The 143,601-nt window shown below is 38.3% G+C and overlaps 11 protein-coding genes and 1 non-coding gene across 13 annotated transcripts; 5 read left to right on the top strand and 7 right to left on the bottom strand.

Moving 5' to 3' along the window:
- Positions 1-6,552: 6,552 nt before the first annotated feature.
- On the bottom strand, positions 6,553-20,976 carry mttp (microsomal triglyceride transfer protein). The gene is made up of 18 exons (XM_062430641.1): positions 20,804-20,976; positions 18,858-19,045; positions 18,466-18,609; positions 15,798-15,905; positions 15,586-15,702; positions 15,356-15,495; positions 15,123-15,273; positions 14,228-14,385; positions 13,916-14,084; positions 13,050-13,157; positions 12,630-12,842; positions 12,319-12,530; positions 12,080-12,177; positions 11,633-11,754; positions 11,266-11,493; positions 10,550-10,674; positions 7,605-7,775; positions 6,553-7,461 (listed from the first exon to the last, which is right to left on the bottom strand). The coding sequence occupies exons 1-18, from the start codon at positions 20,862-20,864 to the stop codon at positions 7,314-7,316; spliced, it is 2,661 nt and encodes an 886-aa protein (XP_062286625.1). The 5' UTR covers positions 20,865-20,976; the 3' UTR covers positions 6,553-7,313.
- An 8,794-nt stretch (positions 20,977-29,770) lies between these two features.
- LOC133995848 (tetraspanin-5) lies at positions 29,771-43,216 on the bottom strand. Of its 2 annotated transcripts, none has more exons than XM_062435350.1 (10): positions 42,793-43,216; positions 39,208-39,258; positions 37,840-37,986; positions 37,555-37,725; positions 37,287-37,412; positions 34,092-34,139; positions 33,285-33,401; positions 33,129-33,190; positions 31,624-31,676; positions 29,771-31,511 (listed from the first exon to the last, which is right to left on the bottom strand). In XM_062435350.1, the coding sequence occupies exons 1-9, from the start codon at positions 42,874-42,876 to the stop codon at positions 31,664-31,666; spliced, it is 819 nt and encodes a 272-aa protein (XP_062291334.1). In that variant the 5' UTR covers positions 42,877-43,216; the 3' UTR covers positions 29,771-31,511; positions 31,624-31,663. The 2 variants fall into 2 exon arrangements, with proteins under 2 accessions (XP_062291334.1, XP_062291342.1); XM_062435358.1 differs by having other exon boundaries at positions 29,771-31,501.
- Positions 43,217-44,829: 1,613 nt separating this feature from the next.
- Positions 44,830-65,936, bottom strand: acer2 (alkaline ceramidase 2). Its single transcript, XM_062431997.1, has 6 exons — positions 65,587-65,936; positions 65,097-65,211; positions 62,148-62,289; positions 61,472-61,609; positions 48,157-48,294; positions 44,830-47,475 (listed from the first exon to the last, which is right to left on the bottom strand). Exons 1-6 carry the CDS (start codon positions 65,698-65,700, stop codon positions 47,289-47,291), a joined length of 834 nt encoding a protein of 277 aa, XP_062287981.1. The 5' UTR covers positions 65,701-65,936; the 3' UTR covers positions 44,830-47,288.
- Positions 65,937-68,220: 2,284 nt separating this feature from the next.
- On the top strand, positions 68,221-73,033 carry rps6 (ribosomal protein S6). Its single transcript, XM_062434466.1, has 6 exons — positions 68,221-68,275; positions 68,900-69,031; positions 69,832-70,042; positions 70,501-70,647; positions 72,407-72,564; positions 72,901-73,033. Exons 1-6 carry the CDS (start codon positions 68,270-68,272, stop codon positions 72,994-72,996), a joined length of 750 nt encoding a protein of 249 aa, XP_062290450.1. The 5' UTR covers positions 68,221-68,269; the 3' UTR covers positions 72,997-73,033.
- A 1,146-nt stretch (positions 73,034-74,179) lies between these two features.
- LOC133986182 (perilipin-2-like) lies at positions 74,180-77,458 on the bottom strand. The gene is made up of 6 exons (XM_062425988.1): positions 77,438-77,458; positions 76,909-77,116; positions 75,908-75,990; positions 75,554-75,803; positions 75,326-75,462; positions 74,180-74,503 (listed from the first exon to the last, which is right to left on the bottom strand). The coding sequence occupies exons 1-6, from the start codon at positions 77,456-77,458 to the stop codon at positions 74,180-74,182; spliced, it is 1,023 nt and encodes a 340-aa protein (XP_062281972.1).
- A 2,108-nt stretch (positions 77,459-79,566) lies between these two features.
- On the top strand, positions 79,567-88,708 carry smu1b (SMU1 DNA replication regulator and spliceosomal factor b). The gene is made up of 12 exons (XM_062436259.1): positions 79,567-79,592; positions 80,795-81,005; positions 81,085-81,237; positions 81,320-81,430; positions 82,276-82,398; positions 82,955-83,074; positions 83,228-83,344; positions 84,280-84,407; positions 86,680-86,806; positions 87,667-87,828; positions 88,206-88,358; positions 88,610-88,708. Exons 1-12 carry the CDS (start codon positions 79,567-79,569, stop codon positions 88,706-88,708), a joined length of 1,530 nt encoding a protein of 509 aa, XP_062292243.1.
- Positions 88,709-90,306: 1,598 nt separating this feature from the next.
- Positions 90,307-97,662, bottom strand: dnaja1 (DnaJ heat shock protein family (Hsp40) member A1). Its single transcript, XM_062431130.1, has 9 exons — positions 97,538-97,662; positions 95,126-95,277; positions 94,766-94,949; positions 94,100-94,204; positions 93,640-93,867; positions 93,425-93,539; positions 92,962-93,077; positions 92,281-92,381; positions 90,307-92,168 (listed from the first exon to the last, which is right to left on the bottom strand). The coding sequence occupies exons 2-9, from the start codon at positions 95,255-95,257 to the stop codon at positions 91,932-91,934; spliced, it is 1,218 nt and encodes a 405-aa protein (XP_062287114.1). The 5' UTR covers positions 95,258-95,277; positions 97,538-97,662; the 3' UTR covers positions 90,307-91,931.
- Positions 97,645-102,196, top strand: aptx (aprataxin). The gene is made up of 7 exons (XM_062431131.1): positions 97,645-97,866; positions 99,677-99,723; positions 99,867-100,145; positions 100,299-100,358; positions 100,460-100,686; positions 101,185-101,288; positions 101,738-102,196. The coding sequence occupies exons 1-7, from the start codon at positions 97,737-97,739 to the stop codon at positions 101,890-101,892; spliced, it is 1,002 nt and encodes a 333-aa protein (XP_062287115.1). The 5' UTR covers positions 97,645-97,736; the 3' UTR covers positions 101,893-102,196.
- Positions 102,197-103,375: 1,179 nt separating this feature from the next.
- Positions 103,376-103,449, bottom strand: trnai-aau (transfer RNA isoleucine (anticodon AAU)). The gene has a single exon. It is a non-coding gene; the product is annotated as a tRNA-Ile (tRNA).
- Positions 103,450-104,416: 967 nt separating this feature from the next.
- On the bottom strand, positions 104,417-106,781 carry scpp1 (secretory calcium-binding phosphoprotein 1). The gene is made up of 8 exons (XM_062425977.1): positions 106,728-106,781; positions 106,235-106,282; positions 105,847-105,900; positions 105,700-105,726; positions 105,511-105,570; positions 105,128-105,160; positions 104,961-105,020; positions 104,417-104,857 (listed from the first exon to the last, which is right to left on the bottom strand). The coding sequence occupies exons 1-8, from the start codon at positions 106,779-106,781 to the stop codon at positions 104,417-104,419; spliced, it is 777 nt and encodes a 258-aa protein (XP_062281961.1).
- Positions 106,782-110,085: 3,304 nt separating this feature from the next.
- Positions 110,086-115,932, top strand: sparcl1 (SPARC-like 1). The gene is made up of 10 exons (XM_062433027.1): positions 110,086-110,139; positions 110,336-110,401; positions 110,499-111,626; positions 112,151-112,259; positions 112,601-112,722; positions 112,826-112,946; positions 113,057-113,193; positions 113,998-114,146; positions 115,429-115,577; positions 115,904-115,932. Exons 1-10 carry the CDS (start codon positions 110,086-110,088, stop codon positions 115,930-115,932), a joined length of 2,064 nt encoding a protein of 687 aa, XP_062289011.1.
- A 10,285-nt stretch (positions 115,933-126,217) lies between these two features.
- On the top strand, positions 126,218-128,869 carry odam (odontogenic, ameloblast associated). Its single transcript, XM_062425964.1, has 9 exons — positions 126,218-126,277; positions 126,364-126,399; positions 126,503-126,568; positions 126,783-127,001; positions 127,114-127,170; positions 127,261-127,383; positions 128,480-128,516; positions 128,640-128,698; positions 128,834-128,869. The coding sequence occupies exons 1-9, from the start codon at positions 126,218-126,220 to the stop codon at positions 128,867-128,869; spliced, it is 693 nt and encodes a 230-aa protein (XP_062281948.1).
- The last annotated feature ends 14,732 nt before the right edge of the window (positions 128,870-143,601 follow it).

Here is a 143,601-nt window from a genome sequence, read left to right as displayed (position 1 = left end):
CTGATAAAGTTTCACCACCATAAACATATAAAAACGAAATGACAAGGGTCAAAGGGGATCAAACATATTTATGCCAACAGAAGTACACATTTGGCATCTGCCAGCGTGCAAGGTTAGCTTTCTGGTGACACTGAAACATCACCCGGGCTGAGGCTTAAGTTTAACCTGACAGTTTGCTGCTGTGTTTACTTGGTTGCCATGAATGCAGCAAGACTGGCAGACACTGGTTTGCCCCCAGCTGCTCTCAGTGGTTTCTAAAGAATCTACATTAAGGCCCAGTTGTTGTGTTTGGATGCCAGTAAGGGCTCTGATGTCACAGCTGTGACACAAGAAAAGTCAAGATTTATTGCCTCACCTGGATCAACAAGTGCACATTGAATTTAGGACACTACAGTACATTACCACGAACTAATGTTAATGTGGACACAAGCTACATAGTATGGAGTAGAAAGAAAAAATAATCTTACAAAAACCACTCTGGTAGATAAAGATTCAAATTTAGCCACACTAATGGCTCTATGAGGCAGTTATTCTGACAAAAAAATTAAATATTGACCTGATAGATTAAAGGTAAAGTGATTACCAAAGTTATTAAGATAAATCTTTAAAGAACATGACAGTCTGTACACAGTTTCATGGAAATCCACGAAACAGCGGTCGGTGGACTGACCAACAGACTTACATTGCCATTCCCAGATTCATGCTGCCAACATGGCTAAAAAGGAACCAGTATTGAAGTTGCATTTTTTTTATATAATATGCCTACAGCCATACTGCAGTGTGGATATCCAGCTATTGTTTCCAAAAGAGCTGTCAAAATGAAATATGTCTGAGATGATTTTCCCATTACCTTTATATTGTACATTAGGTTACTAATGGGGAACTGCCCAGACCTGCAGGATCCCTGAAAACAACGGGCTGTGTGCTAATTAGTTTGTGGTCATTTGATCAATTTCTAGTTAGGAACATGCTCTAAAAAACACAAACTCAAATGGAAAGTGTAACGACCTCAGACAGGAAGGAGGACTCAAACGCTTAACTCGAAGGGAATTTATTAAACAAAAAACGCTCTCAAGGAGGATGATAAAGGGGATCCAAAAACGCTCACTTGGAGGACAGAATGAAACAAGGCTTCTCGGGCTGCATGACGGTGACGCTGACAAGACAAAACGAACTGACACAAGACAAGGGAGACAAGGACTATTTGAACATGAGGTAAGGGGACACAGGTGGAACCAATCAGGGGCGGGGTTGACAATCACAGCGGAGGGAAGGCACACAAAGGGAGGAAGTCAGGATCTGAAACAAGAGGGAAAAAGGTGAGTACAAAATAAAACAGGAAGTGCATGACAGGACGGGACATGGGTGACTTGACTAAATTAAAACATAAAGGACTAACACATGACACAAGACAAGACATTAACAAATTTGACGAGACATAACAGTACCCCCCCCTTCTAGGGCCGACCCCTGACGGCCCAGGGCTCCCAGAGTGGGCATAAAAGTCCCTGACCATTTGTCCACAACAAAACGTGAAGGGATCCATGAACGCTCCTCTGGATCATAACCTTCCCAGTCCACCAAAAACTGTTCCCCACGGCCACGGTTACGAACCGCCAGGAGCTTCTTAACAGTATACACAGGCCCGCCACCGACAATCCGGGGGGGCGGAGGGGGTCGGCGGCAGGCACCAGAGCACTTTCCCTGACCGGCTTGATCTTGCTGACGTGGAACGTGGGGTGGACCCTCAAGGACCTGGGAAGGCGTAGACGCACAGACAGGGTTAATGACTTTTGATATGGGAAATGGACCCACAAACCTGGGAGCCAACTTCCTGGAGTCGACATGAAGGGGCAAGTCCTTGGTGGCTAACCACACCCTCTGGCCAGCCCTGAGCTGGCAGTCTGTGTCTATCTGCAGCTGCCTTCATCCGAGCTGAGCTCCGGAGGAGGGCCCGCCGAGCACCGGCCCAAATCCGCTGACAGCGTCTGACCATGGCATGAGCGGAGGGGACCGTGACCTCCTTCTCATTGGCAGGGAACAGGGGAGGCTGGTAGCTGTTGACACACTGGAAAGGTGAGAGACCTGTGGCAGATGAGGGAAGGGTGTTGTGGGCATATTCCACCCAGACGAGGTGGTCGCTCCAGGTGGTTTGGTTCTGGGAGACAAAGCATCGTAGGCACGTCTCGAGCTCCTGGTTGAGGCGCTCAGTCTGCCCGTTCGACTGTGGGTGATACCCGGAGGACATGCTCACTGTGGCACCAAGGAGCCGGCAAAACTCCTTCCAGAAGCTGGAGATGAACTGCGGCCCTCTATCTGAAACGATATCACTGGGAAAACCATGGATCCTGAACACATTAATCATCATGACCTCTGCAGTCTCTTTGGCAGAGGGTAACTTGACAAGAGGGATGAAGTGCACCATCTTGGAGAAGCGATCGACCACTGTCAGGATGGTCGTATTACCCTTAGACAGCGGCAGTCCTGTTACAAAATCCATGGAGATGTGGGACCATGGTCTTTGAGGGACTGGCAGCGGGTGCAGCAGGCCTATTTGGGCCCGAGGTGAGGCCTTATTTCGTGCGCACACGGGGCAGGCCGCCACATATTCTGAGACCTCCCTTTCCATGGTCGGCCACCAGAACCGCTGCTTGATTACAAAGATGGTTCGCTTGACGCCTGGATGACATGTGAGCATGGACGTGTGAGCCCAGTGGATTACCTTGGAGCGTAATGACAGAGGGACAAACAAACGGTTTTGTGGACACTCACTTGGTGCTGGGCTCACATCATTAGCCGGCTTCACCTCTGATTCTATCTGCCATGACACCGCTCCAACCACACGGTTCAGTGGAAGGATTGTTTCGGGTTCTTTGGCAACAGGTTCAGGGTCATGAAGACGGGATAGAGCATCTGGTTTAGTATTTTGTGAGCCTGGGCGAAAAGATAGTGTGAAGTTGAACCTGTTAAAGAACAAGGTCCATCTAGCCTGACGTGAATTGAGCCTTTTAGCTTTCCTGATGTATTCAAGGTTCTTATGGTCGGTCCAGACTATAAAAGGTTGTTCTGCCCCCTCCAACCAGTGCCTCCACTCATCTAGAGCTGCTTTGACAGCCAACGGTTCCTTGTTTCCCACATCATAATTTCTTTCTGCAGGTGTCAACTTACGTGACAAATAGGCGCATGGATGCACCCTGTTGTCTTCGGCGGACCTCTGGGATAACACTGCCCCAATTCGACGCATCAACCTCCACCATGAACTGCCGCTGGGGGTCCGGAACCGTGAGCACAGGAGCTGTGGTGAACCTTTCCTTGAGGCACCGAAAGGCTTTCTCGGCTTGGGGGGTCCACTGAAAAAGTATCTTGGAGGTGAGTGCATGCAGTGGTGCAGCAACAGAGCTGAAGTTACGAATAAACTTTCTGTAAAAATTGGCAAATCCTAGGAACTGTTGTACCTTTTTCCTGCTGTCCGGAGTTGGCCAATTAGCCACCGCACTGACCTTTGCTGGGTCCATCTGTACCTTGTTGGCTGTGACAACATAGCCCAGGAAGCTGACAGTAGCTGCATGGAAGTCACTTTTCACCTTTGACATAGAGCTGGTTCTCCAACAGCTTCTGAAGGACTTGACGAACATGAAGCACATGTGACTCCTTATCTGGTGAAAAAAAAAAATCAGAATATCGTCGATGTACACAAACACAAAAATGTTCAAAAACTCTCAGAACATCATTCACAAATGCTTGGAAAACAGCTGGAGCATTGCATAGCCCAAAAGGCATGACCAGGTACTCGTAATGACCATTAGGAGTGTTAAAGCCCGTCTTCCATTCGTCTCCTTCTCTTATCCTGATGAGGTGATAAGCATTCCTGAGGTCTAACTTGGTGAAGACGGTGGCCTTTTGGAGCAATTCAAAAGCAGATGCAATTAACGGACGCGGGTAACGGTTCTTTACGGTGATGTCATTAAGGATAGTCAATGCATGGCCTGAGTGAACCGTCTTTCTTACCCACAAAAAAGAAACCTGCACCAGCTGGAGAGGAGGAGGGTCGGATTATTCCGGCCTTCAGTGAAGAGGTTAGGTATTCATCCATGGCCGCTCTTTCCGGCCCAGAGACGGAGAAGAGACGCCCCTTGGGGATGGGGGCACCAGGTAACAGGTCAATGGCACAGTCAAAAGGTCGATGAGGAGGGAGAGACATGGCCTTCCTCTTGTTAAACACATCCTTTAAGTCATGATAGCATGAGGGTACATTACATAAATCTGGACAGTCAGTGTCAATGCTGCGTTCACTTCCTGGGCTCTCAGGGATGTTGGTCTGCCTCGCCTGATTATTTTTACATGAGTGTGCACAGTCTCCTCCCCACCCCTTGATTTCCCCTGAGCGCCAATCTATGTGAGGGTTATGTTTTTTAAGCCACGGAAACCCCAAAATCAGTGGATGCTGTGCCGAGTTAAACAAATGAAACTGCATAACCTCGGTGTGGTCGTCTTTGAACGTCACCTGAATGGGTTCAGTACAATGAGTCACTCTAAACAGTCGACGACCATCCAAGGCACTGGCAGTTACCGGATGGGTCAGAGGAACAGTCTTAACCTGGTTCTGTCGAGCTAAGCTCCAGTCCATGAGACTTTCGTCTGCCCCAGAGTCAATTAAAACCCCATGAGTAACTGTCTGGTTGTTGATCGAGAATTTTGCCTGGGTCAGTTGACGAGGAGGAAAGGCGGAGGTAAGCCTGCTCACCAGCGCCCTCCTCATGGCTGTTGAGCTCGACCCTTTCCCCGGACAGGTGGCAAGTTGATGGCCTGGCTGGCCACAGTAGAAGCAGCATCCCTCTTGCAGACGACGCTGTCTCTCCTCTGCAGTGATTTTGGTTCCCCCCAGCTGTATAGGTTCCTGTGGCTCTTGGGGAGGCCGCATTCTCCCAACACCTCCAGACGAAGTGGCCCTTGAAGGTTGGAATCCCGCAGAGTAACCTTCGTGACCTGGAGGACGAACTGCAGTCCGACGCCGCTCTCTCGCCCATTCTCTGAGCCTGTTGTCCACCCGAATAGCCATGGCGATGGTGGCTTCCAGGTCCTGGGGGAGCTCTAAAGGTGCTAAATGATCTTTTATGGGCTCAGTAAGACCATTCATAAAAGCATCTATTAGTGCGGGTGTGTTCCACCCACTATCTGCGGCCACAGTGCGGAACTCAATGGCATAATCAACCACTTGGCGCTGGCGCTGTTTGAGCTGCATGAGGACCCGAGAAGCATCTCTGGCAGGTGAGGAGTGATCAAATATTTTACTTAAATTGTCTTGGAAATCTGCGAGTGACTGACAGATATTAGAGTCTCTGGACCATTCGGCCGTGGCCCAAGCGGCGGCTCGGCCCGTTAAATGGGACACAATGAAGGCAACTTTAGCCTGGTCTGACTCAAAAGCTGCTGGGTTGAGCTTAAAGTGCAGGTCGCACTGGACCAGAAAGGTTCTACAGTCACCTGAGTTTCCAGAGAACTTCTCAGGGGGGGCCAACCGCAGGGATATGGGGGCAACTGGTCCAGTAGGTGCCGCAGCTGGATTCTCTGCCGGTGGTGTCGCCGGGGGGGCTGTGCCTAGGCGCAAAAGGACTTGGTGTAGTTGACCCGCCAGGTGGTTAACCTGAGAAGTGACTGAGGCTTGAAAATCCTCCTGACGCTTGGAGAGTTCCTCCACACCCCGGCCGACGGTGCTTAGCTGCGTTGCATGCTGATGGATCTTTGTGACCTGTGCAGCCATGGAGGTTTGGAGATTCTTCAAGTCAGCTGAGTCCATTGTTGGTCAGTTCGTTCTGTAACGACCTCAGACAGGAAGGAGGACTCAAACGCTTAACTCGAAGGGAATTTATTAAACAAAAAACGCTCTCAAGGAGGATGATAAAGGGGAACCAAAAACGCTCACTTGGAGGACAGAATGAAACAAGGCTTCTCGGGCTGCATGACGGTGACGCTGACAAGACAAAACAAAACGAACTGACACAAGACAAGGGAGACAAGGACTATTTGAACATGAGGTAAGGGGACACAGGTGGAACCAATCAGGGGCGGGGTTGACAATCACAGCGGAGGGAAGGCACACAAAGGGAGGAAGTCAGGATCTGAAACAAGAGGGAAAAGGTGAGTACAAAATAAAACAGGAAGTGCATGACAGGACGGGACATGGGTGACTTGACTAAATTAAAACATAAAGGACCAACACATGACACAAGACAAGACATTAACAAATTTGACGAGACATAACAGAAAGGGCCTGAATGCAGCACACTTATTTTCACCTAATTATACAGCCTTCACTTGTTGTGTTCATTTAATAGTGGTGCAAATTACTGTTTAAATGTATATTTAATCACATTACCACATACTAGTAATACAGAAAACCTATTGCAGATTAGTGTTTCACATTAGGAAAACTAAGACTCTGGGCAAAATATTATTATGACAGCTTAATTTTGCCTCCAGAGGGTTGATAATATTTCACAATTATTTTAATTGATCTAAATGCTAAGTCAAGACACAAACAAGGTCAAAAGGCAAAGTGTTTCCAGTGTACGTTTATTCTCAGGCAATTAAAAATCCAAAAAAAATTGATCTCTAAATATGGAAACACAAGTTCAGGGTAGCTCCAGAGTCTTGAAACTTCCCAAACATTTTCAGACATACAGAGCAATTACAGCCAGTACAAAAAAAACTATGTTCAAGTGTTGATGGTTTCACTTTTGTAGATTTGATTTTCACTTCAAATCTTGCAAGTACAAAGTAAAAAGTAGTTTAGAAAATTACCAATATAATCATGAAAAATGGAACTGATCAATATCATTACTCTGGTACATACGTTGTTTCAACTGTGTGAACGATGATAAAGTGACATACAGTTAAAAATGCTCCTCTTAAGTAAACGCCTATTTAATTAAACAACAAAGGGATTTAGAGAGAAAAGAGCATTTATATTCATGGTAAAAGTTTAATTCATGCCCTCCAGTGTGTATTTACATCTCCACTGCAACTGTGTTGGGGGAAAATTACAGAGATACTATTCATGTTGAGTATAGCCCTTCAAACAAAACATCCAAACTGTATGGGCCCACCATAAATACATTTTCAAAGAAATCCATAAAAAGACAATGCAAGAATTCCTGATTGCAAACGAAATTAAAATGACTTAAATACTCACAGGAATGTAAACATTGCATGTGTTGCTAAAAAAAAATACATTCTCCACTTTCCTCTCTTGAGTGACAATATCCTGCCCAAATGAATGAAGACTCCCTCCTGGAAGTTCATGACGTCGAATTTTACCAGCTGGAGTCAAAAACCTTCTTACACATGTTTGAGTTCTCCTGGTGAAGAGGGAATTCAGAGCCGGGGATGAGCTGCTTCCTGCTCTTTTGCGACAAAACACTCTTCCCTGATGACAGGCTATCATACTTCTTCAGGTATTCACTGAAAGCAGAGCATAAGGAATAGGAAATTAGGTTTTTGATGAGCGTATTCGATAACACAATCCAAAAGTATCATATCTTTACTTTAAAATGTGCTTTCATTTTTTATGACCCAATAGAAATCTGTCAGAAATCCCATAGTACCTGACGGGGAAGGTAGTTTTGTCCATCTGTATGCACACCAAGAAGGGATATTCAGAGAACTGGACAGTGGTGATGAAGTCCAGTGAGGCCTCTGTTTCAAAGCTGACCTCCACACCCGTTTTCATAAAGTCCAGGTCCACAGTAACATTACCAGTGACCACTAACGCTCCCCTGTAAACCAAAACAAAGAGGAAACCAAGTGAAAATGTGCTCAACAGGCAAAAGTCAACACACCTGATTTAATCCAGGAAACTGAAAAGCATAGGAGTTTTCGTAGCCAAATATTTAAGGTGTAAACTACATAACCACAATGTCTTCAGTTTGCCTGATGTGCATGTGCAATTCCCTCTCTCACCATCAATCCTTACACTTTCAACTATCAAACAAGAGTGAGCAGCTTTCAATACTGAATACTTGTTTTAGTCAAAATATAGCTGGTTGTAGACATTTATGTTTTGACAAATGAAATATTACATCTCACACATATGTGAAAACATCACATGCAAAATGCAATTTCATATGTGAAAAACCACATACTTAGGACCTAGGAACTTATCAGTTATCATGATGTTGTGATATGTGACACAACAAGTGAATTTTGTGGTTGATATGTCAAAAAACATATGCCTATAATTCAATGTTGCATCATTTTAATCATGTTCCACATGTTATAAACATTTTTGTATGACCAATGTGGATATGAAGACTGTCCATTATTATTATTTTAAAAGTGCCTTTTTATCTATAAGGAGATGTATCAGAGCCATCAAAGGAAAAAACATGAATCTCATTCATAAAAAAAAGTGCGTAGTTACTTTGTCAAATACACAACAATTACAGGTGTGGCAGTCATTGCTGGCAATAAAATGCTTAGAAAAAACAAAAGTTAGATTCAACAGTAAACAATAAACTGTTTGCACAGTAAAAACATTTAGAACCATTGCTATGGTTACCTAATTTTAGTATACATAAGTCAGAGATTTCCTGGCTTTGTACTGGCCTTGATAGTGACTGCGTCCTTGTTTTTGACCATGTATTTATCGGTTTGGTTCTCAAGACCGGTTAAGTTCAGGAACTAACATGTGGAGCTCAACTACTGTGTAACCACTTCCCCTTATGATTCAAAGTGTGTGCCAACCAGCCGAAAATCTGATGTCTGTAACTTTGCCCGTGGAGACATGCCTTGGCAAAGATGCCAGTGTGGTTTGTTCTGCTGCTATAGATAGCCTGCCAGTCTATTATCAGAGTGGAAGAGGTACAGCTATGCTGATCCATTCACCTGCCTCTGCCATTCCCCTGCACACACAGGTCAAATTATCCATTTACGATGTTACTCTTCACAGTGGTCTAGACACAGCAAAGCAGTCAAAAAGAAAGAAAGAAAGCAGTTCTGTTTTAAAAAAATTTTCCTCGTGATATCCAACGGAAACATTAAAGGCACAGCATCCCGTGTCTTTTGCACCCCAAACTAAATCCCCATGAATTCCTGTTTTAGTCTTTTTGGAGTCACTCTTAGAGGAGCTTTACTGTGCATCAGTTTGTCACTAGTGTAAGTTTAACTATATCACATTTAGGCTGGTAATTGATATTCACAATCATATAGTGTATCACTGTAAGGGCCCCCCCTCACAATGAGCGCACTCTGTCTGAGGGGCAGTGTAAAGAGGTAGTACAAGGTAAATAAGGACACAGGGACAAATAAAGTACTACTACTACTACTACTACTACATAAGGAGCAAGGCCCCAATCACACAGAGCACTTATTAGCAACCTGTGGTGTCTTTTTGAAATAGTTTTCAATGAGATTGAAGCTTTTTGTTCACTGCATTCGCATTTATGCGCTTTGCGCTTTTGTAGGAGCACCCTGAATGCCTCAAATTGAAAAAAACTTCAAGTCTGAGAGGAAAAGCACCCAATGTCATTAGCATATTTTCCCATTGTCCATCGGACACATTGAGAGGCCTTCTATGGTGGTGATGACAACAAGAGGAGATAACATTCATGAGGACAGCTGTTGCTGGATACCTGGCTCTATATGACTTTACTGATCATAATAACCATGATCTGAACAGAAAACAAACAACAAAAAAACAGCAGGCCTGGAGTGAGTTTACTTCACAACAATGGTTAGGCTAGGGCCAGGTGATTTGGAGGTGGCCAAGCAGCAGTTTAAAAAAAGATGCAACAAGCTGCTCTTTTTTAAAGTAGTAGGCTTCAACAAAAAAGGCCACCTGCAACTTGTCTGACTGGGGCCTAAATCATGCAAAGATATTCTAGTAGAACCCCAGAATATAAATCCAGACCTGGATATGCACATGATACATCCCCTTTAAGGTTTGATATTGAGCCTGTCTTGCACAAGAAAGTTTAATTATATTTAATGTTAGAATTCTTGAAATCCTGTTTCATCATCACATGCAACAGGATATATGATCCCAGCATGATGATGTGCTCCATAATCAGCAGCTTCTGTTGTGTATGGACAGTAATGATTTAAAATAGAGAAGCCAGACAGAACTGACATCATATTCACATAAAGCTAAAAATGAGACAGGTTTAAAGCACAATACTGGAGCATGTCCAGCATGCCTGTGGAACAAATGAATCAGACGACACTTATAGACCATTTAAAGTTCACATGAATCCAACACAACATGGATCTATTTGCAGTGAGGTGACACGACTGGAACTTGTGAAACAACTTCCTTTTCTGTCACAAAGGTTGTTTTCTAAGAAGTGTCTGTCTATTTTGGAGGCCTTTGCCCTGTGAGTGGGTTACATCATGTTAATGTACAGTACAGAGAGAGATACTTTATCATTCCATGGTTGTACTTGAGGCTGTGACCCACATACAGTACGTAACACATATCATTATGTAAAATGTATCCTGCTGGCCTGCCTTGGCTAAAACACAGTTGTTTTACTGTACAGTCTCTGGACTGTACCTGTTGTTGATGCTGGTCTTGGACTCCCTGTACCACAGACTGATTTCCATGCCTCCAGAGATGTCGATGGCTAACCCTCCTTGGAACTCTGCAGTCGCCTTTAGACCAGACTGCAGCTGAATGACCTGGAAGACCGAAGGTGGGGAGGAAAGAAAATGAACAAACACACACAGTTTTTGGCATGAATAATTAAGATTCTTTTTTTTACTGAGTGTACGCTTAAAGTCAGCACGTAAAACGCATCAATAGCTGTAGTAAAAGCAACCAGATATCCTTTTATCAGCTATACAGAGCCTGTTTACGTTCACATGACTGCATTTAACAACTGTTGTTAACTATTATTAACTTGAGTCATTTAACCTTCTGTGCCTGCACACACATACTGTATGCATCTGAGAAAGTCAATAAGGCCTCGTGGTTTCACAATACCCTCTGATGTGAGTCAGTGTTTTACAAAATTACTCATATGAGCATTTTCTGGCCTATGGTTAAGATATGATTAAGTTTAGCCAACTAAATCCACATGTTTACAGTTCCATATCCTCCTTATTTTCTTTCATGGAGAATGACTAATTTGCTGCTGAACATAAATATTGTAATAACTTATCACCAATGTATTTCACTCTTGTTCATCACCGTTCTGAATGTGAACTTTAAGCCCTTAGATGAGGTTTGACCACCACATTTAGCTCAAATGTGAATGATGTATTGTTTACCTCAGAATGATCAGTCAGCAGGATCAGACCTTTCACTACATTCATGGGCTCCCCGGACATGGAGAATATTTTGGACATGAGGTCACTGTAGCCCTTGAAGAAGGTGACTGGCCTCAGTTGGACACCAAACAGCAGAGCCGACATCCCGGAAAACGACTCCAGGTCTTGCTCTCCCTCATCAGGTGTGGCTGCAATCAGTGATTCCAGACCCTGTGCCTCAATTGCCACCTGGATGACATGAAGGATAGCCAGATTAGCCTTTTAATATTTTCTGTTATTTCACTTACGCTATTTGAATATTTCAAATGATCTAAATTCCTTTTTTTCTCTCCATATTCTGTATAAATTACACTCATAAGTTTCTCACCTGAAGTCCATGTAGCATTGCTCCTTTACTAGCACCATAAATATTCATGTTGCTTCTCCTCAGGATCCCAGAGCCTGAATACAGGATGTCCAAACTGTATGTGGAGGTGACATCCATAGATTCTGTAGGAACATTGTTATTTTAGTTACTTGTTCATGAACTTAGGCTTGTTAAAAATAGTCAATTAGCATGCATGTAACTGTTGATGTTAGTGACCTTATATCTGAAAATGTGAAGGAAATAAGATTTAAAATGGGGAATTTGAAGAGCCACATGCATGCTAAAAAAAGCTGCTAAATGTCAAGGATGATTGTTGACTGGTTGTGGCAGCCACAGAAAAATGTTTTATATAGTTGTTCCACATTTTATCTCAGATTGTAAATGTTTTAACAAAATTGTGCAAAATTCTCCCTTTTTTAGACTTACAGATTGGGGTTGTTTACTTACTTGCCATTAATCCTGAGTATGCAGATGATGACCCAACTTTTGCAAAGCGGTTGTAATTGTAGGAAATCATGTCCTTCATAGCTTGTCTCAAAACTTTGCTAAAAAGAAAAGAAAAATACATTCTTAAAGAACAACTATACTCTTTCTTCTCGTTCTATGTTCTGTTGGCTCAATAGTTAATTTTAATCTGTCAATTTTATTTTTTTTAAATGTCTTGTTTCTCTTGGTCCATAACACACCTGGCAGGCATCTGGAAGCGCAAGATGTCCTGAATCTTAGACAGCATGTATTTGTTCATTTCATGGGGAAGGTTTCCGATGGACAGAAGTAGATTCTTGACCTCCATGTACGTGGGGTTGCTACTGAGGATGACGTCGGCAGCAGCAGCTCTCACATTTTTCTCATAGATCCGTCGATTCTGGTGGTAAACTCTGTTCACTGTCCGTTTTACCTGAAGAGACAGAAAAATATTTGGTTTCAATTTCCACTAATGCTCTCGAGACTGACATGCTGTTTACTTCAACATTAAGTTTTGTACATTACGGTGTACCTCAGCAGTCATGAGATTGACGTCATATCTCTGCAGGGCGGAGAGGGAGATGGTGATGTATGCTCCCACCTCTGACTCTGTGTATTTGGTAAAGATGGGAATGGCCTCAGGGAGCAGAGAGTTTTTCAGAGCCAGGAGGTACATCTGGACCTCAGATTCTACTTGTGTGCTGTAAGGACCTTCTAAAATCATCTTCTTCACCTGCAGCACTGTCTGAGAGGTAAACATACATCAGAAGATCGTCAGTCAGCTGCTGCATTCATTCAAACTTGATTTAGTTTCCCAAGTACTTCATATAAAACATACAGTTTCACATCTGTGAACTGCCAATTCTAAATGTTTCCCATCCTGAAATAATATTAGCACATGTTTTATAAAAGAAAAGGCACTATCTGTAACGTTATCTTCTTAGAGGCTTACCGGTAAGTTGCACTCTCCTCTCTGACAGAGTTTGTAGACCAGAGCTCCCATAATGATCACCACTGACTCTTTGATGTCAGTGCTGCCGATCTTTCCTTTAGAAATGCCCTGAAAAGGAAAACAGTTCTCATTACAATTTACTCAAAACATCCCCTGCGAGCATATTTAAATAAAATAGGTGTTGGTTTCACTGAGTAAAAGACTACATTTCAAGACATTTAATTTGAGATATAATTTTTGAGGAAAGAAGCAATATATAAAATACATATACTATGTATAATAGATCAATGTGTAAAGTTAGTATAACAAATAGTCTATTGATCGATCAACAGCAAATTAATCGGCAACTATTATGATAATTACCTAATCTTTCTTTTTTTTTTAAGCAACAATGTATTTATTTGTCACAGCTTTTCTGTGTCAAAATTTGGACTGTTGATCAGACAAAACAAGGTAATCTGAAGATGCCACCATAAAAACTAATAAATTATAACTAGCATTTATCAATACCATATATAGACAAACAAAATCAAGTAAATAATTGGCAGATTTATTGATAATGAATATAACCAGTTAAAGCTGCACTCCAGAATACAAAAGTGAAAAAAGTCACTTAACGTCATGATAATTTTAATAAATTATGGATTGTCAGTTCATTAGTTGAAAATAAAACAGTATTCAACAAAATGATCAAGACATTAGGTAATATTTGTGCTTGTTTAGCACAACAGGGCTGTCCTTTTTTGTGGACATAAACTGCATTTTAGTGCAAACAAAGCACACCTTTTCCTCTTGTAAACCACTAACATGTTTTAGATGACAACAGGTCTTTTGTTATTAACTTTTGACCACAACCAGGTACTGACCAGCAAAGCCTGGAGCATCCTCTCATTGGGATGTGAGGAAAATCCACATGCATAGAGAAACCTCTCCTGCAGAACAAAACTTTTGGCATCGGTGAAGTTAAGGAATTCAAGCATAGCATCCAAGGATGCAGTTGTCTGGGAGGACGTCACAGCATCCACCACCTGAGGTCTGGGAGAAGAAGTAAAGCCGAGCAATAGTGAGTAAAGCTCAATGGATCTGAACGTCCTTAATTTTCAAAGTTACGCTAATTAAATTAAATGAGTGATGGAGCCAGTAAATAAGATGTAGGAGGGAAGGAAGAATCTGCTTACAGAGATGGCTTGCTGGCACTCTTCAACACCTTGAGGATCTCGTCCTTGGACGCCTTCCTAATGCTCTGGATGAGAGCCAGGAAGCTCCGAGGAGCCGTGGCCTTGGACAGGCTAGCTGGCTCCAGCTGCTTCTGTTGATCCTGCCAATGTTCAAAAAGCTAAGAGTGGACAACACAGGGAGAGGGGATTAGAAGTCAGATGACCTTCTTCAGTCAATAATTACGGAACAAAAATAAATCTGTTTGCTAATACAGTGTTATTTAAGAGTCATTTAACGACTTGTACAATTCAACTCTGAGTTTTAAAAAGTCTGTAGGAATTGAAATGTTAGTTGAACTGACTCAATATATGTCTTAAAAGCAAGAGCAAGAGCAGTGTGCAGGAATCTTGGTGCAAGTGCATAAGAAATACTGGATGTGTAAGTCTTTTTCTTAATCTGTAATAATCAATCATAAAACTGAACCTGCATTTGGATATTGTTGTAGTTTTAGTCATCATTCCTCACAACAATATAACCAAATAAAGTGGTTTTGATCATTGGCATGACTGTGTCTCATCTGATCACTAATGCTTGTTCCCTGTCAACCTTCATTGAGGAATTGTCAGCATGTTCCCAACAGTTTCTTGGCGAGTACAATGTTATTATAACCAACAGAAACCATTGCTGGTTGTTATAAACTGAAATGATAATTTAATATGTAATTTCTTGCAGGAAGGCAGCTTTAATATCTATAAAAAATCTTATCTGTGGTGTAACTATATGTATTATTCTTGAGTTGTTTTCTACAGAAATACAGATGCCACCATGACAGCACAAACAGAAAGGTCTTTTGGTTGAACAAACATACAAATCTGATGTTGGAAAGTAGATATTTGATGTGTGAAAGTGACTCACTGATGGACAGCCTTTGCACTGGGCTTTAACCTTCTCAGCCATGATACCAACAGCAGCCATTTTGGCATCAATGGACTTGACCACCCCTGCAACATCTTTCCCAGCGGCCTCCAGCGGTCCAGCCTCTGTCCCTACCAATGTGAGAGTTTGCCTGTGAAGCAAGAAAATGTTAGTGTTTAGTGTGCACATAGATGACACAGCAACACAGATGAATTTGATCTTAAGGCATTTACCTGGATACAACTTTAGCTGCTGTGGACCTGTGGGCTTTAACAGCCAGTGAGTGAGTTTCTTCAGCCACGGCTGACCGTACGAAACCGTCTTCAAGTGTAAACACTGTAACAGAACTAGACTTCTTGCTCACACCCAAGACCTGAAATACAGATATATTGAGGTGAGATGTGTTAACGAGTCAATAACATTTGTATTTCAGCGCTGCGAATTGTTCTGGATTCTGACTAACCTGACTGTGTGTGGTGAATCCAGTCTCTGCAGTCGTACACGTCTCCAGCAGTTTGGTTCGTGTCACTTGACCCTTTACGGCTTTGTACTCGATTGTGCACCTTCCAGACACGTCATTCTGTTTCCAGACAGGAGTCAAGTGTGTTAACATTACTTACATGTGTTAAAATCTGACAAAAACAAATGCGATTGGAGATTTATCATGTCATTTACCTCTATAACCTTCCCAGTGTTGAGCTGTACTTGCAGTAAGCTGGCCAACCCTCTCTTTAGGTTCTTGATGGTTGCAGGCTCAGCCCAGTAGGAATAAAATGCTTTTACCTACAGTAAACATGTAGAAAGAGAGAAAAATGTTTACCAGAATTGCATGTTTTAAACAATGGATGGCAAGAAACTCTGACCAGCAGATAAAGCAGCCAATAGTACATGCAGCAGCTCACAATGGCTTTCATCAGGGTGTCAATTTTACTTTGCACACTTGTGTACACTAACATGTGTGCATGGTCATGACATCAGAAACTACTAACATCACATACAGAAATAAAATATATCCTTTGAAGTGCAAGTCAAAAACACAACAGAAATATTTTGGCATTAGCGCATTAGAATTAAAAATGTACTCAGGCCCCATAGCCCCCATTGCCTCTGAATAATTTACACCAACCAAGGGGAAGGGTGGATCAGTGATTTGTGATATTACACAAGTTCCTGTTAGCCTATTAAAGTAATGGAACCAAAGCTCAGGTGATTTCTAAGGAATATCATATCATATCATATCAAGAAGATTTCCAACAGGGCTCCAGTTTGGCTCAATAATGGACCCGATGTCCCGGTCATGAGTGCAGAAAGCAGCCAATTACGTCACCCTACAGTGTCTCCTATACAGTATGTAATTTATTTGTGGCGCCCAACCACAATATCAGATAGGACCACCATAAATAGACTATCCACTGCTACTCTGTGTATGTTTCCTGCCCCAGCCTGCCATTAGTATAAATAACCTCACAACACCAAGGGGGACACTGTTGATCCTGTTTCATACCCTCTAATGTCTCATTCTTCCAAACTGTACTCCAATAGATCCGCATGAATCCCAAGGAAATTTTTATTTAATACTTGTGAGGTTTTACTGTGACATGCTTTTTAAATCTGTTTCAGTTGCAGCAGGTGTACAACAGTCTGATGAATCGTGTCTGAAACCAATATGAACAACAAACCAAGCTCACTGTACTTATTCAGGACATTAAACCACTTTCTAATAAGGCACACTTTAAAAGTTGTTCATTTGTTTGTCTATTTATTTATTTGTTAGGATCCTCAGCTGCGCCCTAAAGCACAGCTAGTGTTCATGGGGTCCAACTAATATGTTTAATAAAGTCTTCACTATGTTTTATAGATCAATTTTAAGCCTTTAATAAGAACATATTTTGGGTTGCTCTGGAGTTGAGAAAGACTTTGGCTGATGATAATAAATGCTTAATATGCTGCTGGATTAGCCTTCTACTGGAAATTTGGAGTCAAATTTGACTCAGTCAAGTTCAGCAAGCTCTTCTAATATCTACTGAATACCTAATTAATTCTGCTAAATACCCTGTGATTGAATTACTGTATCTTATTCACATATTTTCTCGAGTAAATCTGTTTATTTAACATGTATTTTATGTGCTCCTTTATCTGATTGTATGTCTATAAAACACTTCATTAACTTGCTTTTGAGGATTTTATTTTATTTTATTTTATTTCATATCATTTCATTTTTATTTTATTATGTTGTAAGTTATAAGTTAAAGTCTTTACTGTGTGTCTGAGCACGTAATAAAAATCACCAAACATGCTACTGCTAGCAGTTTTCTTCAGCAGTGTTTAGCCATAAACTAGTGCCAATCTTGATATGAGATACCTTTTGGAGGCCATGATGTCAGTTAAACTGAATAGCACATAGCATAGTAACAATAAAGTGACTGTAGTAGTATGAGCCTTATCCACGGAGCACCCTACCCGCAGCTGTTTGTTGACCCTCTGAACCCACTGACCTTTGCACGCACACACATCTGTTTGGTATTTCCCCCGCCAGCATCATCACTCCAGCACAATGAAAATAAGCTCATTATTGCTCTCAAGACAACAGCAGTGCTGTCAACAGTGTGCTTGAGGTACACTACTGAGGTTTTGACATTACTTATGTAAGTCTCTCTCACATGAATGAGATTATAAATCGTCGGAAAACAAAGGAGCTGCTGCTTATGTATCTTCACTGGACTAAAAATAAAGCACTTCCATTTTTATTTTAGAGCTGAAACAACCAGTTGATTAATCCTGACAGAAAGGCAAATATTCTGGCAATCAAATAATCTTTTCTTTTTTTTCAAGAAAATGGGCCAAAAATGATCTGGTTCCAGCTTCTCAATGTTGGGATTATACTGTTTTCTTCTGTTTCTTATCATTGTAAACTGAATATATTTGGGTTATGGATTATTGGTCAGACAAAACAAGCCATTTGAAGATGTCAATTTGGGCTTATAGAAATTACGATGGGAATTTTTGACTGTTCTTTGACCATTTAAGAACCTACCAATTTAATCAAATAATCAAAAAATGAAAATAACCATTAATTGCAGCACTAGTTTACTCAGAGACCGTAATAAAAGGTGCTGATTATCCTTCAGTGACAAAATAAGGTTTAAATATACCTGATAGTATGATAACTGTCAGAACTAGTGTGGCCACTGATCAGGATTGTTTTCTTTATACACAAATTGTTATAATATAATACCAATGACCTAAACTTTTACAAAATAAACTGCTACAAATCTTGTGGTGGCTAAAAACCAGCAAGGAGTGCAGAAGAATCTGTGACAAGTGGCAGCACTGATGCTCATACCTTTCCATTTTTCAAATGCACCAAGAAAGGTTTTGTCAGAGCTGCCAGTCTAGTTTTCCCCAGGAGACTCTCAGTTGTGGAACCATGAAGGACGTTCTTCTTCTCTGATCGTTTGGAGGCATGGTCGACTCTCACATTTGAGATCTAGTAATGAGAGACAGGAGGTTGGTGAGATGTGTGCTGAAGCCAACCAATTGAAGACAAAAAGTATCATTTATTAAAGACAGAACGTTCACTAGTCATTGATCGGGGTCTGACTAGCTACATTTTACTGCCACGTACATCAAAACTGAAACATTGAACCATTCTGTCTATCTCATAGCCTATTTTTAAATTGGTTGGTTAAAGGTTTCGTAAATGCACTACATAATAACGTGATTGGACCAGCATACCGTCAGCTGTATCAGTTGGTCATCCTTGCTGCTCGGATCTCTCCAAACTAGGTGGACGTCAACGTCACTTGAGATCCTGTAGCCAGCACTGCCCTCTTTTGACCTCCTGGCCCTGTCCACCAGCACCTCAGTGGTGTAGCTGAATTTATACAGCTGGTTGTTATTCAGCCGGGGTCCCAAAGCAGCACCTGAAGAAACATAGGAAATACAGTCGGTGAACACACACAAGCAAGGAAAGTGGGAGTGAGCTATAAGAAGACTCTCAGCTAGGTTCATACTAGATACTGTATGTTGTAACAATGTCATAACACTGATGTGCTCATATGTAATGCTTTACATTAAAAAACAAAATGTTTTCCATAGCATGTAACTGCTTTTCAGGCTGACAAAAGCATTTTCCTGCCTAACTTCTGGTTTCAGTTCTTGGCAGTGCAATAGAAAATATCAGATGGCAGAGGCTTGAAACTGGAGATAGTAATCCATCACAGTGAACATTCAGTGAAAGTTATAGTATCATCACATGATAATACAGTTGTTAGAAGCAATAATTCTTTGTTTGAGCATTTAATATCCAAAATCTGTGATTTGGTTGCAGTGTATTTATAAGATGTGTTATCAGACACATCAGGGAGATCATGAAAGGGATATTGTGATTTTGGGAGCTTTTTCAGCTTCTGAGCAAAGACTCAAATCTCAGATATCACAGTTTTCCCCTAGTTAATGGGAACACTTCTTCAGAAACTTGTCAAGGTGAACTATGCTTCTGTTATCAATGACAAAATAACTTTGCCATGCAGAGATGACAAAGTGTTAACTGTGATTGATAAACTCATATCATAACACTTTAAATTCAGCTCATTTTTAATAAACCTACTATATTCTGGAAAAAGGTGGAAATGTTGAAATAAAATAATGTACAAACTCAAACATTAAACAGGTTTTTGCATTACGACAATACAAGATAGACTTAGATTAATAAAAACAAGTTATATGAACTGTAAGTAATTGATCTTTTCTAAAAAATCAGGATGTGTCTATTTAGCTTACAAAAAAAATCATCTTCGAAGAAGAACTGAACATACTGATCTTTCTTTTCTTTCATTTTTTCCACAGTGCTGAGGTGACTCAATCAGCGGCCATTTAACTGGGTGTGTTCAGCGTGAGAGAAGATAAAAAGCTCTCCTCTGCTCTATTAATGGCTTGCTTTCCGTTAGATATGACATTTGGCCCCGAGAGAAGACAGACTGACGTGTCAGTATTTGATTTCATCACCAGTAAAGTAAAAACTCTGGGTCACTGCTACGTGACTGACAACTGAATGAGATATTAAAGGAACATCAGAAGCAAAGCACCAACCTGACACCAAAATAATATTTATATATGATGATTTATATAATTATAATTTTTACTCTTTCACCTCTTATCAGTAAAATCATCAAGCAGTAATGTGTGAGGCTACTACGTTGACATTAATAGAAAATGGACACTGGGGTCTGTAATATCATTATTTCCTGCTAGGAATGATTAATTGTGTGATTTCAAAGTCACAATAAAAAAGAAGCTTGAAACCTTATGAAAGTTCAAATAAACAAATTAATCTGTAAAAGCACTTTGTCATCTATGAACAAGCATCAAGAGCCCCCTGTTAGTCATTTTGAAGACAAACATTTTGCTATGATTGGAGTTAGTAGTCTCTTCCAGTAGTTTGTTCTTCCCTAGGGGGCCCCTGTAGTTAGTAGTCCTTCTATGTTAAATATGTTGGTAAAGTGAGGGTTAAACCCTTAAGTCATTCCTGTGTCATTAAAAGAGAATATACTAGACTTCATGCTCCAAATGAACCAATTCAACCATCACTGAGTGATCTACTGAATGGCCTTGTGGCCCCCAAACATCCCAACTACATATACAGACAGTGAAAAGAAATCCACAACAACTTATCAACTTACCTTTGGCAGAAACTGAGACACAGGAGGCTGCACAAAGCAATAACACAGCAAGAGTGAACATGGTGTGTCCTCTCTCTGCAGCCAGATGGATCAAAACCGACACAAAAACTGGAGTCAGTGGCTGAAGTGGCGCTAAGGGGCCAAAAAGGAAAGGCAAAGCGAGTCCAAACGCCTCCTATTATGTTTTATCTGTGGGGAGGGCAGACTCCAAACTCCACGCTCAAGTACTAAGTACGAGATAACCTGCAAATCATTAACCTGAGGAGCACAGATTTGACAGGAAATCTGCCAGTAGGCCTATTGATAGGTGCACCAAGGTGTCCCCTTTTTTAATACAGCGGGGTTGTAACCGAGTCTGCGCGCGACCTTGTGATAGGTTAATCAATGAAATGGGATTATCGGATTGATTGAATTCATCAAGCGACAAATGTGAGGCTTGTCGGTTGAATTTTTAATTTGCACAACACGCCCTGACTAGTCAATAAACAGCTGGGGTGATGTTAATTTGGCATAAAATGCTGCAAATTAGCACATAGGCTATTTAAATGATCGCATAAGAAGATTAAGTTATATTTACCAAGCAGTGGCCCGGAGACGTCTTCATGTTAGACGGGTCATTCCGTGAAATCGGTACATTTTGCGTCCCAGAGAAATAATCTGTCATAAAATCACTATAATACCAAATACACACATAATTTAAAAACTTAACATTAGTATGTCTTCTATCATCAACACTACCTCAAATTTAAGTAAATTAAATATTACTTTCAATAGTTAAATTTGCATTTATGTTGATAAGGCAGGGATTTTCGCCTGTCCCTCACTATGAAAGTTATTTTTCAGGTCTTTTTAGTTGTTACTTGTTGTTGGAAAAATTATACAATTTTCACATTTGTATATTGTTCTAATAGTAATCTCATTGTTAAGCAAGGTTTTCAGCATGAATACATGTCATCTTTATAAAATTTTAATCATTTTATCAGTGTCCCCTGATTTCATGTCAGCCCTGTTACTGACACAAAAAAACCTCTGTAAAATAAAGGCACATTCCAACAGTGACATCATTCACAGGAAGTTACATCATTTACAGGAAGAGGATTTTCAACAGTTAAAACACAACTAAGTTTCTCTCTTCTATAATGTATAATTTTGTTGTTTTATGAGATTGTTGGGGTGGGGGACATCATACAGCGTCATTACTGTTACCAATTTGTAACATATTAATTAAAATAATAATTTGTATATCTTGATATTTACCATATCTACAAGTAAAATTCTTTCAAACTGTATGACATGTGCTCTTGTGACCTTGGACATTAGCTAGCTAGGGGCAAATTAGCTTGAAATCGTCAATCCTGTTACTGTCAAACCTGTTACTTTTCCAGAGTAACAGGAGTGACACTGATTAGGTTTCACTCTAGTCACACAGTTTAAAACGTTTATTTAGATAAATTGCTAACATTTTTAAAAGTTATCTTGTTTGTATCATTGAGCTGATGCCCATATTATGAAATGTGGGTGACATATGAGCATTTATTGCAGTCTTAGTAACATTTGTTAGTATATGCATCTAACATTTTATTGAGGTTGCTTTCTTATTATAAAGATAATGTAATATTGTTGTTTTGATTAAATTGTTTATATGTATACTTCAATACACTTTTACAGATGCTATTAGTATGCGTGACCAAACTCTGAGCCAATCTAGTGCAGTTGATTGGACTAGTACAGACATCATTGGAAAGTGGTGTATGGTCAGGTATGATGATGACATTTACCCAGGTATTGCAACAGATGACACTAACATCCAGGTCAAATGTATGCACAGTGGAGGTCCAAATGAATTCTATTGGCCTATTCATGATGATGTAATCTGGTACCTCTATGACGATGTGCTTCGCTTCATCCCAGCCCCACTACCAATCACTGGTCGCCATGTGGCGATCCAAAGCGATATATGGTTGGATCTTACAAAGTACAATGAGAGATTTCTCCATTGAATGTGCATATCACATTCATAGATTTATTTGTGAAGTAGTTCTCCTGTTCTGTTTTCAACACTTTATCTATGTTTCTTCTTAACATTAATTATAGTATGGCTACATTCTAAGTTTTAAATCTCATTTCCTATGGTGCTACCTCCCTCAGTGACAGGAAAGTATTACTTTAATGTGGTTTTGCATTCACCATGTTATTATTTACCTATTTAACTTTGATGGAGTTTTTACCTAACTCAATGTGAATTTTGTTACCTACTTCAAAGAGACTTGTGATGTGTGATAGGTCTTTATGGCCTGGTTTTAATGCCAGTTGATTTCTCTGACCAGTGTAGTGAGGATCAGTTTCAATTAAAGTAACATTCTTCTAAATCTCTTGTTAATCATGTATTTGTGTAAATGCTACACTACAGAACCTCACCCCTATCTTGTAATGTTAAAGAAAAGGAAACCAAATACCAGCTAAAAGAACTTTGTCTGGAATTCATGATCCCGACTACAAACCCCTCAAAACATTACATTTCTTAGAATTCAATATGCTTCACTAATATAACTGTGCAAATTCCATGCTACTGCAATTTAAAAGATAGTTATTTATAAGGTATAATAATAACAACAATAATAATAAATGCAGTAATGTTTTTAAAAGATACAAATATGTACAGTGTGCTGAACAATGTGTCCCATCATTCCTGTTACTCTTGTCAGTCCTGTTACTTCATATGTCAGTACTGTTACTGTCATTAATTTGATAAAAATGTAAAAATGATAATTAGAATGGCCACCCAGGTATTACCATTCCAAATAAGACTGTAAAATGTTTTGGAAACTACCTTTTATTCAATACTTCTCTCATAAAAATACATATATATCTTAATTAATATGTGGTCTCTTTTTAAATTTTTTATTTTCTTGGTCATCTGAATGATGAAATTGAAATTTTAAAAATATATTCATAATCTGAAATAATCCCAGTGTAATGAGGGACTGAAATACTGTCCATACATGTGTAAACTGTTAAACAATTCTAATTCCAAATATGTTATATAGTAACCATTTTGTCCGTAACAGGGTTGACAGATAAATTGTATCATGGAGTGGATAACATGTCATAAAATAAATAAAATAAATAGCCTGAGATGGCACCATATAATTTATTGTCACTTTAAGATGTCTTCTTTCCATAGATACTTTTAAAATTGTGATAAAAATGATTTTATATTTTAAATTCTGAAAGTTGAAAAGGTACCGATTTCGTGGAATGACCCAGACACCTTTCACCTCATTTCTGCTCGGGATGAACAGTTGGTACTTTGTGAGTTGGTTGGAGGAAATGGGCAGTCTGTCAGTGAAAGCGGCCCCCGGCTCATATTACAGCATCTCGGTGGGCCCAAAAGCTTTTACAAATTTCAGTCGCTAATCAGTCACAAATATGGAATATTTTCACACAATATAAAATCTAAAGTATCCGGTTTTATACACACAAAAACACTACTGATCTCCCCCAAATGCAGCCCTGACTCTGTGTGACTCTACACATCATGTTACAGTTATATTGAAGTACAGATGTTGATGTACAGATGTTTCAACCTCAGCCTGTTTAATTAAATCATTATACATTTCATAGGATTATTAGGAGGGGGTGTGTTTGTGTGTGTGTGTGTGTGTGTGTGTGTGTGTGTGTGTGTGTGTGTGTGTGTGTGTGTGTGTGTGTGTGTGTGTGTGTGTGTGTGTGTGTGTGTGTGTGTAGCAGACTTTCAGGGGCCTTTTCAATTGATGGCACCTTTAATCATCATCAGCCCACTCTTCACACCCACTCTCTACTGTATTTATCTGGATGACATTGATTTAATGATCTCTTACTTTGTTATAACATTGTTGTAAGATTTTGCATCATAACATATCTTATGAGGCATCTCCATTGTATTTTAGAGAAAAAGTGTAAATTAGCTTTATGCGTTTTGATGTCTTCTTGATGATTACTTTTTGTTGACTGAGCAATAGAAAGACTCCAAACCACTGACACAGTATGTCATACATCACCACTGTGTGAATACAATGAAGCTTGCCATACACATACACATACACTTTTATTACAGCTATATATACAGCTACTACTGCTTGGACTCATTGGCTGAAGAAGTATCCAGAGTCTAATCAAAAGTGATGAATCTGAGTCCTGAGTTTTACTAAACACACAAATAGAATAAACACAAATAAAGTGAGGTCACATCTGATGTGTCTCTTCAGGTTGAGATGGTGCAATCTCTCTCATTACATACAGTAGACATCACCTCAGCTCACCTTATCTGATGATTATTTTACTGTCCTGAAGCTACACTTCTCCATCAATTAGGAAGGAGGTTGTAGTCCTGGATGTCAATGTACAACTTTAGCCCCCAGTCAGGAGTCGCTGCTGGGCCTCTGCAGTATCTGTCACAGATCATCTTTCACAGATAAAGTAAAAGGAAGTATGTCATAACTTGTGACACACTGCTGTTTTTTAACAATTAAAGAGACGACTAGTTTATCCCTACTTTTTTCAAATTAAACTTTTAACTACAAATACTGAAAAAAGATGATATATCACAAATGTACCAAACAATACAACAGAGTGCAAAAACAAAAAGATTCAATACAAATGATAAATGCAAAAACACATTCAAATTCAATCTGACAGATAAAGTACATATGCAGTGAAATGCTTAGATGCCTTTTCCTTCATTGACAGTGTAAAGGGTGCAAACAGATGTATGTAATACAAAGGAATGATAGAAAAAAACATTGAAATACAGTAAGAAAAATCTATTAAAAAGACATACAGTATGTATAGATACAGTACACAATCCCTGCATCTTAACTACTTTAACACATTTCTTATCTTCATAAAAATGTAAATGTAAACCATAAATCAGACTGGGGGGCTTGACTGATTCAGGTTAAGGAGCTCAACAGGTATTTTTTGCTTGAAAGCTACTGTTCAACAGTTATCAGTGGAGCCAAACTTTCTAGCAACTTCTCTGCTTGTGTGCTTATCAGTGACCTTGTACCTCATATAGCCTAGTTCAATGAGTGGACCACAGATAAAACAGAAACAGAGTAAGTAATTTTTGGACAGTTTTTGTCAGAAACACCTCCTTAGTAATATTTGAATAACAAAAGGATCTGATGGGTTGAGAGAATTTAGATGCTGACAGACAGACAAACAAGTTATTAAGTGTACTAAACTGAATTATTTAGTGCTGATAATCAAAGCTGGTACATAGATTGAAAGTGGATGTTTTGGGGGAGGTAGCTGATCACATCAGTGGGAACGAACGACTCTGTCTTTGCTCTGTGACTCTGCATCTCAACAAACGGCCCTGGAAGTAACATTGAGACATCTGGCCAAAGGTCAGATCAGAGGTTTATAATCAGTCCCTGATAACAAAAATATACACTTATCAAAGCTGGGTATCTTAATAGAAAAATTATCTGTGATGTGTTGAAAGAAAGGTGCACGTGTGTGTCAGTGTAACCTTCTAATCTTTGTTGTTATCTCTGAAAGAATGAAGTTTACTTAAAAAGAAAAACAACGATGTGGGTTTTCCTCTTTTACTGTGGCCTGACAACCCCGAATCAGCCTAATCAAAAAACAACTATCAAGGAAGTATAACAGTCCAAGATGACTAATGAATTTCGCACATTATTTTCTACAACTTTTCAAAGAAATCTGTTTTTGTTAGTCAAATATTCTGTAGAGCTGGGATCACATAAATGTATATTTTCTTGAATTGATATCTGATGCTTTTCTTGATAACAACATTCACACACATTGTTTAAGTTTGACTATCTTCTTTCAATAGCTAAAACTGGAATAAAGAATTTGATATTATAACTTCAAATTATTGGGACATTTTCTTAATGTTTTTAAACGATGGAACAAGAAAGTAAGCAGAGGAGAGTGGTTCAATATGTATGTGTTTGTGTCAGAGAGAGAGATAGAGAGAGAGAGAGAGAGAGAGAGAGAGAGAGAGAGAGAGAGAGAGAGAGAGAGAGAGAGAGAGAGAGAGAGAGAGAGAGAGAGAGGGGGGGGGGGGGGGGAGAAAGATGGCGTCACCTTTGTTCAAAATAAACTCTGCTGGTGTATTATGTCACTGCTCTTCTGATCAGTTTTATGTCCTAAGTACTTCATTCTCTATCTGGCTTTTTATTGAATGCTGAACAATCAATGACCTTTGCTTTGACACATCGTAGTATCGTAGTAGGAAAAGCACCAGCGTGAATAATAAAATGAATGATGGCTGATGATCAATGATTAGACTTACTGGGACACTTGAATACAACTGAGACATTGTTAATGTTATCGATAACACTTGTTTTTTCCTGCTATGACAAGTCAGCATTTTGACAGTGAAAAAGAATACAAAGAGGAGATAACATCATTAATTGTTATATTAACTTTTATAAAGAAATGACTTTTATCATGCCATTATCCACCATGTCAATTAATTTATTATGTCATCAAGTGTAAAACATTAAAGTCTGTGTAAAGTAAGAATGAATGTGTTCTGAGTTTGACATACCACAGAAAAGTGTGTTAAACCACCCTGCCAAATTTGAATGATTAAAAAAAATCGCCAAATATATGAAATTAGGCTTCAAAGTTGTGTAAAAACCAGCCTCTTTCTCTGCTCCCAAACGCTGTGGGAGTGCCCGCCGAGTTCGCTGAAACCCCGCCCCCTACCAAGTGTCACCTGTCAATCAAAGTCACCACCTCTAACTGAAACATGGACGCTACATCTGAGAGCTTTCTGCTGCTAACTCGGCGGCTAACTCAGCTATTTGGCTAACTGTAGACTGTAGTAGTAATAGTATTGTGCGCTGAATGTATTTATACCTACAGCAGCCGCGTTACCCGCCCACTAAATCCTGAAAACAGAAATCTTGAAACACAGTTTGTGAAGCCTAGCTCCACAATTCAAATCTAAATGGTTGAAATGCTTTTTACATATTTTTTAGAAATACATTTATGACCTATTTCATATGTTTAGAAGAAAATGTCTGAATTCACTTTACACAGTCTTTAATGCCAGGCATGACAGAACAAGTTACCAGAAATTTAAATTCTGTTTGCAGGAATCATCAGTACAAATGGATGTCGAATGTCATCATACACAACATGAAAAAAGGTGAATTGATTTTCCTCTGTAGAAAAAAGTAAACAGCAGTCACTGGTGTTATTTGCTTAGACTTTCAGTGGGGCAACACTGAGAAAAATGTGAGATTTGTTAGAAACAAACACTAGATGGAGGTATTGAGCAATCTGTCATTCACTTGACAGTGTCACTGCATCTCGTCAGCTATGATGATTAAACTGGGGGGTATTCCAGGTAGGAGGTTCAACAAACTCTGAGTTTAACCCAGAACTCTGAGTTGACTTACTCTGAGATGGGAAACTCTGAGTATCCGGTTCCAGAACAGCTGATCTGAATTAGGTAAATCAACTCTTAGTATGTTAACTTTGAGTTTAGTGCGTGCGCGACCACTATACAAAGCCATCATCAATGGAGCCCCGATACCTTGATTCACCATGGCAACTACTGAGAAAAAAAGCTCGAGTTACGTCACCTCACTGTAACTGGAGCTCCCCCCGCAGGCCTGTGGCGAATATGATCATATATTTCACAAAAAGTAACACCGCTGCAGACGCTAAGGAGAAGCTATGATTGTACCTCGCTTTAGATTTTATTCATATTTGACGTAGGCTATTAAACAAAGTAAATATTAATTCAGTGGCTACTTCAACATGTAGTCATTTAAACCCCCAACAGAAAGCTGTTTAACACATATGTCCTCTCATCTAATATCCTGCTTAGTAGATTAACATTTTACACTATTTTAACACTTTTATTTAACACAATTTTGCATAATACATAATACATATTGGAATCATTGATTATAAGACTAACATGTGACGATGTGTACATGAATATTAAATAAAATACTTAACAAAAGGCAGATATGGCCGGACAATGTTAAGAAATGCTTGAGTGTAATGAACAGTGATAGCGTTCTAACAGATATTCATCTCGGAATGAAAGCACATCCAATTGAGCCCTGAATACTTCTCCCGACATAAGGCATTGCGAATTAATTCTGCCTCGATATGTATCGGATTGCGAAGAAACAGACAACCTATGTGTGGCAGCTTGCTTCAGGTGGGAGGAGACAGGTAGAAACTCAGGGTTTCTTAAAGAAAACCTGCCAGCGAGCAGGTTATGTTCACAGAGTCAGTTACCATGGTGACTGACTCAGAGTTTCAGTTACCTCTCTTTCTGGAACGGATAACACAGTTTCTCTAATCTCAGGGTTAATTTACTCTGAGTTTTCACATAACCCGCTTTCTGGAATACCCCCCTGTTCTTGATTATACAGTATATACCCTCAATTTACATGACTATGCAAAAATGTATAGTATGGTTTAATTGAATTTGACAGGAAATGTTGCTCTCAGCTCAGCTCTCAAATTGTATATTAATAAATTAAGCAAAAAGCCAAATTTCTCTGAATTTATTGTTTATATCAAATAATACATTTCATCTATAGCAGATTTTTTTTTTTTTAAAGCAGTAATAACATACAATACCTGTAAGCCTTACAAGTTTTTCGGTTATGGTAAATACTTCTATTTTCTTCTTTCACTATTGTAGTACCTCTGGCAAATTTGATGCACACATGATGCATTTTTTACTTGCTAGATATTTGCATTACCCGATTCAATAAATCTGTTTGAGAAAAAAAAAGATTAAACTGTGGGTTGTCTATAAATGCGACTGCAACATAAGCAAAGATGGGTTACTCACTCACGGATCTAACATCTGTGTACCATACTTCTGTTTCTACTTTTAACCATGGCTAAACTCAACAAAGCATTAAAACAGTCTATATGTACAGCATGCTTACACATTGACAAGACAGACACAAAGTGTATAAAGAACCACATTTATTCAGATGTATATTTACAACTTGTTACGGTCCAGTTATTTACAAGAATCAGGAGTACACATGAAAGTTATAGTCAGGAATATGTAGAAATCACATGTATGGCACTGAGTGGTAAGAAAAGTGTAATAGGTCAATATCAACAATCATGGGATGTTTTAATGGAAAAAGGGATACCTGACACCTTTATAACATGTGAAATGTAGAAATTAAGTGTTCAACATCCTGTGTGAGGATGCTGAGCTCAGTCACACTGTCTTTAAATGAAACGGCTGCTCTTAATCTCACTTAACAGTTGTTTTTTTTAAAATATAATGGTAAATTATATGCTTCCAGGTAATGTCTAAAAGAAAAAAACAACAAATTGTATTTCAGTTTGCATTTGAAATGATGCTGGTGATAGAGTCTGGACTCTATTTTCAATTACTATATGTATGTTAGCTATAAATTATTTCTAAGTTCAGTTAAGTGCCTCCAAGAAGTACCAGCATGCCATTCATTATAAACCTTGGAAATAGCTTTTATCCTTATTTTCCAGTGAAACACAGAAAAAAATCAAACACAACCAACAAAGATTTATCATCGATTAGGCAGATTTCATCAAAGAAAAAATGGAGAAAAATAAATGAATAAACAGTAAGATAAGATAATGTGCAAGGAATAGCACAAAACAAGAATGTGCGAAACACATTTTCTGTCAAGCTGCTTTTGGACAAAGTCGAGATGTATATGACAATTATGGAGCACCAAGAAATTACAGATGCTAGTTTTCAAGAAAGTGCCCCCTCCAGTTGCTGTATGCTTGACTTAAACTAACAGTCCATCAAGACAAAAGCTGTGTGGCTGCGACCAGCTTTCATCACTGTCCTATGAAGATTAAAGTGCTTAAGGCTGAGTTTTGATTTAGACGCCATATCTTCAGTTTCTCCCAATATATTTAGACATTATTTTAATGTCACTGCCAAAACTCATACAAACTGCAACTTCACAAAGCCTACCACATCTATTATATGCTTTCATTATACTACATGTTACTATATCCACCTCAGCCTCGCAAATCTCTGCGAACAAACTGTATCTGTATGATAAATGTGTGATCTCGCTGATAGAAAATAAATCTAAACTTAATTCTCCGAAGCTTTGAGTAGATTCCATTAAACATTTCACAAAGTGCTAACCAGCCGATTCAATCTAAACTAGTGACTATTTTACAAATATTTTAAAATGCATTACATTAATGAAATACAGTTAGGAGAGCCAATGTCCTACCAGTAGACAATAGGCATGCAGTGCATTTCCAGAATCACTTGATCTTTGTACACAACCCTTACATACAGCTTTAAAAACTGTAGTTGTGAGACATAAAAAACCAAGGCCCTTCTCTAAATGAAGCACTAATTCTGATAAAATATCAAATCTATTTTATGATCTTATGACGGCCTCCTCAGCTACTATCTCACAAGACTGCAGATAAATGTCATGAGCATCTTTACCATCGTAGCTGCTTATACTGCAAAGAAGTTGCAATGCATTTGTTGTTTTTTTATTGTACTATATGTGAGATGCAATACTTGTCAGAGGTGGTGCTTCATTAAAAAACAGGGCCACAGATAACTCTAAAAATAACTCTTAAGTTTATTATTTACACAGAAATGAGGCTCTTCATTCTGAACGCATCAGCTGATTAATGTATTTCCCTTCATTGCTGGCGTCTGATCTGAAGAGTCCTGTGGAAAAATGCATTCAGTATGAAAGCATACACCACAGGGCACAGGGGAGGAGAAAGAGAACAATAGTATACATTGTAATGTTAAATTAATGAAATCTATAAGTGCTTACCGGGTACATCCTTCTTGCCTTTGGAGATTCTGTGGAGGTCTTAGGTAAACAAACTGCACAAAACAAGAGACAGATTTAAGAACAGATGCTGAGCTCGAGGCATAAAATGGACAATTACAAAACAAGACTTGCTGTTGGTTCAGTGATGTTGTGCTTGGGTGGAGTGTGGGTTTCTAGCACAACATCTGCTTGCAAGATGAAGAAATCTAGAGGAAGGCCAGCAGCCAAAGTATGATGGTCATACAATAAAGGTGTTCTTAATACTTCAAATGTTGCTCAATTTTTACTCCTTAAACCTGCATAAGCTGATTTTTTTTTGGCCACTTGAGGGCAGTGGAAAGTTCTGAACCAAACAATGACATATCAGAACCTCTGAAGTTAACAGTTTGCGAACAGTTGCTTATTTACACATCCAGCAGTTACAGAGCAACATCATCATTCATTTGGAGTTGTGTTTCTGTTCACCTGATGAATGCAAGTCTATATTCACTCTGTGTTAGCTCTGTTTTTGGTCTCCATCAATTCCTGAGGTAAATGTATGAGTCTTTAGCTGCTAAATGATCCACCATGTTCACCAGCTAGTCACTAATGTCTGTTTGCCACAGGATAATGTACAAAAACATTAATCTCACAATGAGAATAGATGATTCATGCCAGATTAAGCTATTAGCTAATATCCATCTGTTGTCCCTGGGCAGGTACTCACAGAATAATTACCAGATAATGAAATGCTGATTTACATGCAGCACCATTACATAGTCTCTATCACACTACCACATTTACTTGGTGCTGAGCAGGTGGTGTACAGGGGGCTTTTAGAGCTTTTTCTCCGAAAACACCTGGCTGCTGTGACCAAAAAACACAATGAGAGCATTGAGAGTGAACCAAATTTGCAGCCTGGCAGCTACACAATGAGCTGAAATTCACTATGAATCTCTGTAAAGCCGAGGGGAGCTGCAGAGTCTAGTGATAATTCTGTCACTATGAGCAACACCTCTGACATTACAGATTATCGTTTGATACATTGCTAATACGTTGATGTTCAGCAGGTATTATGTTTACCATGGCCGCCATCTCAGTTTGAAATGTAAGCATGCTAACATTTGTTACTTAGGGGGTTACTCAGGGAGTTCAGCTGAGACTGATTTGAATGTCATTTGTTTTGCAGATATTTGTTAATAAACAAAATAACTTTTAATTGAAATGCTGACTTATTGATGGCACAGGATTAAAAAAAGTTTGGGGAACACGAAACTTATTTAAATCATAACAAACATTTATGTTTGGACTGAATTTAATGTAAATTAATCAGATTGTTCCAATCCAGTTATGGATTATGGTTGTGGAGACAACTCGGACCAAAAAAAGTAAAAAGAAAAAGCTCTGCATCATGTAGATAAAGTTATTTTACAAATCAGTTTCATAACATTATCACTGATTATTGAGAAACACGGTTCCTAACACAAGTGAAGTTGAGCTTGGAATAACAAATAATCGCCACCTACCAACTCTCTCTAACTGCTTCAATGTCACTCACGAGATTCTGCGCTAAACAGATGCCAAAAATCTAAAAGAGGAAAAAAGAATAATTGTACATGTTAGGTAAATGAAATGTTGACAGAGATCAGCTAATAAAATAAAATATTCACATTGTTCCTCACCTGTAGTAATGCAATCCCAATAAAGATGCCTGCAACCACTGTCAGGTTGTCTTGAAGCCACTTCTCAAACTGTGGGACACACCCTTTAATGTAGATGAAAGGCCTCTGCTCAGAGTCCTGAAAGTGCATCAAAAGACACATTTAACATTATAATAATCCAGCACAGATAAGATTTTTCTGGTTTAGATTTTGCCAACTCTTTAAATTTTTTATATTCATCTTTCAGTCACTTGACTGTGTGCATTCATACTGAGAATCACTTGGTTCTACAACACTTGTCTATTTTTAATGGTAGCACATGATTTCCTTTTCATGTTGTGGACTCTAAAAGCCCTTCGTGATAAAATCTCTCTTAACTTAAGTTACCCGATTGTTAACACACACTCAGCTCACTGTTTCCTGCTCTGACTCTAGTTAAAACGGATTCACTTTGGCTTTTTCTTCATTTTTTAAAGTCAAGAAGACAAACAGTCTTTTCCTTACATTATGCTACGATGGAGTAAGACCAAAGCTGATGATGGGGGGAGGAGTTTAAATACCCATTGCATTGCTACAGCATGAGTAATACAGCACGGCCCAAAAAGTACTAATGGGGAGCTGTATTTTGAAGAGTGAGGAGTTGGGAAACATACTGAAAGGAGAATATTATATCCAGGGTGGAGTACCTGATGACCTCATGCAGCCAAATATAACTGACTGAGGCAAACCTAGTAAAAGTTTCTATTCTCCAAACTGTATTTTTATGTTATATAACAACATTTAATTTCTAGATGAGGATCTTTGTCTAAGTTTCTATAAAGAGCTTACCGCTTTTGCTCGGATGTCGTATCCACACTGAGTGTTTATGACATCCTCCTGTGAAGAGAAGATGATTCATATTTATACATTTTTCAAAAGTTAAAGGCATTAAGACAAGAAAAAAATGTCAGACAATACCCCATTCAAGTCAATTTTATTTGTGTAGCATATTTCATACAATGCTCAATATTTTCTCTGAAGCACATGCTCACAGTGCTTTAGAGAAAATGAAGATAACATAGATATAATCTCTTGCCCTTTCACTTTTGGGCTCACTATCAGAATTTTATTTTTTTATTGGAGCTGTAGATAGTTTTGAAACATCCAGTGGTTGATATAATCATTTCTTTGTTATAGTAGTTAAGTGTACTTTTATAGACTTTCTAATCTACCAACAGTTGATTGTTTTACAATTTTCCCAGTTCCGTAACGAGCTTGGGGTTTTCCAGTTGTCTCTTTAGTTCTGATGTCAGCAATGCTGTCAATGATCTGACTTACAACAGAGTTTAAGTTGTCCATCATGTCATTACATGGTAACATTGTGGGCAGTGTATGCTTTGTGTATTCATAAATAAACATATCAGAAGTATTGTCATGGATAAAAGAATTTTTTATGAATCTGACTACAGTGTTACTTTTGAGTACAGAGGTCATATTCAAAAAGATACAAAAATGATCTGAATTTGCAACATCCAGAATGATTTTATCGAGGCCTTTAGAGATAACCAGGTTGAGGGTGTGTCCTTGTTTATGCGTGGGCCCCATAACATGCTGTGAAAATTTAAATGTAAAGAAAGTGTTTTGAGTCTGAGTTAGCAAGACTATCAAAGGAAATGTTGACAGCAGCTCAGCAAATTCACCTAGAAAGCCTTTTTTTGAGCTCAGGCAGGGTAATACACTATAAGTAGCACGGTAGAAAATACAAATGTCCATGCTACATCCATAGTTAGACATTAAAACATTTAGAAATTACCAGGAGAAACAATTTTACAGTTTAACCAGTCAGTATAAAGAGCAGCAATCCCCTCTGGCCTTTCTATGATTTCTTGTGCAATGTGAAAATGTAAAACTAGCAGGTTCCAGGTGCTCCATAAGAGGTCTCAAAGTACAGAATACAGTCAAGTTTATTGACGCATATGATGCCATTAACAGGGGAAGTTTTGTTAACAAAAGATCTCACACCCAGCAGTGACATTTTAGATGTAGTAAGTTTAATATAAATAAGACTTTTTACATGAGTGTCATGATGGTTTACAGATTGTATAGATTTGACAGTCTGCCTGCTGCTGGTCCTGACTGGGATTAACCCAAGCAGAGGACAATCTGAATGACTGGCAGGGTCAAGAGAGTATAATTTGTGAAGCCGGGCCAGGTCCCTTGAGTGATATAAGCAAGTAAGTGACTTGTATTTTTGCCATAACTGGAAAGGATGGCTATGTTAGGTTAATAACAATGATCAGTTAGGCAGGGTTTTGGTGGGTCTGAGGTGAATGATGCAGTTACCTTGGAGGAATGCAGTGGGCATTTTTCACAGTCATCTCCAAGTTTGTGTTGTGTTTGAACAAAATATGATGTTTATCAAATTTTGAGAATCTAACCTTGAGTGCAAGTTAGGGTGACCATATTTTGATTTCCAAAAAAGAGGACACTCAGCCCGGCCACGAGATAGCCTACTTAAATGATACTCGCAGTTTACTCAAAGATTCCTTATAATTTTAATATATTTAAAGTTTATATGTATGGATAGAATATTTTGTTATATAATATAATATCTCTCAAAGACAGAAATTCAGATAAGCTTCTCATAGGTTACTGAACTTTTTTTATTATGCCTCAATTGTAAAATATATATATATGTAAAAATGTAAAATAAATGTAAAATCGCTGGAATAAAATAATGATAGAAATAATGTTTCTTCTGTGTTAGAAAAATCTACTTGTAAAATAGCTCTTTTCAAGTCTTAGTGGACAAATAAATAAATAAATAATATGAAATAATGTTCTAAATAATACCTCTTCTCTATTAGAAAAACCTGTAGCTATGGTGGTGTTTCACAGTATGAAATGCCAACGCACCCTCCGCTGCATTTACAGCATCCTCTGTTTTTCCGGGTTTCACAAAGAACTCAGTCAACTTTGCTGAACTACTCTCACCTCCCACTGCCTTTTTATGTTTCTCTGTGTCCATATGAGCTGTGAGGTCCCCGGCACCTTTATTGGACACGGACACATATGTACCAGCTTCGCAAACGGTGCACTCATCCAGTCCCGACCGGGTCGTAAACTGGGAATTTTTTTCCCAGTTCATCTGTGAACGTGCATTTGCGCTTTGGCATCTTGAACGCTTCAGCTGCACCGCCGGTGTCTGCTGCTTTCTTGTTGTGAGTTTTGGAGATCCACCCACAGGGCAGCCTCTCGGGGATCACACACGCTAACCCAAACAATGACAACCGGGGGTGAGGGGGCACACACATATACACACACAGAAGGAAAACTGGACATTATCATCAATTAATAAAAAACCCCCGGACGCCCCGGACGGGACGTAAAAAGTGGACATGTCCGGGGAAAAGAGGACGTTTGGTCAGCCTAGTGCAAGTGATACAGTACCTCTGGTAACATCATGTAATATTTCACTAGTATTTCATATCTGCAGTATGCTACAAGTTATTAAGTGTTGCTCTCAGGGAGGATGACCTTAGTGGAACAGCATGTCCTTCGGTTAGCAAATAAAAAGATCTCTTGTGCAACTTGCATTGCAGTGAAGCAGCTGTTTTTCTGAAGCAGAGTGCTGTCACTGCTTTGCACCGAGTGCAGCAGTTAGAGCATTTTTCTGCCAAAAAACGCTTTGGTCAAGATAACTCCTCCCAGCTGCGTTCATACTGTGCTGTGCTGGCAGAGTCTGGGAGAAGTAAACACAGAGGCCTGGATGTCCTGTTGGAGGCCAGCCATGATAGTTGACAGCAGCAGCCAACCTTCTGGAGGACACAGATAACTAGGGTATCCGTCACAGGGAGGACCTTCACAACTTCCCCCTCCAGCTACTGACAGTCTAAAGGTTTCAACATCCTAGAAGGTGACCTACGCAATTTTAATTTCAACTCTGAGGCACAAGACCTCCATATTATATCTGCAAGCTTGCTTTGTTTTAACACAAAAAGTAATGAACTGGCTCTAAATCGAATGTGTTTTGGAAATACATACCGCTGGATCTTTGGTGCAGCAAGAAAAGGGCACTCCACATTTCTCACGACTTGGGTTTGAATCAGTGCAGTTGAAGTAGATGTTCAAATTCCAATCGTCAGCTCCAAAAGCTCCACAACACTCCCACTACAAGATTAAACAGACCATAAAACCTCACACACTGTATGTGTCAACAATATTCCACAGAAATGAGCAAAAATGATCCTACCAAAGTAAAAAAGACACTGGAGGGAAATGAGCAGTGTGGATAAAGAAACATATTTCTTACATATTCCTGAGTGAAATCTATCAGGTTCTGCAGATCAATGTCGTCTCTGTAGGCCCGAATGTTGTTGTTAATGAAAAAGTTGAGCTGGTCCTTGATCCAGTCTTTGAAGACAAAGGCCAAGACTCCAGCAGTCAGCTCCAGGAAGAAGATGATACCCAGGAACACGGAGAACTGAAAACACAAAACCATTCCCAGTTCTCTGTTATTATAGACACAAGAAAGACTGAAAAATCTCTGAGAAAAACTTTCTTATTCCCTCAGAAAATGTTTGGTTAGGAAACCTACAAATTTCAGCAGAAAAGAGTTTTCTCGCAGCGCTCCAATGCAACCGGCAAATCCGAGGATGAACATCACCCCACCCACCACAAGGAAGAGCCACACAGGGTCGAAGCCCCCCAGGTCTGTGATGGACGAGATGTTGGACAGAACACCCTGGTAAAGAAGCAAGGGCAGGCAAGAGTGAGAGGTTAGAGACTTTAAGTCACTACAAGAGTCTGTATGAACAAGCTCAAAGCAGTTAGAATTATCTGTTCTTATGTAAGGGAATAGATTTAAGCTTTAAAATGTGCAGAACAGAGAGAATAAATAATAGAACTTTTCAAAACACAGTAAAAAGGAAATAAAAAAACTAAAAAAGACATTCCATCTGTGTGCAACTCAATAGCTAAAAGCCATTTTACTCAGTTTGTTTAAGGCTCGAGGCACTACCAGCCGACTGCTACCAAAGGTTTTAGATCTTTAGAGTAGGGTTTATATCCTTCAAGCAGATCAGAAATGTATTTTAAGTCAAGGTTATTAAGTCATTTATAACCTGCAGAGAGTTTATTTCATTTTAAATGGACATAACATGCACATTTCCAGGGCTATATCTATATTCTGGGGCTTTGCTGGAATATCTTTACAAATCTGATCTGAAATATTCAAGTAGCAACAACATTAGCAGCAACCTTAGCAAGGGAAAGGCTACAGAACGGACAGCAGTTCATGGGCAATGTACCAACGGTCTGACGTCAGTTCGATGGCGAGGTAGCGGTAACTTTGCAAAGTGAGCAATTAGAGCAGGGTGAAGTTTTGGAACTATGACTATATTTAACATCGTCATCTGATATCATATCAATAAATAAACAGAAAATCCTAAGAAACATGTTAAATCTACTTTAAGTAGGTTATTTAAATAAGCAAACATATCAAATACTCTCTGGTTCCAGCTTCTAAAATGTGAAGATTTGCACTTTTTTCTGTTTCAGATTATTATTAACTGGATATCTTTGGGTTTTGGATTGTTGGTTGGACAAAAAATGACATTGGAAAATGTCACACTTGGTTTAAGGAAATTGAGATTACTGTTGTGAGTGAAACTAAAGATATTTTAGAACTCACTCGACTATCTGTGCCCCCATCAAAGAACACAGTGAATGAATCTGTGAAATGCATCAGATTCATTGAGTCCATTGTTCAGAAGGGCGTCCCACTGGAAAGCACGACATTCCTTTCTGATTCAGTAAAGTCCCTGTGCGGACAAATGGGTGTAAACATGAAGTGACTTATGTAACTGAACTGCTTGGTTTATGGAATTTTTGCAGACATAAATAAGTGAAAGGATTCCCTCAATTAAATTGACAACTTCTCATCCCACAGAGGCATATAACTCACCTTCTCACTCCATGCCCACAACCCAATTCCAAGGAACGCCACACCAAGAAACTAACAGGAAAAGGAAAAAGAGACAAAAGAGAAAGATTATTTTGCTGTGACTGAACATATAGTCATGACAGAGAAGCACCAGAGAAAAACCACAGAGAGATTTTCCTGGCAGTGGTCCATTACTCAATATTTCTCAGCCCAGTCTGCTGTATCAGCAGGAGACTCCCACATTGGAAAGCAAATTTAAACAGCCTGAACGCATACAAGTTCAACAGCTGAAAAGCTTATTTCAGGATTTGAAGTCAGGAATCAGCACATTTATGGCGCTGTTATCATTGCTTATATTTTGATATATATATAGAACAAAAACAGACTTATTTGTTATTATCAAAGTGATTAATCATTAGAATGAACTCGTATTAACTATAAATGTGCGTTTTGTTCTCATTTGCTTGTTACAAATGCTATGATTTGCTCACTTTTCAGTTTTTTGTTCAACTGTCAAAAACAGGCTGTTTAATGGGTAACTCTAATACACTAACAGTAAGATTCAAATTGAACATCAAAGTTAAGACAGCGGAAGTCTGTTCCTAAGACGAGAACTGACGTGTGGTGCCAAAGCACTGTATAATATATATCTGTATCTCAGTTTTCTATATGTTACCAAATGCAATGTTTTAGTATAGGTTTGTTAAATCCTGGCAGAAATATTAAAGGGGGCCCATTATGCTAATTTCCAGCACTATATTTTTTATTTTTGGACTCCACTAGAGTAGCTTTTTTCATGATTCACAGTTCAAAAAACTCTGTATTTAACTCTCTTGTCTATCAATGTGGTAAGTTACTGCTGATGCAAACCCAACATTTCCTGCTTTACTGCTTTATATTAAAAGCATTCCAATTACTAAATAATGGGAAACTTACAGGAAATTAAACGTGTTCCTCTCCGAATTAGCAGAGCTTTGTTAGCCGCTCAACAAGATATGCAGATATTTGGAGCTATTTGTTCAGTGGATCAGTCAGAAGTAATGCATGGAGGAATAGTACGAGCAGAAACAGCCGCAGTGATGATGACGTTTGATAAAGCGCTGTAGACAACCAGCACACCTCCAACAAAACTTGTTTTACTTTGCAACACTGTGTAATGGAAAAACACATCAGTGTGACTACCCCCAAAAATGAATGTTAATGGAGCGGAGCAGTGAACTTGTGTGTTGTGCTTGGAGCAGATAAACACATTAAAAAGTCAGTCACAAGCCGATGTTGTCTTGGGCTGAAAGTAGAAAAAACTGTTGGAAACAGAGTTCAGAATAGTCCGAAGCCAGTGCTTTTTGTAACAGGGATTAATTCTACATACATTTACCTCATTATTTGACATGTTGACCATGTTTAATGTGACCATCTGACATTGTAATCTGATGACTGAAAATAAAGAAAAAGCATAATAGGTCCCCTTTAAAGACGACTGAAGCATTTTGCAGGTAACTGTTCAACTTATTTATGAAGCAGATGCAGAGGAAGGGTTGTTTTTGACAGCCAGCTTCCTCTAATATGAACACAGAAGGGGTCAGAAAGGACACTGCACGGTTGGCAGCAAGCCTCTGTAGGGCCTGTAGGCCTTCCTTCTCACCACCCTGAGGTCTATTACAGGCCAAGGAACACACAATGGTACTTATTGTACAGATTTTAAAGTAGGCACATATAGGACCACTCCTAGGATTAAATAAGGCTGTAATAATATTTCTAAATCCATCTAAGATACTGTCTTGGTAAATAACAACAATGTGTCAAAGCTGAGAGAACAAATATATTTATCTGATATCATCTTCAAACATGCCCACAAACCCAAAGTTTTATTTAACGCAATAAATGTTTGTAAATTGGATTGAGGATCTAAAATGCTGGATGGCAAAAAGTTTCTTTCAGCTGAACCAGTCCTAATCTTCGGCCCGGCAGACTACTCTGCATCCACAATCAATGTCTTCAGGCCTCTAAGGTCTCACCCTAACCCTCACCCTAAACTACCACAGTTCTTTCTATGCAGGAGTCTGTCAGCCATATCTCACCTGCAGCTGGCTCAAAATGCAGCAGCAAGACTCCTCATTGGTACCAAATAGAGAGATCATACCTGCCCTGTACTAGCCTCTTTTCCTTGGTTACCAGTGAAATACATACTTGATTTAAAAGATGTTTTGTGTGTGTTTAAAGCACTGCATGGACTGGCACCAGGTTATCTGAACTGATCATCCCTCTGTTCCACCTCCAGACCCCTCAGACCTACTGACCAATCACTGCTCTCTGGTCCACGCACCCAGTTATAACATTTTCAGCTGTTGGCCCTAAATTGTGGAATAGTATCAATCACCTTCCCCCTCCACTGACATCCTTAAAACAGGTCTAAAGACCCATCTTTTCTCTTTAGCCTCATCTTGAAGACATGACTGACCACACTGACTTTTATTTGTTTCCATTTCATTTGTTGTTTGTGTTTTGATTTTATCGAGATTTTCTATGCTTTCATTAATTTACTTAAATCCTCTTATTTATGTTTGTGTTTTTATTTGATCCTTCCTGTGTTTACATTTGATCGTTTATGTGTTTTTGTTTGATTGTAACCATCCATCAAATAATTTCATGATTTACTTTGTCTGTGAAGCACTTTGGTCAATGTTTGTTGTTCTTAAATGTCCTTTATAAATAAATTGAGTTGACTTGACATTTGTAATCACTAACAACCCTTTCCTTTTTAGAGGATGCCATTCCCTATTTCTTACTATTGTTGAGAGTTTCAAACAGCCAACAGGGTGTAATTGTAATAATCTCAAGAAGGGATGTCTAGAGCAGTGGTGCTCAAAATTGGGAACCCCCTCCAGGACCCCTGGGGATCCTGGAGGGGGTTCCAAGATGTCACCAGCAAAAAGGGGTGACATTTATTTTCACTTTAACTCCATCCACAAGTAACACCATGACAGCATGTGTGACTATTTTGGTCATTGGTTTTATATACTTTCTGTGATAAAACATCTAGGCTAAAAGCAAAGATTTGATCAGATGGTGGACCCTCCGGCTAGATCTTACCAAATGACTCTGTGGTCTAATTTGTGTCAGTTTCAGTTCAAAAAGTTTGAGAAACATTGGTCTATAGATACTTAGGAGATGAGGTGTTTGTTTTGGCTGTGATTTCACTGCACAGGAGGGATGAAGATGTTTTGCTCATAGTCTTCACCCCCTCCCCCCATTTCCTCCAATAAACACACACACAACATCGTATTTAAAAACGTCCACAATTGTAGGTACTTTGATGTAAACAATGGATGTGTCTGTGATACCGAATCAGGAAAAACCCTTTATTGGAGCTCCTCACACACTGCTGCTGTGCACACACAAACAAAAGCGTGCTGATGGGTGACAGAGAGCAAGTGCGCTGGAGCGGTGAGTTTTTAATGCAGGGATGAAATCATCGAGGAATAAAGAAAAAAAACACGACTGTCACAGAATTAAAGCTATTGTGCATAGAGGAAACATACAACATGTCATGTCAACGTGTTCAATTGAGGATACAGTAGGCCTGAAATCACAAACAGAGGGACTTACCCAGAAAATGATGTTGAAACCGAAGATGAAATACTTGATGCAGCAGCTCACTTCATGAGCCTTGAAATGCTTTCCGGACATCATCTGGATGAATTTCTTTTTTTCACAAACGCTGCCGGTAGTGAGAAAGAATCACATCTATGGTCTTCTTATGTTTGACAGCCTGGTTTGTGGAAACACCCTTTTTTTATTTTTTACGGCTCGACAAAACGCGCCGTCGATTGTTTCAGCGTCTAATAATAAACATCATCCTGTTTTCCCGCAGACAAAAAGGCGCAGATGAGGCCGCAGAGCAGCGTTTAGTCTGTCAGTGAGTCTGTTAATTATCAATTAACCCCTGATATGAATCTCCAGAGGTAAAACGGTAAAATAAACCTACAGAAATCAACCAGATTGAAACCGATGGTCTCCTATCTGACCCATAATCTAGACATGGCTGTTTGTTCATTGACTGGTTTGGGAACCAATGAGCGTCTTCAGTGGTCAGAAGAGGCGGGACTTCCTCCAGCAGAGGCTCCCTCTGCACTCATGACGCTAATTAATACAGTGCAGCATGATATTCAATCAAATTTAGTATAATTTATTCATCACTGACCAATTAATTCAGCTTAATAGAACACAAGACTATAAAATTAAATCTTAATAGATCTATGGAGACCCAAAGTGTTCAATATTGAATAATTCAATTATTATGGAATAAATAATTAATTTATACATAATAATAAATAAATACAGATGATATTATATAATCATGGAAATGTGAAGGAATCAATATATTTTTTAATGTTCTTCTTTAGAGTTTATTACTAGTTACACAATTAGAGTTGATTATAACCACTTTCCCCAAAGATCAACATTTTCTCTGTCAGCCAAGACTACAAGACTTTGAAAAAGGGACTTATTCAAAATTATAAAAACTGCAAAATTAAAATAAAATAAAATAATATGTTGAGGTAATGAACTAAGTTCTAATTAATTATTTCATTGATCTGTAATGTCTGTGTTTATTCATGATTATTTATTTCATAATGTCATATTCATTCATTTTATATTGAACTGTATGAACATTTTTATCCATACTGTTGGATAAAAATCCTTACTGCTGTTATTATGTCATTAATTCAGTGCAACCAAGTAGAATGAGACTCTACTTATCCTCTAATTTATGATAGTAAAAATGAAAAAAAGATGCTTCACCTTCATGTAGTATGAACCACAGAGTAGAGAATTCATGTTTCAGTTGTTACACATCAGAAAAGATTTATTTCATGAAGGTGCAAAGAAAACACGGTTGTACAAATATAAACTCATACAGATGCAATACAGTGAGATGAAGTGTGCCCATCATCATTACACACAGTCAGTCTTCAGGCTCACCTATCCAGATCATCTTTTGGGAGGTGGTTTTTTTCTTATATTTTTCTTTGTTTTAGTTGTTTGTACTGTCGTGTATTGTATTAATTGTATTTTTTGTACAGTATTTGTTGTATACATTTTAATGTAAAGCACATTTTTGTTTCATTAAATGTGAGCTATACATGTAAAAATGCCTTGTCTTGCACCATTTTGACAAGACATACAATGATCCACAGTTCAATTACAGCAGGGGACCTTTGTTACATGTCATACTCCTTTCTCAGTCCTGCATATCCTCTCAGCATCTCTACTTTAAATATTTTAAGTATCAGATAAAAAGGGGAAAAAAGTAGAAGGAACTGTGCGTCTTATTAGTCCATGTGCAGACATGAAGAAACGTAGCATGTTTTAAATCTGCACATTTGTACATGTAAAACCTCAATGACACTTAAGTAGTGTGTTTGTAAATCTATTTTGATATGAATTTTTGACAGCAGTAATTATCTATTGCAGAATAGTGAAGATTATTTTGGGTTTCTCTGTGCTACAACTGCTAAAATTAAGTAGGTGTAGAAAAACTTTGCCCCCTAGTGGCACAAATTGTCACTTGCATTGTTATAATGACTTGAAAAGTTGAAAATCTATTCAGCACTAGAATAATGCTAGAAAACATGTTATGAATCACGTTTAATGCTTTTTATTATTGCATTACTCCACTGGGTTGTTATGACTGTAACTTTGGTGATTAATAAAGAAAACAGCAGAAGTCATTTAAGAGTATTGGCTTGGGTTTATTGCATAAAATAAAATACTAATGTTATAATCTATTACAAATTTGTTTACAAAAACAGGATAAATTATGAAAATAAATACCTCTGTGCAGTTTGTCTGTATTGTCAATGCAAGCAGAGAAAAAAAAAGATATTTATATACACAAAAGTCCTTTTAAAAAAGACATAATTCACTGTTATGTCATCATAATTACACCTCATGCCAAGACAAATATCACGATGAAGAGGATTAGCATTAAACAGGCTGCCCTGTTCGCACATATTCATATTTGATGGTGATTCAATGACTTAGTTTAGAAGTTGTGCATATTTTGCTCTGCATCATAGAAACAACCCACTATCATGGATCCCTTGTATGATTTGCAGCACAATGTTCTGTTCGACCACACTGTTCAAATTGTAAATACTGAAGCTACAATAAAAAAAAGAAACAGTTCATAACTAGGTTTGGCAATACAAAGGTAGTAATAACAATAACATCAAAATCACACACCCTTTAGGCAGTGGCTTAAAATTTGGCAGAACTTCACTTGCAAAAATATAAATTGTTTTTGGATTTAACAAAATACTTCAAGTAGTTAAAAAATATCACATCAGAATATCAGAAAATTAGCTGGTTTCCTTCCAAATACTGATCCTTCATTTGACCCTTCACATATGCAAGTTATTTTATTGGTTTGAGTTTCCATAAGCCTCTGCAGGAGAACAGGTTTTTTCCCAGCAGTAAAATAATATTTGTTGAACAGCTTGAGGCAGTTTTCAAGAACAACATGAGCAACAATAGTTCAAGGTGAAAAAGCTTTGGTGATCCTTGTCTATTTAGGTTTAGAGTTTAGCTTTGCAACACCCAATTTACTTCCCTTTTTTAACTTTACACACAGAATTAATTTTTCTCTTTTTTTCTAAATTAGACTATAGGTTAAAGAGGTAATAAAACCTAATCTGTCCCAAAATCTACACCTCACAACTTAATGCAATCGATATACAGCTTTTCCTCTTTTAAAGCAAACATGTTGCTTTGTTAGTCCGTTGTCCTGTTTGATTAAGGCTTCCTGCACAGTATTCATAGTTTAAGCATAAAGTCTATTGAATCTACTAGAATAAATAACCCTGAAGAACAGTTTGAAAGTTGAGATGCCTATGTGAAATTAAATCAGGAGAAGAAAATCTTATCAGCAGTTACGGCCTGCTGTACATAAGCAATACAATTTGAAAACATTTAAACAGTTTGACTTTTAAATTATTTCAATTATCAGTCATTTGGATGGTTTTAACAGTGCCATGCACTGTGTTCTTAGTCAAAGGCTTTGAGAACTATTCTTCATCTTGTGCAAAATAGGTAATTGAATTGTCATATTTCAATATGTTTTTAATTTTACATTCAATTTTTTTGTACTTTGGGTTTTGGCCTATCTCAAAGGGTACCTGTTCATTCAGTAATATATGAATGATTTGCTTTTCTTATGAAAATTACACTACAAGTTAACAAACTATACACAAGAATATATTAAACACATTTTTCAAATACTATCCTGAACAATCACAGTTGCATGCTATAAGTAAAACATAAGTAAAACACACCCATCACAAAAACAACCCTATTGTGTGTTTGTGACTTTTAAACTCAACTGTTCGTCGACACAGACGGCAGGCAGAACAGCATGAATCTATTACGTACTTAACACACATAAGGCTTTGTGTGAATTACCTTCCTGTAACACTTCTGTAACATCTTATGTACGAGCTGGTTGAGTCATTGAGCATAGTAAGATGAAAATTGAATGCATTATGCATTAATCACAGTTAATGTATCCAGTGCTTTATTCATCCTAAACCTGGGTTCGAAATGGCCAGACTGCACCTATGAGATGCTATATTTGTGTTTATAAAGGCAATCTAATGCTTTATAATGAGGTTTTCCAAGTTACTAGAAAATGTACAAAACTTGTCTTTAATAAAGCATGAAATGCATAATACTAATACTTAACTCTTTAGAGATAACATGATTCCCTTTGCAAAGCCTGAGGACACGTTTAGAACACTGAAAAAGGTTTCTTGGCTTTGATATGGTGTTATGTAAAGAGTCACCCTTTGTCACCAAGCTAGATAAATCTGTGACACTTTTTGTTCTTTGACAGAGTTGCATAAACACTGTTGAATAATGAAGACCAGACCAGGGAAGGAAAAAGGAAAAGGTAAATCCTAATGTTTGACCAAAATGTGCATTGCCCACATCGTTCAGCCACTAATGGAGGCAACCTGACTCACAGACATGGTGATGTTATCTTACTGGGACACATCCTGGGGAGAAATGTCAAACCACAACCAGCAGAGCAGACTCAGGTCACTCTAAGTCACCTTGATAGCAGACTTCTTGTGGACAAAGAGAAATGAAACGTAGGGTACACCGATGAAGGCCCATTTCTCGTTGGGCCAGAACATGATGACCGGACCTCGCTCTGGGGCCTCGGTTGCTACGTCAAAGTAGGCGAAGCAAACACAACCCAAGTAGGAAGCCAGACAAATAAGGATGTGCCTGTAAGAGCAAGAAGGGTTTGAATGAACCAGACTACCTGGGAAATGGCTAACTAAATATATGTATGTACAAGTTTCACCAGCAGCTGGTTAGGTTAGCTTAGCTTAGCTAAGCAAAAAGACTAGAAACAGGGTCTGTCTAAAGGTAAAATAATCCAACCAAGAGCATCTCTTAAGATCATTAACATGTTATATTAACACGTTATATTATACAATTTCAGGTTTTGTTTGTGTGTTGGAGGTGGAAGTTACAGGAATAACCCCTTTATACAAATCACAATTTATTGTTTTTACACATTAATATTTATATTGATTAATCAAACTAGATATAACTTGTAAATAAGTGAGCTTTAGAGGCGCTGGTAGCCAGATTTTGTTACCTGCAAACAGAACCAGGTCCATTTCCAGGCTTTATGCTAAGCTAAACTAAGCTAACTGGCTGCAGTTTCATAGTGAATGGACAGATAGACAGACAGACAGACAGATATAGGTTCAATGGCATCAATCTTCTCACCTAACACATGACTGGAACTACTGAACTATTCGTTTAAATAAGAAAATACAGTCCTTTTAATAATATTAATTTCCTTTTTATACTCTCAAAGTGCAAAAGAATGAAACCTAAGTATGACCTCAACAGTATCACATTAAATAGAGTTTTCTGAGTTGGCTTTGAGCTTACCAAGCACAGTGTAAATAGGGAAAGTTGACAGATGACCACATTTCACAGAATATCCTGTCACTGATCCAGCAAAGCAGAGCCAGCGCCCACCAGATTCCTGAGATCAGGCCCAGCTTGAACACACGTGGGTTTTCACACCTGTGATGATCAAACAGAGCAATGAGAAATGTAGACTTATAGTTAATGTGTTACCCAATGTTTTTCATTCACTTTTACATACTGTATAAATTGTTATCATCTCTGTTACCATATAATCATCCTCCAACCGCATTCTAAGTACATACTGTGCACTGTTTTTGTACTTTTCCATTTAATTTCCATAACTGTGTGTTCAGTCTTGCGAATGCAAAGTTTTAGTGCTTGTTATTTATGTATGCAAAAAGACAAAACCATAAAATCAAAAAAAGCAAATTTCTTGGCACCTCTAATAGGAAAGTTAAAAGAGCAACAAAACATATGTCAACAAATCTGTAGATAAAACAATAATCAAACTATGATGTCATGTTTAAAATAGCAGTTGCGCTGGGACATTATGAAAATATCCTTTCTTGCTTGAGGTATCTTAAAATGCCACCCAGAGACAATTCAAACTGATCAGGTGGTGTGTTTCATTGGCTTGTGTTCAGTTATGATGGTATGCAAATATCCCAGCTGGTTCTGAGGCTTCCCAATGAGTCTGTGTTAACTCTGGCATATTTCTCTTTAGATAACTGTCAGAACTGTGACCCATGTACAGAGTACTCTGGTCTACTTCTCTGCACAGATATCTCCTAGTGGACACACCACTGACCTACAGAAACACATGCTAATCCAAAGAGCTGCTGATAAACTATTCTTAGTCTTGTGCTCCTTGGACATACCAGTCAAAGCCCTGCTGCTGCCCAAAAGTGTGGTCACTGTGACACAGTTTGTTTCCCTCAAGACACAGCACTGGATGAAGTCATTCACTTAACAAGCCTTTCATTCGGGTTCCCATTGTTCCAAAGAGAGAGGAATGCTGGGATAACACAAACTCAACCTCCAGAAAGCACCGCAACAATTCAGATAAACAACAAGCATGACTCAGCTACACAAGTGATGGAAATGTGTAGCCTTAAGTTAAAGAGTAGCAGTAATGATGGCTCTGTAACAATGCAAAGAGAAGCACAAACATTATGCCAGGTTAAAGCTAGCCTATGCAACCTTTAGTAAACAGAAGCCACTGTGGCCACAAGCAACAACTAACCGATAATGGTTAAACCTGCATTTTGGCCACATGGGGCAGCGTAATAAGCTAACACAATACTGTAAAACTGTTCAGAGCCAAAGTTGCCTCTGCTCAACAAGTATTGAACCCTAATTAAAAGTCAAACTGACATTTGTAATAACGCACATATTAGAATAAACCTACTCAAGTGCATGTTTGTTTTGTCACTCCATTTGTATATATACTGTAAGGACGGTAAACTTTCAAACAATTTAATATTGCTTATTCAATATTTCTCCATATTTCCTTTTCCCATAAGCCCTACACCATGGCAATTAAATCACAGCTCAAAAAAGCTAGTTCAGATTATGGCTGCAATTTATTATTTTCATTATTGATTAATCTGCTGATTATTTTATTAGTCGTTTAATGTTCAATAAAATGTCAGACTATGGTGAAAAATGTTTCCCGAAGTCCTAGATGGAACCTAAAATGTTGTCGTTTGTCCTGCTCAACTGTTCACAATCCAAAGATTCTATTTACTATATAAGGGGACTAAAGAAACCAGGGGGGAAAAAAATCACATTTGAGCAGCTGGAACAATCGAATTTGGGCATTTTCTCTTAAAAAATGCCTCAAAATTATTAATCAACTATCTAAATAGTTTTAAAAACTTTTAGGCAGCACAGATTACAGCAAATACATTGGGAAAACAACTTTAGAAAAGAGCGTTGGTAAATTTTATAGATATAGACGAAGATGTAACAGCCATGCTGCCATACTGGTACATTTTCATGGGAGTTGGAGTCTTTTAGAATCCTCACAAGGTAATCGTTGTTGAACTTTGTGAAGATTACAGTGGTTTCAGTCTATATAGTGAGTGCTGCAGTGATCACAAGTTTGAACATGTTTAAAACATGAGAGTCCAATGAAAGAAATGCTCAATGAAGGACTACAGTGAGTTACAGAAGCTGATGGAGTCTTGACCAGACATGACATCTTGACTTTCGACTTCCTCTTATCGCTATATTAAGTTGTTAAGAGCTGAGGGGAACTGCAGTGTCAGGTGGTAATACACTGTGAGTGACCCCTTTAACATTACAGCAGTCATCTGATCTGATGTTGATATAATAAACATTTTGATGAGCGCAGCTTTAAATGGTAAAATACAGTGTGTAAGTAGATAAGACTCATAAAGACAGCAAATATCGATCTTAAATTTGCTAACATTAGCCACCATAATATATTGGTAATACAGACAAAGGGTGAGTAAAGGTGTGTTTGATTTGTCATGAGGGAGGAGAAAGATTTCTTTTTTCAAAAGTTACATGGTCTCAGTTTTAGTGAATTGTGTTGGCCCAGAGGAAAATAAACCCGGTGTCACTGCTACTCATCAGCCACATGAAGTGCAAAAATAGATGGCTAATGATACCTCCTGCCAGAGGGAAACGAGCTATTAATTAAAGAGTGATCAATATTATATTAAATTTTTAGTGTTCCAATTGATTATTTAGTTGTCACATGGGACCAAATCCGGACATCCTGTGCATCAAGTTCTACGTCAGCTAACCTAAGTATCTGCCTTTACATACACACACTTATAAGTCTTTAGTGAGCCACCACCCTTTCCTGCCACCAACAAACATACACTAACAAAACGACTGCCACACCGCCGGATATGTGGAAAACTGCAACTATCAGCTCAAACAGAAGCATGTGAGATAAGAAACAGCATGAAACCAGGACGTCTCCTCAAAGACGCTGAGGCGAGTTAGTGTGATTGAGAGTTTGACTGTTGGAGGAAAAGATAAGTAAAGGAAAGGGCCAGCCCGTCTGTCTCGGGTGGAGTCCTGCTAAGATGCTTCTCTCACTCAAGGGAAGATCACTGACACAAAACCTGATGCTTATCAGACAACACGGGAGACAGCTCTTTGTGAACAATGCTTTATATAACGGCACCAGGTTATATGTCACAACTTGAATAAGCAATATCTGTTGGAGCCAAATGCTTGATTTATGTTTCGATGAATATTTGATTTTTTCTGGTCTACTATTATTATTTATCTAATTAATTATGAGATACGAACATAAAATATTATGGTTTGAATTATTAGTTGAATTGGTAAGAATTATGAAATTGTGATTATTGTTAATTCTGGTTATTTTGAGGCCGGCATGACTATGCATAATTGATGCCGTTTCTCACCTCCGCCTCCTCTTTATAGACAGGTGACTGCAGCACCTGGATATATTAGTGTTGGCTAGTGGGGCCGGCGGAGCTCTCGGTTTTAGGCACGCAGCCATACAGTTTTAGACCGCTGCTATGTGTTGTTTTTGTTTTTTGTTTGAACAATTGGAAAAGAAGGAAGTGAATTAAGTTGACCTGTCTGTCACTCCATGCTGCGGTAAGCAACTTAAGTTTTTTTTGAAAATAAATATATGGAACCAGAGAAGAGTGTTTGGATTTCATGAAACTGGAAAACCCTTTAACAACGCACGGAGCGCGTCGGACATGGAGGCATGAAAACCGAGAGACAAGAGCATCTTTTATTGGAAAAGATAGCGCTTACATTCGTCTAAAACTCAACTGCATGAGGAACGTCAGCTGCTTGTAGTGCAGTCAAGCGGGACACAAAGGTTCATCTCCGATTTGCAATTGCGGAATACGTTTATGTGCACGGAGCATCAGCAAATGTTTATCTGCTTTTACTACGCTACCTGTCAACTGGAAATTGAATGAATGAAGTGTGTGGACACGCCTACGCAGCATGACGTCATTCAAAATGGGAACGATCCGGCAATACATCATTGAATGTTATAATGTTACAACTTAAATGGAGTGTGCACTCAAACAAACACTTGTGGTAATCAAACAAATCACTAATGATTAAACCTGGAATAAGAGGATTTCATGTGTTTTCTTGTGACGTTTGAACAAAGGGAAAATGGATGAAGATGTCATGGTTAAGAGTCTTTCTGATACTCAGCCACAAAAGGGTGATGTTGAGCCACAAACTGGAATGGAATATGAACATTTGATGGAACCTGAAAAGGAAAAAAGGGTTATTAAATTCACTGCAAAAGGTTTGGAGTTGTTTTTGGCAAACACTCAAAAAGCAAGAAACTCAAAATGCAAACAAACCAAAGTACTAATGGAAACAATGAAAGAGCTCATGCAATCAAATGAAAATGCAAATAAAATAAGAGGTCACTTGGATGAAATGGACAGGCTTTGTGAGGAAGCATGTGAATATCAGAAATCACTGAAGAGTTTTCTGCCTGAAAATGAACTTGAAAAGCAAACTCAGTGGCTTAATCAAAACATGGACAAATGTACTGCTTTTGGACAGGGTGTGCAAATATGGTTGAGTGAAATTAGACAAACAAGTGTTGAAAATGGACATCAAATAATTTCACCCTCCATTGTTGGAGATGACAAGCAACCCAGTGTTGTAAACTCTGATGACATCGGACCTAGTGACAGTGTTTCAAATTCCCAAAAATCAAAGATCAAGTCCAAGTCTCGTGCATCAAGCACATCATCAACATCATATGCTCGCATAAAGGCAGAAGCTGAAAAGGCTGCTATTATGGAGCGGGTTGCGGCCCTGACGAAAAAACATGACCTTGAGGCACAACAAGAACAATTAAAAAAAAGGCAAGAACAACTGGAACTGGAAACAGAACTTGCAGCAGCAATGGCAAAAATCAATGTACTGGAGACCATGGGATCAAAACAGGGCTCTGAAGCATCTGATGGATCTGATGGGATGAATTCTTATCTTAGAAAAGGAGCTGTTCAACCACCACTTGCTCATGAATACTTACCTGAACAAGTGCAGCAGCCACAGGTGGTGAGACCAAAAACAACACAAGGACCACATGTCAGAGCTCTTGGCATTGAATACTCCTTACAACCTGGCAGAGCTCCTGACATGCAGTACTTACCAAGACAAGACATGCAAACGCACAGGAGATCTGGTGTGCAGCAGCAGCAGCAGCAGCACACACCTGCCATAGTTGAAATGCCTGACACTGTGCCTAGACAAGAAAACAATAGCATAAACAATTTGTCAGAAATCATGGAAAACCAAAACAAGATAACAGAAGCTCTTGTAAAACAACAAAATATGTCATTGTTACCTTCGCTCACTATACCAGTTTTCAGAGGTGATCCACTGGAATACCAATTTTTCATGAGAGCTTTCGAGCATGGAATTGAGGAGCGAACGGACAACCACAAAGACAGACTTCACTTTTTGGAGCAGTTTACAACTGGCCAAGCACAAGAGCTGGTACGCAGCTGCCAGTACATGCCACCAGGCAGAGGATATGTGGAGGCAAAAAGACTGCTAAAAAAGCACTTTGGAGATGACTACACAGTGGCAACAGCCTACCTGGATAGGGCATTTCGCTGGCCAGCTATAAAAGTGGAAGATGCGGAAGCTTTAAGGTGCTTCTCACTATTTCTAAATAGCTGCCTCAACGCTATGAATACAGTAGACTATTTGGAGGAATTGGATCATCCAGCCAACATGAAAGCCATTACCTCAAAGCTTCCTTATAAGCTAAAAGAAAAATGGAGATTCAAAGCTTGTGAGCTACAAGATCAGGGTGGAAGAAGAGCTAGATTTGCAGACCTGGTGCGGTTTGTGGATAATCAGGCTCAAGTATTGTCTCACCCAGTATTTGGCAGTTTAAAGGACATTACCCCAACCACAAGAGGAAGCTCCTCTGTGCAACCAGTGCCAAGATCTAGCAGGGAGAATAGGAGCAAGAGTGGTTTTGTCACCAGCGTGACACCAGTTACAGAGCCCACAGCAGGGGGCACTGTTCTCCTTTGTCCATCTGCTACTAAAAGACCTGGCAAGCTTTGTTTATTTTGTAATGGATCTCACAAACTTGACTCCTGCTATCAACTTAATAAGAAAGCCCACAAAGAAAAGCTGGAGTTCCTGAAAAAGAAAGGGGTGTGCTTTGGATGTCTAGAGGCAGGGCACATGAGCAAAGGATGTTCTCAAAGGCTTACGTGCCAAGTGTGTTTACTCAAGCACCCCACCACCTTACATATCAACAATAGCGAAGCATTAACAGCCTTCAAAGACAACAAAGAAAAGTCTATCACAAGTGGTCTGGTGGAAATAAAGAATAAAGAACATGGATCGAGTGATACTGGGGCCGGTGAATCTGAATCCGTCCTGGCTATCGTCCCTGTGAAAGTGAAAAACAAAAGAAATAACAAAACAATCACGACGTATGCCTTCCTAGATCCAGGCAGTACTGATTGCTTTTGTACCAAGGCACTTCTCAGACAGCTACAACTGACTGGAAGGGCAACTGACATACTGCTACGCACAATGAATAAAGAGCAAGTTGTCAAGACAGCTACAGTGTCTGATCTGGAGATATGTAGCTTAGACAGCAATGAATACATTGGTCTCCCTGATACTTACATGCAGAAGGAAATCCCTGTAAAAAAGGAAAATATTCCTACAGAAAAGGATCTGGAACAATGGCCATATCTGAAAGAGGCTAACCTCCCTCAAATTGATGCAGATATTGGTCTGCTGATTGGCAGCAATGTTCCAAAGGCATTGGAGCCATGGAAAGTGATAAGCAGCAAGGAAAATGGACCATATGCTGTTAAAACTGCGTTGGGATGGACTGTAAATGGTCCTTTTCGAAAGACCAGTGTCTCAAAAGCTGGAAAACAGATTGTAATGGCCTACAGGATTTCTGTTGTCAAGCTAGATGAATTGCTGCAGCAGCAAATTGAACAAGACTTCCCGGAGCGTCGGCATGAAGAGCGCCTTGAAATGTCACAGGAGGACAGAATGTTCATGGAAAGCGTCTCCAAGTCCATCAAGTTGGTAAATGGACATTATAGTATTGGACTGCCATTGAGGAAAGGAGACACTGAATTTCCAAACAATCGCTGTGTCGCCGAACAAAGGACACTCAATTTGAAGAGGAAGTTTGTAAAGAACAATAAGTTCTGTGAAGAGTACAAGACGTTCATGGTTAACATTCTGGACAAAGGCTTTGCTGTTAAATTAACGCCGGAAGAGAAAGCTAAGACAAGCCAGAGCAGGAAGATTTGGTACATAGCACACCACGGAGTGTACCACCCAAAAAAACACAAGCTTAGGGTGGTATTCGATTGTGGTGCTAGCTATCAGGGTACCTGTCTGAATGACCATCTGCTACAAGGTCCTGACTTGACCAATAGTCTTGTTGGTGTGCTCACTAGACTTCGTCAGAAACCTGTTGCCTTCATGGCTGATATAGAGGGGATGTTTCATCAGGTCAGAGTCCCAGAGGAAGACTCTGACCTTCTAAGGTTTCTCTGGTGGCCTGACGGAGATTGGAGCAAAGAGCTTGAGGAGTACAAAATGGTTGTACACATATTCGGAGCTACATCTTCTCCAAGTTGTGCGAACTTCGCTCTGCGGCAGTGTGCAACAGACAACTTGGCAGAATTCAACTCAGAAACCATCTCTACAGTGCTCAGAAACTTCTATGTAGACGATTGTCTCAAGTCTGTAGAGAGTGAGGATGAAGCACTTACCCTTGCTCAAAACCTAATTGCTTTGTGCGCCAGAGGAGGCTTTAGATTGAACAAGTGGATCAGCAATAGCAGAGCGTTGATTCTCTCCATAGCTGAGGAGGACCGAGCCAAGGAGGTCAGAGACCTGGATTTTGACCAAGACATCTTGCCTGTCGAAAGAGCACTAGGTGTGCAATGGTGCATTGAGACAGACTCCTTTAAATTCAAAATCCAGCTCCAAGACAAGCCACTTACCCGGCGTGGGATCTTATCTATGGTTAGTTCCATTTATGACCCGCTTGGAATGCTGGCTCCGGTCATCCTTCCTGCTAAACAGATCTTGCAGGATCTCTGCTGCTTGAAGCTTGGATGGGATGAGATAATTCCCGAAAGTCTCCATCAAAAATGGTCTACCTGGTTGAGAAACTTGAGCCTGCTGGAAGACTACAAGGTTAGGAGATGCCTCAAACCTGATGGTTTAGGACAACTTGACTCAGCACAGCTTCATCATTTTGCTGATGCGAGTGAGAGTGGCTATGGCACCGTCTCCTACTTGAGGATGTCAAATAAGTATCAGCAAGTTCACTGTGCTTTTCTTATTGGCAAAGCTAGAGTGGCTCCTCTAAAGCTTATAACTATTCCAAGAATGGAGCTCACAGCAGCTACTGTAGCAGTAAGAATGGATCGGATGTTACAAGAAGAGCTTGAAGTCCCTCTTGTGCCATCAGTCTTCTGGACCGACAGCACATCAGTGCTAAAATACATAAGGAATGAGACTTCTAGATTTAACACCTTTGTCGCCAATCGAGTCGCAACTATTAGATCTGCTTCCAATGTTTCTCAGTGGAGGTATGTGAACAGCAGCCTGAATTCTGCTGACTGTGCTTCACGAGGTGTTTCTGTACCCAGCTTCTTAAAGTCTATGACCTGGATTTCCGGCCCAGAGTTTCTTCAGCAACCCGAATCTGAATGGCCTAAGACACCAGATTCAGAGTTAACCCTCACTCCTGAGGATCCAGAGGTTAAGGTGCTTGTATCAAACGTTGCTGTTGTGGAAGAGAGCGGAAACACCGTCAATAGGATGCTCTCATGGTATTCTGACTGGCACCGCCTTAAAAGAGCTGTGGCCTGGATTCTTCGTGTCAAAGCTACACTAAAATTGGCAATTACAAAGAAAAAGGATTTACCTGGGAATAAAAAGGACAAACAGGACAAACAGGACAAACAAGCTCTCTCTGTGCAAGATCTGCAAGAAGCTGAAGTTGCAATCATTCAGTTCTGCCAGGAAACAAGCTTTTCAGATGAGATGACCGCTTTAAAGAAAGGAAACGCAGTGAAAACAAGCAGCCATATCCATAAGCTGTCACCAATTCTGCAGGATGGACTGATAAGAGTCGGTGGTAGATTAAGCAAGTCTGCTATGCCATCAGAATCCAAACACCCTGTCATCTTGCCAAAAATCAACCATGTGACAAAACTCATTATCAGACACATCCATGAGAATATTGGACATAGTGGCAGAAGTCATACTCTATCACGTTTGAGACAAAAATTCTGGATACCAGGAGCTATCTCAGCCATACGAAAAATCATCTCCAAATGCGTCCTCTGCAAGAAGATGAGTGCTGTGAAAGGTGAGCAATTCATGGCTGACTTACCTAAGGAAAGGGTCACTCCAGATGAACCACCTTTTACCAACGTGGGTGTAGACTTCTTTGGTCCATTCAACATAAAGCGTGGAAGGTCTACTGTCAAGCGATATGGAGTTGTATTCACATGTCTCAATATCAGGGCAGTTCACATAGAGATTGCACATACTCTCAATACTGATTCCTGCATAAATGCAATCAGGAGATTTGTCTCCAGAAGAGGCCCTGTCAAAGTCATGAGGTCGGATAATGGGACCAACCTCGTCAGAGCAGAACGTGAACTGCGGGAAGCTGTTCAAACTGTGGACAACTCTCAGATTCAAACTGCTGCTCTTAATAAAGGCATCTCTTGGCTGTTTAACCCACCTGCAGGATCACACCATGGAGGAGTCTGGGAGAGACAAATCCGTACTATAAGACGAATTCTCAGCACTCTCCTACACCAGCAAACGTTGGATGACGAAGGACTTGCCACCTTACTCTGTGAGGTAGAAGCTATCATTAACGATAGACCAATCACTAAAGCATCCAACGACCCCATGGATTTGGAACCCTTGACACCAAACCATCTCCTACTTCTCAAAACAAAACCCTCCATACCGCCTGGAGTTTTCAGTCCAGATGATTCCTACGGTAGGAGGAGATGGCGTCAAGTTCAGTACATGGCAGATATGTTCTGGAAGAGATGGGTAAAAGAATATTTGCCTGAACTTCAACAAAGACACAAATGGACAAGGAAAACGCAAAACTTTAACAAAGGAGACATCGTCCTAATCATTGACGATACAGCCCCAAGAAGCTCTTGGCTTATGGGCCAAGTCACAGAAACCTTACCGGATTCCAAGGGATTTGTAAGACAAGTGCAAGTTCGGACCAAGACCAGCACCTTCTGCAGGCCTATCACCAAACTTGTTCTTATCCTGGAGGCTCCATAGAGAGTCTGAAATACACACACACATGCCCCCACAGCCCCCCCATGATTCATTTACACACACATGCACACATCCTTGGACTTTTTGCTCGTACATACTCAATGTACATCGTCTTCAAGGATCTACAGACTTCATAATGGACTTTTGAAAAAAAAAAAAAAAAAGGAAAAAAAAATGTATGAAACTGTACTGATTGTAAAAAAGAAAAGGACTTTGGCTCCTCCGTTTTGTTTTAGATAATTGACATTTGTTCCTACATGCCAATTAGGGGCCGGAATGTTGGAGCCAAATGCTTGATTTATGTTTCGATGAATATTTGATTTTTTCTGGTCTACTATTATTATTTATCTAATTAATTATGAGATACGAACATAAAATATTATGGTTTGAATTATTAGTTGAATTGGTAAGAATTATGAAATTGTGATTATTGTTAATTCTGGTTATTTTGAGGCCGGCATGACTATGCATAATTGATGCCGTTTCTCACCTCCGCCTCCTCTTTATAGACAGGTGACTGCAGCACCTGGATATATTAGTGTTGGCTAGTGGGGCCGGCGGAGCTCTCGGTTTTAGGCACGCAGCCATACAGTTTTAGACCGCTGCTATGTGTTGTTTTTGTTTTTTGTTTGAACAATTGGAAAAGAAGGAAGTGAATTAAGTTGACCTGTCTGTCACTCCATGCTGCGGTAAGCAACTTAAGTTTTTTTTGAAAATAAATATATGGAACCAGAGAAGAGTGTTTGGATTTCATGAAACTGGAAAACCCTTTAACAACGCACGGAGCGCGTCGGACATGGAGGCATGAAAACCGAGAGACAAGAGCATCTTTTATTGGAAAAGATAGCGCTTACAATATCAAACTGGATTAATGAATACCAACACATCACACAGTGCAGTGTTATCTCACATGAAATTATCATCAGCTACTGGACACTATGTTTACTGCACTGATGCACCATTCCAACTTTTTTTTTTTCAATTCAAATTCTGATACATCTTCATTTTGCTCTCTCAATTTCAATATACTCACTATACTGTATTATACCTACAGTTCATGACTGGTGTTATTGCAACTGCTCCATTTATGGAGTTGTTTGGCCAACTTTAATGTACATCCTACATACTGGACAAGTTGTTTTTGTATAACTGGAAGTGACTTGTACAGGCGCCGGCAGCTGTACTGTAGAAAAAGCAAACAACAACAAAATAGTCCGTCCTTTGTGAGGGCCAAAGTCCATCAGCCAGGGCTACAGGAATTTCTCCCACTTAGCAGAACAAAAACATGCAGCCTTTATAGATAACTGCCACCAACAATAATGTCAAGAATTACTAACAGGTTGAACAATAGATGACTTAAGGTTACAAGATTGACGGTGGTGAATAAGGGTTGTGGGAAACGGAAACATTATGTGACGACGGAGGAAAGCATTAGAGACAGAAACACACACATGCACACACACACGAGCGCGCATGCACACACACAAGTGGCTTGTTGTGTGTTTTCAGGAACATTCTTCCACATCATAAGTCTCTATAATTAGCTTGGGGACAACATGTCATTTAACAATGTAAGTACAAAAGGCCAAAGGACACATTAATGTACTGTAGACTGCAGACATTACATGTTTCCCTTTTGTCCTGTTATCTACTAAATACTACAGCAGCTGATTTAACTGAATAGGCAAATTTTGAACTGCAGACATAGAAACGAATCACTGGTATCTGCTGCAGATGCTTGAGCAGTAAATTCAAACCAATATTTGTGTAGGTTAACCAACTGGAAAAACTAGTTTTCTAATATCTGACCTGTTGACATTACCTGTGTATTGCCAGTGTAAATTAGGATATCTAAAATTCTTACACCTAACATAACAAAACAACAAATCACCACCATACCAACAATTTTAGAATAAAATTAGTTAAATTATAAAGTGCCAGTCAAAAGTGTAGACATACCTTCCCATTCACTTGCATGAAAAAGTGTGTCTGAACTTTCAACTGGTAATTAAAGTATAAAGTCATGCATAGACTCATAAAGCATAAACTCCACAAACAATGTTAACTCTGAAACACATACGTTTCTTAATTTCAGTATCAATACAACAAAGTAAAACCTACATCTAAAAAGGATTGGTAAGTTTAAAGTAATCACTTCCCCTCCTGAAGTTGTTTCACTTCAAAGATATTTTACAGCTCGTGGACCTACAGTAACTTCCTACAGTACATCATTACATAGTTAACAGGATACATCTTTTAGGAAACGTGAATGTCTGTAGCAAATTTCTGGTAGATTATTCAGAGGATAAATAAAGCATTTCCCCTGCTTGAGGACGCTAGGAGGATTACCGATCCTCTGACTTTTCATCCTCTGGATACCATGAATATCTGTATTAAGTTTCATGGTACATCTATCCACAAGAGCATATGATTTTTTTCAGTCTAGACCAAAGTGGTGGACCAATAAACAGAACAACATTCCCATCCCTAGAGCCTTGATTCAGGACTATCATACTATGTACTATGGTGTAAAAAAAGTAATGCTTGTGTTAAGTACCATTACCACATAAAAACATAATGCATAAAACATGAAAAAAACAAACTCAGATTGAGACAGGGCTCATCGATTAAAGTCAATAAAAAAAAGGAAAACTGAAGATGGCGAGCAGCACTTAAATCCAATCAGTTACTGAGGAAGAAATCCTGCATCTTTGATTTTACCATTCAGTTCAAGGTTTGTATTGACTTGCAAAAAGATGCTTACGGTATAAATAAATCATGCTTATTTTTTGTTAATTTTCACCTGGCTGACATTTTTTGTATTCTTTTACCCCTATAAGTTGATAACATGAGACTAGTTTCTGTTAGCTCAGGGACTGAAATGTCCAGGTTTCGGGGGATGGCTATCCAGGACTTAAAGTACATACTTTATGTACTATGACTCTAAAAGACAGGGCCACACATTCACCCCTGCTGTGTGTAAACAAATCTATTCACTCACCTTTTAAGCTCTGTAATGAGCAGTGCAGTACAGGGGATACCGAGAGTCATGAGTGACAGTGAGTTCAGGACAGGTTTGACAAATGCCAGGCCCGTGGTGATCCCTGACAAGATGCCGATGACCACTTTGAACCTTGACCTAGATTGAAAGCAAAACAAGTCACAAAAACACCACTTGCAGCACTATGAAGTACATTGTGAAATGCAGAAAGAATTTTTGGATTACTCAAGACAGAAATTGTTTTAACACACTTGTAAATAAAAACAAGCAATGGTCAGCTACAAGAAGAACTGTATGTGACAGCCTAAAGTGAAAGAGCAGCCATGATGGCTCTGTGACAATGGAAAGAGAAGTAAAGACATGTGATGCAGCTTTTACTGGTGTCAGCTATCTTGCACAGACCTATTATTAAACATTAGAGTCACAGGAGAGACTCTCAACACATCGTATGGCACAGTGGCTAACAGTGAGCTCAAGATACGAACCTGCTCAAAACTAATAGTGTGAATCTGCCGGGAAAAGAAATTATATGCCCGAAACTGTAGCATCGCTTTGTTGTATTAAGGACTTGACCTGATATTTCACCTGATTCAAGACCTCCACCTACACATCTACACACCATGTTCAAATTCTAAAAGCTAGTTATTCTGAAATAGTATCACACTGGTCAACATACCGATCCCTCCTGAACATCTTGGGTAGGTATCGTTTTGGGAACCACATGGCAATGGCACACATCAGCACCCATAATATAGCCAACTCATCCAGCATCTGGCCAAGGAAGCTGAGGGTGGCGTGAAAATATGTCGATCCAATACCTGAGAAGAGAAAAGAGGAAAGAGATCTAAACTGAGGTTGTTAAGTGTGTTAATGAGGCTGGATTAATGAGATGAATGCATCTTTTAAAAACAAAAAGATATCTGAAACAGATACAGAAAACAGTGTACAATTATTGTCAGGAGCTAAAAACTTTTCGGGCCACCATGAAGAGTCCAGATCTGTGTATTTGATCCAGTATACAGCTGATATGTTCTCATTTCCATTCATCAAATGGGAAGCGTAACCAAGTAGTAGCAGCCGAAGCCATGTAGGGCTTACTGAGAAATGCTGCTGTTTGAAACAAAGAGCCACGAAGTTCATGACAAAAACTGTTATACTTTGAACTTAGTTTTAATATAAATACAAGGTTGGATCTTTCAGGACTGCTTTGTTATCAAGGTCCAACAGACTTTCTATTATCGGTCTAATCTGTTTTCATAACAGGCGCAACAGAAGATTCCTACATTTCAACAAACTTCTTATCTAAAAGGGGCTGCCACTGTTACTAATCATGACAGCCCGTCAGTGAAGTTATGTATTATTGTCAGTCACAACAAAACATCTTCAGAGACCATCTTAACTTTCAACTGGTGGCAGTCAAAGCCATCTTCCTTAACTGTACGAACGCTGGGAGCTCACCACTGAGGCAAAGGCAAAAGAAAAGCAGCTGAATGTTTTCACTCTGGAGCCTATAAGTTTGTTTTCCTGCTCGAGTCAAAGGTCATCTCCACCGCAGAGACGGTGGAAGAAGGATGAAACCATGTGACCCAAACCATGTCAACAGTATCCATATGCTTCATAATGGACGCAGTTCAAAGCTCAGGCATAAACATTTATGGCCTGGAGCAAGAACTGCTGGATGTCAAATGTCCTGCAATGATTTAAAAGGAACAAAGATCTTCTTTCCCTTCAAGTTTCTTCACTGGATTGAACATTTAAAATTATATTAAAACATTAAAAGAATATTTCTAATCTGACTCATACTTCATGTTTATGTGGCTAAGTCAGTTATGCAGATGATTTCGAAATGCCAGTCTGTTTTTTGTCTCAGTGTGTGTGAGTGTGTGTGTGTGTGTGTGTGTGTGTATATGTGTTTGACAGTAAGGTCACCTCTCAGGAACAGAGGGAGGTCTGTCAGGTTATCTTTGCTGACAGTGCAACTGCTGTTTTGAAAAAAAAAAAAGCAATAAGAGAACAAGGCACTGTAATCTCTCTATTACTGTGCTGTCCATAACATACAGTAGCCCCATTTAAGACTTAAATACTGAGTCAAATCAAATGAAATCTTAGGCAACAGGCTTATTCATTCAACCAATGAATAAGCCCAGTCATGATCAAATGTTTTCAGAAGAGTAAAATGATTCAGAATATCCTTAAGCTGTGAGGACAGAGGAAGAGGCGACAGCTGAGGAAACCTTAGTCTGAATACTGTTGTTGTTGTTGCTGCTGTTGCTGCACCTACAACTCATATGCGTTGTAAAATGTATTACTCATGTATTTGAGGGATGTAGCTACTGGCTATTATCATTATCAATCAATCCACAGATTTTTTCTAAATTATTCCATTAAACATTTTGTCTATAAAATGTCACAAAAGCCACAAAACTTTCCCAAAACCCTAAACTGACATATTTATATAGCTCGTATTGTGTCACTAACCATTCAAACCTCCCAGAATATTCAAAATGCCATCATAGAGGACTAACACAACCAGCAAATATTAATTTAATTTAAGTTTAAACAAGACTACAGCTGTGCTAGTGCCTGTGGTGCTTTGAGCAAAATGTTAACGTAAGCAAGCTGACAAGCTCAAAATGCCAGAATTGATGTTAAACAGGTGTAACGTTTGCCATGTTCACCATCTTGCTAATTGGCTGTGAAGTGAATGTCATTACTTTTGCATGTATTTGGTCCCAAAGGCATAAAAGTATTGGACAAATTACATTTTTGAGCTGATGATTGCACTACAAAACAAGTGCAATTGTACCAATTTCAACATCCTCTTCACTGAGGAGGATGTTGAAATTCATCTACTGCAGACCATGAATGTCTGTACCAAATTTCTAAACAATTCATCCAATAGTTGTCAAGATATTTAAATAATCAAAAATGTTAATCTGCTTAGGGTGATAGAAGCAAAGTTAGAGGGTCACCAAATACAATAGGATTCATCTGCTAGAGATGAACATCAATACAAAATTTAGCTTCAGATGTTTCCACTGACTAAGTTCAAGCGTTGACCTGCTGAAGGCACTAAAGTCAGAGGGTCATTAAAGTCAGTACGATTCATCCTCTCTGGACCTTGAATGTTATGTAGAGGATTTCATGACAATCTATCATTTAAAATCCTGCACCTTGAACCACAAATGTGAACCACATGTTGGCGCTAGAAGAAAAGTTAGGAGGTCACCAAAGTCAGTAGGATTCATCCTCTGGGGACCATGAACGCCTGTAAAAAATGTCATGGCAATTTTTCAAATAGTTTTTAAGCTCCGACAGATTAATTTCACCTAAAGGCATGCCACAATTGCCTAAAATATTCAGCTCAAGATTTCAAACATTAAAATAAGCTTTGCATTTAATTTAGTGCCAAACACAGCAGATACATGTTTTGCATATGATATTAATTATCATGAATACAAAACACATGTACCAGCCTAACAATTGTGCAAAATCAATAAAGTATGTGCTTAAATGTGGCTTTTGTTAGCTAAAAGAAGTTGAACTGAGATGATGATGGTAAAGCTGAACGGAAAGCTGAGAGGGGTTAAGAGGTCATAAAGACAAAGTCAGCCAGCCAACTTACCAACCACAACCAGGAGAATCCATATGAGGTAAATCCCACTGTTGAAATGTGTTGCATATTGGCGGAACAAGCACATTAATATGGGCGGCAAAACAAAAAACAAAATGTTGCTGATCTGAAATGATAAACAAAGGAAAACCATGAGCCAAAAGAAGAAAAAAACACATCCCTGTTGAACTGATCGTGTAGCTCAATGACATCAACATGCTTGTAAAAGTTGATCAGTGCGCAGGCCTCACTGAACATTTAGCATCTGTAACTTGATGCTAAAAAAGCACAAACAGTAAACATCATGATGCTGAAGCTGAAAAACCAACCAAACTGAGAAAAGTCGAGTCTAACTTGCAGCTAGCTATCCTGACAGTAACCTACAAGACGGCAGTGCAATACAAAGGAAAACAAAGCCAGATGTTTATTGTACACCAAACTGTATTAATGCAAAACAAAAAAAACATCTTTGAGCTACAAGTCCAAGCGACTGCAAACCGACCGTGTTGTAAAATTCAGCGATGCTGGGGTAAATAAGGTAATTGCCTTCACACCAGTCCACCTCGGAGCTGCCAGCCTGCAACTGGTCCCAAAAAATCAGATTAACGTTACTCATGTCTGGACTGGTTCAGTCGGCAGGACCGTGCAGAGCAGACGACACTCCGCCGTCAGCTTTGGACACAACTAAACACTGGAGGAAACAGTCTGGATCTGTCGTCTCCTGGTTCACACAGTAAAATCCTAACGATGGAGACCCGACACACGCGTATTGTGCATTAGACGACGTGGTAGACTATTGCGACCGTGACTGAGCTGCATTTTAAGCCTCCGTGCCTCCACAAAGCCTCCTGCTTGCCGTGACGCTCTGCGTTGTGCACTGACAGCTGCTCGCTCTGTAGCCAAAGAGTGTACAGTAAAAGACTTCACTCACCCTCACTTCCTGCTTCGCTGAGACGCAGCTGGGCCTGGGCTGCAGAAGGCCAGGTCATATTTACATACAGTCACCTTCTACTTTATTAGGTACACCTACCTGTGTAATCTAATTCAATCCAATACAACTGCTCTGTAATGAATTCCACTTTTACATTTTCAGCTTTTGTTGACATTAAATTGAATGCCTTTATTGTCATTGCATGTTCACAACAGATTTTGCTGTCTCCCATAAAAGAAAACTGTTTCCATTCACTCTGCTTAAAACATGCACTCACATACACACACATAATAGGATAACTGTTAAATAAGGGTAAAAGGTAAAATATGATAATAAAGTGCTGTGGAAAGGATAGGCCACAGTGCATATACAGTTATTTCACATCAGTCCATGGTGATGCAATTTAAGATTATTGTAGTGGTAGTCGGGGGGGATTGGGGGGTGAGAGTTCAGTTTGTGTATGAACTCAGTCTGGAAGTGCAGCATTTCAGGGCAAGAAAGTGTTAATTAGCTTTATATTTATTATTGAAGTCGTACATATTGGGGTCAATTATATTGACTGGTGTTCCTAATATTTTTCCCCTCTCATGTATGTTAATGGAGTGGACAAAATATAAGGAACAATGGTGAATATAATGCACCCTAGTACACCACCATCAACCACTATGACCTCTGTAATACACATAAATTAGAATTATCGTATTAGTAGAATTTATAGCAGAACTGTTATATTGGATTGAATTAGATTGCACAGGTGTACCTAATGAGGTGGCTGGTGAGTGTATTTACTGTGGATGGATGGATGGATGGATGGATGGATGGATGGATGGATGGATGGACAAGTAAACTAACATGACAGACGATGGGTACAGAGGTTATGAGGAGAAATAGCATTATCTTGCCGTCTGAAGATGCATTTTGCTTCAAAAATATCTACACATTTTAATGATATATGCATAATTTCACTTTGAATATGCCTATTCCCAGCTCGTTCACATACCAAATTATATTTAAAAAATTTTTAAAAAATCTTAATTAAGTTACATCACATAGCTACCTTAATTTGCCTGTTTTTGCTTTGAACATTATGCGCTAAATTGGATGGATGGATGGCTAGACAGATGGACAGGTAGGTCAGTGGGCAGCTAGATACAGTAGCTTGCTAGATAAAAAGAGGTCTAAGTGGTCACATTCAAACCTGATACATTTATGGATTTTGTTCAGCTGCTTTCATTCTCCATACATGCTGAAACATACAAGGAAACCTCAGATGTAGCCTCTGTCTTAATTAAACTAATGGATATCACTGCATTTGTTAACTGATGAGTACAAATATGGATGTTTGAGGAAGATTTGTCCAGCAGGCCAACGTTTTTTGCTCAGGCAGGATGGGAAGATAACTCTCTTTACATCACCTAGCTCTCTGGACGACGCATGCTCAGTAACTCAATAATATCCTTAATGTGTTGATAATACACAGCTATGACCAGTAACGGAGCCTAATTTATCACTTAATGTGATTCATATGCTAGCTTTGAGTTTCAGGACAGCTATTTGGCTCTCCACCTGTTGTTGATTTTCCTTTTCTTTCTTTCTTTCTATATAAAAAAAGAAAGAAAAAAGATTGAGACTGACCTTTCTATTTAATCCCATGAAAATTGCACACATGTATATAATATCAGGAATTTATGCATATTGCATATTTATATAAATGCAGATTATTTTACACAGGGATTGTTTACTGTAGGCTACATAGTATTGTATTTTATTTATTTATTTTATTGTCACCATTACATGGCTACTGGTGTGTCAATTTTGAATTTCTCCCTGGGGGGGGGGGGGGGGGGGGGGGGGGGGGGTGTCAATAAAGATACCCTAACCTTAAATATTTCAAAAATATTTACACACAAAAACTGTATTTTTTGTCTATTTGCGCACTAATCTTTATGTGGTGTGTGCGTGAATACAATATATCGTTTAACAAATTAAGTCAATATATGAAAGCAGGAGCATAATAATAATTTTCAGATATTTATTTTAATTGTGTTGCGTTGGTTGACATCAGTATCCTGTATCTGTTTTTCTTTCCTGTCTTCTTTTTTTTTTAAAAGAAAAAAAAACACCTTTGGCTTGATTAGAAAGAAAAAACCTGGTGATGCAGTTATCGCGAGAACATTTCAGGGCTATGTGAGATCACGGGGAGGATATCCGGTCTCTTTTCCGTGGCGGACCGTCGTTGGGTCGGTTTGACAAAATGAAGGTACAAAGTTTCCGTCCAGATATTTCTTTAATTAAAACCATTTTCTCTAAAATACTCCGACATGTTTAATGTGTTAACTCTGAACTGCGAAGCGGTGCAGTTTGAAGTCGCGGTCCCTGCTCTGCGGCTCAGGATGAGCTTTGATTGAGACGTGAGCTAAATGCTGACTGAAGCTCAGTGAGCTATGGAAACATGGCAGACAAATGTGCATGGAGTCAAAAGTCTCCGTTCACTAAGAGAGAGAGAGAGAGGGGGGGGGGGGTTCTAACCTGTGTAGTTAACGATACATGAGTCTTACATGGTATTCATGTTTGCCGGTTCAGACGGTCACATTTAAACTGGTTGTAAGTTTGGTTACCGGCGGGCAAGCTAACAGGCCTCTGTCGCTCTCTGACCGAAACATTAGCCCACAAACGCAACGTGCGCTGTCTCTGCTCTTTTATGCGTGTATTTAGTACTGAAAATGTTTATAGAAGCTCACCTGCGACTTTAAATGAGTATAACTTGTTTAAAGTGACACACAACTAAGGTATTTGCTATATCTACCTGGTGATAACTTGTCAAAGTGTGTTGAACTGTGAGCTTTAGTGAATAACATGTCTCTATCTCTCTTTTGTGTTTCAGCTGAACATCTCATTCCCCGCTACTGGCTGCCAGAAGCTGATTGAAGTTGATGATGAGCGCAAGCTGCGTACTTTCTATGAGAAACGTATGGCCACAGAGGTGTCTGCTGACCCTCTGGGAGATGAGTGGAAGGTGAGCATCAGTCTTATCTGCTGTGATCTCTTCAGGTCTGATTTTTCAATGTCAGACTTGAAGGAAGCAGCACGTGGACTTGAGTTTGACATGTTGTAAATGTGGCACACCAGTAGACCCTTTCTGATTAGTCCGTAGTCATTAAGGGGGGACAGCGTGTTGCCAGAGTAACTGTGGAGCTGCTTACCAGATGCAACCTTACCTGTAACCATGGATGGTTGAACTGCAATGCTCTCTCATTGTGTCATTGTTCAGGAGTATTGGTGTCCCTTCAAATGTGCTTTGTATGTCAGGTGGAGGTAGCATTATGTTTATTTGGAACAGCAGAGCAGCTTACCAGATGCGACAGACCTGTAACCATGGCTGATTGAAACAGCATTGCTTGCTCAATATACTTTACAGCAAGTTGTCTCACAAAGTTTTTATGTTGAGGATTTAAGAGAAATATATTGTCATGTACAGACACAGAAGATGGCAACATTGAAGGTTTCTAAAGAGCTCTACTTTCAACTAGTGTATATGAGAAGAGGGAAATGAGAAATTAAAATACATACAAGTGTACATTGATTGATAAATAGTAAATTGCACATAAGTGATGGAAAGAAGTGTTAGAAGTAGAAAATCTCACAGGCCTGTGTGCTTTGCCTCTTTTAAACACATGATTGAAGGACTGCTCTCACTAAAAGCTTTTGTGGTCAAAATCTGTAAAATTGTCAAGTTTAATCATTAAAGTTTGATCTAAATGTTCTGTGTCACCTGTCACTTTGACAGTCGGGTAACTGTTTTCTCTACATTCAAAGGGCTATATGGTGCGCATCAGCGGAGGCAACGACAAACAGGGCTTCCCCATGAAGCAGGGTGTGCTGACCCACGGCCGTGTGCGCCTGCTGCTCAGCAAGGGCCACTCCTGCTACCGTCCCCGCAGGACTGGTGAGCGCAAGCGCAAGTCTGTCCGTGGTTGCATCGTTGACGCCAATCTCAGCGTGCTGAACTTGGTCATCGTCAGGAAAGGTAACATGTTAAATTTTTCTCAAGGTCAAAGATTGGGCCCAGAATTCAATTACTAACGGTAAACTGAAAGTGCACCCTTGTTCAGACTTACTTGCGACTCAAACCCAAATTTAAAAATGTCTCAATAAACGAGATGTTGATTGCACACCAGTAGACCCTTTCTGATTGGTCCGTAGTCATTAAGGGGGGACAGCGTGTTGCCAGAGTAACTGTGGAGCTGCTTACCAGATGCAACCTTACCTGTAACCATGGATGGTTGAACTGCAATGCTCTCTCATTGTCTCATTATCGCTCTGTATGTAAAGTGGAAGGTTATTTGGGAAGCACCGTTATGTTCAAATCTGTCAGAAATAAATACTTGTCTGACAATTTTATTTGTTGAAAGTAATTTTGGTACAAAAGATGTCAGCAATGTGAAGTTTTCCATCACTGAACTGTATTGATTTGGTTATTCTCAGGTGAGAAGGAAATTCCCGGGCTGACCGACAGCACCGTCCCTCGCCGTCTTGGTCCCAAGAGGGCCAGCAAGATCCGCAAGCTCTTCAACCTGGCCAAGGAGGATGATGTCAGACAGTATGTTGTGAGGAGGCCCCTGTCCAAAGAAGGTAAGATTACGGCAGTTTCTGCTTTACAGTTTGTCTTTTGGCTGATTTAAATGTAGGCAGGTTTAATGGGCTATGGGATGAGCTGGCACTGAAAACAGAAGTATTGCCACAGTTTTTAAACTTTAACACACTTTAAAAATACTTGACAATAACAATGATTAAAGCATTGAAGACATGATAACGTTAGTAGTACTTGTCTTTTGGCTTTTATTTCATGTCTTGGTAATTCAGCTTCTAACTTTTTAGGTTTTAGAAAACATCTTGATCATTTAGCTAAAACAGTGACCAGTGTTGAGATATAAATTGTTTTGTAAAAATTCACTATTTGTTTATGTATGGATCGAACCATAGTATGTAGTTTTTATTGTAGTTCCTCAGTTTCATTTGTTAGTTTCCTACACACAGGAACACTCGACCCCTTCACATTTATCAGATCCTGCATGTATTGAGAACAGCAAGAAAGTAATGTTTAGGTCCTATGACACACAAAAAATCAAGCCCAAATGTAGGGTTTGGGATGAAAAAAAGCCATCATAGGAGACAGTTGTTGCAATATGTGCAAGGACATATACACTATATGAATTAATATTAGGGTTCAGTAACTGTACACAATTCTGTGTACAGTTACACAATTTTGTGTACAGTTACCGAACCATAATGTTAAGAGTGTAAGTACCCCAGTTTTCGGATCATGGTTCACGTTTTTGGTACAGCAGATAAGAGGTAAATGTCCAACAATGGTTCATTGGTAATAACTATTACTGACAGTATTTAGTGCTTTTATGCTGATGGTCTAACTGTATGTAAAATTGTTCAATCTAGCTCCATCTCCAGCAGCTACAATAGTAACATGCTGCTTAGACACTGATCATTCAATACAGAGATGACACACCATAACTTAATAGTGTTGCACTCTGTCAGTTTTATGGGTCTCTCCTAAGCTGGTTAGCATACATCTATGAGGATGCTACAGCTAAGTGGTGCAATGCCGAAATGTTCCTGTTGGAACAGGTGGGTTATTAAACTATTTTGACAGTGATAGTTTGGGTCACGGAGTGTACCTAACTTGGGAAAGGTGCATACTGAACAGATCAGCATCTATTTGTCAACTAGAATATGTGAGGTTATTTGTGATATTAGGCTTATAGTCTATTCTGGGGCCAAAGCAAAATAAGCAGCCTTTTATATTTTTGCATCATAATTCAAGTACTACATGGCAAGAATTGAGTCCGACAGCTGTTCCTCTTGACAAGTTACCTGTCTTCCTCTTTATAAGTCCTGTATTGCTATTACAGCCTTAAATCAGTACTACAAACTCCATAATATTGCACTGTTTGATAATAGGCCCTCCTTCTAGCTGTGTTTGGAGAAATGTTTTGTATATTGACTTAAAAGTGACTGGGCTTATTCAGGACTTTTGCCAAAATGGTGAGCTGGGTACTAAAGTCACATGATGACCATACCAGATACTGTAGGTGCGACTGTTCCACACTGCTGAACGTGCACACTAGAAGCTTCTCAAAAGTAAATTAGTGATAGTGAAACAGAAGATACTGCTTGTTTTGATGATGGCTGTTTGAATTGGCTGTGGGACTTGTCTCACTACTGATGGCACAGTTTTGGGTCCTTATGTCAAATTCAACTATTGCCAATTATGAGGCAAAGAGTAATAAATGAACACTTTCTGCTTAACTGTGGTAACCTCACCTGGCTTTTAAATACGTGATCAATAAACATTTCTATCCCGTTTCTTCGGCAGGCAAGAAGCCCAGAACCAAGGCTCCCAGGATCCAGAGACTGGTGACGCCCCGTGTGCTGCAGCACAAGCGCCGCCGCATTGCCCTGAAGAGACAGCGCACCCAGAAGAACAAGGAGGAGGCATCTGAGTATGCCAAGCTGCTGGCTAAGAGGATGAAGGTAAGTGTCATTGTTGTCTTGTCTTATTAGTGCTCAGCTACACAGAAAATGTTCCAGAAAAGTGAAACGGCTCAATTATGAACATTTCTTATAAAAGATACTTACCTGCCTCTGTAACTGAGTGAAATGTTACTGTTTTAACTGTTAACATAAAATTCACTGTTCAATTCAATTTAAAGGTCAATTTATTTTTGAGGAATTTCATTGCAATATCTAGCTGTGATTAGCCCTCTTTATTTAACTGTGATAAGGATAAGGGGGATTTGACCAGTTTGGATGCAAATGGTTGTAATTTTGAAAGTGAAACATTTCTGACACATTTCTTCTTCCAAACAGGAGGCTAAGGAGAAGCGCCAGGAACAGATCGCCAAGAGGCGCCGCCTTTCTTCTCTGAGGGCATCTACATCCAAGTCAGAGTCCAGCCAGAAGTGAAATCATTAAGTCAAATAAAGTAAAGTTTTGCTGAAAATACGGTGTCATGTAATGTTTTTCTGAATTTTGGGAGCCATTTTATTTTAGGCACTTACTAGAGTTCAGTTGATATCATGTGGAAAATTCCTGAATCCAAACAATATCAAAAAAGCCAAATTGTAGTTGAGCAGCATGTGTGTTAACTGAAAACTTTACTTTTTTAAAACTAATTCTTGTAAATTGTCAGGATTTTGCAATAAAGTAAAAACTTATTTGAACACATTGCTACTTGGAGGGCTGAAATGTTAGTCTGTGGTGCAGACTGAGCCCAATATACATGTTACAATCCATTGTCACTAAACAACTTGCATAACCCTTTCTCACAGCTGACATTTTGACATGTCAAAGCAGCAGCACAGGTTAATTTAATAACTGAAAACCACTCATCAGGTAAAGGAGTATTGTATTTATATCAACTGAGGATTTGATACCTGTGGAAACATTGGGTAGTAATAGTGAAATAAAACTGATTTGGACTGTAAAGTGATTGTTGAAGCCATAAGCTGTAATGATTCAATAAGGTCCCTGCTTGTCACAAAGATCCTTTAAGTAGCTGGAACTGAAATGTTGGCTTGAAATTGGTTTGTGGCAAAGTGTTTCTAGTTTAACACCCACTCATCTGCTCTGACATTTTATATTATAAATTCAGTGTTTCGATCAGACTGGTGTGATGGTATGGATGAGGTCTGGAGGAGGTGTTGTACTTTGATCCACAATCCTGAATAAAACCTGGCCTTAATTCTCTACATATACTTGAATAGTGAACTGGTAACTTACATTTTTTTTTGTCCCATTGTGGAAAGTTTGAGGGCACGAGAGTATTTAGTAAAGAGCGATTTTGGACACAATTCTGATCTTAACAGGTTTGGTCGTCAGTGATAGTTAATGTGGCAACTGACCAAGGTTCGAACCTAATGCTATCAAACCAAAACGCCTGGGTTACCCAAGATAAACTGGACAACCCACTAATTCAGCTTTGTGAGACATATTGAGCCACATGATATCTTAGTGGTGTAGTTGTAAATAAGACAAGGACATGAAGTTCATGAATCTTCAAAAATACTTTAATATACAAAAAAATATTCAGGTTGCAATTTTTTCTGACAGCTGTTACTTTTGCACACAAAAATGTCAGTAGCCTAGATCAACGGGGCACACATCCTTTAACATTACATCCATTTTCAAACATAGATGTCTTGACAGCCCTTCTCATCCTGCAGTTAGGTGTAACCTTCGGGGGGATTTTAACCACATCCTTGTAAGCCATGGGGGCCTCTGCAGCCTTGAGGCAACTCCTATCTTGACTGGAGTGGTTTTGTTGTGATGAAGGGCGGCCTACGTGGTACATCTGGGAGATAAATATGAACACCTGATGCTGGAGATACTGGGGGACTCCCTGGAGACTCCAGGACAAGGCCAGCCAGCTGGTCTGAAGGTCCCGAAGAAGACCTGGTGACCTGGACATGACCTGTTGATAAGAGGACCAAAAGTACAAATTCAGTGAAAGCTGGATATATCACAGACTAATTCTCTTAACCTCATAAATTACAAAAAAAAAATGCTCTAGGCCTTTTTTTCCCATGAGGGATATTTTGACATGTGACAGTAAGAAAATCACAGGTCTAAATAATAAAATGAATCATGTTTTAAATGTAGCTGCTTCAGTTTCAGGGTCCTGGCAATGCATCTGCTGGCTCATTGTCACATTGTCATGGCCCACTTGGACAACTTGGACTTGGACTGAAATGAAGCTGTTAATGTTATTAGTAAACCTGTGCTTTGCCTGCAAAATGTCAGCTGTGAAAAGTAACTAATGTGTTAAAAAAGTTAATCATTTGATTCAGAGCAAAAGCTGATTTAAATACAAGTACTAAATAACCAAAGACAATTCTTATACTTATATTTTCTTTTAAAAAATTAAATGTTACTTTTTGAATTTGGAAGTGAAAAGGAAAACAGAATTATTTCCTGTAAATATTTGAAAAAAAAAAAAAAAAATTCTTCACAAGAACTGCAACAAAAACTTGTGATTACAAAGATTATGTGATAATGATAGTGTCAAAATATCTGCACACTGTCGAGCACTTATACAGCTTAATTTATGTTGTTTTAGTCCTTATCTTCTTAAATGAAGTGAGTACAAATGATCAACAGTGTGTTTGATGGCCTGTATGCTGATTAAATGACTGAAAATATCAGTATCACTTTGAACAATTTGATGATCATGCTAACAGTCTGCTTCATACACACCCACCACTCTACCTCTTATGAAACTGTACTGACAGCACACCTCAACAGACTGCATCTTGGCCCCAGCCTTGTGATAAGTCCTTCTGCACAGCTTGGCAGTAAGTGTCACCAGCCTCACATGGTATCTTCTCCTGAGTGCAGCTGCCTCAAAATCCTCCACCAAGTGGGTTTCTTCCTCTATAAAATACGCAAAAAGGTATTTTGAAAGACAGACAAAGGTGTACGTTTTTGAGTGTGACATCAGCAGCATCTACTGTACACTACATACTTTTTTCTTCCTCTGTCGGAGGAAGCACTCTGTCCATCAGAGCCTCAGACATGCTCAGAGCAGAGTCCAGTCCTATACTGACCACTCTTATGGCCGTCTCCAAAACTGCATGGTTAGACTGCTCGTCATCCTGCTGCATCCTTTCAATAACGCAGGCAACAGTGTGATGCACACAGCCCAGAGTTCCATTAGCTGCAATGTTCACCACATCCCAGATCTCCAGCATCTTGTTCTTAGCTTCGATAACAATCTTAGTGAAACAAGCAACAGAAGAGCACAGAGAGGGATCTCAGAGGAACTGTGCAATTTGTATGAATTCAATTTCTAAGGATAAAAAGGAAAAGATGATTTTACCTGCTCTGTGGGTGTGTGAAGCACTGGGAATGTAGTTTCCAGCCAGTCAAGACTTTTACATGCAACATTATTTGCAATGGAAACTATGGATATATTACAGACAATGAATCTATTACTGAAAAGTTGTCAATACAACAGCAACTTGCAGCCACTACCTTCATTTAGCAAATATGATGACCCCATTATGCCTCATCTGCATCTTTTGTTTTCCAAAAAGAAACCTTGAAGTTATTCTTAGCACTTGATTTTAATTGGACATAAATTATTCATTTGGATACTCATGAGTTTATGTATGAAACATATTTTTAGATTAAATGATCATCACTTGTTAGGGATGGGGTTGCATTACCTTTAGAAATAGGTTCAAGCGTTAGTTTAGTTTTTAGCCCATTACAAAATAAGTTGGGTTATTGATCAAAAATTTTAAAAATAAATCAAAAAATTTCTTCACTGCTCTATCCTGAGTTTTCCCTGCTATGTATCACAGATTTTGGAAAGCTGTAGCTAGAGCCCTAACAAACATTCCATGTACATTAGAGTAAAAACAATTAACTAATTAATGGACTTTAGTCATTTGATAAAAATGTATATTCAACAATCTTGATAATCATGTAATTGATTAAGTCAGTCTTTAAGAAAAAAAATCAGAATATTACCTGGTTTAAGCCTCAAAAATGTGACAAATTCTCTGCTCTTTTTTATCTTTGGGTTTTAAACTCATTTGATTAAACTAACAATTTTATTACATCAATTTTGGCTCTAGGATCTTGTGACAGGAGTTTTCCCATTATTTTCTGACACTTTGACTAAACAGTTGATTAAAAAAGATAAATTAGTAGTTGCAGCAATGCAAATTTACTGGCAACATCTTCCTCTATACCTAAAATCCAGATCACAACAGACTAGCATTTAAGGCTGAAAGTATATGAATATAAACAGGGATTATAGTGTATGACAATATAGCCTAAAAAGTCACAGAAAATGGTTCCACCACCACCTACTTTGGGGCTCCAGTTTAACAATGACGGGTGAAAATCTGTCAGATGCCACCGAGCCTAAAGCTGTCACACTGTTCTCCAGCACCTCACACACAGACCTCAGGCTGGGGTGGCTGCTCTTAGTGTCAGTGTACAAGACTGACAGCTGGGCATAAGCAGAGCTAACCATGGGCAGCTTAGCCAGTCTGGCAGCTACACCCACCTGGACCTTCTGTAAGAAACCAGCAGATACAAAACCTCAGTTCAGATCCAGCTTTCAGAGAATTCACAGTAAAAATGACTTTGTTGGCTTCCATCTGTCGAGCATTTGTTCTTTAAGTGTAAGTCTAGTTACAGCCAATCAAAACACATAAGTCCCTGGAGTGAAATATCAAAATATAAGTCCTTAAGAAAATTCTTACGGGGGACTTTTATTTCTAAGTTTGGGAACTCAACAAACTATGATTGCAAAATTCAAACAGAAGCTATTTTACGGAAAAAGTCAAACATTCAGCTGTTGATGATGAGGTTAATCTGACTCCATTGTACTCACCTGGTTGTTGTTCATCGGCATGTTTCGTACACTTTGATGGAGCAGGAAACAGAAAAAAAAGGTTTGAAATGTAAAAACTTCCTTGTAGAATTCATTGGCCTAAAAAAGGGAGGATTCAACAAAATGCAACACTCACCCTGCAGAATGTTTCATAGAAAAGCTGTGGTTCACATTGCGCGGTCGGTCAATCAATTAGAGCTCACCTGTTCTCGTGCACGGTAAATGCAAGGTTGGATCAGGTGGAGCCCTCGCGAGTATATTTAGGGTTAAGATTAATCTCGCGATAGTTTTGAAAATAACCCTCCTACTGGCATCCCCCCCCCCCCCCCCCCCCCCCCCCCCCCCCAGGATGGCGAAGTCATGATTCTCCTCACTGAGTGTGCAAGTTACTCAACAAAAATGATGATTTGATGAGTTATCAGAAATATTTATTTATGTATTTTTTCACCTAAAGGACACTAAATCACTGTTGAAAAGCTGTAAAGTGCAGTGTATTTACCCTGCAGCGCGGCACGTTTACATATAGCTAAATAATATTTTTTTAATTCTTGGAAGATTTTTGTTCAATTGTTGACAAAAAACTTGAGAAACAGTGAGTCCAAAACCAAATACTTTTATATCTGATTTTGCACTGTTTTTTTTAGGAGGAGTCAGTGGAGTCCTGCAAAACATATAGATCATCTCAAAAGGAGTTTTGCTCTCTCTGTGACGATTATCATAAATTTCAGGAACAATTCCTCCCAGCTGACAATGCTGCCCACCAAAGTGCACCTGATTTTTGCAGCACACAGAGGATAAAATGACTACACAGTGAGCCTGGTATTTTGTTCCAGACCCTTTAGAAGTGATCCACAATGAATGCTGATTATCAATCCTGAGAAATTTAGAAATACAGGAACAGGACCAAATCATCGTCCTATAGCCTAAGGGCATTGATACTATACCGGTCTGTGAGCAGAGCTGTGAACCTCTGCAGATTTAAGACATGAATTTAACCAGGAGGAAGATTAAGCTCTTTCTTATTTCTGTGATCAGCAGTTTGAATATTTAGTATAATATCTGACATTTCAGATATCCCTTGTGGAGATTAATACAGAATATTATAAACCAAACAATACATCTCCATACTTGACTTGTTTAATCATAAACTAGACTTTTATATTAGTCAGTTAGGCACATTTTCTTAATTTTATTCCCTAATTTGGGTTTGGGTTGTGGCTTTTCTTATGTATGCCAATTGTGTTTTAAAATGTCCATAAAAATGATAGTTAAAATAACGCTTATTTACAGATTGGCCGCATATTGCCTCCTTATATGTAGGCAGTAAGTATTAATCAAAGTATTTATTTTTGTATGCGTAATTGGTCTCCACGCTGGTTTGACAACAATGCATATGCAAGGTTATTCTGTTTTTTCTAATGCTGGATTAATGCCACATGATGTAATGACACCTCTGTAGGATTCAGGAGGCACCTGCTGTATGCCTACAAGCAGGCACGCAGATGAAATACTCTTTTCTGAAGTGGCAAACAATTTAGCTGTATGCTCACAAAACCACCACAGCATCATCCCCGAAATGTGTAATTATATGAAAATACAGTGATGGTTCGTACGAAAAGATGCTCAAATGGTAAATAAGGCAAAGACGCACTCAGATCTGTATCTGCATATTGATGAGTGGGACTGAGGTGATTTTCCGTTAGAGGACGTTTAGAGCAGTGTTTTTGGCTCCTGCACAATGGCTCCTACAGGCGAGCACGCTCTAAGACACGAGGGCTGTCCGTGGTGCTGATGTTGCAGCTGTGGTGGTGGTGATGATAATGGTGGTGGTGGCTGACTGCAGCTGCAGCACCTCCCCACGTCCGCTCTGCTGCACAAAACGTGGCCAGAAAATGTTTCTGTGTATCGGCATGCGTCAGGAATTAGGAGGAGGAGGAGGAGGTGTAACTTCAAGACTTTGTGTGGCGGGCGGCATTCTCAAGGTTTGGGACCGCAAAGAGACACAAGAGAAGCACGTGTAGTGGGTGGTCCTCAGCATACGGATTGCACGTGGCTCTAGCAAGCGCCGAGCCCGAGCCGAGCCGCCTCACAGCCAGTCCAGTGCCGCAACAGCAGGAGAAAACATCAGCATGGCAGCAGAGATGGAGCCCGCCGAGTAAGTGCGCTTTTTTAAGTTTTCATTGATAGTTTGACGGTAATTAATAATGACATACCCACCTGTGTGATGATTTAGAAAGAACAACATCAGTTGTTTTTCTTAAAACTGGAAAGATGCGTGTGTTTTTAATGGATATAAGCAACTGCACATCGCACCCATCGCATTTCTTTGGGAAAATGTTTATTTTGCTGCAATTTGTGTCTCATCCTTAAGTTTCTCATATCATGAAAGTAATATTATCTGCTAGGGTATGACGTGTCTAATTTAAATAAATAGACAACTACTAATTACCTAAATGACGCTGTTATATATCATTTATTATCTGCGCAGTCTGTGCGCTCATGTGGCGTTTGTTTATTCGGAACCGACCATCCAATCACAGATATGCTTTTATCATTTGTGACCAGTGTGTTGTACACATGGCTAATCTTTGAGCCAAACCTCATGTGCTGACAGATTTTGCTGAGACAGAGGAGGGTCCAGACTGTTTTGCAGTCACTATACAGTGTCTCCTGCATGTGCCTGTTGATCTAATATCATCTCCACCCCAGGCCAGGATGTGAGTGTGCTTTTTTATTGGTTGCTTCTTTAGTCTTCCTTCGGGGACGCAAGGGGATTGTTTTTTGTATGGTGGGGGGTAGGAGGGAGTGAGTTAAGTATAAAAAGTGTTTTTAAGCAGCAGTGGATGATGTTAATCCAGTCATCAGAGTGCAAATGAAAGCCCCTAAAACATATTCCTGCAGGGTGATGCTGACAGAGTGACTGAAAAGGATGAAGTTGTGAAAATACCCAGCCGTTGGCTGTGTGTGGGACTAAGCTCCAAATGAAATGGGATTCCAGCCATGATCCTTTCTTTTGATGGTTGTGCCAGACAATCTATGACCACATCAGGTCACACAACATCTGAAAATAAACAGTGCAAGAGTGAGACAGAAGTTATTAGTATTGATTTTGCCTTCTACATACAAAAACATTTCGTACTTATAAAAACACTGCCACAAAGAAATGAGTTAGTGTTGCTTGAATATTACCAAATTAAATATTACTCAATTACCTGAACTCTCATGACAATGAGACAATGCCAATGTTTGTATGAGTCCACAATGCACTTATTAAAACTTGAGATATTACTCTACACAGTCTTTGTGGGTATGATTATAAAACTGTGGTTGTAACATTTACCCTTTCTTTCTCTGTAGCGTGATCCGCCTGATAATGCAGTACCTGAAGGAGAATAACCTCTACAGAACACTGACCACCTTACAGGAAGAAACCACCGTCTCTCTCAACACAGTGGAAAGTATCGACAGTTTCATTGCAGACATAAAAAGTGGCCACTGGGACACCGTCCTGCTGGCGATCGAGTCCCTCAAGTTGCCTGACAACACACTTATTGACCTTTATGAGCAGGTGTGTTTCACATTCTAGCCGATGTTCTTTGTTTGTTTGTACATTACCAGCTTCTGATGAGCAGTGATCTCTCCAACAGGTTGTGATGGAGCTCATTGAAATGAGGGAGGTGGGAGCAGCACGTTCACTCCTCAGACAAACTGATCCAATGATCATGCTGAAGCAGACCCAGCCAGAGAGGTACCTCCACTTGGAGAACCTGCTGACCTGCTCATACTTTGACCCACGTGAGGTGAGACAATAACAGTTTGTACATTCAGACAGCTCCATGTGTGGTTTAAAAACCTTTATAACACCCTTCGCCCCTGCTGCAGGCATACCCGAAAGGCAGCAGCAAGGAGAAGCGGCGCAGGGCGATAGCCGAGGCGCTGGTGAGGGAAGTCAGTGTGGTGCCCCCTTCTCGCCTCATGGGGCTCTTGGAACAAGTCGGTGTGAGTATGATCTATATCATTATCAAAGACCACAAACAATTTCCCTCCTTTCTCGTCTTTTTCTTATCTATTCGGGCCGTGTTAGAAGGTTTTAAAAATTGACTGTATTGTATGACAGCACTTAAGCAAAAATACATTTATAAAATAAACCTGTGATCAGAATTTCTTATTTGCCATACAGGTTCTTTGTGTTTGATAAAGTGACAGATGCTAAATTCCTTATGTAGATGATGGTCCCCCATGTATTTTATACCCTTAGTTCTATTCTTAAGATTAAATCTAGCTTGCAAAATGCAAAATCTTCTAAAAGAAAGTCCCAAAGACAGATATACTTCTTCTATTTCTTTTGCTATTTATTCAGAGAGAGAGTACATTTTCTGCAGGGGAAGGTTCTTGGTGATGACTAATTCCATGAGATATAGTAGCAGTAAAAAATATTAATTGTATATTAGTGTTGTAGTAAGAAATTATTGTACTTGAGGATAAGACCAAGCTGCCATTAAAAGGGAAAATTTGGATCATTACTTTGAAAACTAATCAAAAAGCAGGTTACAGTATATTTACAACAATTCATTGCTTTATTTATTTGTTTCTGAAGTTGTTACAAGAGTGCAGCAATGCCATTCACAATTAGTTTTTACTATTTTCCAGCTGCGAATAGCTCCTCTATTTCCATTGTGCATTGTCTTGTAGGACAACAACACCACACTCAAAAAATCACCAATCTAGGGATGCTACTCAAGCTGGCATTTCTTAGCATTCTTCTTGACCTTGACAAAGTAAAAAAGCCACAGCTACTTCATGTTTTTGGTTGACTGTTCTTCATTCCTGTTCCACAGTCGATGAGACTACAGCAGTTTTCGGGTCATCTCTCCCCTGACATGGCCATCGAAACATGTAGCAACAAGGAGAGACTTGTCGAGAAAGAGATTTTTCCCACCCAGCTGTATCGTCACATTAAGGTAGATCACTACAAGTTCTTCCATAATACATCCTACATAACAGTTTTCAGGACCAGCTCCTTACTTTAAAGTTTGGCTTTGTAATTTTGAGAGTTGAAAATTGTACTTTTCTGTAGCTGTAAAAAGTCGATTTACAGCAACCAATAACTTTCTTTTTATTGATGAGTCATTTCTGAATATGCTGTTGTTTATATCTGCTTGGTCATTAACTGCACAGTTCATTTGGCAAACACATACATGCAAACACAACTAATTGCTTTATTCACCTGAAGGCACTTGTCTTAGTCTCTGGCTGCGCCCCTCCTGCATCCAGATGGAGCTGCCAAAGTTGTTTGTCCTTGCTTTTCTGTGCCCCAAGGTTAATGGTCAGCCTACACAACAGTAAACAGTCGCCTGGTGGAGAACTTTATGCCTCTTTTGGGTCACCCGATATTAACTTTGTGTTTTATATCTCAGCACCTCTGGATCACAGGCTATAAACCATACAGAAGAGCGTGTGTTCTGGAGGGTGAAGGAGTGCTAGTGAGCAGTTTGTTTATGTCGTTTCAATCTGCAGTTTGGCCGACGGTCACATGTGGAATGTGCCCGTTTCTCTCCTGATGGAAAGTATTTAATCACTGGATCAGTGGATGGGTTCATTGGAGTCTGGAACTTCACCACTGGAAAAATTAGCAAGGTAAATACCATCACATGTAATGACATGGCAAGTGTATAAAAATGCAGCTCATTAGTAGAATTGGAGATGTATGATCTTTTTTATTTGGTGCATTTCAATGTTTTTTCGTTCTCTCTCTCCATCGGTCTCTCTGTGTATTTATGGACAAATTAGGATTTAAAGTACCAAGCTCAGGATAGCTTCATGATGATGGATGATGCTGTGCTGTGTATGTGCTTCAGTCAAGATACAGATCTCCTGGCCACTGGAGCCCAGAACGGAAAAATAAAGGTTGGACCATCTTTTAATTGTATACATATTTTGTAGGTTAGTTATCTTGTATATATTTGTCACTCATTTGTTCATACTCCATTGTTGTGTCCTCCTGTGACTGACTACTGTTGTTACTAAACCTGCAACAATAAGTTGATTAATCTAATAATTTACAATCAACATATAAACAGAACGTAATGTTTAGATCTACTATATTGTGAGGGGATTTTTCTGATGTTTAATACATCAAATGACAAGAAAATAATTGGCAGATTAATAGTGAAAATAATCATCAGTGGCTGCCCCATCCATGAACTAAAAGTACATTCTGTTGCCCCTCCCACCGCCTGCTTCTGCCCTAAAAAAGCATAATTTAACCCATTTTCCTCTACTGTTCCTCCTGTTTGTTCACGACATTAACTGCCTCCAGTAGAAACAAACTCATGTACACCACACACAACACATCGAAAATTATCGGTCTCCCCTCCCTCAGTCTCTCAGACCTCAACAGCAAAGACATCACACACTGAGCCCACAACATATTACATGACCCCAGGCACCCCCTTTATCCATTCTTCACACTGCTTCCATCTGGACGCAGAACAGATCCCTGTCCTGGAAGCGGGAATGTTACCAAACAAAATACCTTGGTAACTGTAACTTGTGTATATGTGCGATGTATGTGTGCATAAATGTGGATGTACCCTGTAATGATGTAGTTTTGTTGAGCATGTGTACTTAATTCATGTACCTGTGTAGTTATTACTGAATGCAAATGACAATGATACCACAATAATGTCAAAACATTGAAAACATTTTATCAGTTAAGTTAATAGTGAGCATTATTCAACTTGTAGTCTCATTAGATTTTCTGTCTGTGTGTGTGTGTGTGTGTGTGTGTGTGTGTGTGTGTGTGTGTGTGTGTGTGTTGCTGCGGTTGTCATGTATGCAAGGTGTGGAAGATCCAGAGTGGTTTGTGCCTGCGTAGGTTTGAGAATGCTCACAACAAAGGTGTTACCTGTCTGAGCTTCTCCAAGGACAACAACCAAATCCTCAGTGCCTCCTTCGACCAGACCATCAGGTGGGCTATAACATCATCACACTCACAGTGAACACGCTGCAGTCTGCAGCTTTTGTTACACTAGTAGTGTGGACCAGAGGATCTGCATGTGTATTTATTATGTGATACTTGTTGCATGTAGTGTTATTCAGAATATTTTGAAAGTTGCATGGCTGACATTCTGTCAGAGACTAATAATTAAGAGTAAATATAAGCTAAAACGGACATTTAGGCAAACTGTTGACTCAGTTTGCACACATATATTCTGTGTGGTGGACTTAGAGAACATCTATTTAACTTTACAGTAAACAGAGGTAAATTAATGACTTTAATAATGAGTAATTCACTATATTTCAAGATTCAAGAACTTTATTTGCCATTTGAGTATACACACATAAGAACTTGTGCGGTCGTTCAAAGAGTCAAGTTAAAAGGACACACATGAAAGACACATACATCTACAAAACACATACTTCTATAAAAAAAAGTACATAAAACCCTATATCAAGGGAGAGGTGAGAACAGTGTATATTGCACAGGCCCAGGAGACAATATGATATAATACAATGCAATGAGGTAATCAGGTCATCGGGTTATTTTGTTTTGGCGAGAGTCTCCCTGTGGCACTGTGTTATGGTATCATATAAAAAGTAATTTATACATGATTACATAAAATGAAAATGTATAAAGTAGATTAATTAAAATTAGATGAAAACCTGTTGCAGTAAAGCCATAAATAACTGAATTTACAAATTCATTTAGAAATATATTATTAAAAGAGAGAAAAAAAACACGAAGGGAGCCTTTTTTAAAATTTTGAGCTTTGTTGTGGCAAAACTTTGCTTGTTCACTGTGGGAGGAAGTAAGATCTCTGACCCCAGATATGATTCACAGAAGTTTCAAAGGCGGGCAAATGGGTGTGAAATCAGCTTGAACGTAGCGAGCTCTTTGTTCAACCCACATTACATTTGCAAAATGTTGTCATCAGTGGTGGATCCTTTACATAAAAAAAGTCCCAAAACAGTGATGTAAAAATACTCCAATACAAGTAAAAATCCTACATGAAAGATCTTACTTAAATACATCATTACTAGCAGGAGAATGTACTTGGAAGTATTAATGTAAAAGTACTTGTTTTGTCCCTCGGGCTGATACATTATTATATTTGACATCATTAGATTATTAATACTGAAGCATCAGTATGCAAGTAGCATGTTACTTTTGTAGCTGTTGGAGGTGGTTCTAGTTTTAACTACTTTATACAGTTAGCTAGTTTAGTACAGTGGTTCCCAACCTAGGGGCCAGGTCCCTCCAAAGGGCTACCAGAGGGATCATGAGACGATTTGGCTTTTATAGATGTTTTAAAAGAAAATTTAGATACTCATTAGCAAGTATGCAGGAAGTATTGATTTTTATTTAAGAAAGTAAGTGGCAATACCTTAGTGTAAAACACTTTCCATCACAAGTGAAAGTCCTGTGATATCTCAACCCATATTTCCTGTCTGTTTGCAATTTTATCTGTCAAATAACCCATTGATTTTCCGGGGTCAGACCATTAAAGGTTTAAAACGTTATTATTAAATTGATTCAAAAATTCGGCCGCTTATTTAGCCAGCAATTCATATTTTCTGTTTATTCAATGTCAGATTCAACATGAATTAATTGATTGTTGAATAATTACTACTAATTACTTGCAGATAACACTCATTAGCAGTCAGCGTCCAATATCACATGCTGCTCACATGCATTGTGCACCTAAAGGCAAATATTCAGTAGCGTAAGGAAGTCTTTCTTTCATTTGCTCTGACACACACACACACACAAGCACACACAGAGAGACTGAATCCCCATAATAGTTGAGGAGTTGAATATCTATTTCTGCCTGCTGGGGGTTGTGGGCTGCGTCTCTCCACTGTGTTGGAAGCACATGTGCTGTGTGGGTGTAGCTGAGACACCATGTGTTCGGGCTCGAGGCTGCAACGTGTTCCTCTGCTTGCTATTCCACGAGCTGAGAATCTGAATTGTTTACATGCCCTAACTCATCCTCTCAGAGAGAGAGTCAATCAGTGAGCATTAGGCATTTTGTCATGGTTTAGCTAATCTGCACCCAGTCACACTGAAACTAAAAATAACACTGCTCTACGGCTCAGAAACACATTTTGTCTGCTCTCACACAAAATCCCCTCTTCAGTAAAAAAAAGTGTGTTTTTTTCAGAGTCAGAGCTGCTGTTTCTTTTCATTTTAGTACTTTTTAACAGCTTTTATATCAGTAATTTGTCCGTGTCATTTTCAGGATCCATGAACTGAGGTCAGGCAAGACACTAAAGGAGTTAAATGGCCATTCATCATTTGTAAATGATGCATCTTTCACGCAAGATGGATTTCACATCATTAGTGCCTCGTCTGATGGCACTGTTAAGGTATAATAACCAGTTGCCATATAGTGACAAATTATACGACTGTAATTCATATCTGTGCTGCATCAGTAGTACAATGTTACTGAGACAATGCTGTAATATACTGACTTGTCTTTCAGTTCTTGGCAAGAATGCAAATTTCAGTGCATCAATAAAATACTTAGTAGATACAAGGGAAGGAAACAAAGGTTAGAGTATGCAGAGGTTACAACTTTGTGTTGAAGAGGGGCTTACAAATGAATTACACTGTAAGAAGTATTTTTAAAATTACAGAGCACCTATTTCATAACTACAGAATACAATAATATTGCCTTGGGTATTGTCAGTGCCAATATTATAATGGAAGCAGTCATGGTATCCTTAATTTTGATGTACTGACAAAGGATTTGGGGTAATTAAATAGTAAAAATTATTATTAATATAGTGTTAATTATTATTGCTTGGGGACAAAACATTATGCCTGGAAGGAGGAGTGCACCTATCTAGCTTATGATGACATAGGCCTAAAGGTAAGAGACAGGTAGTTTTGGGATCGAGTGAAAGATTTATGTGATAATTAAAACTGGTGTCTCCTTTTCATGACATACTGTTTAGTATAAGCCTATTGGTCCCCTGTTTATACCCTGTAATTATTTAATATGAGGTTAATAAATAAAGTTCATACAGTGTAATTGTTTTATAGGTCGCCTTTTAACACTCCATAATATTCCCTGTTCTTCTTCCCTTGTACCTGCCAGTAAGTACTTAGTTTGGTATTTCAATGGCACCTTGTATGTACAAAGCATTAACAGTTGGATATGAACGCTGTAATCTGAACCGTTGCTCAGCGTTTATTAAAATATTATTCCATGTGCACATTTTAGATTTGGAACACCAAGACTTGTGAATGCATCCACACTTTGAAATCTCTGTCCCGGACAGCCGAGGTCCCCGTCAACAATGTGATTCCTCTACCACAAAGTCCGGAGCACTTTGTAGTTTGTAACCACTCAAATACAGTGGTCGTCATGAACATGCACGGTCAGGTGAGAGATCTCTGAATTGTAATTCGTTCATAATCAATATTCAAATCTAACTTATAAAAAGCTTCTTTGATATAAACATTGACTCTATTGACAAAACCAGACTTCTGCCATGTTCTCTGTTAAAGGAATAGTTCAACATTTCTTTCAGTTGGATGAAAAGATCAATACTGCTCTTATGTCTAAGGGTGGTATTGATTTTCTGATCTATTTACCAGCCAGAAAACAAACAAAGTGTATTTCTCAAAGCAGCCTCAAACTTGCATCATTTATTACACAATCTTTTCCTTTATGCTGTAGGTATTGGTATTTTTGTAATGCTAGCACCCACACTATACCAGAAAATCTTTGTATAAGCTTAACACAATCTTTCTCCTCAGACTGTGAAGACCTTCAGCTCAGATAGAAAGGAAGGATCAGACTTTGTATGTTGCACCATCTCACCCCACGGGGAGTGGATTTACTGTGTGGGAGAAGACTTAGTGCTCTACTGCTTCAACTATAAAGCAGGAAGGCTGGAGAAAACGCTGACCGTAAGCTCTGCTGCTAATATTCACTCATCAAAGTTTGTGAGAGGAGGGGGGTTAGCCACACTCGTGCCAAATGTGATTTATTAAAAAGTGTGCTGCCAAGAGTTTTCATCTAGTTATTTTTGTCTCACTTGATATTCACTGACTCACTGTTCATGAAATGTCACTGCTGTTGTGTAGCAATCCTAGAGAATAAGGAAACAGTAAGGGAGATGGGTAGAAAGTGTGCTAATCTGTTTCCTTTACACCCACAGGTTCACGAGAAAGATGTAATTGGCATCGCTCACCACCCACATGTGAACCTGATCGCCACATACAGCGAGGATGGCCTCCTAAGGCTGTGGAAACCATAGACTGTCGCCTACATCGAAATATGGAGGAGCTAGAGAGCCTTAAACATAGTTATAAAGCATTTGATTAACTCCTATTTAAATGTGCAATAAAAAGGTGGACTAATAAAAGACTTTACAAATGGATGCTGTAATCCTCAAACAATTGACACCCCATTTCTCTCTGCTCACCTCAAGGTCCCTTTAATAGCTGTTCTGTAGCTTTTGATCATATTAAAAGACCTTCATCAGCAGATGGAGTTCGCCCAGTTGTCATTAAAATTGTAGCTGTTCAAATGACCATTTTTTTCCAGAGTATGGTTGAGGAATTGGTTTGTGGGAACTGGCCTAGTTTTGCAGATATTTCCTATTGGACACATTGGAATGGAGTCAAAGGATCACCAAAGTTATTACACTTCATTTCAACAAATGTTTAATTTCTGCACCAAATTTCATGGAAATTAACATCTACTGATTCATTTGTAAAGTCTTTGCTTTATAGGCTTTTGAAAGACTATCTCGGTCCTCCATACTGTACACACACTTCCTCTTGGATCCAACTTCAGCTGTGCAGTTTGAATCCCCCATTTTCATCTCTTCTGTCTTTAGACATGAAAATGCATGATGGTGAACTGTCGTGAAAATATTTACAATAGTAAAAAAAACGCCTCTTGTTTGGGCATAAACAAACAATATCAGGTATATGATTTGTCAGCTTTGGTTTATGATACTTTTGTAATTTTGATTCAATGAAACAGATGTAATGATGTGTTTTGTCCTCTGTGTTCCCTGCATGCTACCTCAGCACACTGTCTAAATGTGGCTCTACAATGATTTTAGTACTTCTTTAAAAAAAATATGCATGATGACTAAAGATACACCTCAATGGAGCTCGTGACACATTCAGCATCCAGTTTGTTTCTATAATAAATGTATTTAATGTGATCACATTACCGTCATGTTGTTCCATTGACTGTAACCAATGTATCTGTGCATCAGTGGGACATGTACGCCTGCAAGAAACACAGCTACTGCCGGTAATGACTGGTAATTATTGTTGTACTATCTGACACTATCATCTGTCGCTGATACCAGCCTTGTCATTGCCGTTGTTGCAAAATAATATTTAGTTATTACACTCTATTTTGTATATGATATTGTATATAACACTGCCAGCCACTGTCAAAATGATTATCAATAAAATTAAAAAACCTTTACAGTGTACAGTGTTTGTGTGCCAATAACTCTTTCACTTGTTACCTAGATGACACAATTATATTATAGTTGTAGTTCCAAAAAGCCAGATTTAGATAAGTATGAAATTGAATTGGAAATTAATTTTAAAAGACAAACTTTTTAAGAAAATCTTGTAAAAACTATCAAATGCATACTTAAAATAAAGAGTTACTAAGAGACAGAAATAAAGAGTTACTCCAAAAAAAAAGTACAGACGCACAGTTGCAGTTTCAAGGTTTAGGTTTCACTTTAAAAACAGGAGAAAGGAGAAAGTAAAACTTAAAGCTTGACACTGCAATAATGCACGGAGTAATCCCACTCATGTTTTAAATACAAGTGGATATCCTGGCAACAAAAGTAAATACCACTCACATAGTAATACAACATTTTAGAGAGACCATCAAACTATTTAATTAGAAAACGTGAACATAAATAGTAGTTGATTGGTCCTACAATGCGCACATCAATTAAGAGCTTGACAACACTTGACAAATATTATCCTTTAAGGTTGAACTTTGAAATGAATTCAATAGACATTATGATTACTCATAAACTTGCATCAGCTTCAAGAACAACTGTGAAAAAATGTAAGGAACTCCTGTTCTGGTGAGCATAGTTTACAATATCCAAGGCAAAAAAAGTTGCATCATCAAGTAGCTTCAAACAGGCAGACACTTTTATGAGGTATCAGGTGTGCCTCCACAACCCCCCCCCCCCCCCCCCACCAACCCCTTTGGCATTTACAGTTAGCACTAAATAATGACAAGACACACTCAATAGCTTGGGGGCAACAAGTTTAACTTGCTACCTTGATTAAAATTTGTCATTTAAATTCCAAATGTAGGTCTGACGATAGACCAGGAAAATATATCATAATGATTTTAAGACCACAAGCCTCGAATAATTTCTCTAAAAGTGAACAACCAGTGACAGAAAAAACTTTAGCCAATATTTTTTTTTCCTCGCTCACATAAACTGAGAGAAATCACTGGCCATTCAGGCAGCAGGGGCCTATTATAAGAAGTGAGTTTAGAGACTTATCTGAATAACTTTCTGCTGAGTAAAACTCAACTTTATTTTCAGTTTAAGTCAGTAAAGTTATCAAAATAATCCTCCTCTTGATCTTTTTTTTTTTAAAGAGTGGCCTCTTACTCATGTTTGACTTTTTTTTTCCTAATACCTGCCCTGCAAGAACAGCAGATTTTCTGTATTTGGCTAATATTAAGGGGTGTTGCATGTATCCAGACAAGGTTTCCAAAAAAAAAAATTGACACATCACAGAAAATTGATGGCAGCTCAAAAGTTCAAATGTTGACCTAAATACTCCTATCTGCCTGAATCACTATTACCTTCACTCTCAACTCCCATCTTGTCACATTTTCAAGATTGTTTAGAAAATAGCCCTTGAAAGGGTAAAACAGCATAAATGTTTTAACTCAAGTCGCAATGCACATCTCCACCACGATCTGAAGACTGGGTGTTCACACATTATGGATTCAACACGCCATTAACAAGTGGTTTACAACAACTGTTGATTTAGTAACACTATAAAAAAGGTTATTTTCATATTAATATTGGCATCCGTTTTAGTGTAACTGCATAAAAATCAGGCAGTCCTTGTTTAGACAAAGAAGTTTTTCTCTCTTCTGAAGCTTCTGTGACACCAGCCCTCGTCTTTAGTCACAGTGTGATTGGGGGGGGGGGGGGAAAGGAAAGAAAATAAAATGGTTCCAGAGAACACAAGGAGTCCCACTCACCTGGATCCAAGTTAACTCCTGGAACTTTAAGACACTCTTACTCCACCCAAAGATTATGACATGATGCTAAAAACAATCGGAAGGGCGATGGGACACAGTTTTACGACTCAGCTTGAAAGAAAACTTCAATACGTAAACAGTTACGATTTTAAGAAAAGTAATAAAATAAAAAGTGCGCATACGTTCAAAAAAAGGTGCTTCATTTTAAGAGATGAGGGTCTGGGCTCATGGAATAAGAACAGGCCAGCTGTGATTTAAGACGTCTGGCACTGAACACCTCCAGTGCTGGCATAGTCATCGTCATCCATGTAGTAGTGCTGGTGGTGGGTGTATCTTTTTCTGGTCTCAAGGTCACAGTCCTCCAGGTCAGCGTAGATGTAGAGGTCATCATCCATACTCTCTGGCTGCTCTGCATCCATCTTCTCTGGGAGGTAATGCTCCAGCTCCTTCAGCTTGTGCTTTGGGAGGAAGTTGGCTTGTGGGAAAACCACCTGACGGTAACAACCATAAGCAATTTAATTACAACAACATGTCAGCAGTGCAGCACTATGTCTAGTCAGTAAATAATTTTCATGTATATGTTTAAAGACTCAAACTCCGTACAGAGAACTGAATGATCAGGCGTCCTTTCTCAAATGGCCTGCGATGCATGGGCATCCCTTCATTCACAACACACTTTGTGTCTCCAGGTTTGATCAGTTCCCCTGAAAAAATACAAGACAGTTTAGGTTGCACCTTGGGTGTTGGGGAAAGGATTGTCATTTTTATACATTTTCTGATATTGTGCAGAGCAAGCGACTAATCTGATTTATTTAAAGGGCTTTAAGTTGAGTGTTGTTTTGAAAAAACACCCTCCTCTAATTGTGAATTACAGCCTTACAAAAAAAAAAGAAGAGGTAATTTATAGACAATTTTATCAGGTACACAATTCAGTATTTCACAAATACAGTACAACACATGTAATACTTTTTTACAGGTTTTGTAAAGGAGGCATTGCAAATCACTTGGCCTTGTTTGAAGTAACAGTCTTCTGCATAAGTTTACCTATATATTGGTTATTAAGGTCACTGCAGTGTTCAGTTAGCTGCAAATATTTTGTATGATTGGTAACAAATGTATTTGTCCATAAATACTGGATACAACAATGAGAGGGAAACTCAATGTAGTGACACGTTATAAATATCACAAGAACAAACACAAAGAGCACCGTCCGGCATTGAGTGTGATTGCTAATAAATATTTGACAAATGCAGCGAGAGCTGTGTGGTTAAGCAAATATCTGACCTGGATGCGAAGTGACGAGTAGAGTTCTGTTGTCCAGTGTCTGAACAGCCTTCTGGAAACCACACAAAGCTTCAACCAGCTGCAACTCCATTGACATGACCAGGTCCTCTCCTCTCCTAAAGGCAACAACAAAAACTAAAAGTTCAAAACAAATATCATTTTCCTGGACTTACTGGAGGTATTAAAATAATGTGGGGTAGCATGCTGATAGAATAAAAAAGGGCGCACATAAAAATGGGACTTACTGCAAAGTAAAATGATTAAGATACTTACTGACCTCTACTGACCAGAACTGGTACTTCTACATTGGCTAATATAACACTTCTGTATTTAATGACATGCAATATATGCCCCATAAATATTGTACATACTGCATTAACATATTACACTAATTTCAACAGAAAGGAATCATACATTCACTACACGAGTAACAAGAGACCCATGAAAACAGGAAACATGTTACCTGGTGAAAAGTAGATGTTCTCGCTGATCCAGGACAATGACGATGTCACCTGGCTCAAGTCCGGGCTCCTGATCTCCCTCTCCATGGAAAACGAGCTTCTGACCATCTCTCATTCCTGTGGCAGTTAAGATGTATATGATGTATGAGCAATATCTGTTTGTTTGATCTTCATGCAAACACAGAAGCATTTAGATCAGCTCTCTTTCCACTCTCACCCTTATCAATGTGGACCTCCAAGATCTTCTTCTGTCGCAGGATCTTTCGGCCTACACATGTTTTGCAGCGGTCCTTCTGGCTGATTCTCTGTCCTTGGCCCTGACAGCTGTGGCACACTGTGGACACTTGCTGAACCATACCTGGTGCAAGCTGGCGCACATGAACCTGCATGCCTGTACCATGGCAAGACATGCACATCTGTGCAGCTCCTTTCCGACTCCCACGACCTGTCAAGAAATGTCAGTTCAGAATACATAAACTCAAAGGACCTGTAAGCAAAGACTGGATTACATTTAAACACAGGTGATGTGTTCTGTTTAAGGAAACACATCGTGGCCTGCTTGGATATGCCTGTGGTGAAAAACACCTGCATGGATTACCAAATGAATGCAGTGACAAAAAAAACAAGAGTGTGTAAAAGTAATAAAAAAGCATGTAGTTGTACAGGTAAAGACGTACCTTCACATCTCTCACAAATAGCATTCTTCTGGACAGAAAGTTTTTTTGTGGCTCCATTATAAAGATCATCCAGTGTGACTGAAATCTGATGCACAATATTCTTTCCTGAAGGAACCAAACATTGCAATGTCAGACCAATCACAGATTTGAATAATACTATATTTTCAAGTCAGGACGCAAATCAATAGGATTCTATAAATACTGATTCCTGTTGTTTCTTGAGACCTTAAAATTCATTCCTTTCAAAAATGATATAGAACCTGGTTATATAAACAAACCTAAACTTACAAGTGGAAATATTCTGAATAAAGAATGAAGAAAGACGTCGGCTCTGTGGGCTTAACTTATTTTTTGAGGATCAGATGTAGCAGTGTAGTGTAAAGAAACAAACTTTTCTCTAATTTGTCAAGATGTATGATGTTATTGCTTATAAACACATTGTAGGTGGAATGAGGGGAAGCTTCATTACAGCATGAGAAACTGTTGTTTTGTTGCGTCAAAAAAAACAAACTGCTAAGAAAAGAATGAAAATCAGAGATGTTGTAATATGATAAATAGAGCAGTGAAGACACATTTTTGCTTTGCTTAACCATCAATTATATCTCCAAACCATTTAAGAGATCCCATCATTTCAGCAAATTGATTATTTCTGTAATATTTCCGTACCTCTTCTCTCTCTGTGCATCCGACTACCTCCGCCAAAAAACAAGTCAAAGATGTCCATGGGTGACGCAAAGTTCCCACCACCACCAGTTCCTCCTTCCTTTATAGCTTTTTCACCTCCACGGTCATACAGCTCTCTCTTTTGGGCATCTGATAGCACTTCATAGGCCTGTGAGATCTGCTTGAACTACAAAGACACAAAAAATACACACTTCTTTTAAGAATGTAAATTAATTTTCAGTATAAGAACAACACCCACCATTTAAAGGAAATTTTCATCTCTTATTTATCATTTCGGAGTGAGGCAATTAACAACACCATCCACTGTTAACGCTGTTAAATGAGTGAATAGCAGGTTCTTACCTTCTCTCCTTCTGTGGGATTTTTGTCAGGGTGATATTTTAAGGCTAGTTTGCGGTAGGCCCTTTTCAGTTCATCAGGAGTGGCATTACACTTCACACCCAATATGTCGTAGAAGCCTGTTTCCTTCACCATTTTTGCTTTGGAATGACAACCTTACAAAAAGAAAAAGAAAAAACACAATTAGTATCTCACTTTTAAGTTTCACTTCAGTTCTAAAAAACACTCTACCAACTAACATCCTGTCAGAATAACCTTAATATTTAATCTCTGAACAAAGGTTGAAAGAACGTGGAAATAATCTGAATGTGTTGCAATCAATCTGTAATCTGTTATTACGGCAATAAGAAAGTGAATAATAAATACAGAAACAAAGTGTTTCATCATGTGGCTCAACTCCACACTGCTGTGTGAGAGACGCCTTTGTGTTGCTGGTTGTGGTGCCTCGTTTCAACTCAAAACTAGACTGCTAGACTTGAATACGGTCTTTCCCTTAGCAAAAGAAATGAGAGTAGTTCTAATATATGAAACAACACCACACTAACTCTACAGTCTAGTAGTTTAGAATGTATTAATAGACTAACTGTTGCAACTCTAAAGGAAATAGATTCAAAGTTCACTGATAGGCAAATGAGAGATAATGGTGTGTTATTAGGGCTGGTCGATATGGACAAAATCAAATATCACGATATTTTAAACCAAATACCTCAATATCGATATTGCAACAATATTGTAGAGATGACTGTCGATGCTTTCACAAAATATTTACACTATGAAATCTTTGATAAATAATCATCAGTAATGTGGATATAATGAAAAAGTCAATAAGTAAGTAAGTTCAGAAAATTACATATGTTACTGTAATGCAGCCTTTAAAACCAGGAAAAGACAACTCTGATGACATATCACGATATTACGATATCCAAAATCTAAGACGATATCACGATATCGATATAATTTCAATATATTGCCCAGCCCTATGTGTTATGTTACTATAATGTGTCATGTAGAAGTGTGTGTATGTGTCTTGATGGATAAAGTCACAGAGGATGGGGTCAGGGGGGATGATAACCATGACAAAAGATCACACAGCAGGTTGGCTTTAAAAGTTCCTCATACCAACTCTGAAGTGGAGGAAAACTTCCTGCTCGTACAAACTGCAAAAAAAAACAACTTGTGTTTAGAGATAACTTTGCCTCTGGGGGACTTAAAAGTTTTACAAGCTGCTACTCTTCTGAATGATTATTTAAAAATAATATGCCTAATTGTGTAAGGTGATCTTATTGTAATCCTGTGTAGATGTAACTCGTTGTCAGGTCTCCCCTGCAAATGATATCTTGATCTCAGTAAGATTTACTCAATAACTAAAGCTAAAAAAGAATAATAAACTAACATAAGTGTGTAGTTAGCAAAAACAAGTGTTAGATTCCTCAAAAAAGCCATTGTTTTCCTTTGTGGCAGCTTTGCACACTTGGCATTCTTTCAATCGGCTTCATTTTGTAGTCGCCTGGAGCAGTTTTTAATTAACAGGTGTGCCCAAATTGCTTTCCTTCTTAATGCAACCACCTACTTCATGAGGCTGGTTAAGCGAGTATCAAAAATGTGCAAAGCTGTCATCAGAAGAAAGGGTGGCAACTTTGAAGAATGTAAATCTTTATCTCTCTTTTTTTGGTGCTTATTTCATATATTTGATGTCCAAACGTTTGAGTGCTACTCCACATGATCACAGAGCATCACTGACATTTAGAGATAAGGTTAGTTTAGTTCAAAGAGGAAAATCCAGGAAAGCAGATCACAGCATAGTTTAGTCTTTAAATGTTTCCTTATCCTGGGGAAACATAGATTGGGTCACTTGAAGGTATATAAGGTGGAGAGTGCATTAAATCCTTTTTCAGGTGTGTTTAGGTGTCATTTGCCCGCTTGTTAAGTAAACAGCGTAAACTGATCATGATTATGTCCTGTGATATGGATGTTGGTTGTTTGTGATATTATCCATATCTTCATCCTGATCAATATTTTAACTAAAAGCCTGAAATAACATGAAAAGATTAAACAGCAGATAAATTAAACAACACAAACATACCAGCAGGTTAAATTTAACAATACACTTTCATACGTCATGATTATTTTTTGTTACATATGTTAGGAAGTTTCCCCAAATCAGATCTATCGTGTGACCACCGCAGATTTTAATTGGCTGGAAATAAAATAATATTTAAAGTTACACATGAGCGACAAGCTGGTGAAAACAATAACAAGGTTTCATATCTCAGGCCCTTCGTGCATTAGCCACTTAGCCGTAGCCAATGCTAACACGCTAGGCTAACACCGGCTACATTTCTGACGCAAAGTTGACCATTTAGTTGTGACAGTGGTGTAAAAAAGATAGGTAAAGTTGAATTAAAGTCTCCTGACCTGTGTAAAGGCAGAAATTTGAGTCCTCGGAGGTCGGCTTGGCTCTTCCAGAAGCTTCTTCGTTACTAGGGGCGAAAATGTGACTCGGTGACGTCACTTTCGTGAGACGAGACGAGTCAACAAAACAAGCGTGGGGGCTGCAGCTAAGTTAGCTTGGTTAGCTTTGGTAAAAAAAAAAAACGCTACACAAGATGCTAAAATGCCAATTTGCTGGCTTATCAGCGAGGAAGGAAATCACAAGCCAATTCAGCTGCCTCACCTACAGGCAGTTGTCCTGGGTCGAGGTCCAGAAACGACTATTAAAGACAAAAAATGCTCCCGGCAGCAAGGTAATCTAATAATACATTTACGTTTGATACGCCGTGGGCTTACTTATACATCACAGTGGAAATACACCAAAACCCCCCATTTACTTTGTTTAGCATTTTGTTTTGCAAATCATTTTAAATGCCTTTATTAAATATAAACATATAAGAACAAAAAATACCTATAAAGCAGTGTTGGTAGATTACATTAGAAAAGTAGTTTCTAGTTAGCCTACTTGTTTTAAAACTAACTTGTGAATTCTGCATACTATAGGTAGAGGCCCTGTATAAGCCCTTTTGGGTTTCTTTCCGCTACCTTGCACCTTTCTTTTGTTATTTCTTTATCTTTTGCTTTTTGTTTTATTATTTTGCTAAATGAAAAAATGAATGTAACAGGTTACAGTTAACCTTTTTAAAATGTAATGAGTAATGTAACTATTTCACTTACTTACACTACTAAATCAAAGTAATGTAACGTATTACATTTGATTACTTTTTGATTGCTTTTCTTATTTTCTAACGAATGTTTTCAACTGTTAGGGTAGTGTATCCATTAAGCACCAAAATCTAAGTTCAGGTGTTTTTCATAGAAACTGACATGATTTATAAGGGAGATAATTTCTTATAAAGCAAGATGTAAGAAAGAAAATGTATTCATTAGTTCATGTAGGTTTTGTAATATAAAATAAAGATATTTTATGAAAAAAGACAAAAATCTGGCATGGGCTTAATTTATTTACAACATATATAAAAAATATTGATTTCAAAAAATTAAAAACAGCAATATATGTTTTCAGTAATATGTTAAATATTAAAAGATGAAGGGGAAAAAAACCCTCCTCGTGAGCAAAATCTTAAAGGTCTGACTTCAGATGTAACCCCCCTGGTAATCAACATTTTCATAAGTAACTGTAATTTAATGACACATTTTTTTCTCAGTAACTGTATATGGATTACAGTTACATTTATTTTGTAATTAAATTATGTAATGCTGTTACATGTAACTGATTACTCCTCAACACTTCTAAAGTTATCAAGGTTATGTGTCTAGTTATTATTTTAAATAAGAAAAATGGCTAGGAGATTTGTTTGAAAAGTACAAAGTTTTAATGAAGTTTAAAAATATATGATGATTTCAGAATTAAAACAATGAAAATAAAAAGTTAAAAGTTAATCAAATAAAAGCACTCTCTCTATGGTTAAGATGGACTCAGAGTCTTGAACTTAGACATGTTAGGTCACGCCACAGCCATGGTGTACTTTTTAAGCAGAGATAAAAGTTCAGCAGTACTTCGTTGCTTGTTCAATCTTAAAATGTCAAATTGTAAAATACAGAAAATATACTACTTTACTGCTAAAGATGTAAGTTTGGGTGGGGTGTGTCTTGGACATAACAGGTGGACTCCTTAGCAATATACAATAAAACAATATCAGAAATTACACTTATCTTTTGCACTATGCATTCTAAATGTTTATGTCATTTACAGCCTATGTTATATGGGCTTTATTTTCTTACACACAAATATAGGCAATACGTTGCTAGATTTATTTTTTATAACAAATTTCCACATTGGATGTTTGGTTTCCACGATTTCTTTAAATCATACAAATTTACAATGCAAAGGTAGTAGCCATGTTATTAGCTAAATACCTTGTATTCTACATAGATGCTAATTTTTTGATCTAAGCCTCAGGTTTTTGTTTTCTCAAAGAAATATGATATTACAGAACTGTTTAATCTTCTATTGACCAAAAAACGTATATTAAATTTAAACATAGGAAAAGTATTGATAACAAACTTTAACCTGTGCAAATGTCATCCTTTCTCAACCAGTTGAATTGAAAGCAGAATGCAATAAAGGTTACATCAAAGTTAAACAGGTAAGAAACATGAATGAAAGAAGATTTTATTTGTTTGGTGTGAAACTAATAATGTATTGAGCTTGAATAAATAGCTGTAATTCACTGTGCTACTTTGGGTACACATTGCTGACCATATTTCATGTCCTGTCTCTATTCCAAAGCTGGGCTTGAACCCCACCTCCATACAGTCTGTGGTGGTGGGTAAAGGCAACGAGGTGAAAATGAAGCCTGGGCAGCGGCTTCATATTGTCAATCAACTCTACCCATACACTGTACAGTTTAAGGAGGACACCAGCGGCAACCACAGCAGTACCAAAAGACCACGAGAGACCACCTCAGAGGACAGAGAGAGCCACAGAGAAGCTCCGAGTATGAAAGCAGCCAAACAGCCAGAGAAGGCCTCTGAAGCCATCAACCACGGAGAAGCCACAAAAACAAGTGTAAGAAAAGAAAGAACATTTCCAGCTTAGTCAGGGAAGGGCTGTGTGCTAGTGCTCATATCTAAAATGATGTTTGTATGATTTTAATGTATGCAGGTGTTATTTTTTTCTGGTATGGCATAACTATAGACAGGTGATTGAAATCTGTTGCAGGAAGGTTTTGGACACTGGAGCCAAGGCCTGAAGAGTTCAATGCAGGACCCCAAGATGCAGGTAGCTGTTTAAAAAAGTAATTACCATTGGCTAATACTCACTTTTTAGATTATAGCTGGATTTTTGACTGTTAAACGCTCCCTTACCCCCCATTTTTCCAGGTGTATAAGGATGATAAAGTGGTAGTAATCAAAGATAAATACCCCAAAGCTCGCTACCACTGGCTGGTCCTCCCGTGGCAGGCTATTTCCAGTCTGAAGGCCCTGGGGGATGAGCACTGTAATCTGGTAAAACACATGCAGAAAGTTGCTGACCAGATGGTTCAGCAGTGCCCACATGCGGACACGCTACGCTTTCGCACAGGATACCACGCCATCCCCAGTATGAGGTAAGTGATTACTGTTTGAGTGGAGCTATTCTGTCAAAAGATCACACTGGTGTTTTGTAGGTTTTATTGCTTTCAGTGTAAATTCTGATTATTTTTAAATAGTTTTAGTGCTGTATTTACCTGTATTTCACTGATACAAGCTTGTAGAGTGACATGATTGACTGACTTGAAAGTGAGAAATGATCTTGTTTGTGCAAGAAAAGATCTAATTCACATACTTAAGTTTATTTACTTATTTATTTATTACCCTTACCTCAACACTGCATCAGTCTTGTCAATTGTGGCAGTGACACTGACCTTTTTGTCCTCTCAGTGTGAGAGTCACAGGCTTGATAAAAGAGAGGTCAAAGCACATTATACAATGCAAAATGGAGTCTCAAGTACCTGAGAAGGTCAGCACACATGACGTATACACACACACACACACACACACACACACACACACACACACACACACACACACACACAAGTTAATGTTGTGTTTGTACTTCTTTACAGTCATGTACACCTCCATGTGATCAGCCAAGACTTCGACTCTCCTTGTTTGAAGAACAAAAAGCACTGGAACTCATTCACAAGTGACTATTTCATTGAGTCTCAAGGTGAGAAAAGTGTGTGTGTGTGTGTGTGTGTGTGTGTGTGTGTGTGTGTGTGTGTGTGTGTGTGTGTGTGTGTGTGTGTGTGTGTGGTGGGGGATAGTTATTGTTTGATACACTAACCCTGCAATTTATTAGGTACACCTAGTTACAACTAATACAGTATTTAGTCTACCCCCAAAAGATTAGAGAAATCTCTCATTATAACCTTCAACAGCAGCACAAACAGCCTCTAAAATGACAATTAAATAAATCAACATATCTGTAAAACATTATAACCTTTATCAACGTAGGAGTTACTGCAGGGCTCTTGTATTATACTGTATTCATTTTATCAAAGTGTACCTAATAAATTTGCAAGTGAGTGTAAGTAGTTGATTTGACATTTAATAGTACTACACTGTGTCTGTTTTATGTGGGCAAAAACCACACTATGCTTTTTTTTTCATCTGCAGACATCATCCAGATGCTTGAAACATACGGAAAGGTCACTGTCAAAGAAGGCATGAGTGAGTTGTTGAAACTACCTCTCCGCTGCCACATGTGTCACAAAGAGCTTTCCACCATACCAGCGCTGAAGGAACATCTGAAGTCTCACTTTCCCAAATGAGATATAAACTTGAAAATGACATTATTTTCTTTCAGTTAAGTCATGATTCATGGCTTCATAGAACATTGAAAATGTTTCATTAAAAGTTAATTATGGTAACACAATGTCCACCTACAGCTTTAGTTGCACTTTCAGAGTATTTGTTTGTGAGCAGCGTCACTGTGAAGATATGCAGTGTATTCTAATCATGTTGGATGTTGTTTGTTTTATTCTACATGTCAGGGCAAGACAGTCCTGATGTTATACCTATTGTTTCTACATTTTCAAACATGTATAAATATGTTGCATTAAATGTTTTGTAAGAACTAAACAATGTTGTTGTTTTTTTTCAGCTGTACAACTTATGTTACATTTCAATGCAATAAACACAAATGTAGACCTACATTGGAAAAGACAAATCTCTTTTCCAATGTAGGTCTACATTTAATTTTTATACAGCCTTGTGTGGAAAAATCATGGAAGGTGTCAGTTATGGTAACACTTAAAATGTGCTGCACTATCCTGATTTCTGTATGGAAGAAGTAGATACAGTACATTGATTAGTTTCAAATTAGGCTTTAAAACCTTGTGTTTAAAGAGAACAGAGTAGTTACATTTGTTTCAGGAGTCTTTTAAAGCTTGAGTAGAGGTTGGCAATTATACACAAGAAAAATTTGCCTCATAGGTAGAACTTAATTGATCAATTACCATGTCAGCCTGAAAACAAGCGGGATGACTGAGTGGGTCGCTGTAGAGATGACACAATTTTATTTTTGAATGTGCTTTCAGACTTACAGTATAAAAAAACATATTTTAAGACATTTGGAAGAGTTGAAGCATTAACTGACCACTGTTATAGAGAAAGACAGACAATTAGCAAATAAGCCTCTCACAAACAATGCTTAAAACATTAATTGATATTAAAAAATAATATATTACTCACAGCGCCAGCACGCACAGTCCATCCACACAGCTGTTCACAGTGCTTATCCCTACCTGTCATCTGCTTTGCCATAGTTTATGAAACAGAAGGAGACAACTTTACCTTATTACCTTACCATTCTTGCTAGTACGAGGAGTTTGATGACGTCTTGTAATTTTCTACATAGCTGAGTCAAACTGAGAAAACGTGTGTGATGGTTTCCAAAGCAGTCAGTAAATCTAAAAGCTCAAATTCTGCAGCCAATGTGGCACCTAGTAAGATAATTAAACAAATGCTTTAAGAGAAGGATTAAAAATAAATAAATAAAATCGAATGTATTTCAGTCAAGTTACGAAAGTTAATTTCCGGATTAGGTAGTGACATGTGTTGGTTAGCGTGGCAGATGTATTACCTTTGTCGCCATCCAGTGTGAGTTTTTATACAGGCAGCGTTACAAAGCTCCAAAATTTAAGCGTCGACATTTTGCTCTTTCGTTTTCTTTTAATTATACGTTGTTAAGTTGGGTTTAATAAAGCGCTGCTTCACAAGAGAAATGTAAGGTAGGGGGAAAAAAAAGCTAGTTGGCCCGTACGGGGATCGAACCCGCGACCTTGGCGTTATTAGCACCACGCTCTAACCAACTGAGCTAACCGGCCGTGTTATTGATGTCGAAAATAAGCTTACATATCGATGATACCATACCAAACTCCTGTTTTGAGTGATTGTGTTAGAATATAGTTAATACCTAATTGAAGAATGACTTAAAACCCTTTACTGACGATTTGTTTAAACATCTTGAACTCTTGATAATTACAGCTAAATTAGCTATGCTCCCTGCAATTTAAGCAAAAGCTATTTATTTTCTAACGTTACCACATCTGTCAATCAAATAAAATATGGACAGCACTCATTTCCTTCATGATTATCATTTATATTTTATCACAAAAACAAAGGCTTAGTCTACATCAACACAAACACACACACGCACGCACGCACACGCACACACACACACACACACACACACACACACACACACACACACACACACACACACACACACACACACACACACACACACACACACCAGTCAGCTGCAGGTAACATTATGTTGCATTCAGAAGGAAGAGACAGGACCAAATCTGTCAACCTACAGTTCTCAGGTACGTCATTTAACCCTCATCCTTCCATTTAACATACAAGGACTACTGACTCAGGGAACAACTATCATAGCAAAATCTTAGCTTATTTTTTCTTAAAACATCATTAGTTATGTAATTAATTTAATCTGAAAAAAGCATATTATTATTATTATTATTATTATTATTATTATTATTATTATTATTGTTATTGTCATTATTATTATTATATGAAAGTTACAATTAATTTGCATATTGTTTAAAACATGACCTCAAAAGTTCCAATTCATTAGTATGTAAAAATTAAAACAGAACAGATAGAATAATATGAAGACATTAGGAACAAATTGATTGACAAAGTCACACAAAAATTGCAATTATAGAATAAAGCACCTGTAAAATATCACAAAAAGTAAACATCTGGGGTCTGCAGGTACCCCAGTCATTGTTCATTGTGGGAAAAGTAACATTGCTCAGGGTCATTTCATCATCTCCTGAGGCTGAACTCTCGGTCATCCTCATCTGGCATCATTAGATTGTCGACTGAGTAATGGGCATCATCTCCTATATCCTGGAAGAAATACTCATCACTTTCACAGCTCTGAGTTCCATTCACACAGTCTTGGGCTTTGACGTGTTTCAGCTCGGTGCTGTCGCTGTCGTTACTCTCCTCTGTGCTCTTGCTGGCATCACTGCTGTCACTGGCCTCACTGGTCTCGTTGCTCTCAATGCTGGTACTTTCACTGCTGTCACTGGTGGCAGTCGTGACACTATTAATATTACTGGTGTCTGCACTGTCACTGGTAGTGTCACTGCTGTCACTGTGGTTGTCCACCAGTTGATTCTCTTCTGACTGACTTTTGACCTCTGTGCTGTTGTCCTCTGCACTCAGGACTTTGATGACACTTGCAAACACTTGAACCCAACTCTGATGTAAAGAATAAAGAGACCATTGCATTACTCATATTTAATCTCAGCTGAAGCAGGACATAGATTTGAACTGAGCAAAATGTGCAAAATGTTTATCCCACCTTACGAACATTCTCCTCACTGCCCAAGCTGTTATCCCTGGTTTCATCCATAGAGTTTGTCTGTGGAAGTAGAGTGAACAATATGAGCCAAGTAGAAAATCAAAATGATAATGTACCACATATTAACAATTGGCAAATATAAAATACTCAGTTTCATTTCATCTTACTTCATCTGACTGACTGTTGCTCTCCTCAGAAGTCTGTTTGCGGATGAAAAAAAGAAGGAAAACAGTGTTAAGTTTTCGGGAAACATCAAATAATGCAGCAAGAGTGCTGATACCATAAGAATGTACATATACAAGTACACATATATTTCTTCACACTATTAATGCATACTGCATACTTAAGGACATTTTTTTTTCTATCTTTCCTTTCTTTTTAAGTTGTCCTGTTCTATTAATACAGTTATTTGTTTGTCCCTTCAATTGTAAAAATGTGACAAATTGGAATTTATTAACCTTACAACAACATCCTTAAAGGAGTAAACTGAAGTATAAAATATACTAAATGTATATAAGTACGTTTTTTAAAAAGTGTCAATTCAACCCACTTTGTCCTCTGATGTGGACTCTGGTGACTCGGTGGATTCTAGTGATTCAGACTCTGAACTCTGAAAAAAGCAAACATTTGATATAGTGAATTCAGACACATTTACAGGACATCATCAGGCTTATTATATCTCTGTGTTAGATTTTCCTTCTTGTGTCAGGCAGAATATTGACAAATCAAAAAGACTCACTTCACTAGACATATTTTCTTCAGAGCTCTGCAACACAAATAGGAATACATACTCATTAAGACGAAAACCAGTTATCAGAAAGTAATGCAAAAAGTCTTCTACATTAGAAAACAATAAATTATTGGCATAAAGGTATACATTTATTACCTGAATCTCTGAGGTGTCATTTTCAGATGATTGTGAAATAGACATACTTTCAGTCTGGGAGAGAAAAAATAAATCAAACAAACAACACAATAGATTTAATAATATCATTCAACTGTAAACAACTATAATCTGTAATCATCTATTGCCATGCAGGCAAGCTATTGCTGCAAGAATGGGGGAAGACATTATAGTAAACAACAGTCTCCAACAAGGGACTTGAGGTCTGGACTACATTCAAGTAACCACAACTATTGTTACATTTTCTGCTGAGCTTTAACTGCAGCCAAATGATTTATGAGTAAAGCAGTGTTGGGTTCCTGCACTGTGCAGCACCACTGAATGTCAAATGAGACTCGAAGTTTGAAAGAAGGACCGTGATGGCACTCACCGTGTTTGCATCAAGCTCACTTGATTCAAAATTGGTATTAAATGAAATCTGTCAGAGAAGAAACACATAGATGATTGTCATGATTGTATGAGAAACATTAGATTTATTTATATTTCCATGATGGTGGATGTGCAGAAGATCATGTATCATTATTGTATCATCATACAAAAGTAACATTAGCAATAGACAGAGGTGATACTCTATATTTATTACGTTAACATGGATGCAACAGTAAAGATGAGAAATCACTATGAATGTTAGTTTATTTAAAAATATATGAATGTTTTCACTCGTAATAATTTGAATGCTGTGCCTGTACATGTTTTTATACTGTTATTGTGAGAGAATTGATATTTGATTTCAGCTGTATTTTCATAGCTGGAATAACTAGTAAACAAGTACCTGAACTTCAATATATATGCTGTATTACTATACTGTAACTATCATATCATGTAGATATCATTCATCTGTAGAATCAAGAGATTTTACTTACTGGGTTGGCAAAAATTGCCCCAATCAGGCAAAATGTTATTATGGTACCCTTCATTCTGTAACAGAAACATTTAATTCATATTGTTAATAATTAAATTCAAATTGATGGTTTGCAAACATAAAAACACAGGAAATCCTTTCACACACTTAAAACAATCCTAAAATACAAAATGTTCTCACAATATATGTAAGATTGCATGCAACTTATGGCTCAAAACGGAGAGTGTAATAATGATGTCATAATCAGTCAATGAATGATCAATTACCTCTTGGCCCGTTAGATGCAGAGCTGGTGTAAGAAGCAGTTAGTGATCTTCAATCAGTGTATATAGCAGCAAACAGGAGTTCCCGGAGCCTTATGCTGAGCCACGTATGGACTCAATGTCTGGATATGCTGAAGGAAACTTCAACTGCTTCTATATATATGTAACCTCAATTAAGGCGATTGCATCACTTCCTTCTGCATGCCCCTCTGTTGCCAACACGCGAAGGTGTATTTGTTCCGGAGGGCGAGCTCAAAACCGACACATACTGCCAGGATGATGATTGCACATACAAACCCCAGACACACACACACATACACAGTTATTTCATTCACTCCCTACATTTCTTCCACCCCCTCCCAAGTCTACAGTGAAATATAGTTTAGTTTACTAAACCATAGGGTTTGTGGCCTGCTGGAAAACAAACTCACCCACTCAGAGGAAAAGAAGCCAGACAGGGTCATGATGTTTCCGGTGCAATGTTTTTATAGTTTAGTCCTTTTTTCTATAGTTTACCAATAACTGCAATTTATTGTATACTTTTTATCAATGACTTGTAGCAGGCAGGAGTTAGTGCCTTGCATAAGGGTAGATGACTGTTATTATTATTATTATTATTATTATTATTATTAATTAAAGAAGAATGATATACTAAATGGAGAAAATGAATCCTCTGTGGAAACTTCAGTAACTGAGTCACTGGCAATGAGGTAAACAACACTGAAAATACTCTTACATTTAATGACTGATATCATATTTTTGCAATCTCACCTCTGTACTCACACTGTTTTTGGAACAGGGCATGGACTGTATAAAGCCTAAATAAAGATGTCTAGATTTCCTCCCTGGGGCTCATAACTGTTTCCTGGATATCCATATATGGTCAGGCCTAATATAAGATTACAGAATTCCTCATTTAACCTCACTTTGCAAAAGAAACATGCAATTAGACTGTAGATGTTCACTAGTCTGGAGCTGTTCGCCAGAAACCACAGCTACCAGTCGTTGTAAGGTCCTGCTTTAGAAAGGGGAGGAGTGAGCAGAGCATGATTGATGCTTGTTGTAGCAGGCAACAATGTCATCTTAAGGTTACTTAAGTTGTTATGATGTAGTGACTATTTCAGCCAGGCTTTGGATGGATATTTACAAGAATGGAAAAAGAGCAGAGGAACTCAGTGTGACCCTGGAGGTGTGCTACAGGTTGATTTCTTCCCTGTTATTCAGTGAGCCACAGCTGGGCCAACTGTGTTCCTTCTTGGTATCTGATTAGCTACCAAAAAGGAACAGAAATCTGCAGGACACTGGCACTCAGGGGAAAAAATGTGCCTCGCCCTAGGCTGAAACAAAGTTTGCTTGAGTCTAAAGTTTTATAGCCAAACAGTCAGATTTAGCACTACAGTTTCTAATCCACGATGGAAATATTCAGATATTACTAAAAGCCACATAATGTCATTGATAAACATTGATCGCATGACCTTTGTCACTGGTTTTATCAGTGGCTTTCTGAACAAGACTTGCAAGCATAGATGTGACTTGAGAGTGATCATAGTGTCAAAGAAAGATGACTGATCCTGTTGTGAAACCATGTTTGAAGTTTACTTTTAATTCAGGATATAGAGAGGAGGTAAGCATTAATATTTATTACAACCCTCTGGTGCCTACCCTGCTATTTGGCTTTACTCATATCCGGTGCAACTCATTTATGAATTTACCTTGTGTGTCAGTATTTTCATCTATAACATATCTAAACTTAATTAAATGTGTTCAGCAATGTTGTTTTTTGTTTTGTACTGCACCGTCTCTCTGTCTTTCTCCCTCACTCTGTATCTCTGTAGCCCAAAAGACCCTCCCTCTCCCATAAAAAACTGTATGCGTATGAGTGTGTCAGTGTGTGTGTGTGTGTGTGTGTGTGTGTGTGTGTGTGTGCGCGCGCGTGTGTGTGCGTGTGTGTGTGTGTATGTGTGCATGTAGCATGCCAGTTTGAGAGGACAGTGTGAGCCCTGTCTTGAATACAAAAGGACATCTTCACACCAGGTTCAACACAGACACACACTGGTATTTTGTGCGGAATTATCATTTCTGTTGCAGCTATCAGCCTCAGGTAATATCCTCATTACTGGAGACTTTTCCAGTGTTTTGACATATAATTTGTTAACGACCAAAAGAGATATATGTGATACCTTGTTGACTAACCACTTTGCAGTTAAATTCTTTCTGTATGTGTAAAAATTGACTACTGGTTTTGCTTGTACTGTTGCCTCTTTTGTGATTGTCAGAAAGTTTGTTTTGATGCTCTATTATTATTCACATTAATGCCTTTGTGATTTTTGCACATATCAAGAGGTAGTGACCACTAATAATCTGTCTGTCTTGAAATATGCAAAAATACACTGTATAGACAAATTAAAATGTTGTCTGTGAATTATCTATATACGAAAGCAATTAAAATAATTATATATTATCATCAAAGAAGTTTAATGAATTGTATAAGAAAAGTATAAGAAATACATTCAAGCCTCTTTTGGTAGTATATAAAGCTTAAAAGTACATTTGTTTTATTGTCTCACACAAACCATTGAGATGTTTATCACTTATTATTAATGTTTATCCATACCCCTCCTTCCTACACCTACACTGGGTTTACTGGGCCGAACCAGAGAGCTATTGTTCAACTTGACAGGCCCAGTATGTCTGTTTTGTTTCCGTTCAGAGAGACAAAAAGTTTGTGGACTTAGTCAAGTTTTTCCAGTCTGGTAGCTTCTGATGTTTACTTTAGTTCTGAATGTGACTTTTGAGAGAGAGGCGCATCTCAGAGGCCCGTATCCTTGGCAACTGTGGAGGCCAATCCTGCAGCTCCGCTCGCCACGAATGTGTTGGTAGCATACAGATGCATTTGTCTGTTTTAACTTTAAAAGATCTGCCAAGTTCAAGTCCTTGTTGTGACCAGTTAGAAGTCAGTATATAATTTGTTGATTGTTTATAATGTGTTTTAAGCTGATTGTTTTATCATTTGAATCCCAGCAGTGATTCACAGTAATGTAAATTTGCAAAATGTTTTTGTCTGTTGTTTAAACTATTCATTTCAATGTTCCAGGTATGAGGGCCTGCTTAGTATTCTCTTGTTTGCTGGCAGCAACATTTGCCCTGTCTGTGAGTAGCATTGTTATTATGTTGTGTTATATGTTATAGTTTTACAAGTAAACTAGACTTAACTAAACAAATGAACTTAAACAAATACATTTTGGCTTGTGAGAATTTCCAGACAAATATCTCAATATCTTTGTGAATTGCATTTTATCCCATCACATAATGGATGATCATTATTAATTAATACTGTTATATCTAGGTAACAAGCAAACCTCATGGAAAACATCATGGATTGCACAAGACTTCACACAAAGCCAAAGAAAAGGTAGAGCAGGACTCTTAAAATTGTTTTTAAAAGTTTTATTTGAAACATCACATGATTTCTATTTGTGAAATGATATTTTGCTTTTCTCCCGAATAAGGATGTTATCTCAGAGGAGGCCAACAAGGCACCAATCTTACCCACTTTAGTCACCTTTGAGGCCAGCAGCCAGGAGCAGGAAGATGAGGAACTGAGCTCCGAGGACAATGCTAATGCTAACAAGAATGATGGCGAGATAGAAAGGAATGATAAAAGCTCAGCTGTCCTGCTTAGTGAAGATGAACTGGTAGATCTCCTTAAGAAGGAGGCAGAAGAAGAGGAAGAAGCAGAAAAAAGAGAGCTGGAAGAAGATGTGGATGCAGACAAAGGTGAAAAGAGGTCTGGTGAGGCTGTGGAGGATAAGGAAGCTGAGGGAGAGGAAAAGAAGTTGGACGAGAACTTGGAAATGGAGGAAGACAGCAAAGAAGTGACAAAGGAGGAGGTGAAGGAAGAGAGCATGGAAGATGCTGAAATGTTGGAGGAAGAAGATGAGGTGGTGGAAAAGGTGGAGAAGATGTCAACCAAGGAAAAGGAGAAAGAGTCTGTCAGCAAAATGGATGAAGATGGCAGCACAGACTCAGAGATCCGAGTCGATCTTGACTATGCCGCAGATAGCGGCATTTTACATCCTCTACAGATTTTTTCAACTAAGGTAAAACCCCACACTGATGACGACCAGCCTATTTCAAAAACAGATGTTCCAGATGATAGAAAGAAAGAAATCAGTGAGAAAGGACTCATCCACCCACCTTCCACCGCAGATGATTATGAACAAGACATGCAAAACACAGAAGCGATGGAAAGTGAGGAATCATCTGATCAGGATAACCTTCAAGAAAGAAAAGACAACAATGGCAAAGACTCCCAGGCTAAACGTGAAGAAAGGAACAGGGATAAGAAAGTACCAAAGGTAGACATGGAGTCTCAAGAACCAAAAAGCAGTACAAACCTTGAATCCGGGTCACGACTGGCTGGAAAGGGAGAAGAGAAGAGCAAGAATGACAGCGGAAGTCACACCAAGGGAAAGAATAGGAAGGAAAAGAAGAACCAGAGGGCGAGGAAGCACTCTCCACAGAGAGAGGAAACAGAATCTGGACAGGAGGAGAGCCAACAGGATGCGCAGGACTCTGAGGGCAGCAACATTGACAATACAGTCCACAAGGCAAAGAGGAGAAGGGCAGGAAAATGGGTACAACATTAATAATGTGTATATTTATTTTCAGGGAGAAAAAAGGCACATTATTTTGGATCTTGGAACAGTGAACATTTAGACCAAATGACTGTTTAATCAAAAAAAACAATAGACAGATTAATCTGTAATGAAAGTAATAGTTAGTTAAAGCCATATACAGATCCAGATATCCCTCAGGAATTGGTTGAGACCAAAAACAGAGCTAGAAGGAGAGGAAATATTGCACTTACATTTGCCAGGAGGCCAGAAACAAAACTCTAATGCCACTCCAGATCTGTTGAATATGTACTTTTTGCTAACAAGTTAGTCACATGAACGAAACATGAAAATACTGCTTATTATACAGCTATAGCATGTTTTCTGCTGCCCCCATGTGGCCAAAAAACATTAACCTTCTCATTAGGGAAAAAGTATCTAAAGTATCACTTTTGTTATGTTAATACAGCTGCAAACTGATGTGGCCAGTAGTAGTTGAAACATTTTTATTTTTTTATTTACATGTATCTTGTGTACTTTTCCAGGGCCCTTTAGTGGGTATGAATCCAGTGCAGATAAGAGCCACAGTGGATCTCTACCCAAGTTCCAGACCCTCACTTGGTGGAGGCATACATCACCCTGAAGCCCCTGTCGGTTAGTGTCTGGTTAATTCAGCAGCTGCAGCCACATTCACCATACTGACTAATTCACTATCCAAACAATCTCACAGGGGAATCTGCTGACAGGATCATTTTGCTAAAACTTCCGCATGAATAGCACCACTCTGCTTCACAGCCACTACGTAAACACAGTCCTGCAGGCTTAAGGAGTGAATAAGAGAGATCAGATTGAATTTAATCACTCTACAAACTAAAATGGCAGTGGAATGCAGGGGATGATGTGTTGTGGTCTAGTTCTCACACTGTAAATAACATAGATTATTTTGAAATTCACATAAGGTCAAAGGTCATTGCAGTTTTTGTCTCTTGTTTTAGATCCATGTGATAACTTCCGCTGCAAGCGTGGAAAGACGTGTAAACTTGATGCAGACAATAAGCCAGGCTGTGTGTGCCAAGAACCGACAGATTGCCCTCCCAGTGTGAACGAATTTGATCATGTAAGTATGAATGACCTGCTGATGGCTAAACTGGGATCTTTTTTTAGTAGCTGCTGTATGGTATCTGTCTGTTGCACTGTTAATTATTGTTCCATTTCTGTAGGTTTGTGGAACAGACAACAAAACCTATGATACATCCTGTGAGCTCTTTGCTACTAAATGCAACCTGGAGGGCACAAAGAAAGGACACAGGCTTCATCTGGACTACACTGGGCCGTGCAAATGTGAGCGTTAAATGCAGCACAAATGCAGGACTATATTGTGAATGAAGCATAAAATTCATTAAAATATTAATTTATTTAACTCTAACTTTAATTTGATCTTTCTCTATCAGTAATTCCTCTATGCGTTGACACTGAGCTGATCCAGTTCCCTCTACGAATGAGAGATTGGCTGAAAAATGTGCTGCTGCAACTCTATGAGCATGACTCCATGTCTCCTGGTTTCCTCACTCCTAAACAGCGTTTCAGAGTAAGTTCAGCTCAAAACGAATATGAGAATTATAATAAATATATGAATTGATAGAACAAGGAGCTGTCAGGGTGTCTTGTCAGTTTGAGTGTGACTTTATACTTTGTGCATTGTTTATGAGCAGACTTTTTTTTAGAGAAATTAAGAGAATTTAGATGAAAGATTAAGAGAAATGCTGCTTTTACTAAATCTTAAAACTGTATATGTTCTTCAGCTTTGTGGGGGAAATATTTGTGATACGCAGCTGTTTTGATAAGGCTGGCTGTCTGCTATGGGAACCAAGGTCAGGTGGAGATATGCTGTGCTTTGTGTAGATGGTCAGATTTGTCTCAAGGTAACCTTTGTATAGACTACTTGACTTCAGTTAACTCTAATCAGCATAGTATCTGGTTTATAGTTCAATAACCAGAGGCACAGATGTATGTAGAATAAACTTAATTTGAAGTAGTAAGGCCAAGGATTTGGTGAAAGATTCGAATACTCTTGCCCAGAAATGGATGGATTAATTGAGTGTTCAATATTCCTGTGTAAGACATCACAGTCTCTGACAAGTTCTTCACTTTGACTAAACCAGCTCCACTAATTCCTTGACAGCTTAAAGCAAACATGCTGTATAATTTCTCCACATTTTGTTGTAGAAATCCAATCAATCAATGAATCTGTCAGTCACATAGCACATTTGGGAAAGAAAACATCTGTATAAAATGTATGTTGTCAAGGTTTTAGTGTAATACAGGTAATACAAATGCATAGTGTAATTCAGGTAATACAAATCAACCAAACTGTACCTACTGTATTCTGTAGGTGAAGAAAATCTTCGAGAGCGAGAGGCGCCTTCATGCAGGCGATCACTCTGTTGAGCTGCTTGCACAGGACTTTGAGAAGAACTATAACATGTACATCTACCCAGTGCACTGGCAGTTTGCTCAGCTGGACCAACACCCATCTGACAGGTACATGTTATTTGACTGCTGTGTTTTAATTTGCTCAACCATTATGCTAAATAACACCCAAACCCCTCATTGAATGCTTACCATATAAAGTTTCAACAAAGTCACTCTTTATTTTTGTATCATGGTGTTCTTTTTAAAGATTTTATACCAGAAATGTTAAGAATCTAGCATTGACTAAAAGAATGTAATTGAATCCTTGTAAAAGGAATCTGAAATATATAATAAAATTACATATGGAACCCGTTCTGAAGATATATTTTTTAGCTATTTAGCAAAACATCCTTTTTTCCCCTGCTGGTGTTATAAACCTGCAGTAGAACAGATTATGGATTAGAGTGTTACGGCCACAATAAAAATACAGATGGCTCAAACCTGTGACCAGCAACATATATAGAGAAACACCATAGGTGAGTAAAAGTTTGCCACAAGACTGACTTTTTAGTTACTAATAATGCAAAAAACTAACCAAAACTATGGGTGGGCTGTAAGACCCAGAACTACCCCCTCTAAACCATAAGAAGATGCATTACCTAATTTGATCAAACTAAGCTGAAAATTAGACAATCCGGCCTCCGTACTCATAAAGAACAAAATGAAACAAAAGAAAAACACACAAGTCTCAGTTGGTCAGGGCTGCATGCCAGGACGAAGAGAAAGCTCCTTATCCTCTACTTTCCCCTATATAGGGTAGGCAGGTCCACCCACCTATCAGCCAGCTCATCAGGAGCACCTGAAAGTGAAAAAAACTGAAAATGAAAAGGGAGGGGGAGTGCGTAACACAGGCTTTAGTGAGGATAGAAAAATAATATGAACACTGGGTGATTCACATGCCAAGATGACTAGGACAGCCTCAATAACTTACCAATAAGCCCCGTCAGCAATTAAATATATTAGAATAATAACATGTGCGAAGAAAGTGGAATTGCATTCGTCATATTGGAGATGAACAACAGGATTCGGTAATCATCAGGAGGCACTGGCACATCCATTAATGATTTAAACAATAATATCCATAGTCCATGTAAAATTAAAAAAAAGAAATAACTGGAAACAAGAAAACAGTCTGTGTGTGTGTGTGTGTGTGTGTGTGTGTGTGTGTGTGTGTGTGTGTGTGTGTGTGTGTCTTTTCAGCAAGTTTGACTAATATCACATATTTTACAAACAGCCAGTACTTGCGAGGTATATCAAGAAACCTAGTATAACCCATATCAATACCATAATGCACACACCACGTGTTTATATATACAATAATCAAAATATGTTATTTTTTTCTTGTATTCAGATTCCTGTCCCACTCAGAGCTGGCACCTCTCAGGGTCCCTCTAGTGCCAATGGAGCACTGCACCTCCCGCTTCTTCCAGGAGTGTGATGCTGACAAGGACAAGCAGGTGTCCTTTAAAGAGTGGACTTCCTGTTTTGGTATCAAGAATGGTAAGATGGACATTGAGAAAATGTTTAATGTTTTAATGTTTACTTTCTGATTGAGACTATGTGTATGTTTGCATATAATATATAGCTAGTTAACTATTGATTAGCTATTTAGACACATTCTTTATTTTAATGTGTCATTATTTCAACCAATAGCTGCAATTTAAAACGTGTGATTATCACACTTATGATCAATACATATTCCATTACAGTACTAATCCAGCATTACTTACTATTTGTATTTGTCAGCTTTAATGATTATGCAGCCTGTATCACAAAATGCAGTTATTTTTGATCCTATTTATACCAACTATCTGTTTTCTCCACAGATGATATCGATGTCAACCTGCTATTCTAAAGTTCATTTTGTACCTCATCTATTGCACCAGCTTGTGGAAGCTGCTCCAACAGTGCAGCTTGAGACAGAAGCCTCTGGGTGCGTCTGTGTTACTGGTACAAATGAAAAAGAAACTCATTTTACCTCCTGCTATAGAGGGCGAGTGTTGGTGGTCATTGGTGTTTCTTTATGTCAGGCTAAGCTTGGACATTTGATCCTGCTCTATAATTTAGATGCAGCTAGTAGAAAAAAATAGAATATATCATGAAGAGTTACGTTTAGCCAGTTTTATATTTTCTAAAGCATTCCAAAATGGGGAAAAGTTTACAACAGCTCATTAGTTGAAATGTACAGTCAGAACCAGGCTTCACATGAACTGTCATGTACGTTAGAGTGATTTAGTGCAGAATTACTCTTTAAATAAAAATGAAATGGATAATTTCAGACCCCTGTGTTACACTAGAAAATGTTAAACAATAACTGTGTTGCTTACTTCTGTGGCACTTGCTGTAAATGTTTGTCTTTGTATCCTAAGTTTCATTATAGCTCTAATTAAAGCTCTATGGAAAGCAACAGATTCACAATATAATGACCCTGTAAGTGTACCCTGCTGTTAATGATGGTTATGACCTGTGTTTCTCTACAGTCTTGAAATAAAGTTATTACATCATATTGGTGGATCCCACAGACCCCCCAAAGTCCTTTGGAAACATCGGTTTGTGTGATAATATCATGTTGTATTCATGGGTGGCTCTTCTGATGCCACCATGACATGAAAATATGAAACATGCAACAATGGTTTTGAGAATGTATGTGACTGATACCTGGTTTTGGTTAGCCACATACTTCTGAGTAATGGCCCTCTGTACAGCAACATGACAAAAAATAACCTAGCAGCATGGTCATGATGATTACAGTGACTTGTTGTTTTGAGATCAAGCGCTGGACTCTGATTGGACCTTTCTTAGAGGTGGTTGAATCTGACGGTCTTTATATAAGTGAAGAAAGGGACAGCTCTTCACCTGTCGACTGTCTGATACAAAGATAAAACATGCTTTGCATACTGTTGGTGATCTTTCAGACTTTGGCTGTTGTGGTGGAGGGTGGTTCTTCAGGGAGTGGTGAGGCAGTCGCCATTGCAGGAGTGCAAAATAATGGAGCAGCAGCCGGCAACAATGCCAACCCCATTGCTCCAAATGGGGTCCAACTGAATGTTGATGCCCTTTTGGCCCAGTTACTCAAAGTTGGTGGGCCAATTTTGATCCAGCCACTCAGGAACCCAATAGGTCAGCAGCTGATTCCTATTGGAGCTCTCCAACAAGGCGGGCCATATCTTGTGGGTGCCAATCTGAATCCTCAGGGGCAGGTGGCTCAGGCTGCCAGGGGTGGGCAGTTCATAGTGTTCCCCATGCAGCCACAGATAAACAACAGAGGAATCCCACAGGGTGCCATGTTGACTCCTGGCCAAATGCAGCTGTTGACGGCAGCCGGACTGAACAACCAGCAACAGCCAGGCGCTGCCGGTGGGAGGGCAATTGGCAGCTTGAGGTTCCAGCGGTCAGTGGCAGCTCGCCTCAGGAGGACACAGTCTTCCGTGATGAAGGTGATGGCAGCTGAAGAAGAGGAAGAAAGCTCTGGGATGGAGGCTGAGGAGAATCAAGCACAATGAGACCACACACCTGTCAGACTTCACATATATCTCATGATTTGTTCTTCAGTCTTGATTCTGTCTCACTACTAACTGTTCATGCATAAGTGTTACCTTTGTGAATCATTGTAAACATATCAAATCACCAATAAATGGTTGAAGTCACTTGTGGAATCTTGGTTGAATCTTTTACATCAGTACATTACACACACTTCCACATTATCTTACGTTTAAAAGAAGCAAAACACTCAGCAACAGTATCCAGCGTCATGGGTGTGGCTCCTCTGATGGCAGTTATTTTTGTATGAGAGTATGGTAGAAATATGTACAAATTTATATTTACATTGCACTGCATGTAGCATTGTAATTTTGGTCTCTAAATATGAAGAACATCCCCAAACATTACTCACATGATGTCAAAATTCTTGCATGAATATATGCCTGTTAATAAAGCCTTTGACATAATGAAATTAAATGAAAAAAGGCCATAGTTACACATTAGGAAATGTCGTTTGTCTTGACATGAAACTGCAAACAGGAAGAAAATGTTAGCCTACTTAATTTGGACGGTATGACAGCGTGTAATTAGCATGAAGCCTCAGACCAGACTTCTACAGAGGGTGTTTACCTGGTCGGCTGTAGGCTGTCCAGTCAGCAGAAAAAAAGAAAAAAAAAACCTTCCTACTCAGACAGCCTCAATGAGACAACATACCCAGCCAACCACACTGGGAATGAATTTAATGACTCCTGACATTTTGAAAAAAACATGCTGATAAAGCTCTTAATTGAAAGATGTCTGAAGTCGTTTCCTTCGTGGTCGAGTTGGTAGCGGGATATGCGTAGTTATTTTTGGGCTGGTGAGAGTAACATAATCTGCTTGAGTCTGTTATCAACAAATGTAAACCCATGACAGATTACAATCCGACCTCCGGTTTTGCCTGAGGCAGAAGTTTTTACTTAAATTTGCTTTATAACACAATAACAGGAAACAAAATACACACTAAGACATGATGCTGTTTTCCTGAACTCACAATCATTTTGGAGGTGCTGTGGCCGCTGTGTTTAAGGACTCCTTTAAATGCTCCTCTATCTCTCTTTCAGCACTTTGAATACCTTTGAAATCCTTAGTTTTATGTTTTATGTATTATGTGTTTTCATATTTTGACCTCCTTAATTTAACACAAAGCTTTGAGACCCCCCTGTCATGTCCTGTACCTGTGAACTTGGTTTTTTATCCATTCTTGCTCTCTTAATTCCACGTCAGCTCCTTGATTCCGCCAAACTTTTGGCAGAGGCTGGTTGTCCTCATGTCACTGAACTTTCTCATCTCTCCACTGAGGACCAAGTCATGAATTTGAACAGTTTAGTCATAAAATCTTAAAGAAAAGAGGGCAAAACATAACCTCTCTCCTTGGCTCAATGACCACACCACAAATTTGAAAAAGCATTGCAGAAAATCTGAAAGAAGATGGAACGAGGAGTCTTATGAAACTCTCAAAAATCTAATGGCTGTCTATCAAACTTCAGTTAAGGAATCAAGAAATTCACATTTTCCCAAGCTGGTTGCTTCTCACAGCCATAATCCAAGGGTGTTATTCCAGACCATTTGCTCTGTGATCAGCCCTCCTCCCAGTCAGTCCTTCAAAGCCACTCTAGTAAGGTGTGAAGATTTTATAAAACATTTCATAAGCAAAATTGAGGAGATCAGGCACCAGACCTTCTCTGCCCCCATCTTTTCCACCTCCACACATTTGAACATTTCTGCAGATTTCTAAAATTTCTATTACATTGTCCCATTTTGAGCAAATCTCCCTATATTCCCACCAAAAATGACATTGCTCACATGAAATTCTATACACTATCCACAGAGATCCTGCCTATTTGTCTACACATTGTTTCAATTCTCTTGTTTTAATCAATTTAAGCCCTATTTCAAAAAATTATTTTTTATCCAAGATTTTAGACAAAAATGTTGTTGCATCCCTCAAGGGTCAATCCTAAGTCCATTCTTATTTTCCATTTACATTCTTCCCCTCACCAGACGCTTCCATTGTTACACAGATGATACCCAGTTCTATGAATCAGCCAACATAATTAGTATCTTGTCCTGTCTTGCATAAACCATGCTGGGTGTCACAGAACATTCTTCAGCTTAATGACAAACAAAACCGAGATCCTCTTATTATTTATTCTATTATTTTATTTTATTTTATTTTATTATTATTGTTATTATTTTATTACCAAAATCAAGTCCTTTTAATCCACTACTAACCTTAAGGAAGTGATTAACCCGTTTATTTAATCTCATTTGGACTGAGCCAGAAGACAATTTCCTGTCTCCAATTAGTTCAAAATGCTGCTGCTCGGTTCTTGACCCACTAATCTTTGTATGTCTCCATTGGTCACCTGTGAGTATTAGAATTGATTTTAAGATTTTATTGATAACATTAAATGCCTCGCAGGATCCTCAGGCAACAGTCTTCTAGTTGTTCCTTCTACCTGTCTTCTGACAAAGGGGGACCGGGCCCTCTCTGTCTGGACCCCTCAGTTAATGAACTCGCTGCCTGAGTATCTCAGACAAGCAGAATTGTTTTCATCTTCACTTCCTAAAATTCATTTTCATGTAAAGGCCTCTTATAGTTTTACTGACTGTATTCCTCATCCTTTTTGTGTTTGAATTCTATATTTTATCTCTATTTCATGGTTTTGACTATTGTTGATTTTATTGTTTTATGATTTGGTTTTTAATAATCTTGATTGCCTGTCATTTTATCATTACTGCTTGTTTTCCATGTCAGAATGTTGCTCTTTGTATGTTTTACTTGATTTTGTGGAAAGCACTTTGTAACTGTTTTGAAAAATGCTGTATAAATAAAGTTATATTATTATCAAAGTTATTATACTGTCCAAACAGTTTGCTGCATGCTAGGTTAAATGTTTTAATTAGATTTAAGAACAGACAGCTGTTTTTCACTGTTTTATCTTCAAAAGTACTTAACAATGATGTCAGCTGTTTGTTTTCTGGTACCACAACCCACAATATTCAGAAGGTTTATACTAGATTTAAGTAAGTGCCCTCTAGAACCCATCACATGTCACTGAATCACTCTGTTATTTTTTGTGGTCACTCTTTGTGCTCACCTTTTGTGGTATATTGAGAGTAATGTCTTAAAATGTTTGAATCTTGTCCCAAAAAGATGTCATACCACAAATTCCCATTACACAGAGGTGACAAACATAATTTGTGAACAAGTTAGTCATCTCGTCTCTAATTGGCTCATAATAATCTCACAATAATCTCTGGGACTGATAAAAGCTGCCGAAAGTCAGATAGCAGCTATCCTCCACCTTGGCACAAAGCATTTCAGGCAAGAACAGGAAATATACAGTAAGTGAACTTTTTAAAGATTTTTTACATAGTCAGAATAGATATGTTCTATTTGAAATCATGTATATAATATTAATTATGTGTTGCTGTTACTGAAAATGCATCTTTTGCTATTTTACAAGATTCAGAAGGCAAGATGAAGCTTCTTCTCCTCGCAGCATTTGTGGCCACCATCTATTCTGTGAGTCTATCTATCTATCTATCTATCTATCTATCTATCTATCTATCTATCTATCTATCTATCTATCTATCTATCTATCTATCTATCTATCTATCTATCTATCTATCTATCTATCTATCTATCTATCTATCTATCTATCTATCTATCTATCTATCTATCTATCTATCTATCTATCTATCTATCTATCTATCTACATATCTATCCATCCATCCATCTATCTTTGTCACATAAAAAGAAGTGAATTTAACTTCTTGTCCTTTTGCTTATTCCAGGTCGATGCAGGTATAGGAAAGGTAAGTAAAATTGAGATGAAACATCTATGTGTGATTAGTGCAATGCTATATACTAATATATGAATACACAGCTGTTGCAGACACAGCTGTTGTTGCAAGCTATGAATCAAGGAATGCTGGGAGGTCTGAACGGAGGACTGGGAAACCCTGGGATGATGAATGCAGGCCTGAATGCAGGCCTGAATCAACAATTGATGGCCAATCTCATCAGGCAGCCCCAGCTTGCTCAGGTCAGTCCATCAGGTCATAATTTTTCATGACCTCAGTTCATTGTAACCGGAAATAATATAGTGTGTTCAGTAGTGTATTATGTTTATTGTGTGAAATAAGTTGAAAAAACAGCTTTTAATGAAGTAAAGATACAATTATAAGATTAAAATTGGGTGTAAAAACATTGTTGTAAACAGAAACAAAAATGACTATTTGGCCTCCCCAAAATGAATGTGTACTGTACAACAGAATGGATTTGGTAACTCTGTCTCATTGTTGTCATTGAACTCCAAATACACCACAAGATGACACACTCCTGTTAAGTGACTGAAGTCTTCATTATTAGCACATGGAAAATACTTCATCCTTTGGCATTATTTTAAACTCATTCTTAATTCAGTTTGCTGTCATGTTGACCAGTGTTGATTATATTATCATTATTGAACCTTTTATGCAAAATTTTGCAGTAATACTAACCTGCAGTAATCCTGACAACACAAATTAAAGTTGTAATCTCTGTCTTTCTCTCAAAGCCTGTTGGTGGACTTCCTGCTGGGATGGGCGCCCTTCCCAATGGTTTTGCCATACCTGCCAACGCAGTTAGTACATACTGTAATTGTGCTAAAAAAACATCATAGCTTCTTGACATTATGTCAGGCTTAATCAGTAAAATATTTGATTTCTGTCTTTCTGTTTGCCTGCAGATTCCTCTCCAGCAGGCTCTGATGGTAAATATTTATTTCTATCACTGAATTTCAATCCACATAATCCTTTTTTATTAAAATGTTACATTATGCTTAGTAATACAATTTAACAAATCCTGTTGTCTTTCTGATGCTCCCTCGCCCCCATCCTCAGCAAAGACTTAGGGTAGGAAACAAGTCATTTACTAATTTAACTTTTATACATCAACTGTGATGATTATTGATGAAAAGTAAATTTTTTAATTGTCATTCTTTGGATTTACAGCGTCATGCTATGAGACAAGAAAACATCTTGAGGGCCACTGTGGATACTCAGGTGACAATGAGTGATTTATAAACATAAAGACATACATTTCAGTGTGTAAGATTGCAAAGTTTGTATCTGTGTTTTTGAGCCTTTTCAAATTCTCTTGAAGGTTTAATTCATTCACTCACATTACCTTTTCTATTCCTCAGATTCCAGCTCCTACTGAAATGAAAACTCCCATTGATAATGGCCTTAATGGAATGAATTAAGATGCCACTGTTACATAACAGTGAATGAAATGAAATGAAATATTAAAAAAATACATACTATGATAACACCTGTGTTTAGAGACTGAGCTGTAGTATAAAACTCAGTTAAAACCAATCATGTATTTTCTTGTGTTTCCTTACAATAAAATTAAATCTACTTTAAAGGCAAGCTTGTGTCACACAACTCTGATTTCACAGCAACTCTCATTTTCACCAATGAACTACACTTTGAATGCAACGTACAGTGGAGCTCTGCTGCCCTCTAATGGATAATCATAATAACCTTATTTGCATAGCACCTTTCACACAAGAAATGCAGCTCAAAGTTCCTTACAACAAGAGAAATTACATGCACCGAGTGCTTCACATGAAAAAGACATTAAAGAACATAAAATCATTAACGTAAACCCACTTGATAACATTGATAAACACAAGGTAAAATTAAGTGTTGTCATCCATTCATCCATACATACAACATTACACCATAACAACCAAAAGAGAAAAACATGATAAAGATAAAGATAAAAGTGCTCCAAAGCTCAAGGCTTCACCAATAAACACACAGATTTCCTAAGAAACGGAGTGACCAAGATACAAATGGCTATTGATCCAAGGTTATAATAAATATAATAAAATAACCTGGATTCTTGGCTACAAAATAGAAATAAATAAATAACTAAATAAATATGTAAATAAGTCATGTGCAAGATGTGTATAGTTACAGCTTATTCAGCTCAATGATGGCAGGAGGAATAAAACTGTTGCGATAGCGTTTGGTCTTACATTTAGGGACCAAATACCTCTGTCTGGAGGGGAGAAGCTGGAACTCACAGCTCAAAGGGTCAGAATCATCATTTAAAATAGAAAAGGCAATCCTCTGTAACTGTCTGGAATACAGGGATGTTGGGGAAAGCTGAAACTCACCAATCAATCGAGAGGACCATTTGACAATTAAGTTCAAGGCATTCCTCTCTTTTAAGGATGTGTGACCGAACCATGACACCAAAGAAAAAGATAACACAAATTCAATAAAAGCACGATAAAACATGGTCAGAATGGTTCAGTGAATATGAAAGTGAGAGAGCTTCCTTAAACAGGGCAGACGCTGTTCTTGCATACAGCTTCACAGATGGCTTTAAAATTCAATTTGTCATCAATGACCTCGATAGTCTTATCTTTGATTAAAGTGTCTTCGTGCATATGGTTGTTCCTCCTGAAATCAACAACCATATCTTTGGTTTTTGCTATATTAATTTGGAGGTGGACCATGGCTGGATTCATTTTTCTGCAATAAACTGACAATTACAGAATCATCCGCATACTTAATAATGAATCTATTTTCATCTCTGCTTTGGCACATGTTTGTGTATAATATGTATAGAAGTGGTGACAAAACACAGCCTTAAGGTGAACCGGTAGATGAGCACTTTCTCTCAGAGAGAACGCCATTTACTTTTACCCTCTGTGTTCTGTTGAAATAATATGAAACCACAACTAACGTGTCACAAAGCAGAATAAAAAGAAGCTCACTGTGCTGAGTAAAATCTGAAAGTTTTGTTCAAGACCTGCAGTAAGGTAAACTTCCGGTTTCTGCAAGAACTCTGAACACTGGTGGACTTACAGCCCATAACTGACCCCGATGTGACCCCATGCTGGTGCAACATGAAAAATCTGAAAACTGCCATGTCACATTGGGAAAAGCACAATTTGTAAATAACGTTAACAATGGATGAATTTTGAATTTAAGCTGCCTCCGTTTCAGAGTTGGACATGCCGGCTCACTGTCACAACATACTGAGACACTTGAACACAACTGAGCCGTTCACTGCAAAAATGATTATCTGAAATACAAGAAATAAACACTGATTTTGAGAATAAAATGACTTAGTGAAATGATCTATAATGCAGCAAGATCCTTTTACTTGGAAATAAATCTTAAAATAAGTTGGTTCCAGGCTAGGAGGCTCTTATAAGTGTTCAAAGGTTTGAAATAAGTAGAAAATGCTGGTGTTTAGATCAAATTACTTAAGATCAGACTTATGAGTTAGATACACTGAATATTAGCAAATAATCCTTAATACAATTTTGTTTTCCATTTGTAATTTTAGCACATTGAAACAATGAAGGACAGGGAACAAGACAATAAATAACTAATTTAGGTGGAAAATAATTCATACTAGTGGAGCATAATTTTGCTGTATAAGTTAACTCATCTTGAACTACAAAGGCCTAAAACCATATTTAATTTCAAATGATTCCTTCTCAGTCCTTCATCTCAGAGCATACATCACTGAAATCACAACCAGGACAGTAAATTAAATATCTGTCAACATTTATAAACAATTGAAAGTAGTCTATGCTTCACTACAAAGGGTCAAACATTCAGCTGTGAAAAAGGTCAATTTGTCATTTAAAAAAAAAAGTTTAAGTTTAATTTCAACTATAAAAAACATTAAAGTGGAACACAAAAAACATTAAAACACGTTGAGGATAAGAAAAACCTGTGTAGCCATATGTACCTGGGTGTATCAAAAAACGCACCGCAATAAAACATTTGACCTAATCATGTGTATTATTTCAAATGTCTAAAACATTTTAACTTATAAACATGCAGCCTAGCTTCTCCAGACTGACTCTCAATAACAAATTTGGTGTTTGCTTTTCCAGCTTTCTTTCTTAACATGAACACGGTCACCAATGATGGGCATAATTGACCTACACCAGCCTGAGCACGCTGAAGAACTGACAAATGTCTGATTATAAGCTCCCAGCTCCTATTTTCCATTTTTTTCTCATGACATGCCAAAATTCCTGTTGGGCTTAATGCCTGTAATTACAGACTAAAGTGCAATAGTTTTTAACACATAAGCATAAACTTGACTTAAAACAACTAAAACTGAAAGTTGTTCAGTTCTGGCTTATAAAAACAGTCCATTAAAAGTTTAAATTAAGTGGAAAGCCAATACAACAATACAGACACTTAAGGAGCTTGTTAACATGTTGATGTAGACCATACCATGGAGTTTCAGAGATAATAATATACTCTCCTGACGCATGTTGTAAGTGTCTGAGCCTGATGAACCTAAAGCCATGAGAAACGTCTGTCATGCTGACCACAAATTGTCTGGATGGGTTGGCGTTGGACTATAAGAGCTCACATGGAGAGAATTTAAAGGAATGTGGACAAGGTGAAGAACACACAGAAAGGGAAACAGTACCAGAGAAAAGGTAAGACAAATTTGTACCACTTAGCAAGAATTTCACTCTTGACATTCAGTTTATTTTAATAAGACTGACAAAATGTTTTAAAACATTGGAGTGTTTTTAAAGACCTGATTCATGTGTTTAGATACACTCTAAGACATGATGAAGCTGCAGACCTCCCTTCTGTTGATCTGCCTTTTCAGGACAAGCTTTGCTCTTCCAGTGAGTTAAATCTCTATGTTGCTTTACCATATAGCTTGTATTATCAAAACTGAGAGAGACAAAGTGTTGTTCTTTTTGTTTTACAGTTGCAAATTGGAATTCTTGCGAGCAACAGCAATGAGGTAAATACATTTGCTTGAAAGTCTCTTGGACACCGAGTCAAATTTTTGTCCTTTAGGAACATCAGTCAGTGCCAAATCTAATCTAACACTTTTGTGTGTTTAGATCCTGGGACTGAACGCACTAACTCTTGCAGCTCTTGGACAAGCACAGGTCCTTGGGAATGGACAGGTACAGGTGGCGCTCTTCTGCTACTGTGATACTTCACACTAACCATCACTTTTCCCTTTATTGCCTCCAGTTACAGCATTTATCAGCACCAATGTTACATGCCTTCCTCTGTCAGATTACTGTAAGAAACATACAAATATAAATATAGATATACAATGTAGAACATAGAAAACAAGCCAAATCCTTTTTTCAATCTCCTTTTTCCAATCTCCAGGGGTCTGAGATTATGTTCATTCCACAGGTGCTGAACTTGAACCCTCAGTTGGCTGGTCCGTTCATTCCCCAGGGGGCCCAGTTTCCCCAGTTTATTTTCCCCGCCCAGGGCAACCAGCTGACACCTGGCGTCCTCCCCAATGGTCAGCAGGAGCAGCTCCCGTCTCCACAGGACCCCATGAATCCAAATAATCCTCAGCAGGCCCAAAATCCTATGCAGGTAAATTACATTGATCGAGTTGTGCAGTTATTTTGTGCAGTTATCATTAGAACTGCTGCAAGCCCCTCATGATAATATGCAGAATTGAGTCATTGTGTTGAATCTCCTACAGACGTTTCCACAGTTCCAGTATCCTGCTTTTGGATTTCCTCAGTTTACCGGACAGCAGGTACAAAGTCAAACATGTTGACCTGAGTAAAAACATCAAGATCTCTATTTAAGTGCCTTTGCAGATTCAAATGGATTTTGTCATTCACAGGGCTTGCCTTACTTTCTGGCTCCTTATGGCTACCCACAGCAGAGGAATAATGTGGTGCTGCAGCCCAACAACGGTCAGCGGAACCAGGAGAAAACTACACAGAGGCCCCAGCTCCCTCTGCAGGTGAGACATGCAAGATGACTTCAACTAAAGAAAAGAAGGTTTCTTTGTGCTCGTTGGTAAAATGTATGTATGTCTTCTGTATATTTAAAGACACAAGGAAATGCTATTATGAAAACACATATAACTATTGTGTCTAGCAGCTGTACTGATCCAGCAGACTGTGACTAAAGAGACTTAGTGATAATAACATATCAGAAAATGTTTAGTCATGACTGTGTGGATGCGGGCACTGTGATGTAATGATGACTATCTGTCATTTTGACCACATGCAGTCTGTCTGGTTTCATAGTTGACTGCTTAGATCATGCTTAAATATCCCATTTGAGTGTTGAATAACTGACGAGCCTCGAGCTATGCATTGATATGTGACTTTTTTTTGTAGCTCTTGTCTCTCAGTGCTGCTATTTGCTACACTATTATGATATATAAAAGGTGTGATTTGGGGTTGCTTACGTGTGTTTTCATTTTATTTTAAGTGTTTTTTTAGTAAGACTTTATTTTACAGGTCCATTTTATACTGGTGTCCTGAAAAGGAAAGGTTCACTTTTTGGGCATTGGTGTAGTTTTATGTGTCAAACTACATATCAGCATATTAGGTTGTTTCTTGAAAACTTTTTATACTGTACTACCAAATTACGTAACCCTTTCAAGAAATGTCCTAAGAATTAACAGTTACATAGCGGCTAAATTATATTGAAACCACTTGCTGACATAGTGTTTGACATACAAAAGTACAGTGTATTTCCCATCAGTTAAAGAATGTTCAAAATTTTAATTTATGAAGAATTTTCGCTAATTATTAACTATGAGCCCAAATAATGAATCACCACATATCAGCTAAACCAACTCAATTTACAAATTTCCAGTAAATTATGTTAATGATGGTTTTATTGTTGTATATTTATTGAAGTTTAGTTTCTTTTTTTTTCTTTTTTTTGTCTGTTTATGTCCATGTTTTACATCTGAATTTAAAAAATGAAATGAATATGTAATACTCAGGAATAATACATGCATGTATGTAATATATATTATTATTATTATTTTTATGTATAATTATTTTTGTAATCGAATTGATATGCATTTCATCCTACTGCAGCAGCCTTCCCAGCCAAAGGTACAAACAGAAAAAGTGAGTGAACTTTTACAAATCAACTAATGATGGAAGAAATGTGAGGATTTCACATCAATTTGGTCAAAGAGCTGTGTGTTAACTTTGTCTTACTATGATCTATATCAGCCTTTGGGGACAAGGAAAGAGTCTACTACCATCCCTCCTAATCCTCGTGGTGATGCTTCTGGCCCTGGGGTCGATGAGGTATGACTTTATATGATGACAAGCAGCCTTTATAGCTGATATACTTTAACACATGAGCAAACATGTGTATTATATTGTCACTGTCATTTCATGTGCAGGGTTTGATTCTGACTTGAATTCTTAATGTTTCTCCAGGGTCAATCCAACTTCCCCTTCCTGTTTGAGCCTTAGATTCCAGCTGGGAAATAACAACAAGGTGATTCAGTAAAATGTATTATCTGTGTTTGGCCACAGTCAAACAATCTTACTCTCCAACCAAACGCTGTAAAGTGCAATTTTTCCAAGTACATTTTATATGTATTCAGGTGCTTCTTGTGTATTAACTGAAATTGTCTGACTTTTTTTCAGGAATCTGCTTCAGAGTTTGTAACAAAACATCCAATAAAGACTTTTGCCAAAGAGGATTGTTAGAATTTTATTGTGCTGCATGGAAAGTTGGGTTTTACAGCAAAATACAGACAATACAAAATGACATTAATGATTTTTCAGAGTTTACTTATCTATAGTTGGCAGATCAAACTTAGAGCTGTTGGTGTCCTCCCGAGAAAAGTGGGAAGTATGAAATATAGTGAGCATCAGTCAGCAAATTGATGTTTGGGTATAATCAGTATCACTGTGCTGACACATGCACCTTTTATAAGTAATCTTCTTCTAGATAGTCTTCCTCTCCGAAAAGCTCACCAAGGTTTATCTTGAAATCAACAAAAAATGTTCAAATTAATCCCATGATCCAGATCTCAAGTTACTGAAATGTCAGTTGATGTGCTGAAAATGGCTTTTTGTCACCTGGCAATTTCTAGATCATGTACGTTATATTCTAGTTCAAGCTAACATTAAAGTCTGGGTCTATGACTGGCACATTTACTGATGATTAAATCACTGCACATACCAATAGCCCTGGATAAATGTTGGATGAGAGGGAGGATTGGAAGCAAAAATTCCATATTTTAATGGAAAAAAAACAAAACTATTTAAGGAATTGGACTTAGACTTATATGTGGTGCTACATGCTAACAATTTGTCTGTACTTACAGACTTCAAAACTCCATACTCAAAAGAGACTTTGTTCTTTAAAAGCAAAAACAAAAAATATGATTGTAGTTATGAGGACATTAAAAAAAAAAAAAAGCACACTTAACACAGACATAAACTTCTTTTTGTATTGCACAAGGAGATTACCGGCTCTATGGAGTTGTAGATGAGCTTCAGATATTGCTGAAAAGGGAAGAGAAATAAGTATCTGAATGAATCTGTCTTAAATATAAAACCAAAGATGAAACCAAATAGACTAGAAAATATTCCTTTGAAAAAAAAAAAGAAAGTTTGACAGTCAATATATCTCTAACAAACAGTAACAATCAAACCAGTTGAGTGATCTTTGTTACTATGATCATTATAGAAATATAACTTGTTTTTATACCTTATCACAACGAGGTCTTCTTCCACTGTGCTATGGACAGATTGTCAATCATCAGTATTCACTTGTGATTCTTTACTTATGATAAAACTGTAACTGTGTATACAGACTCAGTCACCTACCTCTGGCAGCAGAAATATGTTCTCCCCTTGCAAGATTTTCACACTGAGGGTGAGTGGAGTCATAACATTTTACAAGTTGGTGCGATTTCCCAACAGTTCCCACAGAGAAAAGCAGAAACAATCGGGCGATGAATGCAAAGAAGTGTTCTTATGCCGTGACTGATTAGGTAGATAATAAGAAGGTGTTTGCAGAGTGGCACATTGGTGACGTTCTAGAGGTGAAAGCCACACATTTGGTTGAAAAAAGTCAATGTTAAATGTCTGTCATGTCAAACACATAAATAGTAACAAATACTACTAACAGTTTCCTCTTGGTCTTACCTGAAATATCACGTTGTTAACCTGAAAAGGCTTTATAAACATGTGAGCTTTTCCCACCTGTTCTGTATAAGCGTTCATGATTTCATATCAGAGGAAACATGAGTCCTACCTTGAAAATTGAGGAAAACACCTTGTTGTCCTGAAACAAGAAAAAAGTTTAACAGTATATCTTATTTTATCATTATACAGAGCAAATAACATGGTTTAGCTGAGACGCTTTATTAAGTAAGTGAAGTTTATTTGTGCCTTTCTGGAGCAGATCTCAAATAGTGCTTCTCCACAAAGGGCAAAATAAACAGACATAAAATACAGACACAATATAAAAGTATGAAAATAAACATGAAAAGTAAAAAAAGGGGTATCAATGTGCTTTTTAGAATCTAAATGTTGTCAGTGTACAGTTTTCCTCCAAAAGAGGCATACTCAGCTTTCAAAGAGTGAGTTAAGAGTTTGATGCAAGAGCCAATTAATGATGCTTCTGTCTTTCTGTATAGACAAGTTCATACAAAACATTTAATACACAAGGGAAATTAAAGGTGATTTACATAATGCATTAATCTGTAAAAAGCTGTAATAATAATACTTTCATTTTGAGCTTAACCTTGCAGCAGGGCTTAAGCACATGTAAAGGTAAGTGGGCATCTCATCATCACCAGGCTAAAAAAAGGTAATTCAATTCATACTGAGAATAGCAGGAGCAGCTCTGGACCTGTGTGTCTATTTATGTTTCTTCCGTTACCTTCAAGTCCAGCTGGGGATCATCTGTAGGTGGAAAGTTTTTATCCTGCCATGTCTTTTGGGATTCTGGCTGAAAAAAAGAACAAACGCAATTGCAAATTTCAAGTATTTGTCAGTGATTTTAAGGTCTCTGAAAGAGTCAAAAAGTAACTGCAATTCGCAAAAACTGCATAATCTCTGAAGAATATGATATTAAATTTAAATAATCCCACCTGTGCAATGCAAATACTTCACCAATGAAGCTATTCACATGACATTTTCACCAGACTTTAGTATTAACTCAAGAAATCCACACATATAAAGAAATCAAAACATTAAAGCCCATGAATAAAGAGGACTGAAAACAGGAAAAAAGTATTTAACACGTTAGTTGAAATGTATATCATACTTAGTGGAGAAGCCTTTTTTTTGTAATGACAGTTTCAAGACGCTTCACGTATGAAGAAACTTATTGCCAGCAGTGATCAGGTGTGATTTTGTCCCATTCTTCTAAACAGATTGTCTTTAAATCTTGAAGTTTCCAGGGTGTCCTCTTTAGATCCTTCCACGAATGTTCATTTTAACAACTTGATTTTCTTTCTCTGACATTGAGAGTTTCCTTTGCTGTATGTTTTTGATCGTTGTCCTGCTGGAAGGTCCGTCCATGTCTCATCCTCATCATCCCAGTGGATGGCGGCAGATTAATTTCAAGAATCTTCCAGTACATGGCTCTATTAATCTTTCCTTCAATTATATAAAGTTTGCCAGTACCATCAGATGAGAAACAGCCCCACACCATGACGATTCCACCTCCAAACTTCACTGTTGGTATAGTGTTTTTTGGGTGATGTGCAGTGCCATTCCTCTTCCAAACATAGTATGTAGTATGACAGCCAAAAAATTCAATTTTGGTCTTGTCTGGCCAGACTACATTCTCCCAGTATTTCATAGACTTGTCCAAATAGTGTGTGGCAAACTTTAAACAAGCTTTAGCATGCCTTTTCTTCAGTAATGGAGTCTTTCTGGGTAAGTGCGTATAGAGGCCATGGTGGTGGAGGTCAATGCCAATTGTCTTCTCTGTAACAGTTGGACCTGCTGCCTCCAAGTCTTTGTGGAGCTCTTTCCGAGTGGTCCATGGCTCTTGAGCTATTCTTCTGACTTCTGCTTCTTCTGTTAGGAGCTCCTGTGTATGTCTGGTGGATTTGTGGAGCGATGTTCCTCCAATTTCCAGATAATACCCCAATAGTGCTTAGTGGAAGATTCAGAAGTTTTGAAATACATGTTACATACAATGTAACAATGTTTTGCAACAATAAGGTTGCGAAGGTCTTGGAAGAGCTTTTAGCTTTTTCCCATCATGAGATGTTTCTTGTGTGGCACCTTGCTAACAGAAAACCTTTTTATAGCCCATGAAAATGTACTAACCCAGATATTAATATCACAGATTGGAGGTAGAACTACTTATGGATTTCAGCTGGTTCCTTGCCTTGGTGTACTGCTTTTTCTTTATGTGTTCAATACTTTTTTCCTGTGTCATTCCACTTTATTACACACAACTTTATATATGGACTTTAATGTTTTGATTTATTTATATGTGTGGATTTCTTGAGTTAATACTAAAGTCTCATGAAAATTTCATGTGAATATCCTCATTGGAAATATATTTACTGAAAAAAATGTTGACGCGTATTTCCTCCACTGTACTTATATCTGACTTCAGACATTGAGACATGCACATCACTGTGTCTGGAAATAAAACTGAAATTACTTCACCTGTTGTTTGCTAATGTCCTCTTAATTGACTTTAATCCCTGCTTTTAGCAATAGTACATGATGACAACAATGCAAGTGGTAGCGATAATTAATAATAACAATCAGATAAGAAACTGGGAATATAACGCATTTTCTGATCATTTTAGGTCAGGTCAAGTCGATTTGTATAGTGCAATGTCACAAACCACAAATATTTCCCAGGGAGCTTTACAGTCTGTACAGCAATACAACATTGTTAGACTCTCTATGCAAAGAAAGGAAAACCTCCATAAAAAGCTCCTTTAACTGGTATAAAAAGGAAGAAACCACACAGGAAGCGATGTAATGGACATGTAACATGTAATAGAATGAAAAAATTCTGTGCATTACTTGAGCAGCAGAGTTACTTAACGACAGCAAGCTATTTCCTGTAACAAGAGGAGTCAAGTAGATCTGCATGCCTCTTTGGGTGTTGCCTGTTACCTATTAAAGCCACTAATTCACCTGAGTGAAGTGAGATGAACTGTGCAGGAATAACAAATCCAATGTGTTCAAATTTGCCAATACTAAAGGGTGGAATGTAAAGAGTCTATATATCACAGTGTTGATATATTATCTGAATAAATCCAAACTTTTGCAGTCAACTGTGGTACATTAGTTTTTCACTGAACTATTACATAAATATGATACCATATTACATGCTGCAGGTGTGTTTTCTTTAGTCATCTGGAAGTGATTTCCTAAACTGACATTTCCCAATGATACTCCATACGTCAATGACACGACTTTTGCTACTGTAACTGCATATAGGAGCGACTTGCTACAACAACAACAACACTACAACAACCTCCTCAGCCATCTACGAGATAGTCTACTGAAGTTGTGAGGACTTGACAGTAACTATATCAATTTCTTTTCCATATGTGAGACTGGAGGAAATGTGATTTTGTTGATATTTTTTAAGTTGTTTATTTGTCTTTATTATTCACTTTTCAACAGGTTTGATCACTGAGACCATGGTGGGATCTATAGTTCGCCGCTTCATAAACACCATTTTGTTTCCTCCTGTAAGTGTAACAATCCAATATGCATGGTTCTTATAGGCTGAGACTATTACAATGATTGTAAATTTAATGAAGGCAACATCAAACGTGCAACTTGTGGATTTTCCACAAATTACTTTCCTGCTCATACTCTTCCTCTAACTCTGGCTCTTTCTCCAATGAGGAGAGTGCCTTCTTCACACATGAATATCTATTCAGTAAAATTCACTGCTGTATATTTGACCATGAATGTTTCTGATTTCCTGTTTCAGTTGAGTCCACAGTGGTGGATACGGATGGTTCTTTCCACCCTCCTGTCACTGCTCCGCATCGTCGTCAAGATACTATCAATACCACTGTAACTACCACTACAGCAGCAACTACAAAAATCAGAAATTTAACCAGAGATCAGTGAGTGACATGGATATTTGTGTCTGTTTGTATGATGCTTTACTGGGAACCCAGAACGTTTCTGTTTTTCTCTTTTAAAATTTAAATGATGTGTTGGCCACACTCATCGTTGTAGTTCATGTAAATATGTAGATCAAAATCAAATAATTTACTGTTGTCTCGTGAATAAACTTCATAAATGAAAAACATGTGGACTGCATATATTTTACTTGTCTTAAAATCAAGTTCTATTACAAAAGTGTGCACCACAAAAATAGATTTGATTATCTTTCTATGAGAGAAAATGTGATTCACACATAGTTTAATCACCACCATTAATGTTTCCCAACACCTCTGATCATCTGTCTGATTGTCGCAAAGACCATTAATAGAAATACTAAATCAAAGCTCACCTTGTTAGCTGACTGGATGACTGAGGTAAAAATGGCTTTAAAAAGTTGGACTAGGCAGGTGGCAATAGTGCAAAATTCAGAATCAGGCATCCAACCTGGGTATTATTAAATTCTGCATGCTTTGACTCTAGGTAAGATGTTTGTTCATTTATGATAAAATAATGCACACTCGGTTAAATTAGCACCTGATTGTTTCTTTTCATTTTTCTCTACAAGTAACTCCAGCTTATCTGAGACATATAACAGCTGGGTTTAATGTTGGGTTTCTCTCTCCCTGTACAAATCTCAAACCAACCATAGCGACGATACTTAGTCTATGACATCACATGTTGTTTAGTTGCTGTGGTGGTGTTATTTTGCATTAAATACTCAGTGCACCAAGTTGAGGTCTGTTCATAGACTTTCTGATGTGAGGTGATTCATTTCTTAAGGCCCCAGATGATAAAAAAATGAGTCAGACACTCAGATGAGTTCTTTTTCAACTTCAACTTTATTTATGTAGCACTTTTAACACAACATATTTGATCCAAAGTGCCTTACACAGAGGAAAACACACACACACACACACACACACACACACACACACACACACACACACACACACACACACACACACACACACACACACACACACACACACACACACACACACACACACACACACACACAAAACACAATAAAAACATACACAAAAAAGGAAATCAGAATGATGATAAAAAAGTGCTATGACAACATCAATAAAAAAGTACATGGTCATATAGAGCACATGGTGAGAACAGCACAAACCCATCAAGACTTCAAGTGATCCATTTTAGCTGTTTTTTAAATGTATCTATTTGTTTTTTCTCATTTTATTTGTATATTCATTTTTTTTAAAGGACAGTTAAAAGCTAGGGAATAGAATTACAATTTTCCACAAGCCGAGAAAAGTGATTTAAAAATCTGTGATATCACCACAATGTAAAGCCTATTGGCCAAGAAGGCACTCGCAGGTGAGGCCAGTGGGAGAAAAACTCCTGCTTATATTCAGTGGCCTGAATAGGCACATTTTTCAGTCTTGGATCCAGCTTCTATAATACATCCATGGGAGCTTGTCACAATGTGCGGTTATAGAATACAAATAAAATAGAAAATATAAATTACTTGTGAGTACAAAGAGATAGGGATATCCTTTCACTTCATTAAACTTTTTCTTTTTTTTTTTTTTTTTGTTAATATTTTTATTAGGAGGTAAGGCACAATTCGAACAGAAACCAATGTTATAATTACATTGAGTATCACAACACATCTGCATCACAATTGAAAATGTAAACATATTGATACAATAGAAATACTGTGCATCATGAAGAATGAAGAGCAAGACATACAGTCTGCCTCCTAGGAGGTTTTCCTATTTTGTATTTGTGGCCCAACAGGAACATGATCGGGCGACAAACAAACAATGTACAGATAAAAAAAAAAAAAAAAAAAAAAAAAAAAATAAATAAATAAATAACCGAGGATTCTTGTAAGTGATGAGTGAATAAGTGTTTAAGCTACAGGGTGTAAACAAAAATACAAGGGAAGCCAAAAGACAGGAGAGAAAAAATAAATAAATAAATAAAATATATAAAATAAAAATAAACAAATAAATAATAATAATGATAAAGATAAGAAGAAAGAGAAAGAAAGGAGGTTGGGGTCCATCAATCAGGAGGCATAGCCTGAAGGGAGCGAAAGAATGTTATAAAGGGGAGCCACTTGTTATAAAATTTATCAGAGTTACCTTTCACTGAATATCTGATCTTCTCCAGCTTTAGAAAAGACATGGTGTCATTGAGCCACTGAGTGCTAGATGGAGCTTTAGTTGACTTCCAGTGAAGAAGAAGCTGACGTCTTGCCAGTAAGGAAGTAAAGGCTAAAATATCTAATTGGTTAGAGGTAAACCGGTTGTGGTCTTCTGGGAGCCCGAATATGGCGACATGGGGAGAGACTTTTATGGTCATTGAAAATATTTTTGACATGGTATCGAAATAATTCTGCCAGAAACGTGAAAGTGACGAACAAGAGTAAAACATATGAGTTAAGTTGCAAGACGAAGCATGGCACTTGTCGCAATTGTCGGTGGTACTGGGATAGATTTGTGACAGTCGAGTTTTGGAATAATGGACTCTAAACAATACTTTAAACTGTATAAGTGTGAGACGAGCGCAGGCTGAGCTAGTGTAAATATTCTTAAGAGCAGTGTCCCACCAGTCATCTCCCAGATGTAGACCCAGTTCTTGTTCCCAATTAGTCTTGACTTTGGTAACTGGTGAGCAATCAAAAGACAGAATTTCATTATAAACTTTAGAGATGAGTGACTTCTGAAGTGGATCGTGGGTTAGAAGCTCCTCCCACTGTAGACTTGGTGGTAAAGAGGGAAAAACTGGAAACAAAACATTAGCACAGTGTCTAACTTGAAAGTAACGAAAGAGATGAGAGGGTGGGAGATGAAATTCTCCTGAGAGATCCGAAAAGCTGCGAAAAATACCATCCTTGTAAAGGTCTTTAAAACATTTCAGGCCCTTATTATGCCATGCAAAAAAGGTTGAATCTGTAAATGCAGGTTTAAATAAATGATTTCTCAATAAAGGAGCCAAGATAGATGCTGACTTAAATTTGAAGTGCCTTCTGAATTGATACCAAATTTTAAGTGTGGAGCGAACCACTTGGTTATTTGTAAAGCCAGAGGGGTTGGATGGAATAGAAGAGGTAAGTAAAGCAGTTAGGGAGGATGAAACACATGACTGAGCCTCTAGATCACACCATGGCAGATCCACTGATTTGAACCAAAATGAAATCTTGTGGATATGTGCTGCCCAATAATACAGTTGAAAATTTGGAAGTGACAATCCACCATTGAATTTACATCTCTGAAGTGTGGATTTGCGGATCCTGGGTGCCTTTCCACACCATAGGAAATGAGAAATAGTTTGATCAATTGTTTTAAAGAACTGCTTTGGGAGGAAAAGTGGGAGACAGTGAAACAAAAATAGAAATTTGTGCAAAACGTTCATTTTGACTGCATTAATTCTTCCGATTAGTGAGAGAGGTAAGCTTCCCCATCTTTGGAGGTCAGATTTAATTTTAGACATCAAAGGCAGGAAATTAGCAGAAAAAAGAGAGTTTAGCGTTCTGGTTACATTGATCCCTAGATACTTAAAGCCAGACAGGCTAAATTTAAAAGGAATATCAGACTGTTTGAGCTGTGATGCTGAAGCATTGACAGGGTAGCATTCAGTTTTAGAGATATTTACTTTGTAGCCTGAAAATGATCCAAATCTCTGAAAAGTAGATAAAATTGTTGGAATGGAAAGAACAGGATCCGAGACATACAGCAATAAATCATCAGCATAAAGAGAAAACTTAAATTCTGTGCCCAATCGTGAGATTCCAGTAAAAATAGAAGAGGACCTCAGAAAGATTGACAAGGGCTCTATAGCTAGTGCAAACAGTAGGGGAGATAGAGGACACCCCTGCCTGGTGCCACGGGCAAGAGTGAAAAAACTGGATTGAATGTTATTGGTGGAGATACTAGCTTGTGGAGATGTATAGAGGAGACGTATCCACGAAATGAACACATTTCCCAGAGCAAACTTCTTTAGTACAGTGAATAAATAGTCCCATTCAACCCTGTCGAATGCTTTTTCAGCGTCAACCGAGATCACTACTTCAGGTGTTGCTGTGTTAGTTTTAGAGTAGATAATATTTAGGAGAGTACGGACATTAAAGAACAGCTGCCGCCCCTTAACAAATCCGGTCTGCTCAGGTGAAACAATAGTTGGTACAATATTTTCTAGGCGATAGGCCAAAGCTTTCGCAAGGATCTTAGCATCCACATTTATTAAAGAGAGAGGTCTGTAGGAGCTGCAGAGAACCGGATCCTTATCTTTTTTTAAGAGGAGACTTACAGAGGCTTGTCTTAAAGTAGGAGGGAGAGTACCATGTTGTAGCGATTCCTTATATACAGCATGCAGTAATGGGGACAGTTTATCCTGAAATTTTTTAAAAAACTCAACTGGGAATCCGTCCGAGTCAGGAGCTTTGTTATTTTGCATGTTTCTCATAGCAAGAATAATTTCTTCTACCGTTAACGGCGAGTCAAGTTCTTCAGCAGAATCTGGGTTTATCACAGGGAAATTGAGGTTATCTAGGAACGAGTTCATTTCAGTAGTGTCGGGTGGAGATTCAGACTTATATAAAGAGGAATAGAATGAGTGAAAAACAGAATTAATGGTGGTGGGATCTCTATGCAATATGCCTGAAGAATCTTTTACCTGGGGAATCATACGTGAGGCTGCCTGGCGACGTAGCTGATGAGCCAGAAGCCGGCTTGCCTTATCACCATGTTCATAATATGTGGCACGTGATCGCAAGAGAAGTCGCTCTGCATCATTAGTGGTGATAAAATCAAATTCAGTCTGCAGCTCAACACGTTGTTTAAGTAAACTGGGAGAGGGGCAGGTAGCAAGTTGTTGGTCTAATTTAGTGATATTAATAGAGAGTTCTTGCAATTTGGCTTTACGGGACTTGTTCAAATGGGCAGAGTACGAGATTATTTGTCCCCGTAGGTATGCTTTTAACGATTCCCAGAGCAGTGAGCATGAGACTGGGTCCGTGTCATTTTTATTTATAGCGATAAAATCATCAATTTTAGCTGTAATTAATTAATTATTAATTAATAATTTATTAAACTTATCATCTGAAAGAAGTAATGTATTGAACCTCCAAGGTGTTGGGTACCGGGGTTGTGATGAAAACTGAATGTCTAAAGAGAGAGGGGCATGGTCAGAAATAACAATAGGGTGGTAATTAACAGTAAGTACATTGGGAATTAGTTTAGAATCAATAAAATAATAATCAATCCGAGAGAAAGACTGATGCATCTTTGAAAAGAAGGAATATTCCTTGGTGTTAGGGTTGTAAAATCTCCAAGGATCAATGCAACCATTTTTGGACATGAAATCAGAAAGAGACCTCGACATTAATGATGGGGTCAGAGTTCGCGGGTTAGAGCGATCTAAATTGGGATTGATTACACAATTCATGTCCCCTCCAATTATAAGGACATTGTTATTCAATGAGGGAAGACATTCAAAAAGCTTATTCATAAAATGCGGGTCATCGAAATTGGGGGCATATATGTTAACTAATAAAATGGGAACATGGAACAATGTACCTGAAACAATTAAGTATCTGCCATTTTTGTCTGAAATAACCTTAGAAGCTGAGAACTGAATTGACTTACCAATTAAAATAGCAACCCCCCTGGCTTTAGAATTGAAATTTGAGTGAAATACCTCAGAAACCCAAGGACATTTAAGTCTGACCTGGTCTTTGGTGCGCATGTGGGTTTCCTGTAGAAACACTAGATCAGCTTTAAGACGCTTCAAATGTGCAAGTATCCTAGATCTCTTAATTGGACTCCCCATGCCTTTAATATTCCAGCTCAAAAATCTCACAGAAGAGCCATTATGTGCGATAGCAGAAGTACTAGGATTTGAGGCCATTTTTTAAGTTCTTAGACATAGAAATAAACTGAATGTGGACCCCCCAAGAGGAACAAAAAAGGGAGAAAGAGAGAAGAGAAAAAAGAGGAAAAAAAAAAAAAGAGGAAGGGAAAAAAGGGACATTATACTTTTTCTAAATGTAAAAATGTTTGTGGGTACATTATTAAATAAGTAAGCTCAAATGCTTCTGAAAAAGAAAAAAAAAGAAAAACACAGCATGTGCTTGGTCATTTCTTTATTTTTTTTAATTATTCGTTTTTTCTATTTCAGTTACTCAAAAAGAGCACATAGGAATTCTTTAAGGTGATGGATTTTTTCAGTTATCTGTTTCATTTTCCTGGAGGTGGAGCAGCTCAAAGACCTGCCAACAAAAGCTGCACCACTGGTGACAGCTGTAGGTTGGGTTGCAAGGCAGAGAGGAGTACCAACAACTGGGAAACACACAAAAGAAAAAATTTACAGGACTCAAAAAAAAAAAAAACTCATTTAAGATTTAGTGAATCTCCTGCAGATACTGACCTCTAGTTTCCCTCCACGTTTGACTCTGACGTTCTCCTCAGGGACCTTAAAGAATGGCCATGACTTGTTGCATACATTTACACGATTGTTTTTTTATCTGAAATGTAAGTACTATAAATCATTCATCCTATCACAACATTAGAAAATGCATGACATGGTACAACATGGTAGCTCAGAGTTGACATAAGCACTTACAGGAACAGCATAACTTGAAGTTATGAAGCAGAGAACGAGGACCAACAGTTTCATAGTTGAAAAACTCAGGAATCCTGCCTAGAACACAAACAAACAATTAAAATAATAAAAAACCCACTAAATTGTCAAGGTGTTCTTTTGCTAAAGCTAAAGGCTGCACTTGAGCACTATGAACTGTCTCCAGTGGTAAAAATCTTACCTTCAGAGACATGACTGATGATGATAACAGTGATCACTATCTGAGTCCAGAGGAAGATTCTGATGTTCCTGTAAGTCCATGTGTACTTTTTATAGAAAAGTTTCTGACCTCAGCTGTCAAAGATATTTTAATTTTCCTGTTTGTCCTAAAGATGTAAAAATGTGATGAAACGTATAAAAGGAGATAATCCTAAAAATAATAATTGTTGTCCACTGTCCATGCAAGACTTGTCACTAATCTCATGGCTGTTGGGAAACAGTGAGATGGTGTTTACTGGACATGATTCATGTACAGTCCAGAGATTTATGTTGTTTGTCAACATGGCTTTTAAAAAAAAAAAGAGACTATATTTAACTGAATGTGGAAAAGTATTGTATTGTAAAATGTACTGAGACACATGTTAGATTTTAACTCTGCATCTTGAATTTGTAATACTGAATTTACCTAAAAACATTTGTATTTTGGGAATTACCATAAATAAAGGCAGTGTCGAAATGCTCAGCAGACATCATTGATTAACCAAGATTTTTTCATCAAATGTAATTACTTATAAATGTGTAGGATTTAGTGGCATCTAGTGGTGAGGTTGCAGATTGCAAACTGGACCCCCCCCCCCAATCGTATAGGACAACGGAGAGCGACTGCTAAACTTGCAAAGAATTCGAAAGCCCCTTTATAGAGCCAGTATTTGGTTTGGTTCTGTGCTACTGAAACATGGCGGTGCAAGATCGTTTCTTTTGATTTTTCTATACAAGGAACTCAAGCTTATCTGAGCCGGGAAACTGCTGGTTTTAATGTTGTGTTCCTGTCTCCTTGTAAATATCTCACACCAACCATAGCGACAATACTTAGTCTATGAATCACATGTTGTTTAGTTGCTGTGGTGGTGTTATGTTGCATTAAATGCTCTGTTGAGGTCTGAAGACTTTGTGATGTAGATGATGAATTTCTTAAGGTCTCAGAGGAAAAAGGAGAGGAGGTCAGCATCTGCAAACAATTTTTGGTCTTGGATCCAGCTCCTAATACATACATATATAATACATTCATGGGAGCTGGTCCTCTTCATTGGAGACCACGATCTTGCACTGCCATGTTTCTACAGTAGCAGCAAATGGACAAACCAAGTATTGGTTCTTCAGGGGGGTTTTGAAGTTTTATGGCCACTGTAGGTTTTCCCACACACTTGGAAGAGGAGGGAGGGTTTACAATCTGGAACCTCACCACTAGATGCCACTAAATCTTCATCTTACTGATGGAAAAATCTTGTTTAATTGTTGAATGTCTGCTGATCATTTTGACACTGCCTTTATTTATAGTAATTTCCAAAATACAAATGTTTTTAGGTACATTCAGTACACATACTAGATGTCAAAGTTAAAATCTAATGTGTCTCAGAAGATAAATCTCTGGACTGTGCATGAATCATGTCCAGTAAACACCACATCACTGTTTCCCAACAGCCATGAGATTAGTGGACAACCTTTTTTTTAAGGATTATCTCCCTTTATTAGTTCATCACATTTCACATATTTAGGACAAACAGGAAAATTAAAATATCTTTGACGGCTGATTGGACAACTGGGGTAAGACACTTCTCTATAAAAAGTGCACATGGACTTACAGGAACATCAGAATCTACCTCTGGACTCAGATAGTGACCACTGTTAATCATCATCAGTCATGTCTCTGAAGGTAAGATTTTTATCTCTGGAGACAGTTCATAGTTCTCAACTTGACAATGTAGTGCTTTTTTTATTTTAATTTTTTCTGTTTGTGTTCTAGGGAGGATTCTTGAGTTTTTCAACTATGAAACTGTTGGTCCTCGTTCTCTGCTTCATAACTTTAAGTTATGCTGTTCCTGTAAGTGCTTATGTCAACTCTGAGCTACCATGTTGTACCATGTTATATATTTTCTAATGTTATAGTACTTACATTTCAGATAAAAAAACTAATCATGTGAATTCATGCAAAAGTCATGATATGAAACTCTTTATTCTTTAAGGTCCCTGAGCAGAACATCAGAGTCAAACGTGGAGGGAAACTAGAGGTCAGTATCTGCAGGAGATTTTCTAAATCTTAATGAGATTTCTTCATAAAGTCCTATAAATGTTTTCTTTTGTGTGTTTCCCAGTTGTTGGTACTCCTCTCTGCCTTGCAACCCAACCTACAGCTGTCACCAGTGGTGCAGCTTTTGTTGGCAGGTCTTTGAGCTGCTCCACCTCCAGGAAAATGGAACAGATAACTGAAGAAACCCTTCACATAAAAGAATCCAATAGCTGTACAC

This window comes from Scomber scombrus, chromosome 2, assembly GCF_963691925.1.
Source record: "Scomber scombrus chromosome 2, fScoSco1.1, whole genome shotgun sequence".
Lineage (NCBI taxonomy): Eukaryota > Metazoa > Chordata > Actinopteri > Scombriformes > Scombridae > Scomber > Scomber scombrus.
This window is presented reverse-complemented; position numbering and strand designations above follow the sequence as displayed.

Coding starts and splice junctions, on each gene's coding strand:
- scpp1 (XM_062425977.1), bottom strand. CDS start 106,781: ATGAAGGGTACCATAATAACATTTTGCCTGATTGGGGCAATTTTTGCC. Junction 105,727..105,846: donor ATGACACCTCAGAGATTCAG/GTAATAAATGTA, acceptor TTTGTGTTGCAG/AGCTCTGAAGAAAATATGTC. Junction 105,571..105,699: donor AAGAAAATATGTCTAGTGAA/GTGAGTCTTTTT, acceptor TGCTTTTTTCAG/AGTTCAGAGTCTGAATCACT.
- dnaja1 (XM_062431130.1), bottom strand. CDS start 95,257: ATGGTGAAGGAAACAGGCTTCTACGACATATTGGGTGTGAAGTGTAAT. Junction 93,540..93,639: donor GGAGGTCCACATTGATAAGG/GTGAGAGTGGAA, acceptor TAACTGCCACAG/GAATGAGAGATGGTCAGAAG. Junction 92,382..92,961: donor ACTCGTCACTTCGCATCCAG/GTCAGATATTTG, acceptor GTATTTTTTCAG/GGGAACTGATCAAACCTGGA.
- mttp (XM_062430641.1), bottom strand. CDS start 20,864: ATGTTCACTCTTGCTGTGTTATTGCTTTGTGCAGCCTCCTGTGTCTCA. Junction 18,610..18,857: donor ACCAACTGATACAGCTGACG/GTATGCTGGTCC, acceptor TCTCATTACTAG/ATCTCAAATGTGAGAGTCGA. Junction 7,462..7,604: donor AAAACTACCTTCCCCGTCAG/GTACTATGGGAT, acceptor CTCTGCTTTCAG/TGAATACCTGAAGAAGTATG.
- odam (XM_062425964.1), top strand. CDS start 126,218: ATGAAGCTGCAGACCTCCCTTCTGTTGATCTGCCTTTTCAGGACAAGC. Junction 127,384..128,479: donor GGCCCCAGCTCCCTCTGCAG/GTGAGACATGCA, acceptor ATCCTACTGCAG/CAGCCTTCCCAGCCAAAGGT. Junction 128,699..128,833: donor CTGGCCCTGGGGTCGATGAG/GTATGACTTTAT, acceptor ATGTTTCTCCAG/GGTCAATCCAACTTCCCCTT.
- aptx (XM_062431131.1), top strand. CDS start 97,737: ATGCCAATTTGCTGGCTTATCAGCGAGGAAGGAAATCACAAGCCAATT. Junction 100,359..100,459: donor TGCAGGACCCCAAGATGCAG/GTAGCTGTTTAA, acceptor CCATTTTTCCAG/GTGTATAAGGATGATAAAGT. Junction 100,687..101,184: donor CACGCCATCCCCAGTATGAG/GTAAGTGATTAC, acceptor ACTTCTTTACAG/TCATGTACACCTCCATGTGA.
- LOC133986182 (XM_062425988.1), bottom strand. CDS start 77,458: ATGCCGATGAACAACAACCAG. Junction 75,804..75,907: donor TTCACACACCCACAGAGCAG/GTAAAATCATCT, acceptor TGTTTCACTAAG/ATTGTTATCGAAGCTAAGAA. Junction 75,463..75,553: donor TCCGACAGAGGAAGAAAAAA/GTATGTAGTGTA, acceptor CGTATTTTATAG/AGGAAGAAACCCACTTGGTG.
- smu1b (XM_062436259.1), top strand. CDS start 79,567: ATGGCAGCAGAGATGGAGCCCGCCGA. Junction 82,399..82,954: donor AGCTGTATCGTCACATTAAG/GTAGATCACTAC, acceptor TTCAATCTGCAG/TTTGGCCGACGGTCACATGT. Junction 84,408..86,679: donor TCCTTCGACCAGACCATCAG/GTGGGCTATAAC, acceptor TGTCATTTTCAG/GATCCATGAACTGAGGTCAG.
- LOC133995848 (XM_062435350.1), bottom strand. CDS start 42,876: ATGATGTCCGGAAAGCATTTCAAGGCTCATGAAGTGAGCTGCTGCATC. Junction 37,987..39,207: donor TGTGGGCATGGAGTGAGAAG/GTGAGTTATATG, acceptor CTTCTTTACCAG/GGTGTTCTGTCCAACATCTC. Junction 33,191..33,284: donor TTGGGATTGCATTACTACAG/GTGAGGAACAAT, acceptor TTCCTCTTTTAG/ATTTTTGGCATCTGTTTAGC.
- acer2 (XM_062431997.1), bottom strand. CDS start 65,700: ATGAGTAACGTTAATCTGATTTTTTGGGACCAGTTGCAGGCTGGCAGC. Junction 61,610..62,147: donor AAGATGTTCAGGAGGGATCG/GTATGTTGACCA, acceptor CTTTCAATCTAG/GTCAAGGTTCAAAGTGGTCA. Junction 47,476..48,156: donor CCCTATTTACACTGTGCTTG/GTAAGCTCAAAG, acceptor TTGCTCTTACAG/GCACATCCTTATTTGTCTGG.
- sparcl1 (XM_062433027.1), top strand. CDS start 110,086: ATGAGGGCCTGCTTAGTATTCTCTTGTTTGCTGGCAGCAACATTTGCC. Junction 112,723..112,825: donor GTGTGAACGAATTTGATCAT/GTAAGTATGAAT, acceptor CCATTTCTGTAG/GTTTGTGGAACAGACAACAA. Junction 113,194..113,997: donor CTCCTAAACAGCGTTTCAGA/GTAAGTTCAGCT, acceptor TGTATTCTGTAG/GTGAAGAAAATCTTCGAGAG.
- rps6 (XM_062434466.1), top strand. Junction 69,032..69,831: donor CTCTGGGAGATGAGTGGAAG/GTGAGCATCAGT, acceptor CTACATTCAAAG/GGCTATATGGTGCGCATCAG. Junction 70,648..72,406: donor GAGGCCCCTGTCCAAAGAAG/GTAAGATTACGG, acceptor TTTCTTCGGCAG/GCAAGAAGCCCAGAACCAAG.